Below are 144,179 nucleotides of genomic sequence, written 5' to 3' on the forward strand. Positions count from 1 at the left end.
AATTAATTAATTAATTATTATAAATTAATTACTTATAAATTAATTATTTAAAAATTAATTAATTTAAATATTAAGTATAATTTATAGGATATATACTTTCTTTATAATGTCATTACATATTTCTATTAATATAAAAAGTTTCAGAGCTTTTTATTCACTTTACTTTTTTGGGATTTTATGAACTGAAAAATGACAGTTTTCGTGAGAATGACCCATATATATTTTCTTAGTTTCAGCACTTTGGTTTCATGTTTGTTATTTTATTTAAGATTGTAAACACAAAATTAAAATTTACTATAAATACTAAACATTTCTGAAAACTTAAGACACCAAGTACAAAAAAAGGTAAACGCGAGTTTTGAAAAGAACGAGCTTTCCTTCATCAGGTAGATAAAAAATGACAACGAGAGAAAAATGAACTGTAGATAAATGAAACAGAAGTAATTCAACAATCGCAACAAAGCAAAAAGAAAAAGAAGCAAATCAAAAGCCTTAGGTAAATAAGAAAGCAACATAAAAGAAAAAAGGCAACATAAAACATAAAAAATAGATAAATATTTTAAACTTATTGAAAAATCTTATTAAAAAGTTTTATTAAAAAAATCTTATTAAAAAATATTTATAAATGGTTTGTAAATCATTACTGCATAACCGTCAAATTAAAGAAATTTGAAATTAAGCAAGGCGGATAATTGGCCGTGCCTGTGTTAGACAAAATAGTTCTAAAAGGAATTTTAATTTTGTGAATTTTTGGCGAAGCATAAATGCAGAAACATTTTTCTACAGAAGGGATAACGCAAGTTTTAGTTGAATTATGCAAACGACAAAAGCTTTTTGTTACTTAATTAATTACTTTCTTGATTTGAGGGAAATTTGAAGAATCTTTCTTTAACTTCGATTTTCGGACCTTAAAGTTAAAAGACCTTTGACCTTATCAGCATAGTTTTGTTAATCGAGTAAAACAGTTGAATCGAGTAAAACAGTTGTCAGCCTCTAAGTTTTGTCTAGCCACCAAGTTTTGACTTGATTTTATACCCTTTAAAGCAAGTTTTTGAAGAAAAAGAAATATCACTGTATTTTTGATTATTAGTTGAACCTTTGGCTCAGAAGGGAACACAGACGTCCTTTTTACATTCATTTTTTTTCTGACCCTCTAATTACGAGCAAAAGCACATTTTGGTATTCTTTAATAATAAAAAACAGTCTAATAGATACTAAAAAAATCTATCAGATTATCGGAATCATATTTGTACTATTTGTGTTTAATTTAAAATTAATTCATATTTGTGTTTAATTTAAAATTAAAAATAAAGTAATTTGAGGAACTTTTTATTTTCATTCATATTTAAAAGTTTATCAATAATTGCTTTTGTAAATTAAAGAAACTTCAATCATGAATTATTATTTCTCGTAGATCTAAACATACATGGCAATACTTTTACTTTAGTTACTTGCAACGAAAGTGAAAAATGCGTACTTTCACTTGTACTTCGTTACTTTTTAAATGTAGTATTTTTACTTGTTTTTCCGTTCCTTTTTTGGGGAAAAGTATAAGTATTTGTAACGAAAATGTCAAAAAAATCGTTACTTTCTTTTGAAACTTTTAAAAAAATTTCGAAATTATTTTTTTAAATTTATAAATTTAATGCGTTACATATTCTAGTTAACTGCTTTTTCTCAACACCTTTAAGGATTGCAATTTCCTGAAAGGGAGAGGGCGACGTTTTTGAACATTCTATGACTTTTTGCAAAAGTAACTACAAATTACGACAACTTCCGAAAGAAAAAAAAACTATCTAATGATTTGTTAATTTTAAAATTAACATAGTTTGAAACTTCTTTTTTATATACAAATACTGAATTTTGATTTTTGGTTTGTTTTTGAACATTTTCTACGTTCACTATTTCAATGAATTTTGTAACATTTTCCTGCATTTTAAAGTTTTATAAATTTAAATTTAATACGTTTTAATTTATTTTTTTTTAAAAACTTCCTTTCTTACATTTTTTAATGAAATTTAAGGTTACATTGAATTTTTGATTGCCCCGAAATGTACTTTAAAATCATTACTTTTTTTTGTTTTGTACTTGCACTTTTTAATCGTTACTTTTTAAAATCAAAACTTTTTACATTTGACTCGTTTATTCTGCTTAAAGTATTTGTACTTTTTACTCGTTACTTTTTTAAAGTAACGTTTTCCCATGCATAGACCTAAATAACTTCAAATTTGAAAAATTATTCTTTGGAAGTGAATCATGTTTGGAAGATTTTACCTTCAATGCAGAGAAAGACACCGGTATTTAATGCTGCATTTCATAACGATACATTATTAAAATGCTAAATAATATTTTTCACTTATTTTGACCTAAATTAATACAACATAATGAAAAAAGTATAACAGATGTGCTTAATAAAAATTCTGAGTCAGAGGTTTAAGATGGTTCATCAAGAAAAATGATGGAGACATTATTTTTGAGAAAATGAAATTTTACTGTATTTTAACTTAAATTAATTAATTCATAATTACTGTATCGAGTGATTGTATTTTAATTCACTGTTTTAATTTTTTTTTATTTGTAGTGATGAAATTATAAAGAGTTACTGATATATAATACTGATATTGATATATACAGGTATGGTTACTAATATTGATATGTAAAGGTTACTGATTATAAAGAGGACTGAGCAAAGTTAAGTCTAAGTTTTCAAACACTTCCATGAGCCTGAATCAGGAGATTCAACGAAGGGGTGACAATGCAGTAATCTTCATACAGATCAACGCATATATGATTTTTAGCTTTAGAGTAGAGTTTAATTTTTAGTATTTAATGATTTTTAGTAATTTAGTTTTGTTTCTAGTTTTTGAGATAGAAAATTTCTTATCCATCTTATAATAATAATGAGAATGAAAACTAGACAAATGATATAAATTTTTTGTTTCAAACTTTAAAAAGTAATGAACTTGAGAGTATATTCTTCAATGATAAACTCTAAATTTGCTCTTTTGACGCAGTCGGAAAAGACGTCGGTCCTGTTGTTTGTGAGTTCGATCCTGGGAGTTAGTCGACTGGACAGATGGTGCACGTTAAATCTATAGTAGTTGAAAGCCCTCTCGTTAATTGTGGTGTGAAAAATAGAGCAGAGGCCAGATTTGGTGCCTTTCACTTCTTCTGACGAGATTCAAAATTTTATAAATCATTCCTACAATGGCCGTTAAAAGATAGAGCCCTGAAAAACGAGGCTAGGTGCATGACCGTAGTTGGGGTGGTTAGTTGTTAGTTCTAATTTGTAGTGGTTATTAAATGATCAAATTTATGGATCATTAGGAAATGATCATCATATTATATCCAAATTTTGATTAGCAGTATAAGGGCACTTAATTCTGCTTTATAGCTGTATGGAAACGATTTAACTGAGTATTGTGATCTGGCACAAAGGTCCAGTTAAAATATGAGCACTATGGTTTATTTAAATGGTTTTCGAGAGCAAGGTTTCTCTCTCAAAAACATACAGTCTCATATGACGTCTTTCCTACGTGGTAATAATGATTCTCTTCTTTCAATTATGGATAAAAATGTCTTGCAATTAATAATGTTAAGGTCTTTTTTTTATTAATGCCACGGGTAACTAATGATTACAATTCTCTAATTTTGTAGTTGAATTGATTTTTAAAGTAGATGTTGAGCATCTAGAAAATTAAATCTTTTTTTTTTCTATATTTATTATTTTGTACTTTTTGATTTATGCGTTCAACAAATCTTCTAAAAATCACTTCCATAACATTTTTAGCCTATTTGCATTCGATTTTAAATAATATACTTTAATTTCATTTATTTTTATAAAATTCTAGGTGGCTTAAAATAGAAAACTATCACAAAAACTATATCGTTTAGTAAAGTAATTTATTTATAAAGAATCAGCAAACTTCGAAAACATGTGGCGCATCATTTCCACCTAAGAAATGCTAATTTTAAGTCAATCTTGAAATGCCCACAACTTCATAGTAACTAAGTCTGAATAAAACCGTTTAAAATGCAATAACTCAAACAAATGAGCCTATTAATAACTTCATATCTTTAAAATATGAAAGCAAAATACTCGAACGAGTCCAGCAAATTGCTTTTTCCGAGAGCTATGACGGAAGCTGCCCGTCACCATTCAATCACTTTTCTCATTTCCCCATAATAGACTATTATTTATAAACTACAGAAAACACATAAATAGGCCTTAAAATACATAAACTTCAAGTAAATTAGAGATGGCATACCAAATAACTTCAACAAAAAAAAAAGTGAAATCCAGTTAACTTTAGAATTAATCTGAACATGGCCATTTTTTATTTATTTATTTTTTTTCCATAAAAACTGAAGATCGCCTGTCCGCTTTTCGCCCCCGTTGTTTCGAAAGAGCGATAGTATAATTACCGTTAAGGTCAAGCTTTGCAAGGGGTCAAGGAAGATCAGTGACTTCAAATCAGGCCGTTCTATAAATATGGCCCATTTATGCTGCCATTTGAAGAATTTCAAAATTCATTTACTTCATTCTTATAACTGATGAATATAAGTTCTCTCTCTCTCTCGCTCTCTTATGTCACATAAGGAAAGGTTTCATTAAAATGAATGCATAAGTATTGTGTTATAAACATTTTTATTTTTAACAATGAAAAAATAATCTTGCTTTGCCCATTGTACTTTTAATATTGCCAAAATGTTAATATTTATAGATTATATTATTTTTTTAGCAATGTTTAATGTAATTAAACACAAACAGGCGCAAAAAGTATCGCTAATATATATATATATATATATATATATATATATATATATATATATATATATATATATATATATATATATATATATATATATATATATATATATATATATATATATATATATATATATATATATATATATATATATATATATATATATATATATATATATATATATATATATATATATATATATATATATATATATATATATACTAGTGGGCTGCGCCCCCTGCTCGCTAACGCTCGCCAAACCCCGAAAATTGCTGAGCAATCTTATATAGTTTGCTTCTCCAACGAAGTATATATATATATATATATATATATATATATATACCTATTAGTATTAACCGGATCAAGAATTCGAACTCGCGAGTCGATTCTAACTTTATAATTCGAATTGTTTTAAAATTAAAATCCATCCTATCAAACTTAATTTCATAACTAAGCAGTTTTGAAATAAAATATAATTCTCTGCATTTTTTATGCGTGTAAAATAAATAAGCACGTGATTATTAAAATTTGTAAATTTTCTGCTGAAATTATACGAAGATGATTAGTATGGGGCTTTCATCTGTTAGACTTAGCATGGTGCCTTTTTGCTTTTTCGTTTGTACTCTGAAAGACAAAAAATCATGCCTATGGCTTTTCTTTTTTCCTTCTTCTTTTTTTTGAGATTTCACTGCATATAAAAAAAATAATACATTCTGGGAGAATTTCGAGGACATTTGAGGACAAATGTTAAATTTTGGGAAACGTTAAATTTTGGGAAATATTAAATTTTGGGTTAAATTATGGCAAAACGGTAACTAGTCATCTTTTTCATAAATGTTGCTTGATAAGGTAACATCATCCGATTACTCTATAAAGTAATGCAAATTGAAAAGAAACTTTGAGTTTTAAGTATTTAATTCTGTATAATATTTAAAATCGGAAACGTAATAGTGACAGAGAATAATGACAAAGAATAATTTGTAAATATTACGGGTAAATACCATTGAAAATAATTGAATATTCATAAATAATTCCTTCTATATATATATATATATATATATATATATATATATATATATATATATATATATATATATATATATATATATATATATATATATATATATATATATATATATATATATATATATATATATATATATATGTATATATATATATATATATATATATATATATATATATATATATATATATATATATATATATATATATATATATATATATATATATATATATATATATATATATATATATATATATATATATATATATATATATATAAGGATTAAATAAACAATTTATATATATATATACTATTATATGCAGCATATATGAGAGGGAAATAAGCAATTTATAGAAATATAGTGCTATAAAGTCTTTATCATGATATATGATATTGTTTGTCTGGAATCTTCTTTGTTTGTTAATGGTTGTAGTATGTGATTTTTTTTCCAATGAGAACATGATGGTAAGACAACAATTATCTTTTTATGATGTATATCGAAATAAAAAATATCAGTTAAATAGTATACTAAATCAACCAAAGCATTGTGAACTATTTAAAAGTGTTTAATAAGCAGACTTATCAATTGAATCAGGAAACATTCACTTTATAGTATAATTTTATTGAATGCTGAAATAAATCTTGAACAAAAAAGATAACCATAACAAAAACAAAAGAAACCTGAAGATTGATCAAAGGCAACTCCTACAAAAGCTACTGAAGCGATTAAAAATATTTATTTTAGCATCTTAACTAAAGATTTTTCTTTTTATTCACTTTCTTAAGATTGCCATTAATCTTTCTCACCATTATCCAACAAAGCATTTTAATGGTTAGTAACTTTTATGGGTAAAGCGAATTACTCTATTCGGATTCTGTGAAAGAAAGGTATTTTTAGTTTACAGTGTGCTATCAAGTTCCGCCTGTTATCCATTTTATCTTTTATACGAAAGGATGATTTTTTTTTTAAGTTCTTAATCCTTTCACAAAGGCCTTTTCTTCCTTCCGCATTTTTTGCCTCCAAATTGGCTAAAACAGTTGATTAAATAAAAGCCTTTATAAACAGTTGAATAAAGATTTCCCTTTCTGCGATTTTATCACCGAATTCATTTGGTACTTCTGCTTAAAACAAATCTTCTATAATATTCACCTAATTCTATAAAAAGATCAAACACGGAAAATACACGAAGTATCATTCGCAATTCAAGTTAAATTTTTGATGCCGAATGTACTTCTGGTTAGAAATTACCGGGAAAACGTAAAATTGTCTACCTTTCCCATAGCTAGTAACTTTTAACAGCATCTCCTGTCAATCTACGGACTCTCCACTTTGTCGGAAGATTTTTCTGGGCAAAGTGGAAAATCTGCCAGATTTTAAAATACCAAAAATTAACCAGCAAAGTATAAAATACTAATATTTTTAAATAGTATGATTTATTAGCATCGGTTAAAGAAATTTCTTGGTAAAAAAAGTCACAAACTTTCAGCCATCGTCATGCATTATTAATAATTATTACTAGTATAATCACCCGGTAAGGATGTAAGTGCAATTGCCTGGTATTTTTTACAGATTTTTACATTTGGTTATTTTTTACACATCTTAACACTATTTTTTTAAGGTAAAGGGCCATTGTCCGGTATTCTAAACAAAAAAAGATTTATTTTATTTATTTATTTTTTTGAGGTTGAACAGTTTAGACCAGTCCAAAATTCCCGAAACAAATATTTTTCCTAAATGGATATTGTTAATAATAACCAAGTAAATGGGTAAAAATATGGTATTCAAATTTCTTAAAATATTAATTTATTGAATAAAGAAAGCGTTATTTTTAGTAATATTCAATTAAAAAAAGAAAGCGAAAAGAAATGATATGTTGTTTCTTTCTCAATTTACATTTGTTTGGCCATACCATCTTGCTTTGCCTAAAGAACACATGTCATTGTCCAAAATATCTAGGCAAAACATTTAATAATTTTGATATTTCATACTCTACTTAAAAACATCAGATAATGCCTAGACATGGTACACAATGCGCTGTTTCTTTCTACATAATGCCCTGATTCACCTAAAGAGCATTGCATTCATTATCTAGGTAAAATATATATAACAATTCTAGTATCTCATACTTTGCTTAAAAACACCAGGGAATGCTCCGGCATTGTACACTATGTAGAATTTTCTACTTTGCCGTTAGTTCGCTTTAGTTACTGAGGTAAAAATTATTTAAACTATCAGTTTTGCCGATAAAATTTGACTAGAATCATAAAAACTCTTTAAATAACGAGTAAAGTAAGCAGTAAAAATTACTGTTAAATGATTAAACATGCATTATCGATGAAAGAAAACTTACTGATTCAAATGACAATTGAATAAATATAATATTCGTTAAAATAATTTATACGCAAATTAATAATTGGGTACTTGCACTCCAAGAAAAAGAAGAAAACAACCAATATCCACACGTGTTATCTATGACGTCAGTGCCAGCTAATCTTCATCAGCAATATGGAGTATTAAATTTGAGCAAAGTTTATCTACATAACTTAAAATGCTAATTAAATTTATGTTAATTAAATACACAGCCGCATCACACATCGAATTTGTTGAAATATAATTACTTCTTTCTAGTCTACTTCTTTTACTTAACTTAGATTTATTGTTTGTTTATGCATTTTATTGTGACCGTGATATATTTCTGTTTTGTGCACCTGGCAACTTCGATGCATAATAAGTTTGTTTATGTTCTACACGGCTTCGTGCCTCCGTCTTTATGTAAATATTTAGTGGTAGAATTGAAATTTTGAGAAAGAATCTTTACGGAAGAATATAGACTGTGTTACTTAAAAGAATTGGTACTTGACAGGCTTGTCTTAGTTGACATAGAATGTAAAGAACAGCTGCTGACATAAACAAATGCCACGTTTCAACAACCAATCAGGATCGAGATACCCCCACTATGTCATTTGCGGGCATGCTATTGCCAAATATTATTTAAACTAATTACTCTCTTATAATCAGATGATTCGATGTAAATATCTGTTTAAATTTTAAACCGAGAAATGAATATTTTATCTTTAAAATATTTTTTTTCCAATGAATGACATTTTAAGTAAATAATAAAAAATAAGTACGGTAAACAATAAAAAATATAAAAAGCTTACATTGCTTTTACAAATACTGCAAGTTGTAAAAGTATAGTATACTATTGGTGTATTGATATTGCTTTGGCTATGTTAATACAATATCAGAAAGCACTATTTTGCAGTTATAATAGTGTAAGTTGATGACGGGATTATATCTTTTCGTTTTTAGTTTTTCTCATTCTTAATTAATTAGTTTTTTGTAAAGTTTTTAATATTTTTTTTTTAAATTTTAAAATTTTCCACTTTTTTAAATTCTTTTCTTTTTTTTACTTGTATTTGTGTTTTTTTCTTGTTTCCTTTTTGTTTTTATCTTATATTATAGGTTCTATTATGTCCTTGTGGTTTATGTGCAGCTACTAAAACTTAATAAATCTTAAAAATCTTAATTCAAATATTTGAGATTTTTTTGAATTTGATTTGAGATTCGAGCGTTAAAGTTAAATTCTGCTTCTTGGATCACTGTCGTCATTCACATTTGATGTGGCCGCTACTGTTAAGATCAGCCCTTATATATAAATTCAGACATAATTGTAAATCATACAATAAGAATAATTTGCTAAATTGCTTTTTTTATAAAAGAAATATTTTATACGCCGTACATGTGAGATTTTTTTAAACTTCTTTCATCAAAAATATTATGCCTCCATAAATTCCTTCTCTCAAAGTAATCATTTGCATTTTACAAGGCTAAATAAGGATAGCAGTTTGACTCACCTAAAAAAAATGTCCTAAAACCCAACCTGTTTAACCGAGTAGTTTATGTTTACCTACATATGACCATAAAGAAACCATTTGTCAACACATTTGAGAATTTATGTCACCTACTGCATGCCAGCGGTTCCAAGCACGTACCTAATATCTTAGTGTACTCCATCTCCATCTATTGATCATGCTGTCATGAACTTTAAGTTCTGTCGTTTAGATGTCAAATCTAAAAGAAACGCCAGTCAAAGATCAAGTATACGTGTTATTTTGTAACACAAATAAGAATCTGTCATTGATTCCAAGGGAAAAAAGTAGAAAACATGCTTCTCATTACTATGATTAAGAATGTTCATTAAAACTTAAGAACGTTTTTGTGTTTGTACAAAGCCCTAAGCTATATTTCTTGCAACGAAACAGCTATATTTCAAATATCAAATAGTATATTTTACATTTTTTAACAGTCGTTGAACAGCCGACCCACTTTTTGGGCTTAAAACGACTAATGTTCAACTCCGTAGCCTTGTAATTTTGAACCTAATCCAGAAGACAAGGGAACTCCTAGATGGAGTATTGGGAAAAGTTTTGGATCGTGGGATGACTTCTTGACGGAACTAATCCACATTTGCGTTACATGGAGTGGAAAACCACGAAAACACCACATGGTTAGCCTGACGACCAGGAGACTCTTACCCATGATCCGTCTACCACTGAAGCTATTTTACGTCAGGTCGGTGCAAGCCGGATGCGAAATTCGTATTGACCAGTCATCGCTAGGGTATGAATTCGGTTCACTTCATTGGTAGACGAACGCTCTATCCCCTGACGTCTCCTATCAAATAGTACAGACAAAATCTGCGAGAAAATAAATTCAAAGCTTGGGTTACCATTCTAACAAATTTTATAACCGACGTTGAATAGCCGACCTTATTCTAAGTTTATGACTATCAATATTCAACTCCGTAGTCTTGTAATTTTAAACCCAAACCAGAAGACAAGGAAACTCCTGGATTAAATAGTGAGAGAAATTAGCCTTCTTCGATTTGGACTTTTTGATGGAACTAACCAACGTTTGTGTTACATGGAGAGGAAAACCACGAAAATCCCCCATGGTTGACCCGAAGGCAAGGGGACTCTAACCCATGATCCATCTACCACTGAGGATATTTTTCGTCATCACTGTGATCAGTGCGAGCTAGGTGCAGAATTCGTACCCATCAACATTCGAACTTGAGTCACCTGATTTGGAGGCGAGCTCTCTATCCCGCTGAGCTACCAAGGCTTATTTTAACAAATTGAAATTAATCTCAAAATATTTGATTTTGTAACACGATTAACACTTTCTTGTGCATCAGAAATGAAACGTGTTCTTTTTTATAATAATTTAGAATTAAATTCTCTGTTATTTTTGCACTTTTTGTTATAAAAGGCATTGAAACTACCGCAAACTTTCATATTTTTAATATATTTGGTTAAAAATAAACAAGAGCTACACAAAATAATATGGACCAGCGGTTTATATGAGCTGTTTCGTGGAACGCTAGTGTTTCATCAGAGGCGTATCCATGAAAAGAAGCGCCTTTGGCGAATCTCGTACTGGGGCCTCTTCCTCAAACATTTATATTCTCTTTCTCATTTATGCAATACGTAATAAAAGCATTGTTTAAACTATTTAACTCTTTTGACAATACTGCAAAAAGAGTGCATTGTATTTAAATAAAGATAGATAATCAATAAATAAAAATTAAATATAACAATAAAATAATCTGTTTTTAATTGTAATGCATTCAAGTGTATTCAAAATCATCCTGGATACACATTTTATAATAAAAAGGTCTGCTTTATCATATTTAAGGAAGATTCGATTGTATTTTTTTAACTTGTCAATAAAAATTCTGACAATTTGTTTAGTTAAGCACAGTTATATTTTAAAGTTTTACTTATAATTTGGTAACAAAAGTACGCACACACAACAAATGTAGCTCTGGCCTAAAAAAAAAAAAATTTAAAAAACTATAACATAACCGGATGATTACTCAATATTTTTAAAGTTAAAATTGCAGGAAATTTGATTTTTTTAAAAGCAATCATGCTTTGCTAAACATCAAACAATAGAATCATCGCGACCTAACAAATTCATTAATGATTACGGTATGAACAATTAACGATTTGTTGTAACAATTACAAATTAAAAAGTTACAATCAAATAATATATTTCAGTCAGTTTATTTAATGTTCCATTAAAAAAACCATGCTCTTAATATAATTAAGTTATACAAACGTTTTATAATTGCAGATAATAGGAAAAAATATACACTTAATTACATACGAAATTCTATCGCTAATTGTTCACTGAATAGTAACAATAATACATTCTTTAATGAGAATTAAATTAGAGGAAGTTGACGTTTTACTTTTAGAATATCTAGAAATAATTAATTTGCTAACAGTGGAAAAAAAGAAGGCAAAAAGTAAAGAAATAGACCAGAATACATTCTGGTCTATTTAATAAAATCAAATTATAAAAAATCCTTTTCGTCTCACAATGGAACAAATTAGAGATTACTCAAAAATGTTAATACGATTTGAATTATGCTTTCATTTCACAAAAAAATAAATAAATAAACGGACCACCCTGATAACTTTTGGTCTAATGATCAGATCTTCACGTTCTGGGACTCATTCTTAATGATTCAATGAGGTGTGCTAATTAATAAGTGCAGGGGAGATATTTTAAGTTCATAAATCAGACACTAAAACGCTCTTTCTGTGAATAAACATGACAATTTTTTTGACGGATCAGGATTTCTGAACCAGAAAATAGAGGGGGTAGCCGCAATCTGAGAAATAACTCAGCTTTCAAGTGAATTGAAAAATATTTGCTCACAATCATATGGTTCATTTGTAATTGTTTAAATTGTTTTAAAATAACTTTTAGCAAATATTATTTTATTTAATAGTTGTCGGGAAAAAATTGAATTGTAAGGTATACATTTTTGACATCGTTTTAAGAGAAGGTATTTTAAAGGTAGAAAAATACAAAATTTTAGCGAAATTGATCTCATAGTTTCTGAGAAATCAAATTTTAAATATACGGCTTTTTTAAAATTCAATTTCTCAGGAATACGAACTCCGTATTCGAACTATATGAATTTAGATCGACCTGAAAAACAAGTTTTTTTTTAAAAAAAGAAACTAATTAAAACTAATTAGTTTTAAAAGTTGTTTTTAAGGAAAAAGAGAAATATGAATCATTGGAATATTTGGGGAAAAGAGGGCTTTTACGTCTTTATGAAAATACATTATACGAATGCGTATACTTCATAATTAAACAAGCTTATGGGTCATTCTCACTAAAAGGTTATTTTTTATGTCCTTTAGTAATAAATATTAGGGAATACAGCAGATTTCTTAATATTTCTCTTCATCATTTTCCGTAAAGTTCTAACTAACAAATCATATGTATTTCTGCTAAATGTATTTAATATTTCATTCTTATTTTTTAATAAACATAACTTCAAAATCCCCTCTGTGGACGTCCCTACGTCTGTGACACAAAATAATTTTTAATGGCTGTTGAACAATTTAAATGTTATTTTGATGATTTTTGTAGTTTTACCTAGTTAAATGTTTATAGTAACTTTTTATTTAATATTTTTTTAAAAAAAAATTATTTTTATAAAATAAATGACTAGTAAACTTTGTCCATCAAAAATGAAATCTTCCTCCATGAACTATTAATATAGTTCGGTAAATATGCAATAAAGGGCAGCATAGGCGAAATCCCTATAAGACAGCTGCTGGGAAAGGTAACTATTCCATTTTCTAATGCTAATTATCAGTTGTTTTTGTTCTCTTTGGTGTCAGTTTTGAATTGTTGTGTTGAACTGGGGTTTGGTAAAGTTCTCACCGTATACTCCGTGGACATCATAAAGAAGGTAAGAGAAAATTATTTTATTTTTGATAGATGTATTTTAGACTGCAAAAATAGTATATTTAATAAAAAGAACTGCCCCATTTTTGTAACTTTAAAATTAAAAATCAGTAAAATTCAAGAACTAGTTTTTGTCTCCTCCGTGGACGTCACAGACACAGTCAATCGAAGAGACAATGTGTTATATAACCATAATGCAATTTTAATAATTAAAAACTATTTTCTTTTAATTGATATTTTTTAAAATGGAACACATGTGTTAATTTGTTTGTATTTTTAAAGAAAATCAATTAAGTTTAACTTTTTCTTGTCGGAGAAGTAAATATTGGCAAATTTTCTAAACAATTTCTGTGATGTTTAAAAATTTTTTTCTCTTCAAATTTTAGGAAAAAAATGGCAAAATCAAAATGTAAGAAAAGAAAGCAATCAAATGTTCAAATACAAAAAAAAAAAACTTAGTATGAGACAAGCTAGACAGAAATTAAAAGAAAACCCTATATTGTTCGAAGAAAGTAAAAAAAAAATAATAAATAAGAGCAAGAAACTTTAAAATCTGTATCAGAGAAAGATTTAACAGAAAAATCATGATTAAATGTACTTACATTTCTAGAAATTGATAGAGCAAGCGGTCTGTGCCCAGGGAAAAAAGAAATAATAACAAGAAGAAAATAGAAAAAACAAAAACGTCATTTGGATGACAGTATGTTTAACTTGCATAAAATGTTCACAAAAGAGTACCCTCAACACTCAACTTTCATGTGGAGTCTGAATTTTTATTTCAATAGTCTTTACATTTTAATTTATTAATATTCAGTAAGAGTTACTTAAAAAAGTGTACATCTAGGTTAAAAATGGATGTTTCCTTTCATGGCAGCATGATTAATCGGAAGTATCTCCATCTCTAATAATGAAATATTTTATTATTTACTTATTAATGTTAAACTCATATGAGTTGTACCCAATAATTAATGAATTAGTCTTCATTAACATTTTATATTTTATAACATAAAATGTCTCCTCCGTTGACTATTACATCTCCTCCGTAGACAAGGCAGAAATTAAAATATTTTAAATCTTGTAAAAAATAAAATAGAAAACTTGACCATTATTATAAGGACTTATAACAAAAATAAATAAAGTCATTTATGTAATTTTTATCACTTTTTTAATTACTTTAATTTAAGAATTTTTTTTTTTTTGTCTATTTATACCTTTTCAGTGAGAATGACCCTTATGCTTATGCAGATGCTTGTTTTTTTTTATATATATATATATATTCTTAAAAAAAAGATAATTATTTAATGAAAAAAAAATTACTGTTATTGTCATTTTAATGATACTGCTTATTTTCGAAAAACGAAACTGTAGTAATGGTTGGTTACAAAATACATTTTATAGCCTTAATATTTTTTTGTTACCATTTTACTTCGATCATAAGAAACAAATATAATATATAAATAATGGACACTTTATGAACCCTTTTAAAAGCAGTATAACAATTTTTTCCAGAAATAATATGATATGTAGTGATATAAATGTAATGTAAGTGATATATATTGTAAATGACTCATAAATTTTAATTATTTACTTAATCTCATTAATTAATTAATCTAATTTATTCTTTTTTAAAAAAAGGAAGAAAATGGCAATTTCAAATAAAAGAAAAGATGTAGGAGAAATAATACAAAATTTTGTGCCCGCGATGCTATGGAATGTGCTCCATAATTCGAAGAAAGTTTGATAAATATTAAATAAATGTAATTTCAAAATACAAAGCAAACATGTCTTTATAATTTAAAAAATTCGTTTTTCTTTCCAATTTGTAAATAGAAAGATTATTAAAACTTATACTTAAAGCATTAAAAAATGATAAAAATTGTGAATGAATAATACTTCTATGACTCAGAGTACAAAAAAAAAATTTCAGCAACTGATGATATGTTCCTTAATCTAAAAATTCAAGAGAAAGAAAAAAAATCGAACTTTTACAAGTGGTTAAACTCAAAATCTATCTATCTATTAATGAATAGAAAGATAAACATTTTTTGGTAGTTGGCACTATTTATTGAACGTAATGAATATTACCTAATACACTCAAAATTTCTTACTTATCGCAATTATTTTTTAGGAAACAAATAATTATGTTCCCAAGAACATTTGAAATTTTAACATTCGTTGCTTTTTTTATTGCATATTAAATTTTATAATAATGCATCAACGAGTATTTAATTATGCAATATTCACTTTTTTGTTTCCAAAAATGTCCATATTAAATTTTATTTTATTTTATAGCCGTCGTTGACCCAATTTTAGGGGTTTACGACTACTAATGTTCAACTCCGTAGCCTTGTAATTTTGAACCCAATCTAGAAGACAAGAGAACTCCAGGATCGAGTATTTTGAGAAATTTGCCTTTGTGGAGGAATTTTTGATGGAGCTAACTCGCATTTGCGTTACATGGAGAGGAAGACCACGAGAACTTCCCATGGTTAGTCTGACGGCAAGGGGACTCTAACCCATGATCCGTCTACCACTGAGGATATTTCATGTCAGCACTGTGGTCAGTGCAAGCCGGATGCGAAATTCGTATCGACTTGGATTCGAATACTATAAATTCTAATAACCTTATAAGGGGGGGGGGACAAATGTCCCTCTTGCTCTACAATACAGAGATGCTTACTTGCTCTGCTTAATGGGAAATTTTTTTCTAGTGGTAGCAAAATTTATGTTTTAATACTTGATCCTTGATTTATGTAAATTTGATATAAAGTTATTTTTTCTGCCACTAGGTATAACTCGAAATTTCGTATGAAACACAATTTCGCTCCAGTTATCTCGAGGTAAGCATCTTAAATTTTACCAAAATTATCTAAAATTGTTCAAGTTTCGATTTTTAACTCTTTACCTCTTCATAAAATATTTCGAATCCCTGCATATAGACACCATTTCTAGAAAATATTACGAACGCATATAATAATTTAAGTATAATGCATTTATTTAAATATTTAAGATATGATTACTTACAATCAACAAGGAAAATCCTTGTAGTGCACGTTTCTCACTTAAATAATTAAATCAACTAGAAAAGCTGTAACGATCCTATCCAAAATAGACTTTAACTGTCTTATTTTCTTGAATTAAATTTTGATTTTGAGCCTTTTTGGAGTAATGCGCCTATACATAGCAATTCGCCATACTTAACATACCCTAGATACGCCACTGGGTTCCATGAAAGTGTTACAGGGGTTCCGAGAGTTAGGATTTTTTTTTAACCAATTACAATTTGTGAGACAAGAAATTATCTTTAGATCCAATCAATATTTTTTTTTATATTTCATATTTAGGTTTTTTATTGTGGGGGGGGGGTGAGTTGTTATCGACAGTGTCAACCTTCATAGATGAAAAGGTACCACGACATAGAGTCGAGTTAACATGTCTTGTGAATTTTGTTGTAATTTTGTAGTGGTAGATACGCTACAGTACTCCCCCACCAGAATTATATCTGTGATAGAATTCGATGAATGGATACCACTAGTTGATTCATTGCTGTTTTGTGAGTAGCCGGGAGAGCTGTATTAAGATCACCATATTTTTTGAGTGCTGAATGTGAGAGGTGTATTAATTTCACGGTTGTAGTCGCTCCTATGTTGCCTTTAGCAGTCGAGTGTATACGTTGTGTGTGATTGAAACTGAGCAGCAACAGCGCTAGGAGCTGTATGATGTTGCAGTCACAAGTAGCAAGTCAACGGTTCAATGTGAACCATCCATCGAAGTAGGCGTTTCCAGATCGAAGTGGGCGTTACTGCCAGGTTAGGCGTGTTCTCATCACGTCCGGGTCACCAATGTGGGGAGTGAGTTGTTATCGACAATGTCAACCTTTATCTATGAAAAGGTACCCCGACATAGAGTCGAGTTAACATGCCTTATATACTAGTGAAATTTAATTGTAATTTTGTAGTGGTAGATATGCTACATTATGAAAAAGTAAAATGCTAGATGGAAAAAAATATATAAAATTAAGAAACATTTCTAGTAGCAATAACTTAAATAAATTATGAAAAATATAAGCATTCGGAGAAATTTCAATGCATCGACCAGTTCAATTCAAAATAAAATAACTAAATTTAATGATAAATAAGAAACTGTTTTTCTCATAACAATTCTCAATGTTTATAACACTGCTTTCTCGTTTTCATTTCAACGATAATCATTATTCACCAAAAAAGCCAGAGCTAGACTAGACCCAGGCATTCAACCGTCTCACATAAAATCTAGTTTAAAAGACAATTATTATAAAATGATTAAAAAATTCATTTTCTTAATCTTCGCAGTAAATATTTTCAAAATAAATTACAGTCTTTTATTGATTAATATATTCACATTTACTAATGAATTACAAAAATGTTTTCAAAACCTAGGATACCATCTTAACCACTAACTTTGAAATGAACTGTTCTTATCTAGCATTAGGCACAATTATAACTTGCAGTTGCGAAAATAGTTCATTTATTGCTTGAGAGATGGCGCCACACGTACTCTGCAACATGACAAGAGACCTGATGTAATGACATGAATCATTTTTAATATTATATAAATTTAGGTCTAAAAAGAAACTAGAAAAAAATCTATAGAAGAGCAAATTAAAGAAGCTGTTAACAATTTAGATTTATTTCCAGTTAAAAGAATGACGGATTTCAAAGAAAATAGGAAGAGAATAATTTACTTTTTATCAAACAAAACTAAATAATCTGTGTCATTCTAATTTTTCCGTTCGACAGCTCTTCTTCTCTTCAATTTTGTACTTTTCCTTGAAGCTATATTTTACGTAATTTTCTTGTCTGATTCACCACTAATGTGCGGTCGAGTTTTTTTTTATGAGTTGAAGTTGTGACAGTTCGTTCATTAAGACCGATAATTAGTCTTTCTTTTAAATTGCAAGTGACAGGAAGTAAAAGAATAGTTCAATTTTCATATTCAAACAACTTTGGAAATTTTATAAAAATAATTGCGAAATATGAATTAGGGGCCGTTCAAAAAGTACGTACATCCCGAAGGGGGGGAGGGGATTTGCTATTATGTACGGTTTTGTTCGATGGGGAGGGGGGGAGGTATTATACAAAGTACGTACTTTATAAACATACACCAAATTTAAATTTGACTTTATCCTACACACTCCTTAAGTAAATATTTAATTTTATTTAAAACATAATTATTTTAATTTTTATGAAAAAGGGGGTTAGACTAATAAAATGTACGTACTCTAAGGGGGGGGGGAGTAAGACCTTATGTACGGTAATGTACGAAGGGGGGGGGAGGGGTTTAAAATTTCTCCGTTTTTGTGTACGTACTTTTTGAACGGCCCCTTACATTATGTAAGATTTCACATTTTAAATTGAGAATTGTCTTATCAGAATTGCTATTCTTATTTTAAACGAGCTGGAATACCCGTTCTTTAAATGGAATAAAAGAAGATGAAACACAAATTCCTAAACAGTTAAAAAAAATGAAAATAATCTCATTCAAAGAACAAACAAAAAATGATTGAAGACAGCTTTCAAAATAATATATTAAAAAATAATAATAATAAATAAATTAATCACTTCCGCACTCCGTCCATGTTGTCTTAATTTGGTGTTTTTTACATGACATAATAAATCAAAGATGAATACTTCTTAAAGAATAAACTCCTAGCAAAACTCTGTTTTTTTCTAAAATAACTCTATTTTTGATATAAAAATAAATAAATAAACAAATTTAAAAAAAACTTCCTGTTTTTGGGGAAAGTCGTCTGCAATTTGTATTAAATTTAACAAGCTAATCATGAGAAAAAATTGATTTTTCACACATTCTTTTAGATCAGACTAATTAAAATCTTCGAATGATTCTTCCAAATATTTGACGAATTAATTTTAAATGAGACAGAAATGGATAGCTTGCTGCGTTTTGTTTAGGAAATTAAGCAATTTATTACCTTCTAATTTCTGAGATAGTTACAAAGTTCATGAACAAATAGATGACTTTATAACGTAAAAAAAGTATGACAGACCATTTCGACAGAAACATTTGCACAAGTGTTTAATAATTTTGTCGTCAGATTGCAAAATTATTATATAAATCCTCTTGTTTTTTCAAGCAGCACAAAGCAAGCCATATATTTCTATTTACTTTATTAATAATTAATAAATTCATTTTATCTCAATTTTGATTGTTCAATTTAATTTATTTATCTAATTACTCTATATAATTAATTTAAATAACTATACTATAAAATTTATTTATATAATTAAAAATATTAGGTAAATATTTATTAATCTTATTAATTAACTATTTATTAGTTCATTTATTTACGTATTGAGCATAAATCTTGGGAAGGAATTTTATTAAATGAAAAAAAATTTTTTAACTTCATATCTTTTCAATATATTCTTGATCGAAAAAATATCAGATGTCTCAAAATTAACAGATAACTTGATAAATAAAAAATAAAATAATAATAATAAGCAAATAAAGTACATCTTTACTTTCGATACCTTTTATCCTAATAATCTGATTTTGGCGTACTTCAGTTGAACAACATTTTGCAATTTTAGAACAAAATTGACAAGCATCGGAACTAATGTTTCGTTTCATTTGTAATTGGGTATAATATGAAAAAAACACAACTACTTCGATTTAGTAGGAACAACATATGACGCAATGCTAAACGAATGGAATTTAGTTGTTGTTTATTTAGTTATTGTTATTAGTAGTTGTTGTTACTTGTTTTAGTTGTTGTTGTTTATTTAGTTGTATTTAGTTTCAATAACTTTTCTTTATAATGCAATAAAATCTGGCAAGCAGTTATTTAAACGATCGAACACTTCGTTTGTTTATTTGTGGCTTGAAGTTAGGCTCGCAGAAAATGCCGTTCATGGGTTAAATTTAGTAGGAACAACACAACCTGTGACGTAGGCTATATTATACCCAATTCCTTTCGTTTTCCTTAATTTGATTTTTAAAATCGTCTGTTATTTTTTTTTTTTTCAGATCAATCGGTATTAATATATTCAAATATTTTAATTCAAGCGATGTTGAATTGATTGTTGGTTCCGACAGTTCTTGTAAAAGGCTATTACTTGGACTTGATTTTTGTGTAGCTTTTTAAAATTTCTTGAGAACTATATAATTTATACGAACATAGAAGACTTCTTTAATAATAAAATAAACTACGTTAAAAGGTTCCAATTATATTTTCAGTTACTAAACCCTAAATCAATAAAAAATAAAAAGACTATAATAATTGTCTCTTTCTTATACGATATTCTTTTGTTAAAATAAGTTGAATTTGGATATAAAGCCTTATTTTTAGATAGAACAACAGTTAGGTGAAAGTGAAAGTTAATGGTATCTCTCACTTTTTTGATCGTCTGCGTGTCTGTCGATTGGAAGTCAAAAGAAAGGAAAACATCTTTATCTTGAAGGAAGTGGGTCACTATTGCTTTTGACTTTTCCCTCTAACTTCCGAAGATAACCAATTCGGGGTCGTTGGACCTCAGATTAATTTATAATTTGACCTCTTTGATCCCGGGGAACCATCTTTCCTACAGTCGTTAATTTTCAGTGGGATTCGCGCTGCCTTTAATTAGCCCAAACCAAATTAGAAATGAAAACTAGAATATCCTACGCAAAGTTATTTCAATATTTACTTTCAAAATGTATTTCGTTTGTTGTTCGAAAATATCGTATGCCGCTCTCTTTACTAAATTATTAGAGCCTTTTTGTTTATTGTTCGCATGAAATTACGTGTAAATTATCTTTTAGTAAACTAGTTTCATAACTAGTATAAACAAAAGCAACATATTTTCCATATGTATCGATATTTAACTAGTATTTATATCCATTTTTTTTAATTTGTAAGAGGCTTGCTATATCACAACACATTGTATTTTTCAAAGGCCTATACCAGCGGTTCTTCTCAAAAAGTTTTCAAGTATTATTCAGCCCTACATAGTGTTGTCACATTATGTCATTTGACCCTTAGGCTGGGATTCAGAGAGGGGCGGAATGCGAAATCATGAAAGTAATTTTTTAAAAAAACTTTCAGTATAATCCACTTATAATGCTAACAAGATAAATGCTAACTTCGCTATTGTTCTAGGTTAAAAAAAAAACAATTGTTCCAGATAAAGACAATCAACCTATAGCGAAATTGACCATTGGTTAACCCTACACTTCTGTTTTTAAACAGCGGGTAGGAAATTTTATTCGATAACAGCTGTTTCTAGGAACTTTGGTTGATAAAAAGGAAAGCAACACAGAGAAAAATTTTAAATAAATAATCTCAAGAAACTGGAGCGGTAAGGCATTACTTGATTAAGAACTTTGGCTCCAAAAATATATAAATAGGAAATAACAGTCGACGTGTTTAAAGCGCTCAAAAAAAGGCTCCCATTTTCAAGACTTGTCGGATGTGAATGAGAAGAAACAAAAGTTTTTTCTCATTCTTCTCTCTTTTGTTTCTTCTCATTCACGTCAGTCAAATCTTGTGGTACCTGTTTTATGAACGCTTGAAACATGGCGATTGTTATTTCCTATTTATATATTTTTTGAAGCGAATGAAATTTTTAATAGTAAATTTAAATTGTTTTAATCGTTTAATTGTTCAATGTAATAGTCTTATCAATAAATCTGAATGCTCCAACAGACTATAAATTAATTTTTAAGAAAGAAAAAGAGGAAATAAGTATGAAAATAAAAATATATAGAATTCCTTAGCAGTAAATGAGGAGAAATATTATCAAGGATACAAAAGAAACTTCAGATGATTTGATAACTTTAGATCAAAAATTATCTTAAATTATTTTAGATTCCACCTTCCCTCCCCCGTTGCGTTTTGGTAAAACGTTTGCTAGCATTATAGCACTGATCTTAAGTAAAACATCTTATAGCGTAAAGCAGTGAATATAACAAAATAATATAATTCATCTGCAAACGTGAATGTAAGAATGGTAGTATGATTAAATGCAAATCATTAATTAATACTGGAGAGCAGCGGTGGTTCCGGAGATAGAGCATTCATCTCCTAAAGAGGTGACCCAGGTTCGAGTCCCAACGGTAGCTTTTGCTCCCTGCTCGCACTGACCAGTGTGTTGACATCAAATATCCACTGTAGTAGACTGATCCTCGGTTACACTCCTCTTGCCGTTGAGCTAACCGTTGGAGGTATCTCCATATAATGCAAATGTGGGTTAGTTCCGTCAAAAATTTCTCAACGAAGGTTAGTTTGTCCCAATGGTTAATCCTGAAGTTCCCTTGTCTTCTGGATTGGGTACAAAATTGGGGGGGGGGGTACGGAGTTGAACAATGATAGTCGTAAACTCATAATCGGGTCGGATATTCAACGCCGGTTATAAAATGAAATCAATACTGGAATAAAATTCTAAATAGCGATCAACAAGTTCTGATATTACAAGCATATAATAAAACAGACAATGTGAGTGGAAAAAAATAAAAATGAATCCTTCCGTTTTTCACCATAATTGGTTTTACTGATTTTTATGACTATTATTTTTCATTTTTTTATTTTTTAGCTTAAGGCAATAAAGAAATAATAAAAAAACAAAGTTAAATGAATTCACTTCTTTTCATCCCTAATGTTCATTTGAGAAATGATTTGGTTGTTTTAGGTCACTTGGCCACGACCTACGTGTAATGGACAGCGAGTGTTGTCAAAACGGAAGTTTGAATAGCTTTACTACAAACATGATCATTCTTTTAGTCCATGAATCATGATGAATGATCATCTTTTTGAAAGTACATATTTTTATATAGATATATCCAATTGCAAACAAGAATAATGCTAGATAATTTAAGTATCTTATTTTTATTTTATTGCCGGCGTATAAAGCTGTAGAGAATCTTTTGTTGTTCAACTAAATAGTCTAATGTTAAGCCCTACCTAGAAAAAGAAAAGAGAGCTTTTTAGTCAATCAGCCAGTTAAATGCTTTTCTTTCTTGAATTAACCAGCATTGAAAAGAAAAACTAAAATTTCACGGTTCTGGCGGCAAAAGTGGACTCATAACTCGCAATCAGTTTGAAACAGAAATTTTTTTTTTTCCGTCTCTAAACCCGTGATCAGTCTGCAACTGAGACTATTTACCGTCTCTAATCCGTGGTCAGTCTGCAGCTGGGATTATTAACTGTCTCTAACTCATGATCAGTCTGCGGTTGAGACTATTTACCATCTCAAACCCGCGATCAGTCTGCAACTGGGACTATATTTACCGTCTCTAACCCGTGATCAGTCTGCATCTGGGACTATTTACCGCCTCTAAATCCATGATCAGTCTGCAACTGGGACTATTTACTGTCTCTAACCAGTGGTCAGTCTGCAACTGAGACTATTTACCGCCTCTAAATCCATGATCAGTCTGCAACTGGGACTATTTACCGTCTCTATCCCGTGATCAGTCCGCAGCTAGGATTATTAACACCGTCTCTAATTTCGTGATCAGTCTGTGGTTGAGACTATTTAACGTCTCTAACCCGTGATCAATCTGCAACTGGGATTATTTACCGTCATCACCAAGCTTGAAGTAAGCCGATAACAGTAACTCAAGATACAAACTTATGCTACATCAGTGGGATATGATAATTTTGTTTGATACGACGTTACGGTTCATGATTAAATATTTTAAACTATAGCAATAAACTTTTAAAAAACAAACTTTTGATTCATTGCCATGCATGAACTTTGTTTGTAAATCCTAAATTTATTAATTTAAAAATCAGCATTGGCAAATCATTTCAAAATCAGAGTGATATCACTCCGCTTACACTTGATTGCGGGTTGCTATCAAGAAAAAAAATTCTTCTTAAAAACAGGTATTCTCGGTAGCCTTGTAATTTTGAACCCAATCCAGAAGACAAGGAAACTCCTGGATCAAGTATTGGGAGAAATTTGCCTTTGTGGAGGTTTTTTCGATGGAACTAACCCGCATTTGCATTACATGGAAAGGAAGACCCCGAGAATGGTTAATCATGGTTAGCCTGACGGCAAAGGGACTATAAGCCGTGATCCGTCTATCTCTGAGGATATTTCACGTCAGCACTGTGGTCGGTGCAAGCCGGATTCGTATCGACCAGCCATCGGTGGGATTCGAACCAGGTTCACCTCATTGGAAGGCGACCGCTCTATTCCCTGAGCCATCACAGTTCATTTAACTACAAAAAGTAAATGTAGTAACCTATTATTGTAATAAAGTGGTTGTAGTTAACTACGCAGAAAATGTAGTTTTTGCCGACCACTGCGCATAGTAATTTAAATTTAGCTGGGTCGGAATTTTGCAAACCAGTTTTTCCACTGGCGGACTGCATTAACTATTATCTCAATTCACACCGGATAACTTTTATTCTGGCTTGAACAGCATTTTTAACTTTTCAATAGCAATAAAAAAAAAAAATATGCCGAAAATTCAGCTTTTCACTTTCCATATTTGAAAGGGTAACAAAAAAAAAATAATGCGTAGGATCAGTCAAACTTTTTCGCAAGAAAGCATCGCTATGTCAGTTGTTAAAATATATATGATGATTATGCGGCTTGAGTGTGAAATCGGCTGTGAAAAAATATAATTAAGTCCTCCGTTGGGAAAAACGAAATGACTTCCCAATAATTTAAAAACGAATAACAATAATTAAAATATTAATTTCATTTTCCTTATTTTTTACTGAAATAACGAAAGTAACTGCGATTATACTTCAATTTCTGCTGTAGTAACTTAAAATGTTTTTCTGAAACCGATTTTTATCACGATGAGGTTTTTGCTCCTTAGTGTTGAACGGGAATCAAAATTTACTATTCGGAATTTATTTATTAAAATTATTAATTATCATTATTATTTATTATTATTATTTATTATTATTTATTATTATTTATTATTATTTATTATTATTATTTATTATTATTATTTATTATTATTATTACTTATTATTATTTATTATTATTTATTATTATTAATTATTATTATTACTTATTATTATTAATTATTATTAGTAGAATTATTCCGATTGCAAAGATTGTTCTTTTTTAAAACTATTAAACAGTTCTTGGTTTCAGAAAAATGTTGCACAGTTACAAAAACGTTGCAAAATGTTGAAAAACGTTGTACGCACAAAATACAATTATTGTATTTTTGTATATATATATTTTTTTTTCAGATTAACTTTCAGAGTTATTGCTTTTTATCACCTTCAATATTGATTGAACTTGCAATTAGCCCGTAACGCTTCTATTTTATAATACATGCCATATTTACTGACACATTTGGTCTAACGCACAATGTATATATTTAAATTTTCATTTTTAATATTTTTTGACACAAAAATGCTAAGGTAATTATTTTGTTTTTTATTGCAATTACCTTTCTTTACTAGAGAAATGCAATATTATAGCTGTCAAAGACGATCAACATTTTTGAAATCAAAAAAGTTTCAAAAGTAATCAGAAACTGAACGCTTTCAAAAAGTCTATAACAGCAAGTAAAATGCACTTTTTATGTATTCTACTTACATATTTGCATTCGTTAAACACAATATTTTAACCAGGTAAAAAACAATTTTTGTCAAAAAAGAATTGTGTTGTTAAAATTTTGAAAAAATTAACGTCTGCTTTTAACTTCAATTTCCACTTTAAAAAAGAAAATTGTGATTTCATCGTTCTATGGACATTTTTGAAAACTTTTTCTTTTATTTTTACTTTTATGGAGTTGCTTTTCAATTTGGGTAACTGCGCTCCCTCTGGAGGTTAATTTTTATATAAATTTGAATGTTTAATATTTTTATATTTCAATTTTTATTATATTTTTAATATACTTCATTTTTTATTTTTACACTTCAATTTTGACACAAATATACACAGGTAATTTTTTTTCATTGTATGAACGTTATACAAGAAGGATTATGCAAAATTAAGAAAATGCAATTTTTGAATTCAACAATGTTTCTAAAAAATCAAGTTTTCAAACAGTCTATATAAGAAAGTAAAATACAATTTCTATTTATTATTTGTACACATTTGCATAAATTCGGGACAATATTCTAACAAGTTAAAAAAAAATGACAAAAATTAGTTTTGTTGCTAATATTTCCAAAAGTGTTAACTTTTATTCTTCTTCTCATTTCGAGATGATAAAAAAAAAAGTATAAGTATATCCAATTATTTAAACAGAAAAAAACTAATACGATTTTTTCTCTTTGTGATGACTCTGTTCTACGGACATAAAAAAGTAATTATGATCAACATCACGAAAAAAAAACTATACATAACATTTTTATTTTCCTTTTTTGGTCTTTTCTTTTGAGTTCATACCACTGTACAATGCATTACGACCTGTGATCTAGATATCAAGTCTTATGACTGATTTTCAGACACTAATTATATCATGTTTAATTAAAAATAAAATTAATTCTTATCATTTCAATCAAATGCTCTTGTAAAATAAATTTGTAGTGAAATTAGAAAATACAATTTTTAACCTAACACTGCCTTCGTAGAATTTTAGAAAACATAATAGTTTATACAAAAGAATATTATTTTTAGGTAAATATTACAAAGCCTTACATTACCCTTCATAGAGTCACTATTTATAAGCTTTTTAAGTCCGGAACGAATAGTTCTTAACAATACAGCAAAGTTAAATAGTACCGTCATTCGGGGCTACTTTGTGCAGCGGGGGCTACTTAGTGCAAATTCGAATTTGGCATTTTTCAAGTGCTGCTATTCAGTATTATGTTTATTTTACGTTAAAAATGATTGGAATTTGAAGATAGAAATCTCTTCTATTACTACTCAGAGAGTGTTTCGTTCATCCAATGTCAACAACTTTCCAAGGACGTCGGATGTTGAAAAGTGTGCGTGGAAACTTTAGCTGTGAAATGCAAAGACGTTGATTAAACAATTGTCGTAAGTGCAAAATTTCTTATTTGTGTATTAATAAACAATTATATCATGTTAGCGTTAAAAAAATTTGAAAATTAATAAAAAATAAAAGGAAAATGAAAAAAAAATTTACTTTGGGGCTACTTTGTGCAAAGTTTCATTCGTTTTTGTTTTCGACAGAAAAATGGTGAGACGTTATAAAAAAATACCTGGGACGAGAAACTATCGTGATTACACTTTAGAAAAGCTGCAACAAAAAAAGCTGCAAGTTTGCAAGCAGTTGCTGGTGGTATGTCGATTGCAGAAGCTTCTCGGAAGTACAAAATCGGCAGAAATACTATCTCTAATAAAATTCACAAGAAACACGTGCAACTTCCTGGTAAACTGTTATTTTTCTTCTACAAAGATTTTTCTAATGAATTAATCAAACGATTTAACACATAAAAACATATTTTATAGGACATCAGGTGATTTTGACAGAAACTGAAGAGCAAGTTCTGTCATGTTCATTCAAGGATGTTATGTTCAAATTTAACAATATTATAAATGTTAATGAATATGTAATAATTATTATTTTTAAAATTTCATCCATTTCAATGTTTAAAAATGTATATGGTTTCCTTTTGTTTAAACTCAAATGTTTTGAAATAAACATTGTTTTTAAGAAAAAATTCTTCAAAAAAATGGTTTTTTAACGCTGAAAATTGTTTTTAAACTAATATCTTTACATATCTTGATGTTTTTGTCTTTAAAAATGTCAACAATTAACTTTTTTAACAATTTTATATCAATATTTTACTAAAAACATGATTATTAAACTGAATTCCTATCGCTGCACAAAGTAGCCCCATTTGGGGGCTACTTTATGCAAGTTATGTTTTGACTTATTATTCGTAAATATTACATACAAATAATGCCAATATTGATCAAATTCACTCGCCTGAGTCCAGTTATGAATATAATATCGATAAATTTTACTAAAGTTTGAATTAACATAGTTTTTTTACAGGTCAAAGTTCAAAAACTGCGAAATCCTGCACGAAGTAGCCCCGAATGACGGTACATACTTAGATATCTTATATATGGTTAAAGGAATGTCATTTTGAAGGACTAGGGCTCGATCCTCAGTGTCGGATTGAAACTCACCCAGCTTGTATGAAAAGTCAACTGGTGAGCAGTGCTGATCATGAACTGATGATAATGAAATTGTGGAGTCTATATTTACTTGGTCACACGGGCCTAAAACGAGATGTTGCAATAATATTTCACATTTTTTTAACGCCTTTTATGTAGCAATAACAAGTAATACCAAATAGAGTTATTATCCTGGCTTATGATTAGGTGAGTTCATACTTAAACTTAGCCATTTATGCTTAGAGTTTATACTTGCAATGTGATCACGACAATGGTAACACTACGATTACTAGTAATAAAGATTTCAAGTAATTGATTACTTGTAATCATTTACTGATATGTTTGCCCAACTGCAGCGTGCAAAGGGGGGGGGGTAACAGCCTCAGATATCCAACCAAAGGGAAAATACAACTAAAGACTAGGACACTAAATTAATAAATTGTTATTTTAATAATTAATTAATTCATATGTATTATTTTTATTACGAAACTGAATTTTTTATTTACTAAACACTACTTATGTCACTTTTTCGATACAGCGTAACGAACAGGGTCAGTTTGATTACATCAAAAAAAAAAAAAAAAACGTTAGTTGTTTCTTTATTGGAAGAGGGAACATTTTTAATTCATTTTTAAAATCGGGATGAAGTGCTAAGTTCGAATTTTGCAAAGTGTTTTCTGTAGAAAAATTATGTTTAACAAACGAATTTGATTCAGAAGTTTAAAATCATCAAAATTTTAAATACTTTTTTAAATCTAACTAAATTTAGAATATTTTGTCAGAAATAATAAAACAAAAATTTGTTACCATAATGTATCATTTCAGCAAATATCTTAATAGAAAGGAATTTAAAATATGAATTATAGATTTTTATGAATGAATATCGTTCCATTTTTTTCTTTTTAATTAATCCTTCTAAGTAATAAGTTTTCTTTCTTTCTAATATCAAAGAACTTGATTATGAAGTTTAAAATCATTAAAATTTAAATATTTTTTGCATCTATATAAAATAAGAAAATTTTGTTGGAAATAATAAAAAAAATTTACCATAATAGGGTAAACCAACCAGTGAAGGAACACTACCCAGGAAGGAACATTTCATATATTTTGATTAAAAATAAGAATTTGAAAGTTTTTCTTTAGATTGATTGGTAACAATAGCTTACTGCCAACAATAGGAAGTCATCTAGCAATGTTTTGGATTACCTGGTCAAATATACTTCTCTGGAAAAAATTTTGAATTTGTTATTATCTCTGCAACACCTTGTTTCGTTGAAAAAATTATAAGGTGAGTGTTTGTATTTATATGTTTAAAGTGGAATTAATTGCATGTAATAGTCTTATTTTTCTCACTGTGAAAAAGAGAATTCAAAATATAGTTATTGAAGTTACGTTTTATTTTTTTTTAAAGCACCATATCATAATCAAGTACTGAGATGAAGGAACAAGTGTTCCTTTACTGGGTTTTTTTCCCAATTAATGAAAATAAAATAAATTTTTTAATTTTCTTGTACTTTTAGTCATATTATACATTAAAAAGTCTGTTTCAAAGACAAAAAACAACTTCTAACCAGTGAAGAAACAGGCATGCTCCTTCACTGGGAATACTTCCAGTGAATGAACAGTAATGTGTGAAATATGATTTTACATGACTCTAGGATAAGTACTTCTGCTATATAGAGGTCAACCGAAATTTTGTTAAAAATTGTATGAATAATTCCTGAAATAATTTCAGTTCAAAATGTTAATTTAATCGCTTAATTTATGAAAAAATTATAATTTATATTTATTAATGGGGTGTGTAGTTACATAAAATGTTAGGCAACTTAATAAACTATGTTTACAAATCGAAAACTAATTAAATATAATCATAAAAATTTGAATAGAACATTTTTTCGCTGGCTTTTGCACCAAGAACTGATAATAAGTTATCATTATAGGATAGCAACGTTATATAATTTATAAAAACTACTTTACTGAGTTAGATTTTAGAAGCAAGCTCCTCAACAAAAAACAGAGTTAAACAGAAACGATACTCAATTTCTTCAGAAGATTGAGAGAGAAATTCCTCTATGTTGCAAATTTTTAACGCAGCATTGACTGAAGAGTCTAATATCGAAAATGTCCAAGAGCCTGTACTTTTTTCAATATGGAAGAAGTACGTATTAAAAGAAGACCACTTGATTAAGTCAAACTTAGGAACTGAAGATAGTATTGATAATGAATGCATCTTAGACATCGAATTTGAAATGAGTCCTCATGCTGATCCTCTCTTAGTTGAAAAAAGAAATGATTCTATAAGTAAAATCAGTACTTCTAAAGATCCTCTAGATACAAGTCAACAAGAGATGGATTTTCCTCAAACTTCAAGACACCTTTCTCCCGTCTATTTTCGAGAAAGGCATTGTGGAAATGTTGCTGAAAAATCAGAAGAAGTTTGGAAGAACCATTTACATTGGCCAAATATTGATGATAAAAAGAAAGGTCAAATAAGAAGAAAAATGAATAAATTACCTTTTGCACTAACTTCAGAGAAATGGCAAAAATTTCAAGAGGCTGAAAGATCTAAAAAAAAGTTAAAACAAGAGAATATGGAGAAGAAAAAGAAAGAAAAAATACTTAAAAAAGAAAAAAAGCTTTAAGAAATAAGAGGAGAAAGAGTAAACAAAAAGGTGATAAAATAATAATGATAATAAACAGCATCGGATGACACAATGACTCAGATTTGACTGTCAAATTATAAGAAAGAATGATTTTTTAAAATTTATTTTGTATTTAACATCACTTTAATTTCTAGTTCATGATTACAGAGTAAAGTTAGCATTTTGCAAGTACTTGTATGTTATAATTTCATAAATAGTCTTGTTTTTATATATTTGTATGGCTAATGAATTCATAAAGAGCATTAAAATATAACCAAAATTAAGTGTTCCTTTACTGGGCAATTTTGTGTTCCTTTACTGGGCAATTTTGTGTTCCTTCACTGGTAAGAGCTGTTCCTTCACTGGGTCTTCTTACTACTTGTTATTTGAACCTCCAAAACTTTAAAACAATATTATGTAAGTTCTCTACAATTTTTTCACATAATTTGCAATTAGTAACAAATATGTTGACACTGTCATTTAACTAAAATTATGAATTTTGAAATTAATATGATTTTTTAAGAGGCAAGCGAAGCTTAAGTGTTCCTTCACTGGTTAGTTTACCCTATATCATTCCAGCAAATATCTAATAAAAGTGAATTTAAAATATGATTTTAGATTTTTATGAATGAATTTCGTTCCATTTTATTTATTTCTAATTAAACTACAGGATAACAAAAAAGTATAGGGATCACTTTTGTGGTTATCTACGACTAAAGTTTCAAAACCTTTTTACATATATAGCATACTGATCTAAAGCTCTGCTATTCGACTTTCAATTGCAATACTATTTCATAAAATCACAAAAATGCCTTTAAAGAAATTTGACAAAAAGCTAATTGATCAAGTACAAGCATTTTTAGAACTTCGATGGAGCCACAGGATTATACAAACCCATTTTAAAAAGAAAAGTATTGTGATTTCACTCAGCCATATCAGTCACATCAAGATTTCAAAACTCGGATAGATGCAAAATAATGCAAAACCAAAAAGAAGTGGACTTCCAAGCAAATTGAAGAAATCAGATTTGCAGAAGCTTGATAAGATGACATCAAAACCGGATCCACCAACACAGGCAAGCATGGCTAAAGCTCTTAACGTGAGTCAGCAAGTTGTAAGCTATCAACTAAAACAAAAGTTGAAGAAAAAATGCCATAAAAAACCTAAATGTCATCATTTAAGTGAGAGATCGGTGCAGATTTGGAGGCAACGTTCATGGCCCCTCTACAAGCTTCTCCGTAAGGACAGATGGCTAAAGTTCATTACAACTGATGAAGCTTGGATCTATCTATCTGATACCTGATATCTATCTGATCTAAAGTTCAATATCCTATCCGTGAGCAGAACAAGCGAGACTTGACACCATCAACCACTTTGCCTCATCCCAAAGACGTAATGGTTTGGATGGGCATATCCGCCCATGGTGCGACCAAACCTCGGTTTGTGAAACCTGGGGCCAAAATAAATTCTGAGTATTACATACAGAAGATATTAAAGCCCTTTCTTAAGGATGATTACTGCAGATTGTACCCTAATGGTGACGTTTAATGGTGATGCTGTGTGATCAGGACTCCGCCCCATCGCATTATGCATCTAAGGTCACCCAGAAATTCCTAACAGATCAGCAAGTGCAATTCCCGAGACCAGAACAATGGATTCTAAACAGTCCTGATGCTGCACCATGCGACTATTTCCTATGGGGACATCTGAAAAACAAACTGAATAAGCGAATAATTTCTACATTGAGAGGCCTTCAAATATCTATTAGAGAAGAGGTGAAGAAAATCCCCCAGGAAATCATTTTGCAGGCTTTAAAATCATGGCTGAAGCGTTGTAGACAAATCTATTATGCCTGAGGTCGACATATTGAGAAGCATCGCTGAATTTATGCAATAAATTTTGGAAATAAAAACTTTCAAAAATGATCCCTATATTTTTTGTTACCCTGTAGCTCGCTTCATTCCATTGGTTGCATTATTGCACTCTACTTTTCTTCTGGAATCTTCAATCGAAGAGTCTGCCCGAAACGTTTTGCAACATTCTGCGCACTCCTGTCCGTCACTTTTGCCCAACTTTAAAAAGTGATATATAGGAAGATTTCCCAAATTTACGTTAGCTTTTCCGTAAGCTCCCATACGTAGCATTTGAAGTAATTGTGCATGTGCACTGGTTAAATGCTCATGCTCCCGTGAAAAAATATCAAACTGACGTAAATTAAAATAAGAGATTTGGCAAAAACTTGTTAAAAACCGTTAACGTTTGTGGAATATCATTTTAACTTCGACTACAAAATCAAAACAAGCATGGACATGGGACATGGATGTCATGAAAGTTAAACTTCTTCAAACTAAATTGTACAATTAAAATAAATATGTTCTATAATTTTAGTTTCTTATGAATCTAGTGTAATTGTATAATTATAAAATTATCTAATCATATAGTTTTAAACTAAACCAGTAAAATTTATTTTGTTATTAACAACCAACTGTTGTAAAACAACATTTAACAGCTATTAATTGCGTGTTTGTAACTTTGTCTTGGCGACGTTAACCCCACCAACATAACCTTAAAATACGTAGTATCTATTCTAAAACAAACGTGAGCAAGAGCAGTTGCTTCAAATTTTGGGTACGAGAGCGTACGGAAAATATCGTAAAAGTACGAAATCTCCCTATTGTCACTTTTCATTATGAAAACGACAATATGACCCTTATATATAAAATGGCAACCTAAGCAGTTATAGCAATAATGACATATGCAAGTCACTTTTACAACTAATCGTTAGTGAAAGTACTGGGAATCGTTAGTAAACTTAAGGTACTTACCGTACGGTACTCATAGTACGGTGAGTACTTGCTTTTAACTCATATCTAACTTAAGAACATCGACATTCGCTGATGTTTCCAAATTAACTAACAGTTTTATTTTACAACTGTATTAAAATGATTCCACAGACAAACTTCTTGTAAACTTCTTCTTGCACTCATCGTAAGGTACTTATTGTATGGTGAGTTCTTACTTGAAACCCATGTCTAACTTAAAAACATCGATAGACACTGATGTTTCCAAATTAACTAACCCTTTTATTTTATAATTAAAATGATTCCAAAAATAAACTTCTTGTGAACTTCTTATTGCGTACTTATTGTACGGTGAGTACTTGCTTGAAACTCATATCTAACTTAAAAACACCGACAGTCTCTGATGGTTCCAAATTAACTAACCTTTTTTTTTTTAAATTTTATAATTAAAATGATTTTGAAAATAAACTTCTTGTAAACTTCTTCTTGCGTACTTATTGTACGGTGAGTACTTGCTTGAAATTCATATCTAACTTAAAAACATCGACTGTCACTGATGTTTCCAAATTAACTAACCCTTTTATTTTATAATTAAAATGATTTCAAAAATAAGCTTCTTGTAAACTTCTTATTGCGTAGGGGAGAGTGGGATCAATTATAACAGGGTACGATTGTAACAGAGCAAAAATTTCGAGTGTCGGGTTCTAGATTTGGTTCCTAGGTGGCGCACAAGGTGTATTTAATAAATCTACATGTACACCCCTGATGGCAACCATTTTTATGTACTTTTGAAAGAGTTACATAACAAAAGATATTTTCACGCCCCGAAAGTGCTTTTTTTGGTATTAGAATATTATATTGTAACAAAGTAATTTTGTTTAAATAAATAAAAGTTATTAACCGAATATGTAAGTGATCACCTTAATTAACATTTCAATAAAAAAAATTTGTTTTGTTAATTAACAAGCATTGTTTTTAACAAATGAAGCTGAAATGGCGTCTTGGGGACGATTGTAACAATAAGTAAAGGGGCGATTGTAACAGCTGAAAATAAATAATCTTATGTTTACAAACCATTACTTAACTCTTTAAGAACCACCAATAGTTTCCTATATCATTTATATTATGTTGCATGTGCATTATAAATATCACTACTATTTTGATCAATAAAAAAATATATCACATCTATGATAATATGTATAATTAACTATGTTTTAGTTGAACTTATGAACTGTTACAATTGACCCCGTAAGTGGGGACAATTGTAACAAGTGCACGACTGTCAAAAGTTGTTAATAACTAATATAATAACATTTAAAATAAGGTTGTTTTTTTTCTAGTAGAGGATAGTTTACTTTACTCGTCTGTCAATTAATACTAATAATATATTGGATTTTTTGTTAGTTAAAAATAGTGAAGTAAAAAATGTTACAATTGACCCCACTCTCCCCTACTTATTGCACGGTGAGTACTTGCTTGATATCCATGTCTAACTTAAAAACATGGGCAGTCACTGATGTTTTCAAATTAACTAACCCTTTTATTTTATAATTAAAATGATTTCAAAAATAAACTTCTTATTGCGTACTTATTGTACGGTGAGTACTTGCTTGATATCCATGTCTAACTTAAAAACATGGGCAGTCACTGATGTTTCCAAACTAACTAACCCTTTTATCTAATAATTAAAATGATTTTAAAAATAAACTTCTTCTTGCACTCACCGTACTGTACCTATTATACGGTGAGTACTTGCTTGAAACCCCTGTCTAACTTAGAAACATCGACATTTACTGATGTTTCCAAACTAACTAACCCTTTTATTTCATAATTAAAATGATTTCAAAAATAAACCTTTTGTGAACTTCTTCTTGCACTCACCGTACTGTACCTATTGTACGGTGGGTACTTGCTTGAAACTCACATCTCACTTAGGGACATCGACATTTACTGATGTTTCCAAACTAACTAACCCTTTTATTTTATAACTATTAAAATGGTTTCAAAAATAAACTTCTTGCAACAACAAAAAAAGTACAATGTAACTAAAAATGGCAACAACATCTATCTTTCCTGCTACGAAATTCCAAACATTGCCAAATTGATACTTCCTCGCTTCAACTTGCGTTTATGGTGAACGCCTCCAAACAATTAACCCACTCAACCGGCGGACATTTGGACAAAAATACAGAAATCGAAACGAAAGAAGAAAAAAAATTGTTTTCTGTCACGGAACGATGCAAATTTCAGAAAATAGAATAAAAGATTCTCTGACTATCACTGGAAGGAAGGAGCGGTTTGTGTGCGATGTACCATGTCCAATTGATGAAATGTTTAGTACTTAATGAATTTACTTTATTTTCTCAGGATAGATGCCTTTCGGTTGAAAGTGAATATGTCTGAGTGGTAATGATAACTTTTATGCAGTGCAACTAATTTATGGACTTAAAACATTTTTTGGATTTAAGATGCGTCTTTTAGTTAAGGTGAGTTGATTTATGGCAGGTTCTTGATCATAAATAGTATTGGTAAATGTTTTCAACATGTGGAGAATATATGTTTTATTGCAGTGTTCTCCCAAAGCGTTTTTGGAAGGGCAACAGGCCCCGTTTGCCCTTTAATTTTCCTTTAAATGCGTATTATCTTACCCTTTTTTGTAAAAATAAGCCGCCAGCCCATAAAATACTGCCTTTTTATTTTATTTTTTCAGGAAAAGGTTGCTTTCTTAACCACCCAAGTCCTCTTCTGATTTATTTAGTGACTGATAATTATTTAATTTGATTCCTGTATTTTGATAAATTTTTTTTCTTTGTTGTCTAGTTATGTAGTTAAAATCCGCATATTTGGCCCCCAGAAATATTCACATCTTTTACACATATTTTGGGATATGAATGAATTTTTTAGTAATTTTAAATTTAAAAATTTTTTTTAAAAATTCACCCTTAAATGTTTATTTTCTCAAAATTTTCCGTTTAAAATACAAAAAATGCTCTAAAGTTAATTGTTTATCAAGTAATCCTTTTTTTTCTTCTTTAGTTTACTTTTTTTTAAATAAAATTTATGCAAAGAGATCATCTTTTAGCTTGCCTTTAATTATTTTTCAAAAGCTTCCAATTTTTCTGTTATTTTGATAATGAGTGAGAAATACTTTTTGAAATATGCACATAAAATAATATAAAAGGGTAATTTAAAAATTGTTGAGGATCAAATTCAGTTATTACATAATATTATGATAAATTTTAACGAACTTAAACAACTTAACTTAACCTTTCAAAACTTGAACTGCTCTATTCTGTGAAGAAGCACCCTTTATTATTCCTACGGAGAACTCTGTTATTGCAATAATAAAGAGTTCAAGATCTTTGTCAGGATGCCATCACAAAAACCAAATTTTGAATTCAATTTTTTCCCCTTTTTCTCTGCTCAATCAATGCAACATTATGACAAAAGATTGGTACCACGAATATCCTCAACGAGCAAAAACGCAATCGTTCATAAATGCATGCTCATGCACGTTCCGATAATTGTAAAAACTTCAGTGTCATCTCTGTATATTAAAAAGTTGTAAGGGCCTCCAACGCCGCTGTTTTGGGTGTTCTTTTTCTATTTTGTTTCGCTTCTCAAACTCTGTAAGACTTTAGAAACTTGAAATTCCGAAGATGTATAGAAAAATGCACAGAGAGTAGAATGAAATAAAAAAATTTAATATTCGACAATTATTAGCTATTAAACTTGTAGGAAAAATACCATACGGTAAGCCCGCAGGAATGTAACTTCATAGTTGAAGTTGGTGTGCTGAAAGTGCCATATCTGTTTATGAACTTAAAAAAGTGGTGTCTTTTTTAAACAAAATTGCAAATTATTGGAATTTTAATTGCTTTTCTTTTGTAAATCGTTTATCTTCTTTTTTTTCTCATTAGAATACATTTTGCTTCGCTGCACAAAATCTATAATACTCAGAAACTTGAAAATACGAAATAATGTTGAAAAAAGTACAGGGAATACGACAGAACAGAAAAATTTAAGATTCGACAGTCAGTTCACGAATTTTAGCTGTTATTCCTGTTGGGGGGAAATATAATTTTTGGTTGATTTTTAGTCCGGTGACCACTGAGTTAAAATATGATGTGCGAAAACAATCATTTCTTTGTGACAACTTAACGCAAATATTGTTCCAAAATTCCAATTTGTTCGAAAGTTGTTGCAAATGTGAGTTCTTTTTTTTTAAATTTTTGTTTCAGCCGTAAATATTGATTATTTATCCATTATTGTAGAAAATTTATTTTTCCCTTATTAGGTCTTTATTTCTTAACTTCATAAGCTTGTGCTCGAGCAGATATCAAACAAAAATAACAACAACAAAAATAGAAGGATTACATGCTGCCAGATATGAATCCCAACATTTTTAGTAAATTTTTTTTTAAGAATCGACACAGAGCTATTAGAATTGTTCCATACTTGAATTGATAAAAGGCTCGTCAAAGCGTAGAATAATTTCTAATTTATTGGCCGGCCAGCTAGCCAAGCAGTCAGCGTGCCTGACAGCGAAACCAATACTTGTGGGTTCGAAACCAGCTCAGGGCATGGATGCTTCTCTCTGTGGTGTAAAGTGTGAATGTGGCCCACCATAGGAACTGATATCTGCGACAATATGTCGTGGGTAATGCTGCTCGTCTTCATGACTTAGATTCACAGGTGCCTACCGGATAACGTTAAATGAGCAGCACTTCCGACGTCTTAAGAGGCAAAAAAAACAAGCGTTCAGTGCTCGCCTTTTAAAAAGGAAAAATTTTTATTAAAGTCACATAATCTGTATTCTTCAGGGTGAATTTTTTTCTTTAAGTTCATATTATTAGCTTTCAAATCCAAGCAATCGTCTATTCCAGTTAACACATTAACGAAATGTTCTTACATAAGGGATATTTTAAACGCAAAGTATTCTTTGTTTTTGTTAAAAGATTGACTTTTAAGGGTGGGAAAACAATGATGAATGAAAAACAATTATGGGGGTTGGCATAAGCCTCCCAGTTGATCAAATAATAAAATAAAATAAAGATTTAAATTACATTTTATTTATTTAATTAATACAAAATAGGAAGAAAAGTTTCGAACAAAGATTGACAGGAGGGTCAGAACTATGAAAATCTTAGTGACCAAAAGAACAATCTTAAATTGTTCTATTTGTTCAAACGATTATTGTCAAATAATTAATAAAATAAAATTTAAAAAAAATATATTTATAAAATGGGCTAGATATATGACAATTTTATATTGGTCAAAACGCGTGAAAAAAGTTGTCAAAAGTCTGACATAATTAAAATATTTCTCTTCTTTTTAGACCACTTATAACTTTTTATTACGAGACCTCTTATTTATCGATGTACAGTACGCCAAAAAAATAATAAATAAATAAACAGACCACTCTGAATAACTTTTTACGTATTTATCGGATTTTCACGAGCTACGACTCAATCTTAAAAATACGACTTTTTTAAAATTCGATTTATCAGAAACTATTCGACCGATTTCTCTAAACTTTTGCCAAGTAAAATTACATTTCTTAGAAACGATGCAAAAAGTTGTATACTTTATTTTTCAAAATGTTTTCGATTATTATTAAAAAATAATAAATACTTACTAAAAATCATTTTTTGCATAGAATTACTTTTGGATCAGCGAATTTTATCGCGTGCAAAATTTTTTTAATCATTACACATTACAGTTCACATTAAAAAGTTCTGGAAGTATGGCGAGTTGAATTGTAAGGCATGCATATTTTCAAATCAATTTAAAATATGTAATTTTAAAGGGCACGTACAACATTTAAACGAAATCGGCCGACTAAGTTTTCAGATCAAAATTTATCCTTTTTTTTATAACAAAGTAGCTTATGCGCCTGTGGTGGTATTTCATTTTTGAGCTCATGTATACAGAAACTTTTAGCTGGAAAAACTGCCCAAAACACCAAACTAATTCACTCCTAAGGAAGTGGAATATATGACCCTCAGTCCGAACGGTATCGTCAATCCGTCAAACTTTTGAAAGCTGGTTCAAACTCCACCGCATCTTTGTGCTTTCCTTCACCAAATTAGGCCATAGTTTTTCACCTTGACAAGGCCAAATAAGACATCTTTTGTAGTAGACACACAAGCCTAACTATGTATGTGCACCAATAAATAAATAAAAGTTGAATTTAGCTTATTATGGCTCGCATAAACCTCAAATCAAATCTTTAATCTGATTGGATAATTTAACTAGCAGCCTAATCAACGAATAAAATGCAAAATAAAAATATTAATTTAATATCGAGAAAATATTTTATCGGTTTCAAAACGCAGTTTAAAAGTGTTACAAAAATAAAGCAGATTAAAAAAAAAAACATTTATTACAATAATTAAATATTTTTCAAGTGTATTTATTTCGATTATGATCTAGAGGCAGAACGATGAAAACAAATTTACAATGTACAAAAAATAAATTTGAAAAAAAAATAATAAAAATTAAAAAAAAAAATAAACGGAATAACAGTGGTGTAACTTTTGCACTAGTATTCAAATTTCCATGCACTAGTGTGCAATCTTAATGGATTGAAGAACTAATTTTAAACATGCTGATTAATTAGTGCGAATTTTAAGTTACAAAATAAAAAACTTACTTTCCCCTATTTCATATGGTTCCAATAGTTTTGTTTTAATATCGGTCGAAAGTTTGCCCCTATAATATTACTCTCTCTTTTTTCGTATTTCGCCATAACTCTAGAACCATATTTAAAGGAATTAATAAAGTTCTGCTCATAAATATTATAAAACTCGTTCATTTAAAAACAGTTTCAAGCATATAAATTTTTAGAAATATTTATTTTTTATCAATTTAATTTAAGCGAAAAAAGTTTGAACTATGTAACTTTAAATGACAAGATCCAAATTTTGAACGTAGAAGCAAGGAATCGTAAAAGCAATTCCAGAGTTAAGAAATTTTAAAAGCGTAGTATTTTTATAAATTTTCATCTCACCAGTAAATATTTTCACCGATAAGATTATACCTCCTTAAACAACCTAAGAATATGAAAATCCATTAACTAATTCAAAAGTTATTGAGTTGCTTATTTCATTTTGCATGCTGTACGGCATTTCCGAACAGCTGAGTTTAAAACATTTAAAAACTTCTTAATATTTTGAAATTTAAGCAGAAGATTAATTTTCATACCGGGAACAATTCATTAATTAAAGACTTATGTAAGGGGAAAAAATGGGTTTTTATTTTAAATTCTACTTCCTTAAAAGTCCAAGAAAGTTTCCCGTTTTTCTCGCCAAAAAACTTTTAGCTAGGACAATTACTTTAAAATTTAACATAAAGTGAAAAAAATTGATGAAGTTTATTTTTAGTTTATCATTTTTGTACCATTTTATTTAAACTACTTCACCTTCATGTATCTAAAAACTCAAACTATAACTATACGTCATCATCTAAAAACTCAAATTGCTGTTTTCCATTGTTAATGTTCTTTTTCTTGTTTTCACTAATTGAAAAGCGTTTTTAATGAACATTTTCACTAGTCCCCCCCATGAAGAAAAAATAAGTCTAAAAATAATTCTATTCTGAGACATTTTATTTTAATTAAAGCTTATTTTATTTCACCTTTGTCTGAAAATTCTGTTTCAAATAGCTGATTATCTTTCTTGATATTCATGTGGCACTCCTGTTTTAATTCTGGAAGAACGCATAATAACCTTTTCGTCAATTTGAGAAAATCATCTCTAGACAACATAGAAATATCAAGATTTTTTGTTTTATTTTAAATCTTATTAAAAACTTGGCGGAAAAAAATTATTTTTTACACTTACAGCCACATACATTTTTTTTCTTTTTTAAATTCATAGAACATATACCAAATTAAAAGTAAGATAAGTTTTCCTGTCAGGTGGAATCACACAACAAAATTTGAACCTGATCTGTTTTGTTAAATATTTAGCACAGAAGTGGTTCAGGGTAATAAAAAGCTAAACCAAAGAGCGGGGATTCAGTTTAACATCTGTTTTGTTAAGTATGTGTGCCTCATATGCTTTGTTAAGTATTTAGCGCGTAAGTGGTTCAGGGTTATAAAAAGCCAAACCAAACACTGGGATTCAGCTTAACGTCTTTCTTGTTAAGTATGAAGAATTTGAAAGTTTTTCTTCAGATTGATTGGTAACAATAGCTTACTGCCAAACAATAGGAAGTCATCTAGCAATGTTTTGGATTCAGAATATAGTTATTGAAGTTAAAAGAGAATTCAAAATATAGTTATTGAAGTTACGTTTTATTTTTTTTAAGCATAATAAAGTACTGAGATAAGGGGGTGTTTATTCACTGGATCACCAAACGATGAAAAACCAGTGAAGGAACAAGTCTTCCTTTACTGGATTTTTTTCCAAGTTAATGAAAATAAAAGATAAACTTAAATTTTCTTGTACCTTTAGTGATGTTCCGCATCAAAAGTATGTTAAAAATACGAAAAACAACTTCTAACCAGTGAGGGAACAGGCATGTTGCTTTAGTGGGCATAGATTTCCCAGTGAATGAACAGTATGTGTTAATATGTTGACACTTTAAATTTCAATTCATGATTAGAAAAAAAAGTTAACATTTTTCAAGTATTTATATGTTATAATTTCAAGAATAGGCTTGTTTTTAAATATTTGTATGTCTTATAAATTCATAAAGAGCATTAAAAAATAACCAAAATTAAGTGTTGCTCTACTGGGTGTTCATTCACTGGTAAGAGCTGTTCCTTCACTTGGTCTTCTTACTACTTGTTATTTGAACCTCCAAAACTTTAAAACAATATTATGTAAGTTCTCTAAAAATTTTTACATAATTTGCAATTAGTAGCAAATATGCTGACACTGTCATTTAACTAAAATTACGAATTTTTATATTAATATGATTTTTTAAAAGGCAAGCGAAGCTTAAGTGTTCCTTCACTGGTTAGTTAACCCTATCTATCATCTTAACGTTTAAAAAATTCTCCTAAAAGTGTCTGTAGCATGTTCGATGCGTTCTTTGGACAAAACAAGTTCAGACAAATTACATTTTATAAATATTATAAAACCCATTTATTTAAAAACAATTTCTCACAAAATTTTATTTTTTATCAATTTAATATAATGGAAAAAATTCAATTCATATAATTATATTTATTGAATATTATCAATTTAATATAATGGAAAAATGAGGTCAGTCAGCTACACAGTCCAACTGACCTCACGCGGCAGCCGAAACAACTCTTCCTAGTTTCAGCCAAGTTTATGTCCCGCAGTGGACTGATCGTTAAGACACGGTTCCCAGCAGATCACCGAAGTCAAGCATCACTGGCTGCGGTCAGTGTGCGGGGTGGGTGACCACTTGGATCAATCTGCGTAGGGACCGAGGGTGTGCGGTATTGGTCCTCGTTAAACTGTTCTACCGTAAAGTGCTCGACTTCGCGTGCAGGTCGTCGGGCTACCGAAGCGGAGGTGCCTCCCACTCTGCAGAGGATCAAAATTGTGATGGCATGTCTTCGGATCATCCTCCGGGATGTTTCCCAGACCGTCGCCAATAGCCCATTGTGCAGCTCTAGTGCGACGTAAATTAACAACAACAATCAGCCAAGTTTATTCTCACATTATATATTCTTTGGTTTTATAGACGCCCTCTGGCGGAATTGCCAAACACTATCGAGTCTTTGTGCCTTTCATCCGCCATACGTTATTCTAGAATCATAAGCTTTATAAATATATTTTTTCCTTAAACATCAATTAAGAAATGCATCAAAAATTCCATAGAAAAATGCAATTAAATTAAACAAATTACCTGATCACTCACCTACCCCTGTTTTATAGGACTCATTATCTTTTAACAGAAATGGTGAAAATACACGTAATTATTTGAACCCTGTTAGACGACGTGGACTGCACCTGAGCTGGTACCCCTCTCTCCAAATCCAAATACCGATATGACTTAGGTCACAAGTCATCTAGTTTATTGTGGTTTGTCAAGACAGACACAAGCTCCAGTTCAGTCTCGGCTTAGTTTCTTTTATTTATTAATGACAGCATGCATTAATAATGTACAAAATGTTCAAGCAATACATTCATTCTAATTTAAAACACCGATTTCTTTACTGATTACATTCATTCTATATTAAGACACTGATTAATCACTAATCAACTTTTTTTTTCAGTTTCAGGTGCCTCTAGCTGCATTGTACTTTTCATTATTAGCGTTGAGTGAAAGTGTGCAAAACGGACAAAAAAGTCACGAAGTTAATGCTACAGAATTGACGAACTCTTCCGTAAGCCATAATAGTAGAACTCTTCATCACAAAAAAGAACTTCGTCCGACAAAGAAAGGCCTCGAGAGGAGGAGTGATGAACTCTTTTTATCTGTACCAGGCGCAGTTAACAATCTTCCATCATCTATTATAGATTTTTCACATTATCTTCACCCATTCGTTCCAGGTGTCTGGAAATTACCATCTGAGATATATCAGAGAGTAATCAAAATCAATCCACAAGCATCTGAGCAACCGCAACCAGCTTTAGTAGAGTCTAAGTCTTTTATTACAAATCCTAAATTATCATCCATCCGTATGAATTACGTAATCGCGGACAATAAAAAACTTATACCAGTTACACAAATAGAAAAAAGGCAACACTTACCGTATGGTTCGAACATATTCTATGGAATCGAACCCCGAAACCCGCATTCAGAAGAAGTCTCGACAGAGAGCGATTATGGTAAATTTCTAAATGATGACTATCGTGCAGAAATTGAAAAGCAAGCTGAAGCTTTCATAAAAAATAAATTTAAGAACAATAAAAGCACTAAAGTCTTGGAACCAGTGACTTCAAAAGAGCAAGCACCAGAGCCTTTAAAAAAAGAGCCTCATTATGAAGTAGAAACTAAACCCAAAAATGGGCATCATAACGTAGACCAAAATAACGATTATAAAAACAAACATTCTGATCATAACACCGTACAATATGGTTATGATAGCTACAGCAATGAGGAGGGGAAGGAGTTAAATCAAAATACTTATAACGATGGTTATAGCAGCTATGAGCAAGAGCAACCAAATTATAATGGCTACAGACCTGAGCATGGCCAACAATATGAAACCCACGGCTATAATAAACTTCATTCGTATGAAAGTGATAATAAGCAACCAGGTTATAATCATAATCCCCCTTACAATTATTTTGATCAAAATAAGTATGGGTCATATATATTTTCAGGGGAAAGTTACTCACTACATAACCCAGGCAGCTATGAAGAATATCGTTCCAGATATTTCAATTTACCTAATTACGTTTTACTATCGGACGAAGACACTAATTACAATTCCAACGAACACCACAACCAACCGCGTTACCCAGATTACTATTATAATCCTGGCTATAGGAAATCCAAGTCATCTAACAAGAAACCTTGGTGCTCCGAGAAGAAACACAAGACCTCAAGTCGAGACAACGAACATAAACAAAAGAAACCTCAATCCAGCTATCCATCTCTAAATTATCGTGAAAGTAGCCAAGAAATCATCCAAAATGATCAAGTTCAGGATCCGAAAATGAATTTACTTCCTGAAAAGATTCAGCACGAGTATAAAGCTCCTGAAACTCAGTATAACAGCTACGGGCACCAGCATGAACCTAAATCTATAACTTATGAACATCTATCAAGTTTTGAGAACAATAAACCAAGAAACTCCTATTCACACGAAATTCAAAAGATCTCTACAAATTATTATTCCAATGAAATTAATGATATTAGTGCTAATCAACCGAAACCGAGAGTTGTGACTTCGTCACCTATAACAGTACAAACTAGAATACCAGATTTACGAACTAAAACTAACCCCACTAAATCCTATAACATAAAAAATGAAAAGGACCAGAAAAAATCTAAAAGAAAACAACGCAGATCTCCAAGAAAAAAACATAAGCAAAAACGAAGTAACAGAGGAAAAGAAGATTTAAGAGTTGCGGCCACAACTAACCAGGATGATGAGAACAGCAAGGAAAATGACAATTTTTTTATGTACGTATTAAGAATCTAATTTTTAAAATTTTATTTCTGGGGAAAAATTTTAAAATTTGATAAATTCATTTTCTTTTGTCCTTAAAATTTGGTGATATTAAAGATGTTAGGGAATATTTGAGGGTGCCCCTTGATTCTCGCCAAGTTGTGATCGCGGTTAATCGCCAAGCTGGACGATGTTGTTTTATTTAAGGAACGTCTAGTTTTTTTTGGAAACCCATTCGTGATTCTGATTGGTTTAGATTTTGGCATGATTTTTTTAATGTTCAACGGTATATGTAATTTCAGAGGTCACCTACCTTTTTTATTCTGTTCTTACTCCATTAATATTTGTTTCGATTCAAAATGCATTTTTTGGATTTATAAATTTTGATTATATTGTGTTCATTGCAATTTTATTAAGTTTTGGCCGCCATTCTTGTTTGCAGGGTGTTCCGAGAGAACAGGAATAGCGCCAAACAAAAATTGCCAATTTCGCCATATATATTTTTACCATTTTCAATTTGTAGTTTTTCAATGCAATATTGAGTTTTTATTTAGTATTTCGATTACTACATTCCAAATTCCTAACAGGTGAAGAAATATCCTTATTTTCAAATAAAAAAAAAATTTTAAAGTGGAATTTTTTAGTAACACTATGAATACCAATACACACCAATAATTTAAAAGATTGGACCTAAAATTTTACATTTATTTTTAAAAATTATCAAGTGAATTTAGAAAAATACTACGTTTCACACCAAAGGTAAAAATTTTTTTTCTTTTCACAATCAAACTTTTAAACTTTTTTTTTTTTTTTTAGAAATGGCTAGAAAGTTTTTCTTAATTAGCATACAATTATTAATTTTATTTTATAACGGTTGTAGAAAAGTTGACCCAATTTTGGGTTTACAACTACTAATGTTCAACTCCGTAGCTTTGTAATTTTGAAAAAAATCACTACAAGGGAACTCCTGCTTCAAGTATTGAAAGAAATTTGCTTTCGTCGAGGACTTTTTGATGGAACTAACCAGCATTTACGTTACATGGAGAGAAAAACCACGAAAATCTCCTACGGTTAGCTTACGGTAAGAGGACTCTAACCCAGTGGCGTAGCGAGGGGGGAGCAAGGGGGGGCATCATGCCCCGGGCGCTACACACACAGGGGCGCCAAATGGTCAGCAAAACAAAAAAAATTGTTGGATGAATTTTATTTTTATTATAATTTATTTTTGGAAAATATATTTTAAATTTAGTGCCGGTGAAATATAATAAATGTTAATTCGTAAATAAAAAGGAACACTAATCAAATTGTAATAATATATTCATAATAGAAATGACACGTCTTTTCGAATGGCAGGGCTGACTCGACTTGTGTATGTCAGCACTTCTTTATGGCATCTACGCTGTGTGGTTACATATATTATCTCCAAATATTTGCAGTGTACAAAGTACAAACATCAGTGTACAAAGTGTTTGTATGTTTGTACAGTGTACAAACATTCTTTCTTTCAGAACACTATTTATATTTTTTTCTATAAACGCAATGTAGCTTACGCTTGTGATTTTAAAACGATAACAATAGCACTCAAATGTACTTATATGTAAAGTCACGGAAAAAAGTATCCCGAAAATAACAACTAAAAGATGGTCTATTTTTTAATATAGATACTTCTCAGACACACAACAAATACAGCGTTTTGCTGTTTCTAGGAAAGGACACAAACGCCGTATTTGTTCTGTACCTGAGAATTATCTGTTTCAAAAAATAAATGATTCTTTATTTGTTACTTTCCGGATACTTTTTTCCGTGACTGTACATATCCGTCACACTTGCGACAGGTTGTGGAATTCCGCTACAAGTTAGGTAAATACCCGAAATATTAACGTTTAAGTTATTTTGTGCCTGTATTTTTCAGTTTTGCGTCATTGTCATCGCGCTCTGATTGGAATAAAAATGAAATGTTATTAAATGTTATAAGTTTAATGTTAGCATAAATTTTAGTGTATATTTAAATTTTAGTGTATGTTGCTACCTTTCAAGTTCAAGGCATTCTTGGTTAGTAATAAAACAAATAAGATTACTTACTACATCTACTCGACGATTCTATTATTCAGTGAATAGGGTATGAAAAAATTTGAAATGATCAACTTCATCAAAAGTGGAAAATTTATAACATAGTAATTAGTTTTATTAATGTATTATAATCATATTATTAAATATATGTATCTCCTTAGAGATAATAAATATTTACTTTTTTATTGTTTTAAAACTGCGTGTTTAAAATATTTCTTTATAAATATGTAAAATAAATAATAGGTATTTTTTGAACTAATTCTAGGTTGATCATATACATTTCAAAATCTAGTCTTGTTTTCTCAACTACATTTTTTGTCTCAAATTTAATGCCTAGCTTGAGCCTATGACTTTATTTATTTTACTTTATTTATTTATTACTTTGCAAGTATATTTTACTTATAATATTAGATGGTTTTCGAATGGGGGGGGCGCTAAAAAGGTATTGTGCCCCGGGCGCGAGTTAAGCTCGCTACGGCACTGCTCTAACCCATGATCCGTCTACCACTGAGGATGTTTTACGTCAGTTCTGCGGAATTAGTATCTTAATAATTTTGGGTAAAATTCTATACACGCTTCACGATATTTTGAAGAATGTCGCCAAACTTTTGCCAAAGCCGAAATTACGTTTTTACAATTGTTGCTAAGAATTGGGGTAGGTAAAACATGGCAAGTACAGAGCACTTTTCTTTTTAAAAGCACTTTTAAAAAGAAAAAATAAGCCCCTTTAAGCACTATTTGAAAACGCTACATATCATGCTAGTGAAGGGGGCAAAAAAAAATAATAATAAAAGTAAGTAAGCTTGAAGAAACTAATCACTTCTAATAATTGCCTTTAAATTTTTTAGTGCTCGCTCGTTGACATTTCAATAGCGTTCTTGATCTTTGAACAACTGAATATTATTTCTCGACCCTACTGTCCAAATTTCCTTTTACTTTGTCTTTGAAAAGGATACAAAAACATGAGTTAAGGACCGTCAATAGGAACCCGTATACAAAAATTTATAGTAACACTTATATATTTTTCGCAGGTACAAGGTTGCACCACACGAACAATTTTTTGAAATGGGTTACAGACTAGGAGGACCTGAACAAATTCAAGAAAAGCACCACATCACTGATGGAGCTCATTCTAAAATTAAAATAAATTGGAAAGACCAAAATGGTGATGAAGGTGAACAATATTGGGAATTCAATCATGATTCTTCAGAAGGAAATGATGAAAGCGAAAATGCTAAGTGAACTGTTGAAGTTCAGAAACTCCAGTTCTTAAGAACTGCCATTTTTCAGTGTCCAAATATGAAAAACTTATACAGAACAGCTACTTATCATCCAGAAAAATAGTTTTAAAAAAATTCGTAAGAACAAGATTAAAATTAGTGATTCCATTTAATTTACAAAATCTTGATCTAATAAAATATGAAATATTTTTGCCATCTTTTATTTTCTTTTGGTAAAGTAGCAGCTCTGTATAATTCATTAGTTCAAATCTGAACAGAGTTTGTGTTTTCATTTTTTATTCATGTACAGTGCTGTCATATATTTTTTAAAATAAATTTATACATATATTTGTAAATATCATTCTACTTTTCTTTATTAAAGCTCCCCAACTTATGCTGAACTAGATCAGTTGATTTTCATCACTCTGTCAATTGGATACTTGCAAGCGACGTCACTTGCAGGTATCCAATCAAATCAATAAACCTTATCCAAAAATTAATTCAGTATGATAATAAACCCTAGTGTTAACATGCTATGCACAACCAAGTGATGAGTTGCATGTACCAGATTGCTTGTATGTTCAAGTTGTTAATGACAACTAGGTATTTTTTCCCTCTTTATTAACAAAATTTCACAGGAAAGCAGCTCACTGTTTTTGACAATAAAATTATGTGAAAGTAGAGATGTGACAAGCAGATGTACATTTGGTGACATCAGCTTGTCACATCTCTATGAAGTTTGTGAATCTAAATTACGTCATTCGTTAGATTTACAAACCTACCAACAGTTGATAAGTATTAAACAAGTTAAAGCCTTAAAATTTATTTAAGTTTTCGTATTGCTTTATAAAATTGTAAGAGATTAAGGTATTGAAAGAGAGAAAAAAAGTTGCTTACAATAACAAAGCATTATTTCTTTCTCTCACAGTATCATATAAAAAAAAGTCTACCATATCATATAAAAAGAGTCTACCACTACAAAATTACAATTACAATTCACTAGTATATAAGACATGTTAACTCGATTCTATGAGGGGGTACTTTTTCATAGATCAAAGTTGGCATTATCTGTAACAACTCTCCCTCCCCATATTGGAGACCAGGACATGATGTGAACACGCCTACATTGACTCCTTTCACCATATTGGTGACTCGGACGTGATGTGAATACACCTACCTTGACAGAAACTCCCACTTCAATTTGAACACTCCTTCTTAGATGGATTATCCACATTGAACAGTTGACTTGTTACTTGTGACTGCGACATTATCAACCTCCTCGAGCTGTTGCAACTCAGTCTTGATCACACATAAAGTCGGCAAGTATACACTCGACTGCTAAAGGCAACACAGGAGTGACTACGACCGTGAACTTAATACAGCTCTCACGATTAGCACTAAAAAAGTATGGTGATCTTAATACAGCTCTCCCGGCTTCTCACAAAACAGCAATGAATGAACTAGCGTTATCCGTTCATCGAATTCTATCACTGATATAATTCTGTCGGGAGAGTACTGTAGTGCGTTTACCACTACAAAATTACAATTCACTACAGGGCTCGAAAAACCACCCGTCCTCAGCGGTCAAAAATTCCCTGCGGACAACAAATTTCTAGAATCCGACGTCCGCACGGACGGCCACTTTCCCATTAATATTCGTGATACATTTTCAATTTTTGTTATCTTACAAGAGTCTAGCGCCTCACTTCTAAAATGACCCTCTAATCTAGAAATACAGCAACATACTGCGCTTGGTGGAATTGATGTTTTCTTTGTCTGGGAGTACTGCAGTGGTTGAAAGAGGCTTTTCAGCAATGAGCTTACAAAAAAACACATTACGTACTGGTCTTAAACCAGAAGCGTTAAACGCAATTATGAACATCCACCTAAATGGAAAACCCCTTTCATATTTCTGTGCAGAAACCTCTGTAAATCATTGACTTGATTGTGGAACTGTCTAACGTCATATTTGTTTCATTTAAAAAATGAAGTACCCTCGGATAAATTGACATTCCAGATAACTTGACCTTTGTCATTTAAATTATTTCATAAAAGAAATGAATTACTTCATGAAAGAAATACTAGGTTTTACTATTAGTAACCTAGTATTTGTAATCCTAGTAACTACTAATTCATTGTGCAATCTATATAAATGTTTGAAACAAATAAGAGAAAATTATATTTTTATTTATTTAGAAGCTACGGGTTAGTTTCAAAGGAGGACAGATACATTGTTGGACAAGCCGTCCTCAGGGACGGGTAAAATTTCTGACTTTCTTCGAGCCCTGATTCACTAGTATATAAGACATGTTAACTCGATTCTATGAGGGGGCAACTTTTCATAAATCAAAGTTGGCATTGTCTTTAACAATTCTCCCTCCCCACAAACATCTCACCTGTATTGATAACCAATAAATGAATTGATTCATATTTAAATGTAAGTGTCATGATCTAACTTTTGTAACTGTTGATCAGTTCCAAAAGAAGTGAAGTCGTGAAATCAATTTAATAAGATGAGAGAAGATACTCCTAGGACATCTTTTGCAAAACAAATTTTTTTGGGGGCGGGGGGAGGTACTTAAGTGGCAATATTTCTCTTAATGTTTTGAATACTACTATAAACATTGTACCCTTTACAGAGAGAATTCTTTAAAGCAAAAATTTAGAGATTTTTTTAAAAATAATACTGGGGTTATAGTTGTCCTGATAAAAAAAAAAAAACTTTTTTCTTATGGGTCCTGATATCCTTGATTTTTGTGAGTCAGAACGTCTCATTTTCAGCAAATAAAAATTTGGATTTTAAAATTATCAATTTAAAGACTCAAAAATTTTGGATTTTGGATCCTAAGTATTTTTATTTTAATTAATATTTTTTGTAAAGTATTGAAACATTCATTAGTTTAAATTTAATCATATGCACAAGTCAGATATCAATTTTTATAGATATGATGTTCAGACATGTACATAGATATTTACTGTCTCACACTTCTAGGAATTCAATTTATATGAAAGGAATTAGAGAAATCAAGGAAAGGAATTAGAGAAATCAAGAATTTTTATTCTGATGAGCTTACTGATTATTATCAAATTATACAACAGTAACTCTTAAATGTGAAAGGAAGAATCATCTATTACTTTTGTACAAAAATTCCAAGCAGAATACTCAGTGTTTTTGTTTTGAGATAATCAAAACCCTATTTAAAATTCCTTAATTACGAAACAATCCATCACAAATTTAAATTAAATATTGGTATAAGGAAATATCAACTAAATGTTTGCTTGTTTTTTAATGGAGAAAGGCTGAGATTTTCTGTCTATTGATTTTAAATTATTATGAGCAGTTCAGTACTCCTTTAATGAAATTATACTAAAAACTTTGTTCGTAACAAAATAATTTTTAAATATATTTTTTGCATTAAAAAAATTTTCTTTATCAAAAGTAGTCTGGTATATGTATATTATTCCAAAAATTAACTTGATTCCTTTCTTTGGACAACAACAAGGTCTGTTAATTACAATTCTAAAAAAAAAATACTACTTTTTATTTTGAAAATAAATTTCTTTTTCAGAAAAAAACAAGCCTGCAAGGTTAAGGATAATAAAAATATAATTTTTTTAAAGAAGATATTTGCAAAAAAAAAATAAATAAATAAAAACTAAATAGGGTAATAGTTTAGGGTAAATATGTTTGTTAAAAGCCGACCAGCCTGTGTTTGGGGCAGGGAACTGTCCTTTCCTTCTCTGTACTATCTGTCCTCACTGTGGGAGCGACGTTGGCCCACCTAATATGGTGCCCCTGAAAGAGAGGCCAACAAAATCGCCCTGTAAATGCCAGAATTGACGGATGTTAACACAGGTGGGCATTGGAGGGAAGAAAAAAAAATTTGTTTGTTAAAATGTTTTACGATAGATATTAATTTATCTTTTTTTTCCCCTCAATACACTAATGAATGTGACAAATAATATACTGTATCGTATTCTTAACATTTTCACCTGTTTCATTGTCCTAAAATATCATATTTCATAAAAATTGTGAACATTACATACATTCTTTGTATTGTATTTTTTCATTTATAACTTTTTTTAAACAAAAAAGCTGATAGAGACATGTTAACGAATCAATAGAAAAATTTCTCCTAAAAAAAGTTTTAAAAGCAAAAAAGAAACCAATTAAGAAATGCATGATTTGCTTTACTGTAACTTAAAATATACAATTATTAATTGCAACTAAATTTTACAAACAAAAAAAGTAACTTAAATAAAAATTATGGAAGCAAAATACTGAAAAGAAAGTTCAAAGAGCAAAATAACTAGAGAAACAAATGTTCAATAAGTTTCCAAATATTGTTTTACAGTTTAGATGTGGTTTCTAAAATTCATTTTTTCTTTTCTTCGTTAAATGAAAGTATGGCAATGGAAATGATTACATATTTCATGATGAACTGTGTCCCCCTTTATCTGTGTCGCCATCTCTTGCTGCAGCTTGAGCTTTTGAAAGAGATAACAGGGCTCGCTCTCGTAATTTACGTTCAACTTCGTCTTCTGATGCGGAAGCCTTAAAAAAAAAAAGATTACTTGTAATTTTCTATCAATTTTTAAGTCGCCGCAGAGATAAAATAGTAACACAAATAACTAAAAAATTCAACTGTTAATGCACAAAACTGTTAATGCAATTATTTCAAAAACATTTATGAGTGAAAATTTTGCATCACATTACTTCAGTTAAAATTAAATATTCATAGAAATTTAAAATTAATTTAAAAGAAAATCAAAAATGTTGTCTGCCATTGTATTTACCATTTCCTGAAACTGACATGTTTAAATAATTTTATTTTTAGCAATAAACTTAATTTTTGATTAATTGCATAAAAATGACAATTAAAATTACTACAATACTTAAAATTCTTTGTAAATTACTTTACTCTTCAAAACATGTGATTGCATTGTATTATCTTTGTTCCAAGTTGCTAAACAGATTGATTTGATTAAAAATCAAAATGTATATTATGTGTATTTTATACTACCATTACACATAAAACATTAATGTAGTTATTTTTTCTTTTTCTTTTTTTTTTGAGGGGAGAGGGGGAACTTTGAGGAAAACTAAATCTATTTTGGATATTGTCCTTTTAAAAAGAAAGTTTCTTTTTCCAGAAGCACTGTTTTATTCTCAGAATTTGTTTTATTACACAAGATACCATACCATAATATACTAAAAATTTAGAATCTAAATATGAAGTCAAAACTTAAGTGCTTTTTTAAAGCTTAAGTGGTAAATTACAGGAAAAAATATCTATCCACTTGTATTAAACAAATATGTACAATGAGTTTTTTTTAAAGGTGTTTTACTGATATAAACCAAATTTAGTAAAAAGCTTAATTGGTTAAGGAACTGATCAAAAAACAAAGCATACTTGCCAACGCTGGAGAAATAAAATAACGGATTTTACTAGCGACACTTTTTAGACCATGAGCAAAGTTTTGATACATCACACATAATCATGTAAGTCAAAAAGAGAAATTCAAAATAGGAAATAATATAAGCACTTACATTTAGTGAAGTAAAAAATATGTTTATAAATCTTAATCTAAAAATTAGTTTTTTAAACTATTATTTATAATTACTTAAACTATTAACACTCAACATACTGCAGTGCTGGCTATCGCACTACCTGTTGAGGAATAAGGTAAGTTTTTTTTGCCATCAGTCGATACTTAATCATAATTTTTTAAATTTTTTTTTTTATTTCAACAAATACGGAGATATTTGAGATTATACAAGTAAACAGGACATAGTGACAAAATACAGGAGTTTTCATTTGAAAACAGGACACTTGGCAGAGATGACAAAATAGGAGTATAGCTCGTTCACCAGGAATTGGCACGTGGCTCCACGTCCTCGGACGAAGAGTTCATTTCAGAGAGGGAGTAAGAGGAGAAACATCGCGTTTCAAATTAAGGCAACCCTTAATGCGTGCCAAATGCCAACTATAAATGATTTTTCAATCACTTACTTCGTTTTATCATCTGCTATTATACCTTTCGTTACTCTAGTCAATTAAATATATTGCAGCAAAATGTCTCAAAAAGGACAAACTATTCACTCAAAAGAGGTAAATATCATTAAATTTATGAAATATTTAATGTTAAAAAATGCACATAAAGATTGTGAAATAAATATTTCTGTTATACGATCGCCAAATAGTAACCTTGTTCAGGATTGTTAACATCCTTCTCCGAAAAATAGTATCATCGGATAACACGTGATGAAGGCGAAGTCAAGTGCCAACTCCTGGTGAACGAACTATAATTGTTGAGTGAAATAAGAAAGCTTTCAAATTAGATTACACTGAGAGAAACCAAAACCTCTCTAGTTTGACCACAAAAATGGGATGCTAATCTATGATCCTATCATCAAAAGAGATAATTTTTGCCTTTTTTTTTTCTTATGGAAAACTTACGCACTTATCACATTTTTTTTAACACTTTTCCCCTGATCTTATTATTTAAACTGAAATGCAACTATTTGCTATTCTTACAAATAATGTGTGCTATCTCAGTACTTACTTATTTGCCAAATTTTTTTTAATTTCTAATTTTTCTGTTTTGCGATAAAAAAGAAACAGCCTAGGGGAGAAGGGGGCACCTTTCATCATTTTTTACTAAAGAATTATTTGGAAAGTTTTATTGCTTTAAAAATCTAAGTTCTAATTATTATTTACTAAATTTATATGTGAGGTAGCCTCTCAATTTTTTCCAAAGTTCTAAGTCAAAGACAAAATACCTAATTTTACATATTTAGTGAACCATGCATTTTGTTGAAATCTACCCCTCCTGTGGGGCAGTTTTCAACAGGTGGTGGGGCACATTTCAACAATCGAAGTGAGCGTAGCAATATCATACATTTTGGATAATTAATTTTATTCATAAAATAATAAAAATAATGAACAAGCATATTGGATTGATTTAACTTTTTTCTACATCATTTTGTCTTTAAATAAATCAAAGTTTACCGAGAATGTCATGGAAGATACAGATCGAACTGTTCCACCGTTTAAATTTGATTGAGGTAGTTTCATTTTAATGTCATTTCTTTCTGAATTACTAATATCCTCTTTTTCTGGAAAATGAAATTTTCTAGAATCTTCCTTCATTCTCATAAAATTTACTTTATTGCTGTCTTCTTATATCTCTTCAATTTTTCTTACAAAAAAGAACTTTTTTCTTCTTTCCACAAAACTCTAAAAGAGCAAAGTTATTAACCTCCATTACTGTATTATCAGTTATCTCAAAATCCATGCAGAGAATTATTTGACTTGCTATTTTTTAATGTATGAGATAAAACTGAAAAGTTCCTTCTAAATAAGTCCACTGCTGCTCCTAGAGATGCACCATTTCTGGCAGCTTCCATTGCTTTTTTAAAGTTTTCTTTACTGACTTCTGGTTTAGTACTTTTTTTTGTATGTTTGCACCATTTGTATTCAAAATGCCAGAATTGAACATTTTATTTAAAACAATGTTCCACCGTGAACTTTCCAATTCTCTAAAAAATTAAATTATTTTTACACAAAAACAAATGTTCCTTAATATTTTCATAAAATTTTAAAATAATTATTTTATTGACTCTTCTAAAGAATTCCTTGTTAATAAATTCTATTTTCAACAACAATGCAACTAAGTGAATCTTAATTTTAATCTTTAAAAAAAAAATGCAATTGAAAAAATAATTACAAACATGCTTCCTTAAACAAAGTCACATATTTTTCAAAAAGTTTAGAATAATGCCTTACCGAAAAAGTTGAGTATTTTAAATGCAACAATCATAATTAATAGGCCTTCTGTAAACTTATGGGTTAGACTTCATGTAGCCATAAAAAAAGTTGTTGATCTAAAATGCCAATTTTCATGATTACTTAACAAAAAAAAAATAATAATAATAAGCTCGGGGCACCTTTTAACACTGTTGAAATGTGCCCCCTAAGCTCTGTTGAAATCTGCCCCTGGTACAGACATTTTGGTTAAAGTATTATCTACCACCTTAGAAAAAGATTTATTACTAATAAATAATATAGTTAGAAGCAGAATTGAATAAACTAGCAAATAAAATAATTATCAATTACCTTATTAAAAGAAAAATGATTGAAAAACAGTTTCAAAATCAAAACTGTCATTTTACTTTTGGAATGTTAAAACTCGTTCCACAGAGTAACACCACAGTGGTAAAAAGCAAGTGCTCAAAACTAAATGTTAACAGTTATGCATAACTAAAGCTCATTGACTGGCATATTCACCAATCATTAAGCAATATTAGAAGGGAGAAATTCTAGTTGTTGAAAGGTGCCCCATGTTGAAATGTACCCCCCTCCCCTACCTTTCAAACACACTTAACACACATTTCATAGCAAAAAATATGAAAAGGGAATAACTAATGCAATTAGCTTTGCCTATGGTTGCAAAATTGCTTTAAAACCAATTTATCATGTTTGGCAAAATTGAAATAGCCTCTTTTCTTTTTAGGACAGTTATGAGGAGTCATTCTCTTTTTAACTATATCAATCACCAGTTTTAAAATTTTCAGATAAAAACTTTAAAACATAAAAATTTCTGAAAATTTTAAAATAAATTAAGAGCTGCAAATAATGTATATAATAAAAGAGAATAAGTTAACAAGGAATGGATTGGAAACAATTTACCTCCTCTTCCTTTTTATTCTTCTTGTGCTTCTTGTGTTTTTTATGCTTCTTATGCTTTTTATGTTTCTTCTTCTTCTTCTTAGTAACTTCAGCATCTGAGTCTTGAGCCTGAGTAGGAGTAAAAAACATAATAAACACATTGTTTCACGAAAAATTTGTATTAACATAAGTATAAACAAAAATATAAACTTTAAAAATAGTTGACATTTAATAAGTATAATGACTAAGTTCCTTATTTAGACAACAAATGTAGAGTTTCCAGACCTCGAAATTCGGACTTCATCCAATGAATATCTCGGGCTCAGGTAGATTTGAACTCGGACCAACATAAGAAATAATCTCTTGCAGCTTATGTAAACTAAAAATAAGCACTTCCTCCGAATTTTTGGTGAATTTGAATAAAATTTATTGACTTTTCCAGATTAATGGAATACCTTTACTTTGCTCTGTGTCTACCATAAAAAACTACGAATAGTGAAGTACAGTTTGCTATTATGGAAAATAATATCTAGTTTTGATAAAACATAGAAAATTTAACTCAGATATAAACCATGCCAGAGGTGATTGAAACACAAAGTGAAAATCCCTGAAAATTTCATGTGCAAAAAATCGATATCAAAATAAAATTTTATCCAACATATATGTTTCATATTTAACATAATTTCTATAACTAACATTTATAATTAAATTACTCATTAATGAAGAATATCACACATTTGTAGTAACTATTTCAAGAAAAACTACTTCTTACAAGAATAGAGACATTGGATTTTAAAATCATGTGAAGATGAATTGCGATATTGTATTTTAAAATAGCGTCCAATATAAACCGAGATATTGGACTTCAAAAACACGCAAATGCAAATTGCGATGTTGCATTTTTTAGATCACGTGAATACGAATTGCAATACGTAGCTGCTCTTAAATCAAATCTCGTATAAATATGCAAAGCAATGTTTGATGTCACAAGCGCGGGAATACGAATCTCATCCTTGGATTTAAAAAATGTGTGAATATGAATCATAATATCGTATTTTAAAAACGCCTGAATACAAATCACAGCATTGGATTTCAAACTGGCATGAAGATGAATCGCGACATTGGGTTTCAAAAACGCATAAATACAAATAGCTAGCTAAGGAATAGCGATGTACAATTTTTAAATTGAGTGAATACGAATTGCAACAGGTATTTTTTTAATCGGATAAATACAAAAATCAATGCTCAATATCAAAATTGCGCGAATAAAAAGTCGTGATATTAGCAGACCGGCGTAGTTCCAAATATTCAAAATGACGAAAATCAAAAGAATCAAATTGGTAAAAGAATGACGTGTATGTAAATGTCTTCCTAACAGTTTATAGCAAAAGTTTCAAAATTTAGTTGAATTATATTTTTGAATCGTGGAAGTCCGCTAACCAATGGTCTTCAGATGAGATACTCGCAATTTTTACCGAAAAATCACATGACCTGTTTCTATTTTTTAGATCTGGAAGAATGATATGAAAATCCCAAAAATTCCAGAGTACACTCGGAAAACAATCACTCCTCATGTGCTATACTGCACAAAAAAAATATTAATAATCAAAAACATACATCACTGCTTTCAGTCATTTTAGCCTTCCTTTTCTTCTCTTTGTGCTCTTTCTCAACATCTTTTAATTTCTTTTCTATCTTCCTTGGTTCCTCGTCACTAGCATTTGCCATTGGTGAAGATGATCTGTCAGACTGGGGTTGGGAACTACGTTTGTATCCGGAGACTATCTCTGCCTCTTTAGTTGGCCTCTCTGGAGATGATGACTTATCTTTTTCTTTTAGTTGGCGTGATTTTTTCTTTTCTCTTTCTCCTATCTGAATAGAAAAAATTTCAGAGTTACAATTTGAGAAATTAAACTGACAAAATTTCAACATTTTAAAATAAAATTCAATTGCTTTCGGTTAAGTAAAATGAGTCTTTATCATCAAATCACTCAATTTCAGAAAAAAAATTCCCTCTTCTCCAGGTATATTAGAAAAATTTCAAAGATATCGAAACCATATTTTATCTATGCCATGCAATATTTCATACGAAAACTTTGATTTTTTAAAATTTGTAATATAAAAAATTAGATTTTGTGCGCAAAAACAGATAATAGAATGAGAAGTTTAACATAGAAAAGTTTCACTAAAAAGTGGAATTTCATAAAATAATTGCAATAGATGTCAGAACTATTTAACTCGAATCTCGATAACTGATTACTGTTACTGACAATTCCAAGATAGGCTATTTTCCACGTATGATATCGGAATTTTCCAGGTTTTCTTCTAAAAATTTCAACTTTTTCCGACTATTCCCTGCTTTTCAGAGTTAAGATATTATTCCCTGACAATTCCAGATTTTCCCTGACCTGTGGGAGCCCTGCCAAATGCCGATCATTTGGCCACCATGCCATTAGACTACATGTTATATTTCTCTTCTTGAGTAGAGCAAGAAGAGAGTGCAGGTCATTCATCCAAGTGGAATGCAGCCATATCCTGGTCAGTCACAAAGAGAACATGTAGAAGAGTCAACAATGCTTAAACAAAACAAAAACAAAAAAAACGGACATGAAGACAATTGTGCACTGTCAAGAGTCTAAAAGTTGCAACTGCATGGGCTGAGCCAGAAACAAACTGTAGTTAAGAAAAGTGTACATTACAAGGTTTTTTCTGACAGATACATAATTGTTAAACGGAGAAAGTATCAAAAAGTGTATACTTTACCTGATTAATCAATTAAAGCAAGTTTTTTTTAATAAACAAGCTTGAAAAATAATATTTTGGGGAAAATTTTAAAACTAAATTATAATAAACAAGTAAAATTCTGTTTAGAAAGACTAAATTTTAAAAAGAAAATTAATAATGTATTAGATATGATTAACATTGTGAAGGAAAAAAAAAACAGGCAATGTAAAAACATTAGATTTATAAATTGTAGGAAAACTAAGTGCCTAAAACTAGGAATATATAATACACAGAGCACATGAAAATCAATTACCAATGAAACAAAAACTATCGGTTTAGATTTTGTTAGCTTAAACAAGAATTATTCTTCATATGTAAAATATAATTTTATGAATAGCTGGATTCTTTTATCCTTTTGAACAATAACTCAATGCTCTGGTCAAAGAATTGTTACATTGTTTATCAACTTTTTTGAGCTATAAAAATATTCCTAACTTTTAATACGAATGCAGTTCATCAAATTTAAAATTGCTGATAAATCTTAAAAAAAGAATGAACTTATAAAATATTTTAACTCATAATATTTATTATAAAAAATATAGTTTATATTTTATTGCAAAACAAATTATTCTAGATTACATTTTATAAATCCTTAAAAAACTATATTATTTCAAAGACCATATTATTTATTTAAATATCAAAAGTAGGCAATTAGATTCTGTGATATCAATTGGTCAAGTTGCATTACGTTTAGTGCAACACAAAAAAGGGGGGGGGGAAACAGGATTTGCAATTATTTAAACTTTATAGTTTCCGCTAAAGAAAACCAACTACCACTTTGAAAATATATACATTTGTATAAGTATGTATTTATAAATATATAGAGAAAAGAATAAAAAACATTACTATTATTATAAAACTCAAATTATATTAAGGTTCAAAGTAAAGGAAATTTTAAGCAAGGAAAAGGGAATTTAAAGCTAATAAAACAAGTAAATAACTTACTTAAAGTATATGATTGCAAATGGCCAAAGTAAAATACTTTATTGTGAAAAAAAAAACATTAAAACAAAACCAATGGAAATACGTATTAATTAAAGCACCGTTAACATTCTTCATAATTCACAGCTGAATTTCCATTTAACTGGTAATTGTAGGTAGGGATGATAATAGTTTTGGGAATAAAAGTCCTTACATGTTTAAAATAATACATGCTTTTCTATTTCAAAGGAGAAAAAATTATACCTCATCTAGAGCCCTCCTATCAAATTCAGCATTTTTGGATCGGCGAGGTGGTGACTCAGATCCTGATATGGAACGCTTTTCTACTTTCCTTACAGGTGATTCTGATGCCTCTCTTCTCACCTATTCAAGATGTGTTAAAATATTAAAAAATGCAAATATGAAAAAAATGCAAAATTATTAATTGTAACTCAGCTTTTAACGTGAATCAGATTCTCGCTTAAAGTCATATTTGTGACCACCAGGGATGAGAGTAGTCAGAAAGCAAAAAAGAGGAAATCCAAAATATATATACAGTAGAGAACCGATTCCGGAACGATTGGGACTATCGCTATTCCGGATAACTGATTTTTCCGGTTTTCTGAATCGCTACAAAAAGCCGTTTTTTTAGTGTTAAACCCAACTAAAAAAAAAAATTGGAAATAATCTTAAAAATTAGAAAAAACGATGAGGTAATACACTAATGATTATTTTTGAAATGATGGTATGGTAAACATCTTCCAAAAAAGAAGGAAAAATCCTAAAATCTTATAAGGAAAAAAAAATTTTTTTAAAAATTGCGGGAAAATGTATTGAATTTTGTTCCGGTTTTTTGGTTTTCCGGTTTTCTGATTTCCGGATAACGGGTTCTGTACTGTATATATATATATATATATATATATATATATATATATATATATATAAAAACAAAAATTTGACAAAAAAAGTGAGATTTTTAAACTTGTAAACCATGTTATACATTTTTAAACTTGTAAACCATGTTATATAACCCGATATGAGGCATTTAAATCACGTAAATATGAAACTCTACATCGAATTTATAAAATGCGAAAATACCAATCATGATGCATAATTTTTAAATCGCGCGATATTACAACCGCAAAAACGAATCACGACATTGGATTTTAAGCTCGTGTGACTACGAATTGCTACATAGGGTTTTAAAAGCTCGTAAATACAAATCGCAATATTGGTTTTTTAAATCTTGTAAATAAGAATCGCAATGCACAATATTTAAATCGCCTGAATAAGAATCGCAACGTTCAACTCTTAAATCAGGTAAATACGAAAATCGATGTTTGATAATAAAATCGAGATTTTAAAAATGCATAAATACAAAACACGACATTGGATTTTTAAATCTCGTAAATAAGAATCATAATGTACGATATTTAAATAGCGTAAATAAGAATCACAATGCACAACTTTTAAATCGGGTAAATACGAAAATCGATGATTGATATTAAAATTGCATGAATAAAAATCGATATATTTGCTGAGTCTGGACTTGGGATTTCTAAAAGGCTTGTTTTCGTTTCGACATAATAAACAAAAATTTACAAGATTAATTGAATGAGCAAATAAATATTTTCACCGCAAATCCACCTCTATTTTTTTGTTTGTTTTCACACCAGTATACAAGAAGCAGCGACGTCTGAATTACGAAAATACGAGCTATCCGACAGACAGATAAAAAATACGGAAAATCTTATTTTCTGCGCGTGAAATCGGAGAAAATAGCTAATATAAGTAAAAATGCTGAGGGGTTAGCAGCTAGGACGTAGTTTGAATTTTCTGTTTATCTTTGAAAATCGTAAATATAATTATTTTACTTCAACGACTGAATTTTAAAAGAAAAGTGGGATATTTATAAAAATAAAAAAAAACTTTTAGAAAATCCGAGTTTTCGATAAAAAGGCTGAAAAAAAATCTCATCCCTATGTAAAGGTCAACCAGTCTATCCCAAGGAAATGATTTTTAGAGAAACTTCAGGGAGAGGAATAAGGACTTCAATAATTTCGCTCTGAGGAAAATTAAATTCCTCATAAAATATTTTAACTTGTGCAAAAAAAATTTCAGCGGAAATTAGTGGGAAAAATGGAAAAATCTGAAAAAAAAGCGGAAATCCGAGGAAGAATCTCATCCCTGGACCACTAAAGATTGAGGAATATTTTTAATGCTGTGAAATAAAAGTAATAATGTTATGCCAGAAGGGTACCAAGGCTATGTAATTATACTGACTGACATGCACGATGCAAGGTAAAATTAATGGTAATGGTGGTTACATGATATTACCATTTAATCAGAAATACTCTAAAATACTAAGTAAAGCACTCTCTCAAATTTTTATTTTAAATAAAAATTCTTAAAACAAAGTTAGTCTTTTTATTCTGATAATTATGGCAATTTTTAGTCAAAAAAGTTTGTGCAAATTGATGTGCATAAATATAAAAGTTGGATTTTTTCAATTTAATGATTTAACATTATTTAAAACTGCAATTTGTATATTATTAAATAATCAGAACTTTATAATTTTAAATAAAGTGTGACTTTTAAAAAATTATTTATTAATGACCTTATAGTTAATCATTTAAAAAATATATAAGATTTGAATTGAATTAAAATCATTTTAAATAAACTTTACAAAGAGATCAATTCATATGTTTGAAACAAATTATCAATAAGATTGGATTTTTATCTCATGAAAATCATTAAAAAATAGTATGTGTTCCACAATATCCTCAAATAAAATTTCATTTTAAGAAGGTTTAACTAATCAAGATTTTTTAATTTTTTTTAATTTTATAACATTATTCAAGAGTTCAAAAAATTCAGAATTATCAAATCAGGTAGGATCACTTCAAACACTTATGAATAATTTAAGAATGTTCCTGTAGTTCAATATATCAAATTTTCTGCAACTTCAGAATTATTAATAAATTTTTGGCTGAAATTAGTCAAAGGAAGAGGAATCCCATTGGTTCACAGAAAAGTGACATATCTGAAATTTCAAAAATGCCAGAGGATATGATTTCCTTTATCTGTTAGGTTTGTCTTAATGTAATCCTTATCCAGGGTATGTAGCCAAATTTTTCAACAAAAAATAAGCACCTTTTAAGCACTCAGAAAAAAAAAATTTAAGCACTTAAAAAAATACCATAATTAAGATACGCACACTAGTAATTTTTTTTCTTCCTTAATATTGTTGAAAGTTTTTTATATATATGTTAACAAAATGCAAAATTGATTTTGGATGAATGGATTTTATAATAGTGTGCAAAAATTGTTTGAATTGCTAAAATTACAAATTTGGCACAATGAAGTAAGCAAAAAGTGAAATTAATAAAAAAGGAAGCAAAATTTTGACCATTCTCCTAATTAGATTATCGGGAAATTCCTTTACAGATTGCAGTAATTTAAGGTTCTAAGATCGAAATCTATCAGAAAAAATGTATATTTATTCTAAGAAAGTAGGCTTAGAGTCTGATTTTGTAACTTTAAATTTGTTTGCTCTAATTATTCAGAAAACCTCAAATTATCAAGACTGACCAATAGTACAGGAAAATCTGAGGATTAAATCTTAAATTATTCATGTGTGCTATTTCTTTTTTTTACTTTGCACACAGTGCAAATTATTTTACACACTGTTAAGAGCTGTGCAAGTCGATTGTGGTACTCCTTATCGTGTATAATTTGGGACCATGTGTTAATAAGTTTATACTGCTTTGTCTTGTGCTGGGTGGGATGCTGTTGTTGCAGTGTCATACTTTCGGCCAAATGGCTTTCAAGGTTGGGGTGCCATAATTCAATTCTTGAAGGGTACTAATCCAGCTATATATAATTAATATACAGTCCCTGGCCAAATTATTGACACACTATAAGATTGTATGTAAAATCTTAATTATCAGGTGATACTATACAGCTTTATTGTTTTTACGCGACTGAAACCAGTTTGCACTTGTTTACTTTCATGCATCAATTGATTAAATTAAACGATATATATAATATAAATTTGACGATTGGATAAATTAGACGATATATTATATAAATATAGAATATTTATTACACCCGGTATTATATTAGTATATTATAATTATTAAACCAAATTATTAGAAGCACTGCAGTTTTTAAATAACTACATGTTTTGCACAAGTTTGTATGCAATACTTTTATACTTAAACATACATGTAATGTAGGGGTGCACAACCTTTTTGAGTGAAGGGCCACTTGCACAGCAGGTTGGCTAACGAAGTGCCGCACATGTATTTAGACATGTTAATGACAAATGTAGTAATGTTTATTTAAACATTAGCGTTCCATTTTTTTTTAATCAATAAACTTAGTAATATCAATAACCTAGTAGTGTTCCATAATTAGAATTCATTCAAAAATAAAAAAAGCTTATACTTTTCTTTTTTTTTACAAAAAGAAACTTGCTATTTTTATTATATGCACAATAGATTTATCAAAATAAATAAACATTGAAGAAAAGAAATGTTTTTTTTTTATCATATTATGCAATACGAAAATTCATTTTAGAATTATATTCTAATAAATAAAAAAAAACTGCAATGCCCACAGAATGAAAGTAGGAAAAAGTTTAGTCATATTTAAGTATTATAAATTCGAATTAAATATTTTAATTGAAGAAAATTTATAGGTTTTAAACAAAACTGTGATAGCTCAGAATAAAATTCAATGCTTATTTTGTAATATACAGTAGGGAACCGATTATCCGGAACGATCGGGACCATCGCTATTCCGGATAACTGATTTTTCTGGTTTTCTGAATCGCCACAAAAAGCCGTTTTTTTTTATTGTTAAACCCAACTAAAAAAAATATTTTTTTTTGGAAATGATCTTAAAAAGAAGAAAAAACGATGGAGTAATACACTAATGATTATTTCCAAAATGATGGTAAGGTAAACATCTTTCAGAAAAGAAAGAAAAATCCTAAAATCTTATGAGGAAAAAAAATATTTTTTTAAAAAATGGCGGGAAAATGTATAGAATTTCGTTCCGGTTTTTTGGTTTTCCGGTTTTCAGATTTCCGGATAACGGGTTCTGTACTGTACTTTATTATTTTATTTTATTAATTATTAGATTTTTTTTTTATGGTAAACATTTTCCTTTTTTTTTTATCGAAAAAGATCATTTAAGCAACAAAAAATTGAAATCTAAACTACAAACAGTGAGCAGTTTAAAAATTCACGTTTTCCGCCATTTTATGAATTTCTCAAGTTGAATTAACATTGCATTTAAATTAGGGAGGGATGTAACGAGTATTTGGCCATTCTGTGAAAAATTCAGTTGGTTGAATGATCAGTCAAATATTTGGCAGAATATTTTTTAGAAATGTATTTTTCTTATAAATATTACTTTTTTTTAAAAATTATAATCAGACAATTTTGTCCTTTTTTGCTGCTTTTACTATAACCCAGCATTTTAACAGAACGTCTCATACTATTAATTTATTATCACTCTTTCCCTGTACTGTAATATAAATAACCAGTAACATAGAAAAGTGTGATTTTCAGTATTAAAGTTTTGCTTCAGGAACTAAGAAAAATTTGTTTTTTCTGTTTTTCTTTTTTTAGGCATTTTTATTATGACTCAGCATTTTTTTTTTAAAAATTAAGTTACTAATAAAGTTTATTTTATAGCAATTTTTCTTCTTCTAAAATTATGGCAATGAGAAAATTTTAAATTGAGATTTTCGGCATAAGTTTTTCATTTTAAAAATCAGAACGTTTTTTTATTTTTTTTAAATAAAAAAAAACTTTTTTTAGACGTTTTCACTATAACACATTAATTTTTAATAGCATTTCTGATGACTTAATTCTTTTTTCTTGGCTTTTTCTGGTAATTGAAAAACTGAGATGATCAGCTTTAAAAAATTTTCAAAAATTAATATTGATTTTCATGTTCTCTGTTTTGTTTTTCAACACTTTCAAAAACATTCTTGATTGACAAAAACATTCTTTTAAGAGTTAATTTATGAATATGCTTTTCCAGGAAATATTATTCTGAGCATTAAAATTTTAGTTTCAGTGTTTAGTAGCAGTAAAAGATTTTGCTATTTGGCCCCAAGTGTATGGCGCTCAGTCGATTTTTTCTTCTTTTTTTTGCCGAATATTTGGTTTTTGACCAAATCACAATTCATTACCACATTCGACCAAATCATATTCGTTGCGGAAATAAAAAAGAAGGGAAAATAACTAGGACTTATGATAAAACTGTACCTAAATATCGTATCAAAAAGTGATTATTTAATTGCGCGATTAACAATCACCTGTCGTAATAACATTACAGTTAAATAACGGGATAGTCAAAATCATGTGGAAAAGTATAGAAATAATTGGGAAAAAATATATTTATGCTGAACTCAGCACGAATAAAGCGTGTCAAATGCATGATTTAAAATTTGCATGTCGTAATAGAATAATTGGAATTTTTTATAATACGTGGGAACGCATAGCAATAACTGCCGAAAAAATTTTTTTGGAAAAAAAGAAAGAATTGCAAAAAAAAAAAAAAAAAAAAAATTAAAAATCACTTAGATTTAAGATGAAATCGTCACAAATAAAGTGCAAGAAAAGTGATTATTTAAATTTGCGATCTGAAACTCGCGTCGTAATAAAAATTCGGGATTTTCGAAATCGCGTAGAAAAGCGGAAATAACTGTTTAAAAAAAATCATTTATATTTACTATAAAATCAGCTTAAAGAAAGCGTGTTAAACGTACATTTACTAAAGAATCTGTTAAAATTGATTGTGTCAAAACGTGATGACTTAAAAGTGCGACTAAAAATTGCCATTTTTTTAAAATTTTTTTATTGTGTTTAGAAGCTCTTGCGGGCCGCACTTCAGTAGTGGAAGGGCCGCAGGTTGTGCACCCCTAATGTAATGGGTTTTTATTCAGGAGATTTTTTTATATACTTCCTATTTGTATTTATTTTTTACGTATTGCATTACAATATTAACCAATTGATACACGAACATAAACAAATACAAACCGGTTTCAGCCGCTTGAAAACAATAAAGCTGTGCAGTATCACCTGATAATTAAGGTTTTACATAGAATCTTATAGTGTGCCTAATAATTTGGCCTGGGACTGTATTTAGCAAGGAAAGTACCTTTCGAAACTGAAGGTGCCTTTGTTTTTAAAAAAGCATCCTTTTTTTTTCTTAGGGAGTTCTCTGATAAAGATAGTAAGAGAATCCTTAGAATAAAGATTTATTTCAATCCAAATGTAAAAAAATAAAATGATTAAAGAAAATATTCTTTCAAATATTATATTCTTTACCTTCATTCTCTGAGCAGGTGGAGATCCTCTAGATGATGAACTAGAATCTCTAGACACCTTGCGTTTTTTCTTCACTTGTCGAACCTGACGAACGGGAGAAACTGGTGGGGAATGTGAAGGTATTTGTTCTGGGGCAGGAGAAAAATGTCTGAAACAAAACAATAATTACAATCGAAAAAAATGTAAACATAAAAATATTTCTGGGCTAATAAAAATATTGCTGCAAAATATTTCCTTTATTATATATAAGTTGTAATCCTTTTTGTCTTTATTGTGCTATATATATATAGTTCTAATATAGAAAATCATTCACTTAGAAAAAACTCATCACTTATACAGTAAAAACTAAATAATTCCAAATGGGTCAGAGCAACAAATTCTAGCTACTTGAATGGCGAATCTCTTTTTTCAACAGTATACCTTATTTCCACAAAGAAGGGCTATGCATTAATAAAAATATAAGTCTATCAGAAGCAAGCTTAAAAAAATAATGGTTAAGACCAGTCACCCATAAAAATTATTAACAATAAAAAGCTTTAATAGTGACATGGGAAAAAAAATTGCAACAGAAAAATCAATCACTTTTAATTCTTAACTCTTTTTTAATTGTGATCTATTTTAATAATGACAATGCCAAAAACCCTCTATTTTCTAAAATAAAAATTAATCAGAAGAATAAAAATACTAAAGAGAAATAAAACCATGATAGTAATAAATAAGAAATATTAAAGATAAAAAGACTGACTAACAAAAATAAATTTATCTTATTTTTTTAAATAAACCAATTGCTGAAATTGCTTTTATAACTCAATTTTCCCCATTACCACATTTTTCAGAGAAAGTGTCACACGGTATTAAAAACAACAATAAAAATCAAAAATGCTCTTATAGAAAAATAATTAAAGCAAAGAAAAAAAATGACTGACCAATAGTTGTAAGGAAAGAAATTTGCAAAAAAAATGCAAGAAACAGAAGAAAAAAGTTGTTTTACATTCCTAACTCCTACTTCAAGGTTATCTGTTTGAATTCTTAAAACTTGAAAATCTCCCTATGGTATTTATTATTCCAGTATCCAGAAAAACTGTGACATCTATAAAAACGCTGATAAGGAACAAAAGTTTATTTTTAAAAAAAATTCTCTGCATAAATCCAATCTACTTAAGATTCATTTTTCATATTCTTATTTTGCACAAACACACAAATCAAAATGTAACGATATTAAAATTCAGCACTATCCTCTGCAAGATCATTCTGGCCTACTTGTTATAGAATCCTCCAGCAAAAGGTTAAAGATGGCATTTATTTGACTCTGGATAATGGCTTGTATTTTTCAGTAAAATTTTGGTTGCACCAAATTATCTTGTAATATAAATAAAATTTCATTAAGGAAAGTTTATTTTATAAACTTCTGAAAATTCTGGCAAGATGAATTGGTATTTACTCTTTTAAATGTTACATAAATCATGGTCAAGTGTTAAGGCACACAGGAATCAAGCAGACTAAGATGAAAATGCTAAATTACATTTTATTAATATTGACGTTTCCTATGCATCCCAGAATAGAATGGATATTTCGGGAAAAGAATTGGAAGATTCCAAATTATGCCAAAACGAAAAAACTTTTTATGATAATTATATCTAAGAAATGTAAGGTATGTGTAAGAAATGTAAATGTTAAACAAGAAATGAATTTTTTAATCATGAGAAGTGAATCTTTTATTATCAGAAAAGTTTTCGATCTGGATCCTGAATAAAATTTAAGACAAAGAATTAATGTAAAAAAATTATCTAGAGTCAAACACAGCACTGCAAATTTAGTTTTATTCTCAAAAACCGCTTTCAAAACAAAGATGGTCGAATAACAATCAGACAGTTAACAAAAGCAGTTAAGTAAAGAATTAAACTATTTATTTTGCTATTATTGCACATGTGACCCAATAAAAATAAAAGCAGTAACTTTAATTTGCTATCACATTTTAAGACTTCATTAAGTTTGTACAGAAATTTACTTTTTCCATGTGCTGTTGAAAATAAATAATTTTATTATAAATGATGTTTCATCTCAGAAACATCATTTATCAAGCACAACTAAGTATCACTGCTATTAACATAAAAACAGCAGTAAGTAAAAAACAAGTTTACCAAGTCAAGTAGGCATATTTTTACAGCGGTTATAAAAATTCACTTCACTATTTTTTACAATAAACGTTTCAGTTTAAAATTAGTAACTTCAGTTTTAAAACAATGTGAATTTATTGCTCATAAAATTCCATTTTTGCAATTGCCAAAACCAAAGAACAGTGAAACTTTTCTGCAAATGCTGTGTTTAGAAAATTGCTAAGCACCCCTTAAAATAAAAATATCATATAAAACAATCCTTTTAAATATTGTTCATATTTAATCTAAACAAATTCTAACTACTGTTAGAGTGAAATTAAAGAAGTCACATTCAATGTTAAGTAAACTGCCATTAATTCTGAATTTATAAACTATCATGAAGTAGAAAATTATATTTCCACTTTTATCATTAAAATCATAGAGGAGTTTTGAAGAACAAAAAGTTCCAAAGACAAAAAATACCCCCTTTTTTTATTATAAAAAAAACCTTTGTTTTCCATTCCAATCCTTGTGTCCATTATCATTTATTAAAAAGGAAGGAAAAAAAATTTTTCAAATGAGAAACAAGACTAAATTACAAGACTTAATTTTAAAATAAACCATACCTCTTTCTTTGATAAGTTTCACTAGGAGAGCGTCGACGAACCTCTATTGGAGAACCACCTCTTTTATCCATAGTTTCACTAGGAGACCTATGACGTCTATCTGCTGCTCTAAGAGGCACTTCCATAGGTGTCCGACGCTGTCTTTCACTAGGTGATCTACGTCTATCACCAGATCTGACAGGCATGTCACTAGGGGAACGTCCTCGCCTATCTACAGAACGCCCTTGCATTTCACTAGGGGATCGGCCACGTTTTCTTTCTACACTTCGCATCTCTTCAGGAGGTGGAGATACTGATCTCGGTCTGTTTCGAGGGCTAGGTCGCCTGCCAAATGATTGCCTTTGATTAGGTGATCTCCGGCGTTGTTCTTGTTCATAAAAACGGCGTCTGTCATCAGGGGTGTGTCTTCTACGGTCAACTAATGAGCAGGAAAAAGGAGAAGCTTTATTACGAACTACAACATTTTTTTAAACGTAACTGTGTATTCCATTTAAGAATTACACCACAGTGCACATTTGTGATATCACATGTCAATTTTTAATAAAAACCTTGATATCGATTAAATTTTTCTTAACTTGAGTTAACTCAATTTTTAAAAAAAAAAAATCTATGAATTTAGCTACACAATTAAACATTTTCTCACAGTATTTAAAAACTCAACAGTGGAATTTTTATATAAACTAACGAAATCTTTTCTCAATTAACACAGCATCTTATTATAATTTAGGGTTATTCCACAACATTTAACATCAGATATCTGATAATAACAAAACTTGCTCAATTTATTAACAAAAACTAGTAGTTTTTTTTTTTTAAATTAAATTAAACTCAAATATAATAGAATAATTAGAAAATTTCTCTCAAACATTTTGAAATTCTGTGAATTTTTTTAATAAATATGAACTACAAACAGAATTATTCTCTTTTAATACAGCTACTTAATTTATTTTAGGGCCATTTCAACAGTACTTAACTTTTCCAGTAAGTAACGAAACTTGATTCATTAGTTTCTAAAAGCTTACAACTCAATTTTTAAAAAAAAGTTATAATGAGGAAGCCAAAGAGATAAAGAATTGAAACTTCAAACACATCTAAATTTGTCTAGAAAATGCCCTGTAACATAAGTAAATGAATCTAATGGAAGGATTGCATTATTACACAAAATTAAATCAACAACACAAGAGGTTTTAGAGTTGATAATAAAATGCATATTTCAATGCCAGTGATAATTTTTTGTGCTTGACTGTATGCAATAAAACTAAATAAATTATTTTTTTCAAACTCAGAATTTAAAAAAAATTAGAATTGCTACACTAAATAACATAATTATAACCTTATATATCCATATTAATATAACTAATATCTAAGCTATTCAAATATTTATTACGGCATTTCATAGCTGAAGAGTAGCACAAAAATAATTAAATGTTTTAGTGTATTTTAGCAGTGATAAAAATTTTAATACGTTAAAAATTGGCATCTATTCATCTGAGAATCATAGCAATTATCAGATAAAATATCTAAAAAAGATGAAAATAAATTAATGATTTAAAATGAACAGAAAAGAAATCAAAACTAGGTCATACCTGGAGGACGCCTGTCCATAGGAGACATCCTTCGACGATCCATTTCTCTGCGATCCGGTTCTCTGTAGTTTCGGTTGTCATTAAAGTTTCTGTCACGATTATACCAGTCTCTGTCACGTTCCCTTCCCATACGAAAGTTTCTATCTCGGTCATAGCGCCCCCTATCTCGCATAGGTGAACGACGCTCTTGAGAAAAGGATCTTCTGCGCATTCTATCATCAGTCGGTGATCTGCGGTTTCTAAATTGAGGAGTACCACGAGCATTGCGTCTTCTAGGAGAAATACTACCTCTAAAAAATTAAATACAGTACAATTATAAACAAATCATTACTACTTTGATAACATTTTACTATTCTTAAACTCATAATTAGCATCAATGCCATTTTAAATTTCTAAACTAAAATATAATAGGTACATTTTATACACTCTATAGTAAAAATAATTACAAAGAGTTTGGTATTTAACTAAAAAACTAAATTTATTAGTTTAACAGTAATTTGCCCAACTTTTCGAAAAATAAGATAGATTCGAAGCAATAGCATTTGCCATTATAAAATGAATTAACATAAGGAACAATATAAACATTACTGTGATTTAAGATTGTGTGATTTAGAAATAATAAGAACTTAAGACAACAGAAGAACTTTATAATGCTACAGAATGCTCTGCAGAAGCCTGGGATTCCAAGAGTGAGAACCAGTAACAATTCTCAAATCTCACGTTATTTTTAGATCCAATCAATAATTCACTAGTTATTTTATATTTTGATTGTTTTTATCAAATTATTTAAAGTAAAATGCCAGGGAAAAAAATAGCATGAAAATATATAATTCTTTTAAAAACAATATAATGAATAAATTATGGACAGAACATGCATTTTATAAAAAAGTACATAGCATTTCCCATCCCGCTTTACAAATCATAACTAAATTCACCAATAAAGAAATATATTTTCCTAACAGCCATATCATCATTTTTAAGCCCCCCCCCCCTATTTTTTCATTATGCAAATACAGTCGGACCTCTATTTAACAAAGTTGCTAAATCCCGATAATAAGTTCGTTATATGGAAAATTTGCTAAATAGAAAATCACCTTTTAAAATACATAAACAGCACAAAACAGGTTTTAAATTCATAAACACTAGGCATAATTAAAACAGCAATTTATGCACCTTTATCTTGTAAACTAGTATCTACTATTAATTTTACAAACCTTAACCATAAATGGAATCTGCATGGAAAGCAAGAATAGAGCAAAACATTATCCAGTCTTACACTACCATGCCACATACATTTTCAACTTAAAAAAAAAACTAAATTTATGTATAAAATTATAGCTACATTTATCATAAAAGTAATTTTAAACATGCATTACCACATGCGTTCTTAAGTTTAATTGCTACTGATAAAATCCGTTAATTTGGACTGAGTTTTTCACTTGAAATGCAAACGAAAAGGGAAAGGGATTTTACTGCTTTGTGAAACACTACATAAAGCAGTGACTTCGAAAATTAATTCAAGTTCATTTCCCCCATAAAATGCATCAACAAGCTTGAAATGTTTTGAAATATTTTGGAAAATAGGGAAAGTGGATCTCAAAGAAAAGTTTGTTAAATAGAAAATTCACTTCCCTATTTGGAAGTTATTTTACGAAGAAATTTCCAAAATGTTCTTAGTTCCTCGAAAAAATTCGCAAAATAGTGAAATTCGCAAAATAGAAGATTGTTAAATAGAAGTCCGACTGTACCAACATAAAATTCAGAACTAGACTAGATGCTGCTCAAAGGCATGTGAATGCAACTGTCTACTTAGAACCTAATTCTATGATTAGTAAAGATAAAGTGATAAAAAAATTTATTCTTCTAATTAAACATTTTCAATATAATGGGTAGTTCCTTATAGTTCATTTGATATGCTCACAATTGTCTTAAAGTACTTTATTGATGATGTCAGTGTTCTGTTGAAAGAAAATTGATCCTTTAAGAACAGCTGCTATAGAGCATATAATGTTTTTCCACAAAAAGTTATCATATAATGTCTATACTATACAAATTTTGAGTCATTTATTAAAACTATAATTGCTTCAACTATGACAATATTCAAATTTTCAAGTTTGCAATAAATTAAGTTTTACGTCATGATTTGATCCAGTAAACACTTGATACATTTTATCAGTATTCTGTTTTGTTTTAAATTCTATAACTTTTTGTCCAAACGAAATTTAAAAACTAATTTAAATTTTTAATAAATAGTCCTAAAACTTCAGTAGCAAAAATTTGCATTATGTGGGAAGTATTTAAGAAATCTATACATTCACTACAAAAATAAAATAGATATTGCAGAAATACTACATGCAAATAATAATATTGTCAAAAACATGATTTTCTCCTTTTCTGTAAACAAAATAATGTAATATCAAACAATTTACTGAAGTAATAAAAAAATTATAGTTTACTGACAAAATTTATTAACAGCTAAATTACCTTTTATTCATTTTAATAAATCTATAGAGCAGTTCTAAATGAAAATTTTTTTTAAAAATTTTTCGTTATGAGTCTAGTGTTAAGAATAAATAAATATAATAGGTTAATTATAAGCATAAAATATTTGCTAAATTATTAAAATTAGTCAAGTTTGATGTGAAGATATGTTATTGTTATTCATTTCACAACAAGTTAACTTATAAATCAAGTTAACCATTTAGAATACTGATATGGAATACCGAGCACTTTTTTATAACTTTTGTGAATAATGAAACCATTTATTCAATATGATTAATAGGTAAATTTTAAGACAATTACTGTTTATATAGGTTACGAAAAAAATGATATCAGTTAATTACATTTCTAGTTGTTTTTTTATGTTACATTAAAAGATTATAAAAAAATACAATTTTATAATACTAGCATTCTTTTGAATGACCATAAAAGATAGTAATAAAAGCCATAAAAGATTAAAAACTTATTGTAATATTATTTATAAGTAATTATAATACATCTACTGACATCTAAAAGAGTGGTGTTAAAATTATGAATAACAAGATTTTTATTTAAATGCTTTTATATACTGTGGTAACTGGAGTATTCAAATAAGCATCTAATTGAACCACTTAATCAAGTAAACATTATGGTACTTTCACATTGAGCTTCAACTTGAAATAAATTAAGATACAAATAAAAATAGAAAATGTCAGTCTTTCAACACAAAAAGCATTCATTAAATGTATGATTTCACAAAAAGAAAAACTATTAAGTAAATGTCATAAAATTGGCTTTATGCACAATACTTGAAGAAAATTCTTATATTATTACTCACAATCGCGAGTGCCACTCTAAGGAAACTTCAAGACTGAACTTATTTTTTTTAATCAATTTACAAGGTCTAGCATTAGCGTTATCACTTTTAGTGAGCTGAAAATCCGAAAAAATAAATTATGTTCTGTCCCACATAATAAATTAATGACTTGGATTATTTTTTCTAAAAGAGCCTTTTTATTTTATTAGTTTATTTTTTGCAGCAGACAAAACAAAAATAACAGCTAACCTCATGTACATTTTTATAACACCAACTTTTTCTTGGAGCCATTTACATCGTTACTTACTATATTATTTACTTATTATATTACTTTATATCTTTACACTTTACCAGCTAAAGTTTCTCGCTAGAGCAATAAGTTTCATTTTTTAAGGAAAATAATCATAATTAGTTTCTTTTTTTTTTTTTTTGTAACCTCTCAAAATATCAGGAAAAATTACAAACTCAAGCAGAATTAGATTTAAAATTTGCATACACAATCACATGAAGTTAGTCAGTCCCATTCTTTAATTGTGGTGTGATATTATCATTTGATCATTTGTAATAATTATGAAAAATAACACAAAAGCCATTACTTTTCTTTATCTTCACAGATTTTTTTTTTAAATGTACATTTTATTTATTTTTTGAAAACAATTTGAATAAAAAAATTGGAAATAAATATAAATTTGAGGATGTAATTCAGCCCATTGATTTTTTCTCAAAACTGATTTCAGTCCTCAGGACTGAAGAGTGGCACCCATGCACAATTCTTACAAAAAAGAAATTATAATTATTATGAATGCAATTTCAAAATACCTCCACAAAAACTTTTGACACAATATGTATCTTTTCTATAATAAAGAATATGAACATCCTACTGGGTTGAAACTAAAAATATTTAACTGAACAAAATTGATGAATTATTTTTTATGTAATATTACATCATATGCAGTCATAAATAAAGTGTTTTACCTGCGATCATAAGGACTAGGTCTTCCTTTTCTAGGTGAAGGAGATGCAGAATGAGATCCTGAAGACCCAGAAGAGGAGGAAGATGAACTTCTAGCAGCACCCTAATAAATATACAAAAAACAAGCAAATTATCAAAAATTTGTAAATTTGGAAGAGTGATTCTAAACTGCAATTTGAATACTCTGCATTCATATTTTTTTGTAAGAATTATATGGAAGTTTAATTTAAATTTTTTTACAACTTTAAATCCATAACTGATCCATCATTCTAACATATTTTGTAAACTTATTTTATTAAAAATTATACTCATGAAAAATGATAATTTACTCCCTCTCCTCTATATTTATTATCATAAAAAGGCTCTATAAATAAAAATGGGAAATTTTATAAATAGTAGCTTTTTTGAAGTCAATTGTCCATTAGAATAATTGTATCAAATTATTAATATCACAAACAAAATAAACAAAATTATTTAGGTAAGTTCAATAGATTAATTGAAATACTGAATGAAATGAATCATAGATAAATTTATGAATTTTAAAAATTAAGTGGATCTTACAAACAAAGTAAACATTTTACAGGGTAAACTATATGTATCACAAAGCGGCAATAAAATCTGGAAAAATTAACAAGGCTTCATTCAAAATTAACAACAACTTCATATCAAAAAATATATACTGCAATATGTATAAAATAAAAAAATTTAATTACTTTTTTGGACATTTTTGATTTGCCTTGCAAAGGTCTCCTAACTGGCGACTCTTCTTCTGAACTAGAATCAGATTCTCTGCCATGTGAACGGTAATGTCTAGTTTTTTGTATTGAATCTTTTTTAGGATTGATATCAAAAGCGTCTTTTTCCTGAAATGAAACACCAATACATGTCAATGAGTCTAATATCAATATCCGTTCAAAGTAATGAACTAAAAATAAAATATCATTATTCAGAGGTAATTGTGAACAGAACACAAAAATCCTAAAAATTTCTTTAGTAAAATCCATTTCAAAAATGTAATGTCTTTATAAATTTAAATCATTGATATTTTCAAAACATGAAATTCTAAATAAATTATATGTGGCATAATTTCAATGAATAATCATGTATAAGCTTACTTTTATTTCTAATCAAATTTCCTACCAGAAACAAATGTTTACAATTGAAAGATACCAATTATAAATTCTAGTTCTAATATTTTTAAATAAAATATAACAGAATTTTTATACATAAATGCGATCAATGATTGCTTGAAACTTCTGGACCTTGGGTTTCTGGAAACTTCCGGATCGTGGTTCGCGAAAAATGTGAAAATTCGGATTTTTCTGGAGCACAATCATTTCTAAATATTACAAATATAATAAATAACAATTTCATTTAATCCTAACATTATTTTTAATTTCAGTAAATTAACTTAAATAAAAGAAGTACTTTCAGATTTATAATCAAATCATTCTTTGTACACTTATAATATTGAAATTATCATTCTGTCTATAAAAATAAATAACTTTTGGTCCCAGCAAAGCTACTAATAAATGTAACATATCTATGTTAATTATTTCTGAGGCCAACTTGCTTGCAATAATAATTTTACAATTATTTAAAAACATTGTATTAGAAAATGAAACACCAGAAATAAAATAGAACATAGCAATCTTTATTTAGTGGTCACAATCGCAGATGATAAGTGTAGAGATGATTAGAAAATAAAGTAATTTGCACAAATATCAAACCAAGATGCTTTTCTATACCAATTGGGACATTTTTAACTAACCACTTATTACTCACAGTTAATTTCTGATGCACATTAAGTTTTAGATATGTTATAACTTGGCATAAAACATTCCATTTGTAAGGTTAAAAAAAATTTGACTGATTTGACTTAAAAAAAAGGTTGACTGATTTTAATAATAAAGTACACTCACATAATCTTTGACACAGTTGTAGAGATGTATAGTAATCTAGTGCAAAAGTTAACACTAATTTTCAATTAAAGCCCAAAATGATTTGAGTAATAAGCAATTATTTCTTAAAAACAAACTCAATAAACACAGCGAAAATATTAGATATATAAAATATGATATGATATGTCAAATATAAAATATGAACCTGTAAAATATTGAGTTACATGTAAAAATATATTGCTTAAATTGCAATACTTTCTCTAGATCACTACAATGTTTGTTTGGTTTCATTGTATTATCTTAAGAATTTTTTGGAATAAAAAATTATATAAATGGAAATAATTAATTAAGTTCAAATAATACCATTTTTTTCATGACATCTGAATGCTCAGGATCCACTGATGCCCTTTTCTTTGATTTTTTAGGAGGCTGAGGTGAAGCTGAACCAGAAGAACCGGAAGAAGCAGATGATGATTCAGACGTTGCCCGCATTTTCCTATAAAATCACCAATTAAGCATGTTTAATAGATATTAATATAAATTAAAATTAAGGAGAAAAACTAAGAATTTAATTTTAATAAGAAATAAATTAAATTACAAAAAGCGAAACTTATTTTTAAATACAAACTTCAAATTATAAACTTAATGCTTATAATAACTTAATAATTTCTGCTTAACTATGCAATTCTCAATTCAGATATTTTATTAGAATGCTAAACTGCAAATAATAAACTGCAAATAGACAGCATTTAAAAAAACAAAATTAAAATCCATAAGAACACAAGCAAGCATTAAAAATTATATATATACAGTCGAACCCCACTATAGTGAACCGCCTGCGGACTCAGTAATGTGTCCACTATAACCGATGGTTCACTATATCCAAATTTTTTGAAGAATATTTTTTGCATAAGACAGTTGAATGATTGAAAATTGGCTTTGCAATTTTGCATAAGTTATTTAAAAAATGATTAACTAATTAACAGATAATAAAGCAAAAATTGATGGAAAAAGTAATTACGTTGCTAAATATTAGTTTTATTTTCACTTTTTATGAAAAAAATTTGTGATTTTTGATTGAACACAATTTGATTTTAAATTGAGTTCATCAATTTTCTTATCTACAAAGAGCAAAGAATGCAAGATTTTTACATTTTGAACAAGATTTCGAACCATCTTAACAAAGCATCTTCTACGTTTTCTCTTTCAGCTCCACGCAGTTTTTTCGATGAAACCGTGTTTTTGTCGTATGCCGCAAGAATTGCACTTCAATTTTTCCAAATGTTTGAAACTGTAGATTTTGACAAGGAAATTTCCTTACACAGTGTCGATTGATTGGTTCCATCATCAATACGCTTTACAATTTTAACTTTGTCCTCTATCGAAAACGCTTTTCTCTTTAGAGAATTTGCCATTCTCACTGCTTTTGAAATAAAAATCTTGTCTCAAATAGATAATGTAAGAATATGAAGAGAGCAGCTGTAGAATGAGTTAAATTGTTCCCCTTTTTGATTGTCAAGGGGTGATTTGTAAAGAATATGGTTTGAACAGATAAGAAAATTCCAAAAATTCAGCAGGTGGCCAAGTTAACTAGTTGTAGAGCAAGCTTGGGGAAGAGAGAGAAAGCGAGGCTTGTCAGGGAGGGGGGAGTATAAGATAAATGATCTGTTTGACATTTATTACAGTACAGTTAAAAGTGATAAGCATAAAGGAGAGTAATATGACACATTTTATAGGAATGCATTCATTTTCAGTCCTAACACCTACAAGTTTAAAGATGGAGGACTGAAAAAGATATTTAAAGAAATGAAATTTGAGTCCACTATAACCGAGTTTCTAAGTTCTAAGCTGTTCACTATAAGCGTTAAAAATAACATTATTTAAATAGGAATACGGACGGGACCGCTAAAAAAGTTCACTACATCCGAGTGTTCACTATATCCCAGGTTCGACTGTATATATATATAAACATTTAAAAAAATATTATTTTTACATTTTTTTTTTAATGGAATGATTTAATTTAATCAGTGCAATTTCCATTATCAGTTTTTAAAAGAATGAACATTTAAAAAAATATCATAAAGGCAAATAAATTTCAAATTTTTTTTTTTGAAGGATTGTGTTTAACTTTATCATTGGAAAAAAACTGTCAATTTCCATAGGGTACATACAGCTTTTAATGTTCAGCTATGATCAAAGTGTAATCTTATACCAAACTACAATTGTTCTGTTTTCTCCCAACTCCTGCAACAGCAAATATTAACAAACTAAATTTTATGGAAAATTTAAGCGAAACTAATTTATTTTGTGCTATGATGGAGAAGAAAACCACAAATAAGTAATATTTTTAGAAACAGCAGTAAAAGATTAAGAAGTACTCTGCTGCAGTCAAGTTAGAATGCTAGTTGACTACGTCAAAAATGAGCAACACGTATCACTTTAGCTTACCATACACATATACTATCACAATTTGGTTTAAAAAAATTTATTACCTATTAGGTTTTCTTGGTAAAGAAGAATGGGGAGTTGGAGAAGAGCTTCTGCTAGGTGACTTTGTACGTGGATGCTTTCTAGGAAGACTGCGTCTTGGAGGAGATGGTGTTCGGCGTCGTACGGGGGACCTAGTACGTGAGCGACTACGCCTCATTGGTCTGCTACGAGGTGGAGGCGAACGACTTCTCCTCGGGGGTGTCTTTCGACGTTTGTGTGGAGAATGACTTCTCCTTCCTGGTGATCTACTGTACCTCGAGTTATGGCGACGATTCACTGGGGAGCGACGAGGAGACGGACGTTTCCTAACTGGTGAACGACTTCGCCGTGGGCTTCTACCTTGCCAAGACTTTGAAGGGAGAGGTGAACGGCTCCTTCGAGGCGAACTTCTTTTTCTGGGGGATCTTCTGTCCTTTACAGGAGACTTACTCCTACGAGGAGATTTCCTTCGAGCTGGAGAAGGAGACTTGCTGCGGGATTTCCCCTGAGTTGGAGATAACGACTTACTCTTAGACTTGCTTTTTCTATCAGGAGATGATTTCTTGTTATCATCAACTGGGGATAAAGCCTGACGTGGTGATCTACTTTTATGAGGAGGAGAATAATGAGCAGGAGATTTATCTTTCTCTCCTGATCGACTTCTCTGAGCTGAACGGGAACGAGACCTGTAAAAGGTATAGGCAATAAAAATCACTGTTTTAACAAACATTATTAAAACTATTTTGCAGTAAATTGCTACAAAAACTTATCAAAAAAATTTAAGATAATTTAAAAATATTGTGCAAGCATTTGACTTAACAAAAATAATTTAACAAATATAGTTTTATTTAAAATTTTAGTACTAATTACTTAAAATTTGAGAATTGAATTAAATAAAATTTGACATTTTAACATCACAAATGTCTGAGAAGTGAAGTACAGGAAATTTTTGAAAACGATATTTGCTAACGGCAAGTTCCTACATTCCGAATTTTATACCATTCTGAGTAGATTGTTAGATTGTCACAGGCACAGGCTGGATAATGTATAAATTTGTTGTGCTCCAAAAATTGGTTAGAGAAAAAATTTTGAAATAATAATAAAACAGAACTTATAAGGAAAGAAAAATTGGAAACAGTCATGAAAAACTTGGCATCAAATCACATAAATATAGCCATAATTATACAAACCTTTCTTTTTTCTTAGAGTGACGAGAGGGTGAAGGTGATTTAGACCTTCTCCGACTTTTAGAAATGTTTTCTTTATCAAGGCTGGCAGTCTTTTTTGATGATTCCTCAGACCTATTGAAAACATAAAAATGAATAGCAAAGAAAGAAGAAATTCTCTATTATTTACTACTGGAAAAGAAATTACAATAAAGATTAAAAAAAAGAAAAACTATTAACCCTAATCTATAACATGATCAGTAAGATATAATTTCATCAAGAGCAAACTAAACTATCTATTGTTAAGAGGTTCAAATTTATTATCAAACATTTCTGATGCTTTAATCAATCAGACCCACGTGTAAAAATTTTGCATATATTCGAAGAATTAAAGATTTTAAAATTTTATAACTTCAGCCTAAAAACAGTTAAAAAATCTGTTAAAATATCAGTCACTAATATACTTTCATTTTATTACTATAGACTTTGGAATATATAAAATAAAGAATTAGAAACTAAAAGTTAAATGTGAAAACTCATTTTGTCAAAAATCAGAATTTACTTTTCGGATTTCTTTTTTCTCCTGCCATGATCGGAAGATGAGGAGGAAGAAGAAGAAGAACTATGGCGAGATCTACGCTTTTTGGACTTATCATCATACTTCTTTTGACTGGATGATAGCCTATCATGTTCTTCCTGAAATACACCAAAAATAAAATAATCAACAACAGAATGTCACTTTTAATGCTTCTACGCTACTGATAGCATTTAAAGAATTTAACATAATCTGCTTAATTTCATATCAGGAAAATTGGAAGTACTAGATAATATTGGAATTAAAACTAGCATTAATTCTTCAAAAACCTGTTATTAAAAAAAAGCAAGCAGAATATCGTCCCCTGTGTATTTCAGCATGCTATCTCGAATGAGAGCAAACACTAATAGAACTATTAATTCAGAAGTTGAAAGAGCTTTTATGCATAAAGAGTTCTATTTTTGATTTGAACTTATTTAATGCTTTTGACAATCTTACTTTAAGACTAACAAGACAAGAGAGGCAATTTTTTAACACTGAATTAAATGAGACTAAATCCAGATGGATAGAATAAATAGTTTGGAAGAAGGACAGAGTACATAAGTACAAGAAAAGTGTAAACTATTGGTTCTATAATTTCAAATTGAGTGTTATTTAGCACAACATAATAATAATAAAACAGGAAACAATATCCTTAATTGATTAGATAGCAAAGTCAAAAGTGTAATTTACTACAATTAAAAAATAGTTTTCATTTTTATACATAACAAACTTACAACTTCTGAATTGTTATTTCTACTGACTCATTGGCCTCGTTCAATTTAGCCTAAGATCGAACTACAGACCCTTGCTTACTTACTCCTCTAGGTGATAACATCAAATGTGTAAATAGGTACAAATTAAATATTCTATTTTTTGGTATGAAACCATCATAATTCTAAACTGTTAATCCTATCATCTTAAATTTAGTCGAATCAGCGTTTGTTTGCAAAATAGCATTAGCTGTTAAACAGTATAACAGTAAACAAAGACTTAAAAATTTAAATTTTTGTGTTAACTATACTGAACCAAGACTTACCATTCTTTTTTTAATTTCATCCTTCTTTTGCTCGAGAATCGCAGCAGGTATGCCATCAGTACTCTCTTCTGCGCTAATCAATAAAGTCCACAGCTCAGCCATGAATTCTCTTGCATTTTTGCCATTCAAAAATCCAGTTAAATTAATTTGCATCATGCGAGCATCAGGAAACTGAAAAATTTTAAATTATAAGCTAAGACTTGATATGAATAACATTTATAATTTTCAGTAATATAATAATTAATATAATGAATTTATTTTTATAGATGGAGAATAAAAATTCATTACATTAAAAAAAAATGATTTAAAATATACATTTTTACACATCGTTTTTTCTAATTTTTGTAAATCAAAGTGAATAATACCTTTTCTGCTTCCAACTGATTAAAAACAAACTCTACAACTACATCATCTTCAATGCCACCAAGCATATCAGTAATTCTTTTGGCAATCCACGGTTTAACAACATCCAGGTTGATTTTATTCATATCAATCTGTAAAATAATAACAGAAATTTAAAATTGCAGCTTTAAATTAATTCATTCTATTATATGTTTAACTAGTTGAGGCTGAATAAAACAAAGACAAATAATATTCTAAAAATATCTAACCAAAACTTACTAACTTGATCCCATGAAACAAGCAACATAATATAAAAATTAATCTTTTCAAATTACCAATGATATTTCAGCTGAATATGAAACAAAGTATTATTATTGAGTATTGCCATATACCCCGAGATAATTAAAACAAATGAAAAAATAGAAATGTATTATTTTTATAAGAAAAACTTCATACATGTAATCATTGAAAAACTGAAATTGTAAAAACCAATTCTTTTAATTTTTAGATGATCAGTTATTAATGACTCTGAAGCACAAGTCTATGTCTAAATAAAATATTCAATGTTTGTGTCTCAATTGCTCGATAAATTTTAGCCTTAAAAAAACCATTGTTTGAAAATTCAAAATTATTTCTAAAAAGTAAAATATTTAGCTTTTAAGTACGCACTTGCTAATGTATAATAAAAGCTCTCTGACTTTCAGGTTTGGGATTTGAAAAAGCAATCAATGATTTTAATCAAGATATAGAGATTAAAATGATTGAATATAGCTATTACAGGGCACACTAGCCTATATTGTAGCAAATGTCTAGCATTATCGGAACCTGAAAAGTTGATGCTATATATTTCAAATCTAAAAAAAAAAATTTTATAAACAGGTGTCCCTTGGTATGGCAACAAATTTGGTTCAATTTTGTTGAAACGCAGTTACATCAGACTTGTATCTACCAAAAATTTGGCAACAAGCATTCCTGGATAAGTAAGACATAAAGCATATTGAAAATTATTACTAGTGTAAAAGTCATAAAAGATCAAGCTAACTTAAACAATAATGGAATGCGGTATAACAAGGTAGATTAAAAAAGAAGACATTTTAGGAACTGTCTTGGACCCGACAGATTCAGGCCAAGTTTGTGTGAAGAAGTGTAATTAACACATAACAGGAAAACCTGAATTAATAACATAACTTTAGTGTAGAAATATGGGCTGCCCATTACGGAATTTAGAAAAAAGGTGAAGAAGTTTGAATTATATCATCTACCCACATTTCCTACAGTTTCATTCGTTCTGATGTCATCAAATTAAAAATTATCTGATTAGATTGGAATGGTCTGTTATAAATAGTTAAAAATGATCTGTTACTTAAATAAATGTCATTTTTATAATAATCTTCAATTTTAACACCAAGTACACTAGTAAAAACTAATATTCACAAGTAAATCTCTAATTAATTTTAATAATAATTTCAAAAAAATTATTTTATAGTTTATTATTATGGGCATTGCTAAACATTTGTTATTTGTTTGCGGAATTTCAAGTTTAAAAAATTTTTTTTTCTTTCTAAAGGTAATAAATTACTAATAATTTAAATTTAACAAGAAATTCTAATCAATATGTTTGCAGTATGTGCATGTTCGTTTATTCCAAGATTTTAAATCATCAGAAGTTTGAAGATAAAACTAAAAATTTCCTTGGGGGAAATTTTTTTTTAAACCAGTAGTTAAATACATGAAGCCTTAAATTAGCAAGCTTGTCTTGTCTCTAATTATTTAAAGTAAAAAAGTCAATACAGAAACTGATAATTAAAAATCAATGCTGATACTGAAAATCTATTATACTACTTTACTTAGTAATGCTACATATTTTCCATTAGAAAATTTATAACCTTGTGGCCAGCATTCGTTCGGATAATAATCTTTTTTTTAAAAATTTAAACTTTTTATTAATTTGCAATTATTGTGTTTTTTTTTTTTTTTTAATTAACAAAAGTCTGCTTAGTTGAATATCTCTCTAAACAAAATAAGAAAATTTTCAGCTTAGCTAAACAATGCAATTTATAATTATAGAAAATGAATATTACTAAAATTATTCTTTTATTTTCCGAGTATTAAACTCACATGTTCCAAATTATTAACTGGTTTAATTAATCCAAATTATAAAAATATCTAAATAATCAAAATATTTAAAAACAAATTATAACTTTATGCGAAAACAAGTATTTGTTCGGTAATTTCATAATACATTTTAGTTTACAAGTACCTTTATTTAAAAAAATTTCAATCACTTTAAAAATAAAAACACTTTTAAAAAGTTTAATAATTAGTTTTCACTTAATAACATTCACCCAATTAAAAGATTTTTTTAATTCCTTCCTGAATATATAGATTTTTACTGTTTTTATCATAGTCATAAACAAAACTGCTTGTCCCTAAACAACATGTATAAGTGGAACATCTTTTGAAATTATTCAGTAAATTGATGCATATCGATAACCAATACTTAGAATTAAACAAGTTAAGAAAACAACTAAACAGGGTTGGCAGGTTTTTGACATGTGACAGCTTTTGACAGTTTAAACCATGGTTTAAACCGTCACGTCAAAAACCTCACTGTCAAAAATGTCGAAAACCTATATTCATATGTGAAATTTAATTAATACATAAAACTTATATATTTTTTATAAAGGATAGTGTTTCTAAATATGTTCTAGAAAAAATAAATTTAAAATTTTGAAGAAACACTTATATTTTGAATAGTAACCAAAATCTTGTACTTTTGAAAGCTCACATCTTTTGTAATATTATGTATTCATTTTCATGTGTTATTGAAAATCTGCAGTGTTATTGAAAATCTGCAATTATTAAGAAATTTATTTATAACCAAATTTAGTGTATAGTATAGATTATACTAAAAATTAGACATTTTTAAAGATAAACATTAGCAGTTTTGTACATTAGACATCTTTTAAAGAAAAATCTTTTTAATATTCTTTTAAATCTTCTTAATAATCTCTTTAACATAAGACAATACAAATTTAAGTGCTTTCTGTTAAATACACAGAGTAGTTAGTATCGATTTACAGTAGATTCAGCCTATTCATTTACTATGCTGAAAATTTAGTTTATCCAAATACTTGTGAATTTCATTTTGCTGAATACTATATACATAGTTTTGTTGAATATCTAAATATTCAGCTGTTGAATAATTACTTCTTGCTTTCAAGATATGCATTATATTTGTATTCTTAATACAAGTAGGGGAAAAAAATTAAGAGGTAAAAATTGTTTTAAAATGATAAGTGTAATAATTATAAATAAATATAATAAACAATATGAATTATATTTATCATTATTCACAAATATAACTACTTTTAAATTCAAATTAACATACTGGATAATAAAGATATTCGGTATAACATTAAAAAAAATTTTTCATACACTTGTATCAAGTTTGTATTTATACAACATAACTTGTAAGTTCCTTATAAATATTAGTTATATGTTCCTTATATGTCAAAAATGCCTAGTAATAAACTTTTAATTTTCTTAAGTATCAAAAAAAAATTTTTTTCTTTTCAAAATATAAATATTTAAAAAAATTTTGTGCAAAATTTTTCTGCACATGCATTTGAATATAAATTTCTGAGATTTTAAATCTGTTATTTTACCTTAATTTCAATTAAAAAATATTTTAAAACCTGCTGATTACCTATAGTATAATTAAATTTCAATATAATGCATGGCAACTGTTGGTAGTTTTGAAGTTTATATATTTTTTTGGCAAACTTTAGTTTTTGACATTTTTGACGGGTTTTTGACGGTTTAAACCAGTATTATACCCTTGTCATGTCAAAAACCACTTTTTGACGTCAAAAACCCAACCCTGCAACTAAACAAAACAAAAAATATTTCAGAATAAAAAATGTATTTTTTAATTATTATTTTAGAACTGGTTTTGAAAATTAGCTAATTATTTTTTAAAAAATTAATTCCTTTTTATATGAACTAAGGACAAATTGTTGAGTTGAGCAGTTTGTAGCAGTAAATAGACAGAAATTTTAATGCTTCACCTTACTACTTTTTTTTTTTTTAAAGGAAGAAAAGGTACTTTTCTGTTCAGACGCAGGTAAATTCAACGATTCTTTAAAAAAATATTTTGAGGTGGTGGCTATTTAACATTGTTTCCTTTTAACTAACATAAAATAAATTCAAAAGTAATGATAATAAAATTTACTTGTGCCCAAATAATGGAAAAGTATTACAAAAAATTAAAATCTATGAAATATACAGACCTTACGATTTAAGATTTCATTGAATTTGAGTTGTTTTAAAAGCTTCTTCTGCTTATCACTAAATCTGTTATCCTGATCAGCACTGGTTCCCTAAAATAAAGTTTTATAATAATCAGAATAATAGAAAATGATTAATAGAAATCATTTATTTATAAACTTTTAGAGTAGGGTGACCCGGGGTAATTCACGATCACTCTGTTTCTGGGGTAAATAATGACCATCTAAGTTTTATTTTAAAAAAATAATTTTTTTTTAAATTTGAGACATGGACAAGAATGATTGTACTCTTTACTAAAGTATAACTACATTTAGTTAATAATAGTTTTTTGTTTAATCTAACAAAATAAGTATCTTTTAAACTGCTCTCTGTATTTTCCATTTCAAAGATGGGTTTCGAAATGTGCACATTTCTGCAAAGATCCCCCTCCTTCTCTTAATAATAAATATTTTGAGTTACTTTCTTTTTCTTTGATATAAAAATAGTGTAAGCTTTTGTTTAATTGTTTCACATCTACTGTAAACATTATAATTGATTATAGAAAACTATATCAAATGTTGCCCCCTACAGATGGGGTAATTATTGATCACTGGGGTAATTCCTGATCATTGTCATTTCTTCTTATAAATAGTTTAAAAAATAGCTAATAAATAGTTAATTTTCTTTTCTTAAATAACAGTTCATATTTATTAAGTGGAACAACTATAAAATATATTTTAACTATAATCACAAAATTTGTTTTTAACTGTATACAAGACAAATGTGCTCTGATATGCACCATTTCTAGCTTGTCTTACCTTGCTTCTATCTTAATTTTATGTGTGTACATTGTTAGAATAATTTTTAAGTTGATGAATTAACCTAATATAAATATGGTGAGAAATTATAAGCCTAAAAAGGATACTAAGCTTCTAGAAAGCAAAAATAGTGAATTTCTTTTAATGATTGAAAATGAAAATTTCAGTGTGAGAGCTGCTGCCAGAGCTGAAGAGTTAATCTTTATTCCTGCTTTTAAATAAAACGTTTTATTAGCAGCTTAAACATATCTTTTTGGTTTATTTGTTTGATCTTAATGTCTTATTTGTTAATTACCATTGTATAATTATTTTTAAACAGCCCATTTACGTTCACCAGATAGAAAAACTGGTGATCAGTAATTACCCCAGAAATGATCAAGAATTACCCCGGAAATGATCAAGAGAAGGGGTAATTCCTGATCACTAAAAATTTAAGATCTTTTAAATTCTAATTAGATTTTCAAACAAAAGAAGGTAGAATAGGACTCATCTCATATACTTCAAACTTGCAGTAAATATTAAAATTCTATCTTGAATAGTTTTTTCACAAAATAGATGTTTGCATTTTTTGATCAATAATTACCCCAGGTCACCCTACATGAATACAATATGGCACAGGCTAATTGCAAAATAATTGGCTTTTTTTCAGGGTTTTTGATCCACAAACAAACCCAAAAAAACTCACTAAAAAAATTCCAATAAAACCCTGGCTAAAGTTGATTTTTTTTTTAAAAACATAATAAAATCCGGCCGTATACCAGTTATTATTCATTTGACTTACATTAATATATAATACACAAAACCATACTTTCAAAATGTAGTATTTTTAGATAAATTTGTATGCAACTTTGAATTAATATAATAATTTTTCTAGATTCAAAGTTAAGAAAAATTACTTTTTATTAAACAATAATTTGAGTTTTCTTAATGTTATTTGTTTTGAATTAAACAGGTGCAGAGTACAGGCTGGAATAACTTTGCTTTTCCCTTATCTCCTTAATAAATAAGTTTTCAACTATAAATAAAATAAGCTTATGTAAGTATTATAATAAAATATTAAACATAGAATTTTTTAATTTGTTTAAAAAAAATATTTTTGTTTTATAGAATATAAAAATGAATGGGCTAAAATATTTTTTAAGTAGTTATATTTTAATGCTACAAAATAATTATTTAAATATAAAAATTCATTACATTTCATTGATTCATTACATTTCATTTCATTACATTACATTTGATTTGATTCATTACAAACCATGATAAAAAGACTGAATGATATAAAATTAATGTTAACTTATTTTGCATTATAAATTTTATTTAATAAAAGTTTATATGATTAACTAATTATTTCACTGATCACAGCAAAACTAATTCTAAATACATAATTTAAAGAGCAATTCCAAAAACTGCTAAGAAAATTGTTAAATAAACAATAGTTATATAATTTGCTGGACTGTAAGAGACTTATTTTTTTTTAACAAAAAAAAAATGAAACTATAACTTAAGAATTAAAAAACAAATAAATAAAACAGAAAACAGCATATTTCTTTGGCCCCAATATGTTTTGATTTCTAGTAAGAGAAGGAATTAATTTAAGAGCCTTTTTTTTAATATCAGCATGAAAAGATACTTTTTCTCATGCATGATCCGATCAGCATGAAAGTTTCTTTTTTATCTTAATTCATTATTTAATTATTTCCTATGAAAGTTTTCTTTCTTAACGAAAATTGATTTTACAGAATAAATACAGAAATCTTCTCTTTTTTACACATGACCCTTTACAAATATCACAAGTGGTTCATAATTTATTTTTAATTTTACCAGGTCAATTGGAAAATTCTAATCCGCTAAATATTACTAGGGCTTCCTCCAATTAGCCTTTACGTTTCTATTTTGAGAATGTACAAAAAATTACTCAGACTTTACTTAGGCTTATTGCATCAAAACCTTTATAAAGTTACATACAACAAGCTTTCACTACTCTGAGTATATTGCTAACTACCTGATAGAAATCAGAATTATTAACCAATGAATGATGGAGACCTTTTCTGATAAGCAAAAAAGTATGTGAGCTCACTACAAACTAAAAATTGTACGACTGATTAGAATATACTGGAACTTTTTGAATTAGCCTTGGAACATTCCCAAATTACGACTGCTATTTGCAAAGAATTCTTTATTCAATTAGGGTTGCACCAACTACAATTGCCATGGCACCTAATGGATTTTAACCTTGCACACTTGATTAAAAAAACATGAAGAGTTTTCCCTCAGGTGGCTACAAGTTATACCCTTTGAGTTAGTCCCCTATGTTGAAGCATTTTTAGTTTCTCATGGGCCGCTGCATGGAAGACTTGGCAACTATTCTGCCACAGACCACAATAGGGATATTTTATTAATTAAGGCACAAAATGCATAATGAATAAGTTGGAACACAAGATCGAACCACGTGCATAGTTCTGGAGATATTACTGTATATCGTGATCTGCCACGCCAACTACTATCGCCAAGGTGCCAAATAGATTTTAAACTTGAAAATTTTATTTTAAAAAATATGTAGATGTTTGCAGGGGGAGGCTACAAATTATACCTTTTGAATTGGTCCTTTTCAGAGATAATTTGTTTAGTTTCTCGCAGGCTGCTGCCCGAATGTTGCCATGACTTGGCGATTATTCTGCCACAGATCATGAAACAGAAATCTCCTGGGCTGGGGGTGGCTACGAGTTATACCCTTCGATTTGGTCCCTTTCCGTGTCTTTTTTTAGTTTCCCACGGCAGCTGCCTGGAAGTTGCCATGACTTGGCAATTGTTCTGCCTCAGATCATGTTATGTAAATTTCCCCAAAATTTTTGTCTAAAGTTTAAGTATTGATAATTATATTCTTACCTATGTTGAAACAATGTTCAAGTTCACAAAGAATAGGAGCTTATGCTCGCGCTATTTTGGTAAATGCGGTCAATTAAATTAAATAAACAACCAACATAGAATCAGGTAAAAAGTTAATTCGAGCATTTCAAAAATAGAAAACATGAATCAAAGTAGAGTAATATAGATCTTCAAGCATATTAACAATAATTGAATTCATTAATTTACAAGCATATATTACTATGTTCAACATATAGATCTTAGTAAATTATAATTTAAAGAACCAAAAATTATTGCATCTAAATTAGAAATGAACTTACTAATGGATATTAATGAAACTATCATTGCATATTTGTGTATATTAGCAAGCATAACAAATTTTAGAACGAATGCGGTAACAAATATAAACAAACATTTTACAGCAAGGTTATCTGTGATTGTGAAAAAAATATTGAAAGCTTACTCGAAAGAATCCAGCGTCAGCCATTTTACAGAATGTATGTTTATGATCTTCAATTTAGATTAATTTTATGCAGTAACAAAAACGATCAGTAGTTTACAATCAAATTATGTTACATAATTATATGATACTATGTTAAATACACAAACAAAATTCGCCGGAACCACGGCGAGCCATTCTCAAAAAGAATGACTAACGTTGCCAAAAACTTGCAAAACAAAGAAATGCAATTTTTTCAAAAATTTAATTTTAACGATTACTTGTGGTATACTTCATTTAAATATAAGATATATACAAACATAAATGTACGTGATATTAACGCATTATTATTCTTTCATGAAATTTTTTCATGTTTTGCTATATTTTAGTAATTAATTTATTATACTTGGCAGCAGCAATAATACGTTGCTAAGGTTACGGTATTTACAAACTAGTGATCATAACAACGAGGAAGAAGGATCATGAACGTTTCGACAAAATGGAATTATTATTGATAGTAAAATATCTATTGATAGTAAAATATCTAAGAAAATAATTTATTTAAATAGAAAACTTCAAAATTTCTACTTCATTTCGAAATGATGAAAGAAGTAATTTATTCTTGGTTAGAAGAAGGCTTTTCAAAATATGATAAATCCCTTGAAGATGACAAAAAGCAAGAACACACCGTGTTTCCGCTCTTAATTAGTGAAATCGGTGTAAAAATTACACCTAATCCTCTTTTTTCCGTGTATCTTGGTGAAACGGAATTAGATTCGAGTTTTTTAACTGAATATTTAGATACAATTCAAGATAGTTTGCGCCAAGGGAAAAAAAGATCAGAGGGAACACATTCTACGATCGAAAATATAGATAGAAGCCAATCTTCGGCTATTAAAAAGAATAAAATCGAAATTGATTATGAGAGGAAGAACATATTTCTTAGCAGCAAAATTATACCCCTCTTTGAAATTGCAGATACATACATTTCAAATTGGTCTCCTGAATACCAAAATGTCTTTTCTAAAAATAATAACTATAAACAGGCATTGGATTACCGTCAAAAGTTTCCATCTAATTTTCAGGATAAAAGTACTCTTATTGGAACTGTAGATGTCAGTGTAAAACAAATTGAAACAACACCAATTATCCTCGAAGATAAGTCATTTTTAGTGAATGCATATTTAATGGGAAAACATTATAGTAGGAAAGAATTATATGTAAAGCCCACTCCAAAAACATTTCAACAATATATAGAGTCACGAACAACCTTTAGAGATTTCAGAGAATTTCATCACAAACTTCCTGAAAATCTGGAAATTTTAAAAAGAATGAAAACAAAACTTTATGTGATTGAAAAAGCTTTAAATTATAACACCAATGAAAAAACAATTGTATCATTTAGCAGTTCTGTGGATCCATCTGAGCTTAGTTCTGCTTTAGAGACCAAGCAATCTGAATGTTCAACAATTTCTCAAGTCACTGCTCGACAGTGCCTAGAGTTTTATTTACCAACTTTAAAAAATAAATACAGTGTTACTTGCATTGAAACCAATCCTTTAAATCCTAGCATTTTTGTTTGTGGTTATAGTACACTCTCTGATGAGGAAACAGAACATAAAGCTCGAGGTATTGTTTTATGCTGGAACATCAATAAATGCGGATATCCTGAAAGAATATATTATTTAGAAGAAGCTGTTACATCTATTGATATATCTGAGTCTAAGCCTTACTTGATTGCTGTAGGTATGCGCTATGGTTTAGTGGCAGTGATTGATTTACAACAGTCTGATAATACCTCATATGTTACGAACAGATCTTCTAAAGATCGACCTGTTGGCACAATTAAAAGCATAAGATGGATGTTGAAAAGATATTCATTAAATGAAACAGTCGAAATTTTGTTAGCAGTTTCAGTAGATGGGTTTGTTACTTCTTGGAAATATAGAAAAGACCTGGAAGGGAATGTTCTTACTACTATTAAAAAAGAATTATCAGAACAGAAAGCGAATAAGCAATTCCATATTAGTAATACAACACTTTGTATGTGCATGCATCCAAATCCAGATAATGATGATATTTTTGCTGTTGGGACAATTGAAGGAAAAGTTTTCATTTTGAACTTAAACAATCCAGATGATCATATTACTATTAAAAATTGTCACTTTGGTTCTGTGAATGATATAAAATGGTCACCCCTTGCTAAAAATGTTTTTTTCACATGCAGTACTGATCGTTACTTGCATATTTGGGAGCTTGACAAGACCAAGCCATCAAAGACCCTTATTTTACCTGATAATATTCTTAGTATGTCTTTATCTTCTATTAATTCTACCTTATTTTCTGCAATAACAAAGCATAGATTGTATATTTATGATTTGTCTACTGACTTACATAAACCAATCGTTGAAGTGGGTTCTAAAGAAAATGCATTCACAGCTTTAAAGTTTTGCCCATATAATGACTGGCTTTTTGTAGGTCAATCTGATGGAAAGGTTGTTTTATTTGAAGTAACTCATACTGTGTCAAAGTTAAGGGCTATTGAATCAGATATCCTAAGAAATATTTTTCTTCCAGAATAATAAGTAAACGTTCTTTAAATATCTGATATTTTGTTAAACAATTTATTAATTATTTATTCATTTTTAATTATTGTATATTCACATCTTTAAAGTTTTGTCCATACAATGACTGACGATGGAAAGGTTTTATTTGAAGTAACTCATACTGTATCAAAGTTAAGAGCTATTGAATCAGATATCATAAGAAATATATTTCTTCCAGAATAATAAGTAAAAGTTCTTTATATAATATTTTGTTCAACAATTTATTAATTATTTATTCATTTTTAATTATAATATTTCATTTTTTTCAACAACAATAAAATATGACTTAAAGCATGTTTCATATTTATTTGCATTCAGACAAAATAAATCCAAATCAATGGTCATGCTTAAAATATTTATTTAAAATGAGGTTTATTTTTTTCCTTTCAAAAACTAAATTTAGCGTTTTTTTTATTTTAGAATTTGTATTTTATAAAAAAATTTATAATTTATGAAATTTAATTGTGTTTATAAATGGAGATTGTTACATTATTATACCAATTCCCATAATTACACATTAGTATAATAATACATTACATTGGTATGATGATACATTATTATACCAATTCTTATAGTTTCCATACAATAAAAATTTTGAAAAAAATATTAAGCTCTAAATTTTTATTTTTCAAGAATTGTTAAGGGAAAGAAATTTTGAATTCTGTAATTTCAACTTCAGTATAAAATGATATAAAATTTATATTTTTTTATAATCTGAAATATTCTTGGTTTCTAAGTTAGATAATATTGAATAATTATAAAAAAAAATTTTAATGGAATTATAAGGATAATCAGGACAAAATGAAGAACTTTCTGCAAAAAATAAATTTCATACAAAAACTTTCTGTAAGCAATTTATTATTTAATTCTTGTAATTAATTTCAACTATTTCATCTCCACCTAATTCAGACAAAAAACTTTCGAAAATCACTGATTTTTATTAAAAGAATTTTAATTTTTATAAAAATCTATATTGATTATTATATATATATATAACAAAACTGGTCTTTCTATAAAATACAAAGGCCTTATTTTCAAATTTTGTAAATTAAAAATTAAAAAAAACCTTTTTCAAAATTCTTTCTCCTTTTTTGATTCTAAGAACGTCAATTTCCATAAAATCAAAATTATTCCCATTTTTTTTTTTATTAGTATACTTATTTGTGTTAAAAATTAAACACTTAGTGGTTTATATTATTAGTCTTTATTTTATTCTTTAAAAAAAACTATCTGTAATTGTTTTTAAACAATTAAAAAAGAATACTACATTTTTGTAAGGATTCTCAACCAAGGTAATCATCCCTACTTCTCTCCTTTCCCTTCTTGTGTACAGGTTTTGCTCACTACTTAATAAAATTGTTCATCTCTGTAAAGTAGTTTTAATTATTCTACAAATGGAGGCTAACTCTGTGAAATGAATGTTCTTGAATTAAGTGTTATTATCTTTAAAGCAGATAATTTATCATTCAGATAATTGTGCATTTATCATTCAAAAGTAATTTTTTTTCCTTAATATATATATTTATACAGGAACAAAAAAAATTTAATTATAATGAAAAATTTTGGACATGTATTCTACTCTTTTGTATTCTTTCATGTAATACAAAACTAGCTTGTTTTTGTTCATTTTCACAACATTTCGGTTTAAAATATAGAGTTTTATTTTTCATCAAAAAGTGCATTGATGTGGTGATTTGCCCACTTTGTATTTTAAATTTTTTTCTATACCTCAGACAATAAATAAAAAATGAAAAAAAAACATTTATAAAAAATTTTATAATAAAAAAAATTTACAATAAACCCTCATTAATTTCATCGTGTAAACATTTAATATATTTTTATTACTTTGATGCAATTTTTAACTTCTATCTTCTAAATTAAACCAACTATTAATTCAAGATGGGTAAATTGGTATTTTCTTTGATTTAAAAAACAGTATAAATCATCAAAAGTAGATGGCAGCACTATAAAAGATCCAGTATTCCTGAGGTCCTTTCTAGAGAAGGCTATACCACTGAATATGTATATAGAAAATTAAAATATTTAAATATATAAAAATATATAAATTTTTGAAGATAAGAAGAAAAATATTAATGTTTGTTATTATTTTATTATTAATGCTTATTATAATTTTATTATTATGTTTATTATTATTAAAATATTAATGTCTATTATTATTTTTAAGTAAAATTTTGAAAAATTTAAAAGTTTGAAAACAAAATAAGGAAAAGATATAATCTAATCTTCAGCTCACACAATTATATTCGTTGAAAAAGAGTGCTTTCTAATAGTATTGTATTGATATAGCCGAAGCAAAATATATCAATACAATAGAGTAAGATACACCAAAAAAAAATTGAAACGAAAATCGAACTTATTAAGCAAAAAATACAGAATGAAACACAATTATCGTTTCAATTTTTTTGGCGCTCCCCACACTATTGTATTGATATATTTTGCTTTGGCTATATTATTACAATATTGGAAGGCACTCTTTTTTGAGAATATAGTTGTGTGAGCTGATGCGAGTTTATATAATTTCCTTATTTTGTTTTCCACTTTCTAATTTTAAATATTTTTTTTAAATATTCATTAATAATTGTCTTTATTCATTATTTTCACTTTTCGACATGCGAGTTTGTATAATTCATTTTTATTCATTAGTAATTTTTCTTTTTCTCTTTAAAAGATTTATATATATTTTTTCCGTCTCTTTTTTTTAAACTTGTTTTATGGTATCTTTGTACTCACAGCTTATGCGCAGCAAATAAAATTTAATATTTTTCTCAATTTTCTTCATTGATCTCTCTTTTCTATTATTATTGTGATTATATATATATATATATATACATACAAGAATTAAATGGGCTGGTCACATCATTCGAATGAACAGAGAGCGTTCGACAAACATAATTTTTTCTGCTCAGCCCATCGGATCAAGACCCAGAGGTCGACCAAAGCTGAGATGGGAAGAACACTGCGTGGAAAGAGACTTTTCAGTCTTAAAAGTTTCAAACTGGAAGACAACTGCCAGGTGGAGGCATGCCTGGAGGAAGTTGATTGAGAAGGCCAGGGCCCACCCGGGGCTGTCGTGCCATTGAGGAAGGAAGGAAGGATACATACACATATAAGCCCCTATGTTAGTTCTTGAGAAAAACGATTTGCTGACGATTGAAAGACGCACTGGCGAAAGTTTTTATGGTAAAGGAATTGCAAGAAAGTTCTTTGTGGTAATAAAGTAACTGCAGTTTACGTTTCTAATAAAGCATCTATCCTAAAGGAGTTGGATTTAGTATACTATGGTTAGTATACTAAGTAAAGCAGGGTGAAGTGCTGTAATAAAAACATAATTTTTTAAAAACGATTTCTGCCGTCAATTTACTTTCTTTCTTGGAAATAAAATCTCTTTTTTTATAATTGTTCTAGTTCTACTTTTTTTTTCTACTCTTGATATTTCATTTAAATAATGCAGTAATGAGGGAAAATAATTGTGAATTCGAGATGCGTTTTCTGGAAACAAATTAGTGTGCGTCGCTTCCGTTCTACGTGTTTTTTTTTTCTTTGTTTTTTTTTTTATTTGTTCATTTATTTTTTTAATATTGTTAAAGAATAAGAGCCTTTATGTAATATTTAATATTTCAAATTGTAAGAAAAGATCATGGAAAATGTTTCGCTAAAACTTTTTTTTTTCCCTTTTATTGTGAATCTCGTCGTCGAAAAAACATTGATATATTTTTGCTTTCTAAATTACTAACGTTAAAAATAAGCAAATTTTTATATAAAATAGATAAATGAATGATGTGGAGAATAATTCATTGCTTTAAGTGTGTAAAATTTTTTCTTCTATTCCGGTTTTATTTTACATTTTTTCTAAAAGCTAAAATTAAATATAACATTTAATGATTAATTAATCATTTTTGCAATGCCGAATAATTCTTATTATTTTATGGAAAAATTTATATGATCATATTCTCCTAATTTTTTCGTTCCGACATTGACCACTGTCATGCTTTTAAATAACACTATAATAGATAGATCACGGATTAGAATAATTTTGTCGTCGGTTTAACCCTAAGAAAAATTTCTTAACGTCACAGGCAGAAATTAGTGTAAAATAGTTTATTTATAAACTTTTTTTTTTTCAATTTCAAAGGTACAGAGATGATTGTGCTCCGGAAAAAAATCTGAATTTCCGGATTTTTCACTAACCGCGATCCAGAAGTTTCCAGAAATCCGAGGTCCAGAAGTTTCAAGAAATCATCGGTCCCATTTATGTATGAAAATTCTTGTATATTTTATTTAAAAATATTAGAACTGGAATTCATACTTAGCATCTCTTTCATTTTTAAATATTTTTTTCTGGTAAAATAATAAATGTGATTAGAGATAAAAGCAAACTTATAAATAATTATTCATTTAAATTCTTCTGCATATGATTTATTTAGAATTTCGTGTTTTGAAAATATCAATGATTTAAATTTTTAAAGACATTAATTTTTTAAAATGTGTCCTTAATGATTTCACCCAAGAAAATTTTCAGGATTTTTGAGTTGAGCTCACAATCACTCCTGCAAAGGTATAAGTTTAAAATGCTTTAAATTCTCATAATTTCGAATTTTATTCTGTGTGTAACATACCATTCGCAATTTATTACTGAAATATATTACACTTCTGTGTATAAATTGAGAGGAAGCACTTTTTTTCCACCTTTAACCATGCATTTTTTTTTCTTTAAGAGATTTATTCTTTTTTAAGGGAATTTTTAAGAATTTTTTATTTTTAACGGAAATGTTTCCGTTTGAGAATGAACACTAATTAAAAAATATATGCCAAACGATAAACAGTAAAATGTGTATACTTTGTTACTTAAATAAATGGCGTTTCCGTTTGATGCAATGTTTGATCGTTCAAGTAGGTGGAAGTATTAAATATGACAAAAAAAAATTAAGCATTACATACTCTAAACAATCAAGAAATTTTTTTTATGTAGTTATACATTAAAAAATTCGTTTTGTCTGCCCACTTAAATCTTGTTTGTACAAATAAGATTTCAAAAGAACTAATCTAATAATTTCGTCACTAAACAGATAGTTCAACCTTTATTTGCAATGCACTTTTACTTGAGTTATTAAAGATAAAGAAAAAGAAATTCATTCAAGTCAGTTAAAAAGCTAAGGCAGCAACCATTTTCTGTCTCCCAATTTACATAAGGCATAGCCTATTATATAATATGGTAACCATATTGTTGTGTATGAAAGATTATTTTTTTTTTCTTTTAATTTTCTAATAAGCTTAAGCTCATCAAATGTTTCAATTTAATGTTGATAAAGCTTTATAACTTATCTTCTTAAATAGTAAACAAAAATAAATTACTCCAATTTTACCTCATAATCAATTCATCAAATTTTAATTTAAATAATTTCCCTTTATGATGATTCCTGTTCCCTTCACTTGCCGATGAGTCCCCAAGTTGTCATACCATTATTTCACTGCTTTAAAATTTACATAAACTCAATTAAGTAGTTACAAGTCTATTTTAGAAAAATATTTGTGACATAATTTAGATTAATCCGAATAGGTCAGTACATTGTTTTTAAACCATTACACTATAAACAGTGCTCAGAAAAAAAAGTATTACCCTGAATAATTTTTTATCTAATGACCGTATCTTCACGTTCTAGGACTCAATCTTATATGGCTTAAAGGAGTGATCTCAAATATGTTAAATAATTAATGCAGACGATATTTAAAAGTTACGAAATCAGACACAAAAGCGTGCTTTCTCTGAATAAACATTCTTTTTTTTCGACGTATTCTGATAACTGACTCCCGAAATGAGATTCGTTTATCCAAAAGTAATTCCACTCAAAAATAACTTTTAGTAAATATTCATTATTTTACTTAATAATAGTCGAAAAATTTTCAAATATAATTAATTATAATTTTTATATTAATTTTAGTATTATTTTTAATTATAATTGTAATTTATTCTAATTATATTTATAATTTTTGTTATCAATTATAATTTTTGAATTATAATTAATTATTTTTTAGATTAATTTATAGAATTTATTTGTACATGGCAAAATAGAAAGTTTGAGCGAAATCGTTCGAATAGTTCCTGAGAAATCGAAATTTAAATATCTGACTTAGATCATTAGATCAAAAGTTATTCTAGGTAGTCCGTTTATTTTTTGCACGCTGTACTAAGATTCCAGGCAGCAGCTAATTGCTAATTCCCCGTGAGGCTTATTATGATAAGCTATATAACGACGTCAGCAAACCAAAATCATAATTCCCCCAGCATTTTCATTTATTTATTATTTTTTTCTTTGTCGTTTACGAATTTTGGACGTATCCACAATCGAACAATAAGTTTAAAATTTAATTTTTATTAAAATGTTTGAAATAATTCTTTTTTCAAAAATTAAAATAAAACGACTCAATCGATTTTGTTCTGCGGTTTAACATAATGTATAATTGGACTATTTGCAAAATGTACATTCCACTGCATTTTTATTATTTATTTACAAAACAACGAAAGTAAAGAGAAAATTAGTTGTTAGGCATAATTAGCATTTCGTGAATAAAAAATTCATCAGTAAATAAATAAAAATATATATATAAGCTTATTATTAATTCACATAAATATGGTATTTTATAACTACCATCTTTTATATTTATTTTAGAATTCTTGTCTAAAATGAGTTTTTAAAAAATGAACATTTTGAATTTACAAATGAACTTCACACAGAAATTTTATCCGAATGTGATGATGATCGATCAAAACGAAGCCTGGATTATATATATATATATATATATATATATATATATATATATATATATATATATATATATATATATATATATATATATATATATATATATATATATATATATATATATATATATATATATATATATATATATATATATATATATATATATATATATATATTATGAAATCTAAAGGAAGCAATATTTTGAGCATTCCCTGATCAAGGTGTAATTTCCCACTTTGGTTGTAAGAATATTCGACTTTCAGATTATGCAATTTAACGTAATTGTCTTTATTTTTTTTTAAGCCTAAAATTTATGCCAACAAGCCCCTAGCCATCCTCGCCTTGTAGGAGAAAATCAAATGCTGTATCAACAAAATTTAGCCAAATTTATTCAAAATAGTTAGTAAAAATTTCGAGATTAAATTAAATGTCGAGAAAAAGTGCTGACGTATCAGCAAAATAGCGTCGATTTTCGACTCAATGCGCAATTCTACAGAAAACATTATCTTCTATAGTTTTCTAATCAATAAAAAAAATACTGAATCAGTAAAAATATCTTTAAAAATTCACAATATACTTTTTGAATCAATAAAAATTTCTCAATTAAGAATAATTAAAAAAATATCAATTAAGAATTAATTAAAAATACTGAATCAATAAAAAATTCTCAATATACTTTTTGAATCAATAAAAAATTCTCAAAATACTTTTTGAATCAGCAAAAAAATCTGATGAAAAATTCTCAATTGAAAATCAATAAAAAATTCTCAACTAAACATTAATTCCGAATCAAAGAAAAATTCTCAATTAAGAATGAATAAGAAATTCTTAATTAAAAATCATAAGAAGATTCTGAATCAATTAAAAATTTTCAATATGTGTTTTGAATCAATAAAAAATTCTTAATTAGGAATGAATAAAATTTTTCAATTGAGATGTAATAAAAAGTCTTGAATCAAAAAAAAATCTTAATAAAAAAAATCTTTAAAAATTCTCAATATATTTTTAATTAATCAAAAATTTTTAATTAAGAATTAATGAAAAATTCTCAATTAAAAATCAATAATAAATTCGAATTCAATGAAAAATTCTCAATTTATTTTTTGAAGCAATAAATAATTCTCAATATATTTTTTGAATCGATAAAAATTCTCAATCAATAAAAATCCTCTCAATTAAAAATTCTTAATAAAAAATTATCAATTATATTTTAAAAATATATGTTTTTTAATAAAATTATTTTTAGATTAAATCGCGGGATAATGTGGATTAGTTTAGCTTTCGAACCACTTTCTCAACTTACATGGACTTTAGCAATAGGAAATTAGAATATTTAAGAAAAAAAATACTATCATGTAATAACTCTCCATGTAGTGTCATTTTCTAAAGGTCACGCGCATCTTCCGATAATTCTACTTATCTTAAGCACCTTATCTATTTCTGAAAGAGTTAAGATATTTTGCTGTAGGAAAACTAATACCGTTATATAGATAAGAAGTTATAGAAGATAACAAGCTTGTAGTAATCGAATTTTATTGACATATTGCAATACATTTTTTTCAAGACCCATTAAATTTTCGAAGAAAAAAAACAATAACATTAATTACTTTTTACTTAAAACAAAAATTATTTTATTTCGTTTATCAAATTAATTTTTACTCCTTCCCCCCGTTTTTCTTTTAAATTCATAACGCCTCTGCATTAACGCTATTAGAATATTCAGTCTATTTCTTTAAATGTACACTAAAATCTGTTATCTCACACAATGAAGATTTTCTTTATTTAATGTATTTTTATAATTATTTATTGAATTATTTATTTTAATTAATTTATTTTTGTTTGATTACTTTTTCTGTCAATTAATTGATTTAAATATTATCTATCTTTATAACATTAAGTAATAGTTAATAATCTTTCTTTTCATAAAAACCAATGCTATTTTAAATATTCTTAGATAATAATCTTCTAATAAAAAATCTGAGTGAACCATGAATTTTAAAAATTTGTCAACAATATTTTCTCAACAACTCATTTGTGTGTATTAAAATATTAAAAGAAGTATAAGTTTGAAACATAAAAATAAACTTTAAAGCTATAAATGTCTTTACCAAGTCTTCCACCAAAACTGTGAATCAGACAACTGTGAATCAACTTAGTTTCAAACTTTTTCAATTTTAAGAAATTGGAATAGCTTGAAACAAAGGCATTAGTTATGCAAATATTGCATTTTTCTACTTTTAACACTTACTTCAAAGTTTCAAGACGAGCGTAAAAAGTCAAAACATATGTGCATCAATAATATATTATTGTGCATTTGCTGCAATGTCATAATTGAACGTCGAAGCCTTGCAATTTTGAACCCTACTCAAAAGATAAGGCAACGCCCCTAGAAAAAACTTTCCTTTCTTGGAGGATTTATTTTATTTTATATTTTATAACCGGCGTTGAAGAGTCGATCCAAGTCTGAGTTTATGACTATCAACGTTTAACTCTATAGCCTTGTAATTTTGAACCCAACCCGGAAGACAAGGTAGTTCCTGGGTAGTTAAGCATTGAAACAACTTCGTTGAGAACTTTTTGAAGGAACTAACCCGCATTTGCGTTACATGGAGAGAAAAATCACGAAAATCTTCCCACAGTTAGTCCGATGGCGAGGGAATTCCAACTCATGATCCGTATATTACTGAGGATGTTTTAATTTAGTACTGTGGTTGGACTGAGCTGGAACAGAATTCGTATCAACCAGCCTTCGCTTCGATTTGAATCTAGGTCACGACCTCATCGTAAGGAGAACGCTTTACCCCCTGAGCCACCGCACCGCAGCTCGTGCAGGACTTATTCAGTGAAATAGTTTGCGCGTCTAATATATAGAAGGACGGGATTGCGTTAACTTTCACAGTTAGCCCGATGTCCGGGAGACTTTGATCTTTGATGCGTCTACCGCAGGGAAACTTTTTCGTCAGCGCCGTAGTGTTTTCTGACCAGCATCCAATTGATAAGACGTTGCCCCTAAGCTATTTGCGCTCTTAATTGGAATAAGGGGAAATCGAATTTCACGACTGTCTCCAAAATTCAAAGCACATCCCCAGGTGTCGATAAATTTTAATTTCAATTACATTGAAGAAGAAAAATAAACAGAAGTAAGAAAATTATTAAAAGCTATAGTTAATGCAAACGTTCTCTTCCTATAATTGTTTTCATTTTATCAGCCTTAATACTTACAGTAATAAAAAAAATAATAATAAATAAAATAATAAGAAATAAATAAAAAAAATTAAAACAAGACGGTTTGTAATTTTTTTAAAACTAATATTTCCAATTATATAAGAATGAGCCATATCTGATTAATTTAATTCATTTAAGCGTGGATTGGCTTTTTATGGAGGAAAAAAAATCACAAAAAGCAATTAAAATAATTTTTTATTTCTCTTTGCATCTGTGCCAAAAGCTCATACATTAACAAACGTTTTGTATAGATTTATAAAATTTTAACTAACTTCAACATGATGATAATAATTGTATACGTCTTCTGCAATATTTCATATTATATGCATTCAATCTAAATGCAACTAACAGAATATTATGAAAGAATTTTTTAGAACTTTCCGAATTCAACAATTCATAACGATTTACGATTATTTTTTAAAGATGCATTTTAAATTTAATATTACGCATCAAATATTATTATACGAAAATGTAAGGAATATGTAGTTTCAAAATAAAGACGTGATTGCTCTCAAATTAGTTGATCCTTTTCTCAAAAGATCGGAAATAAAGTTATATAAATTTTTGTTTTTAATATTGATGATGCCAAATTTAATAGCTGATGGTGATCGTAACTTGTGAAGTAAATTTGTTTTTCAGATAAAATCACCCAATAGAAAAATTTCTATCAAAAGTAATTTTCGAGTTGACAATCAATTTTTGAAAACAACTAAATTATTTAAGTAATGAATTTCTATTATTTCAAGCATGTTTTGAACTATCTTTTCTTATATTTCTGGATAGGTACTTCTTCAACTATAATAATAATAACAATAATAAAATTATGTAATTTTTTAGAAATATAGAAATTATATAATTTTTAGATATATGTTTTAGAAACTATTTTCTATATAGAATCAATGTATCTATACTCTAGGTAAAGCTGTCTAATAGGCATTATTACCAGAAAGCCTCGGCAGTCTGTTAACATAATTTTCTAGTGGTTTTTCTAAATTGGCTTTTTTTAAGGCTAAACTTGGCGAAAAAGTGCTGAAATGAAATAGATTTCATGTTGAATATTTACTTAATTGAATCTAACTTATTTACTTAAATAATTGTTCTATAAAAATCAATGTTCTCTACTCATATTTACGCAAATCCATTGCACTTTTTATCAGTATTCATGATGGAAGAAAAATACATTTAAACGTAGCTTGAAAGCCAATACTATAATTGGGTAAGAGTAAGAAGGGAAGTGATTATGCCTAACCTAATGATTTAAGTAGATACCTATAAGGAACGTTAAGCATATGTTTCGAACCTGATTGGCTTCTGAATCGATAAATGCCAGGAGTTACCTACCATGACATCACTTGCTAGCATCCAATTACTATTCGTAGCATAACCATTCATTGTAAAAGGAATGAAAATGTAACACTGTAATTCAGTAGCTCTTAGTTTTGAGAAGCGCTAAACTCTTAAAGAGCACAAATGAAAGATAGAAGTTTTAAACTGGAAGAAAGAAAAATCTCATTTTCAAAAATGTATATTCAGTCACTCAAATACCGTGCCAACATATACAGTACATAAAAAATAAAAAACAATTATAAAACACACTGTTTCTTTTATCGTCTGCAGTGTGTTATTAGTAAAAAAATTCCTAGCATTTAAATTCGTAAAAATAATTACAGAATATTTTTGAATGAAGGTAAAAAATTGTGATTAAATTTAGATTAAACGTAATCTTCTATTAAACCCTAACTGAGATGCCATATTCAATTAACTGTGGCAATAAGCGATTCCTAACACTGTAAACTTTCACAATCTGCAGTGAATGATCCCATGCCCATAACAAATGTGCCATGTTAATCCACGTTCTTAAACTAGTCTTAGTTTTATAAACTCTAAAAGCACACAAACGAAACAAAAGTAGAAGTTTGTGTTTGTGATTTAACATAATCTTTTACGAAAAACGAACCCTAATTGAGATGCATTGTTCTATTAATTCTAATCTTACACAACATGTTTTAGTCTTATCTTCATCACAAAAGAAACAAATTTCTTTTTTTAGGTTACCAACTTTCTTAATGGCGCCACTTTCACACAAATGACTGACCCTTTTGAAATGGAAGTCCAAAGGAGGTCAGCGCATTAATATTTTGACTTAAGTGCTTTCTTAGAAAACAATTGCCGGAAAAACAACCCTCTTTACCACCGAAACAGAACAATTCACTGCACGAGTTGCTGAAGAAGATGTTGTTGCGTTTAAACGTCTTTTGGACATTTCCTTATTAACTAAATGAACACATTAATGATTAATATTTTACTTTTCATTTTGCAATGAAAAGCTTTTAATCCTAAATTGAGAACTGACATCGAGAAAAAGTTGTAATTAACAAACACAAGTTAGTTTCCCCACTTTTTTTTCATTAAGAATACAATTAATATCAAAAGTAATGTCAAAAGTAATGAAACGTAACTGAATATTGTACTAGAATAAACTTTTAAAAATAGAAAAAATTCTTTTTAGCAATTATGTATTTTAATTTTGCGAAACTTTAAACACAATTTTAAGTATTAAGTTTTCCAAATACTACTCATACAATATAAAGAGAATCTTATATTATTTTCTAATTGATAATATATGTTGTATGTTTAAGCGTGCAACAAACTAGAAAATATGAAAGCTATAGAACTTTTTTTTAAAAATATATTTATAACTTTAAAACTTTCCATTTTCAATTAAATTAATCCCTCTCAAAGTTACGTAATTGCATGCTAAATTATATATTAAAGTATCTGTATTATATTAATCAATGTTCAATACATTAATCAACGTTCATACCAAATTTTATGTAAGTCTATCTAATATTTTGGAAGATATGAATGAAATCTGAAAATTCTCTAATTTTGAACTCTATCGTAACATTGTTACAAGTTTCGAACAGATTTTCGTCTTTCGTCTAATAATCTTTTATATCTTCTATCTTTAATTTTAGTTTAGTATTTTTTTCTCTCTCTTTTACTCAATCTTTTCAGAATTAATCTCAGTACCTTTTTCAGGATGTTTTACAAGATTTTTTACAGTATCTTTTTACAGGAAAGAGGCAATATAAGTTTTAACAGATTAATTCAAATGTGTACACGTACACATAAACAAGTAAGCAATACACTAGTAGAACACTATGCTGAACACTAGTATAATCACTATATTAATATAATACAGTATACTAGTACCGGCACACATAGAATAGTACACACGGCAACATTCTACGGAAGACTAGTATAAATATTAATAAGCGTTTGATTTTAAACATGTGTTAATTAGGGTGAGATGGCTCAAGGAGATGAGAAATTTTGATATAAAGTAATTTGAATTAATAAACACAAAAAAAAAACATATTCATGACAATGTATTCATGACAAAATGTTACACATTATCGAATTCTTATAGATGTGCTGCGTTTTAGTGTTCAAATTTTAATGACCTTGGAAACAGAATGCTTGGTGTGGCACATTATTTCAGTCATCTTTAAGAAGTTAAGAGATAGTTTGTGATATTTGTCAGTTATGATAACATAGAGGACATATACTGTAGACATGCACTTTCGTAAAAAAAAAAATTTTTTTTAAATACTTTTTCTTCTGTTTTATAGTGCAAATTTCGTTAGTTCAAAATTTCCCCTTTCCCTATCCTATACTTTCGTCACTTAACCGCTTCAGCTGAACTTTAAATACAGTTATCTAGAACTGGAACTAGAAATTATCTAGATCTGTTTTTTTTTTAATTCCAAAACTGAAATCTTTTATCATACATTCAATGTGATAATCTATTCAATTTTAACTACGAGTTCATCAAAATTTAAAAAATTGGCACAATCACTAAAATATTGTGGAAATAAATTACACCGTTATAATCAAAATATATAATTAACGAAATAGAGATCGGTAAAAAAACCAGTTGTGTTATCATTGCATGGAAAGGCGAGCTATCGAAACGAATTTTATTTTAATATCACAGTGTCCCGTTTTCTTAATTCGTTTTAAATGTTATTCTATTTCTTAAGTTTTACAGCAATTAATTTTATTTCTTTACTTTAAATTGATTGCTTTTAATCTTAATCTAATAGTAATTTTATGAGTTTAAACTTGAATAAAATATTAAATTCGTAAAAAAGTTTCTTTTAGATCAGTGGTTTCCAACAGGCGGCCCGGGGGCCGCACCCGGCCCACGAAACCTTTTTTTGTGGCCCGCGAGCTAAAATATATTAGTTGTCATTTTTTTGTGGACAATTTTCGTAAAAAGTCTATTTGGATTTAAAATACTTTTCTCGTTAATCAAAAACTAATTTCTTCGTTTCTGTGAAATTTAACATACCAACGGTGCAAAAAAATTTATTTCTCAAGTTTTGCTTCCAAGAAAATATTTATTCAAATACAAAAATAATCGTGCATGTTGCTCTTTTTTATTTTATTTATTTATTTAATTTTTTTTTTGTATTTTGTGAATATAATTTAACATGCGTGTATCAGAAATTTTCTAGAAGAAATTCTCCGATATAACTTTTTGAAACCACTCATTTTTGACGAAAATATTTACACAAACATTTATAAATTTTAAATTTGAAATGTAAATATTTATTCTCTGGTTGTTGCAGCAGACAAACCTCAATTTTCTCATTGAACATTTTGTGTGCTACTATGCAAGTCTTAATACCAACCTTTTTTAAGTTTTATATCTTAACAATTAGATATCTGTTGCACATTAGTTGCTTAATACATAGGTGCACATTAAAGTTATTGTAGCCCGAATTCTTCTATATGAAATTAAATATCTTTAAAATTCTACTTCTTATTTTTATTTTCCCTCCATTTGATTGATGTTTTTAATTGTGGCCCCCGGCCTCATGTAAGTTGGAAACCCCTGTTTTAGATCGAATAAGAATTTAGTAATCAAAATTTGTAAATTACGCTGAATTGAAAACCTAATTTCTATCCAATTGAAAACCTAATTTCTATCTAATTTATTAGATACTCAATTTCATATCCAAATATTTTGTCAGAAATTGAAAAAAAAAATTATAATAATCAATTAATTAATAAAAAGCCTATTTCAAATTTTTTTTATTTCTACTTAGACAGGGTGTCATAGTTTAAAAGAAAGACGAGAAGTTTATTATCTAATTAAAACTCGTTTCTGTGGAAAAGAATGAATTGTTTAACAAACGTCACCAAAAAGCCTTTTCACGAACTTTTTGCCGTTAGTGTGTACAAAAAAAATTAGATCTTGAGTCAATAAATTACTCAACACATTGAGGATGTTGTGTAATTACCGTCCTTAATATACTTTTTTAGAATTCTAGTAAAATATCAAATCTATCAAATATATACTCATAGGTTACAGACTAAAAATTAAAAGAAAAAAAAAAAACTTTACTGAGAAAGAGAAGATAAAAAGGAGCATCAAAATTTGTTTGATTGCAAACGGAAATTAAAACTGCATTCATGAATCCTATCTCTTCTCTAAGTTTCATCAGACAATAAAATAAGTTTAAAAGTTTTCAATTCGGTTTCTCTTGACAATGTTTCTTAAGATTTTGTTAAGGGTGGTAATGATAAGACACTGTATTATTCCATTTAAACACAATAAAAGTATGAAGATAATAATTGGAAGATTTTAAATTAGGCAATGGTGTTAAACAGTATTTTTCTGTTTCATTTATTTATTTTTTAATTTTGATAATAGGCTTCATTCACAACGAAGGTTTCAAGCTCATATCCACCCACCCCTACTTTTATTATCTTTCTTATGAAGATCATAGTCGACTGCTAAGGTCCTTCTCTTTTACGTTTTTTACTGCACCCGTGGGAAGATTTGAGGTCATGATAAATGTAAAATTCCTATTTTCGAAGCGAATTTATTTTTTTTAATGTGCGGCTTTTAGATTGACTTTTTGAATCGAATCCTCGATTTCTAGTTTTTAATTAAAGTTGTGGACTGTGCTGCAATCAACGGCATTACCATGGCACAACATTCTGCCATGAACGATAATATCTATAGCTGTTTGACATCACGACGTTTTTCTAAAAGTTTCTTCTCGCCGAAAGGGCAATACTAAAGGAAAACGATTACTCTAGATTTGAATTGTTGGCCTGATACGGTTTACAAAACTAAGTGCCTCTATCATAATTTCGTTTGCATTTATATAATATTTGTTTCGGATGAAATTATATTTCTTTGCGATTTATAGTTCGAAAGCTGAGTTTTAATTCTAAGTTTCTGAGTTAATTTATTCTTTAGTTATTTATTTCTAAGTTTTAATGTGATTTATTCTTTAGTTTAAAAGAATTAATGGGCATGTCATCCATATAAATATGTATTTCTTCACCTTCGAAAAAAAATTTAGGAATAAGAAAAATTGAGAGAAATTAAAATATTTAAAAGGAATTGTAATTGACGTTGTAAAATGTTCTTTTTTCCTCATTAACACCCGACATTCGTTTAAAATTAACATGAAATGAATAACTAAACGATAACAGCGTGCTTCATAAATTCAATTAAAAACAATGAAAGAAAACGATAAACTCACGAATCTAACTAGCAGTTAAGCTTTTCGCAGTAGTATGGTGATTAAACGGTTTGGATGAGAGTGTTAGTCATTTTTCCGAGTTTTGACGAAGAAAAAAGAAGAAGAAAACGCTTTAACGTTAGAGTGGAAACACTTATACCAACATAATGCAAGTTTTGTTTAGGTCTTATATGGGATCATAAATTTCTAAAAATTATCGTTTATCAAACACTAAAGAAAAACATTGTTGAAAAACATATATCGTTTTTTAAGTGTTAGAAGTTTAAGTTTTACAAATAAATGCCAAGGAATTTTTCAAACAATAATTAATAGTTTTATGTTTTAAATAAATATATTTTATATTTGATTAAGTTTTATAAACCAGTTCTGATGAAGTTTTAAAACAATAATTAATAGCGTTATATTTTAACCAAATATATTTTTTATATTTTTTATTTTAACTTGATTTCCTCGAAGAAAAATCTTTTGCTTAAATACCGTTTGCTAATGAATATGTCAAACAATAATTTACACCATTTATTGCTTCCATATTTTATCTTGATTTTTGAAAGAAAAACCGTTTGCTTTAATAAAATACAACTACTTTAAATATAAATCGTTTGCATCACTCATCTATTGTTTTTTTCAAAGCATTTCAAGGAGTTGCAAATGCGTTCATAAGTTCTAATGCGCTGTTTAGTATAGTAATATAGTAGAACATTCCAACCACGGCCTCGTGCTCATCTCAAATTAATATTAAAGAAATACAAATTTAAAAAAAACATAATATAAAACTGAATGTATTTCAAAGAGGAAAACAATATGTACGAAGAAAACTAAATGTTCTATAAACTGATCAAGATAGTTGATAATTGAAATAATTGAAGGCAAAAAGGTAAATAATTTTCTCTTCTTTAAATTTTGATTTTACATTGATTTATGTTTAAACATTTAAAAAACATGATTTGATTAACAAAGCAAGATTAATGTGATATGTATGTTTGAGACTTAAAGATAATGAATGAAAATTTATTGCTGGTATTATCTTTAACAGTGAAAATATTAATAAATGCTATCTACTATTGTTTCTAACAGTAAATGTTAATCAATATTTAACTTTTTATTCCATAGAAATCTCAACACCTAGTGGATCATGATCCCCTGTGCATTGCAAGAATTTTTTAATAATGTTCATGTTTAAATATTCCGAACAAAATAGAAGAAATAAATTAACTCCCAATAAATAAATAAATAAATTATCTCCCAAACTTTCAGAACTTCTCCAAATGAAAAAAAAATTAGCAAATTTAAAAACTGGGAATTAAAAAATACGTGCTTTGGTGGGTTTTTTTTCCCACTATAATTTTTGAAGTAACTAAACGTTTATCACATAAATGTTGATAAATTTAAATAAATTAATTTCATTCTTTTTGGCAACGATCAGTAGGTTTTGAAAATGGCGGACGAAGCTAGAAGTCAAGGAATGTTTTTAAAGAATTGGCTTAACTTAAAAATTAAAATCGTTCGCTCAAATATTATCATAATTATATGAATGTTGTCAATTAAAAGAAAAATAATCAAAATATTTTCGATTTGACTGCTCCCAGCACTAATATTATTCCATATTAAGAGGTCAGTAAAAACTCGTTTCTAGATACAAACCAGGAAGCTGGAGCGCGTTCCTCCTTTTTCAGTAGAATATTACTTTGAATATTATTGTTGTGATAGAATTTGAGGTAATGCAACACGTGTTTTTGATGCCCCAAGCCTTACAAATATAGGATAACATTAAAATTATAAATAATGATAATATTTATTTGAATTATAAACTACACACATCAGTTTGATTTTTATATTTTATTGTATAACCGCCGTTGAAATGCAGACACAAATTTGAATTTACGACTATCAATGTTCAGCTCCGTAGCCTTGTAATTTTTAACCATTACCAAAAGGCGAGAGAACTCCTGGATCAAGCATTGGGACAAACTATCCTACCAGGAGAACTTCTTGAAGGGAATAATCGCATTTGCATCATATGGAAAAAGAAAACCACAAACAGTTAGGGGATTAAAACCCATGATTCGTCTACCAATGAGGATATTTTACATCAGCACTGTGGTTGGTGTGACCCGGCATAATTCATATCAACCAGCCGCCGCTGGGATCAATAGCTGATCAATAAGTTTACAGAAAAGTAAACAAATAAGTTTTTACTATATTAAAAGAAAATTAATATTCAGGGAAAATATGCTTTTATGCTTGATTTTGTATAGTAAATTAACGCCTATAATAAACAGTTGACATTTTGAGGTGTATTTCGTAAACCATTGGGTTTTCAATTTTAAACGTTAAAATACAATCAATAATCTTATATATAAAGGGGATTCCTTTTTTTTAATATACAACATTGGCAAAAATAAAATTTAAAGATGCCAACGTTGTTTGAATATTTGCTTAACTAATTGTTTTCATAGGCCATGATGTTGTATTTTTTTTTAAATAATTGAAAAAATGGTTATGTATCTTTTATATAAGAAAATTATGCAAATAAAGTTAATTATCTTTCCGTCAAAGTCCGCAAGTCATAAATATAATGCAAGATATCTATATTATATTCAGATAAAATGAATTTTGTTTTGCCAGTTTTTTTTCACACAATTATTATAATCCTAATAATTATTGGAAAAGCGAGTAGATGAGAGAGGTATATAAATACAAGGAAACATATTAACAAAATTTTAGCTTTGAGTCGACTGATTAAATTCTTACTTCTAAGTCAAAAAGTTGTAAATATGAATCTATATATCTTTATTATTCTCAGATAATATAGATATTATTTTGACTCTATCATATTCATCAAATAATAAGATGCTTATAAATACGAGGTATGAGTGCATAAAGGAGGTTTGAAATACCAAGAAGCTACTTAATAAAACTTGCTACAGTTATATTATTTTCGAAGCAGTGCCCTAAAAATAAAATGAGAGGATACACAATGCTTCAAAAAAAAGAACACCTTGGATAACTTTTGATCTAATGATCGGATTTTTACTTACTAAGACTCAAACTTAATGGTTCAAAGAGGGGCAATTCCATATGTGACGGAATGACATTTTGACTTGCAAAATAACAATTAATTGAAGTTTCTATGTATCTAATTTTAAATAAAAAGAAATTTTCTCATGCATATCATTATTATTGGCATAATGCGCTTCATAAACTAAAAAAGCAGGATTTTCTATCTTTTTACCACGTTTATATAAACTTGCCTTCGTGTATGTCTGTCCGGGTGGAATTTTGTAATCGATTTTAAACTAACTTCCCGACTAGCTACAAACTTCAAATTTGGCACATAGTTCAGAATTGGATGACAATGCATGAAAATGAAGAAAAAAAAGACATACAAAGTAAAATGAAATTAAAATTTTAAAAAAATAATTATTTACTTTTAATTTTACGAACTTTTTATTTGCGTGACGGAATGGCATTTTGGCAACCAAGCTTTTGGCATGCCGCTTAAAACTGGTAGTTTCTGCGAATTTTGCAGCTATTATTTTTCTGAACTATTTTATACTTTTAGTATAATGTATAAGCAATGTAAAATATGAATTTGGAAAATTAACCTCAGGTTGGCTAGCAGTTATTAACATCTATTTGCTGTGACGGAATGACAAAAAGTTTAGTAGAAGAAAGCCTTCATTTAAAAAATATTTTATTTATATGTAAATGATAAACAGAATGTAACAGATAAACAGGATTAATATTTATGTAAGAATGAGTAAAAATTTCAACATTTTGAAAATTAGGTTGTCTCTGAAGAGGTTTTATATCTAACTTGCCAATGTCATATCTTATCTTCGTTCTCAGGAAATTTATGCATTATTAAGACATGTGACGGAATGACGCAAAAGAAGTTACTTTTATTTTATATACTAAACTTAAAATGTTTACATTTTGTTCTATATGCATATTTTTATCAAAGTATTGCAAAAGAAAGATACATTTCTTTTATTTTAAAAGTATTTTTCAAGAAAACAATTTGAGCACAAATGTGAACAATTCACTTGTCAACCATGTGATTACTTTAGAATGCTGCCAGATTCAAAAAAATTAAAATTATCAAAAATGAAACGGCAATATGTAGACTTTGGCTATTTTTGAATATATTTTTACAATTAAAATATGCAATTCATAAAAAAAAAATTTTACTTAAAAGTTGACACTTCCGTGGAATAGCCCAGAGCTGAATTTAAATATGCTAAGTAAATAGAACAGACGATATTTTAAGTTACAAAATCAGACACAAAAACTTACTTTTTTTGAATAAACATACAAACGGATTCAGATTTTTGACCCCCAAAATGTAGGGGTAGCTACAATATGGAAAGTATGATTTTAATACTTTGCTCAGGAGAGTGGTCCAAAGTTTGGACCCCTTAATGTTAATTTTACTTTTCGCATATTTTACCATTTCTTTAGAACTTTTAAAGCAAATTGAAAAGTTTTTGCACACAGTTATAAACTTCGTTTGTCCAAAGATATTTTATTTAAATATAACTTTTAATAAATATTTATTACTTTTTTGTTATTTTATTTAATTTGGATTCGGACGTTTGACCCTAAAAATATAGGGGTCATTTACAACCGGAAAAACAGATTCCCAATAATTTAGACAGGAGAGCGGTCAAAAGCTTGGGCCTCTTAATGATAATTTTTCTTTTTACCTATTTCACCTTATCTCAAGAAATTGAGCGAATTGAAAACATTTTGCACACAATTATAAAATTCGTTTATCTAAAAATAATTCCATGGCCAAAAAAGTTTTTAATAATTATTTGTTATTTTTTATTATCTTATTTAATAATACTCGAAAACAGTTTTAATCGAATGGCATACAAATTTTTATATAATTTTAAAGAGTGCAGTTTTATACTGCAAATTGTAAAATTTGGTCGAAATCTTTTGAATAGTTCCTAGTCTAAAATCTAATTTGAAAAAAAAAAGGTTATATATATAAAATTTGATTTCTGAACTATTTGTCCTATTAAGCTTAAATTTTATATTTTTCTCATATTAAATAACATTCTTTCAAATTATGCAACACTTTCTATACATTACAATACAAATTTTTTTACTATTATTAATTAAAGAAATAAAAAATAAGAATAGTTCTTAAAAATTTTTAAAATTGTCTTTGGATAATCGAATTTTATAATTGTATGCAAAAATGCTTCAATTCATTCAAGAAGCTTTTTGAGATATGGCGAAATACGATATATGCTAAAAGTAAAATTAACATTAAAGGGCCCAAACTATTTAACTGCTTTCCAGAACAAAATAGTTGGACAATGTTTCTCAGATTGTAACTAGACTATGTATTGTGAAGGTAAGAAATAAATTCGTCGAGAAAAATAATGTTTATTCAGAAAAAGTACGTTTTTGTTTCTGATTTCGTAACTTAAAATATCCTTTGTATTGATATATTATTCTCATATAATTAGCATATTTGAAATCAAACCGTGAACCCTTAAGTTTGAGTCTTAATACGTGTAAATCCGAAGATTAGATCAAAAGTTATTTAGAGTGTTCCATTTTTATTTATTGTTTTTTTTTGTGTGTTTTTCACTTCAATGAACAGTATAAAGTTCTATTTATTACAGCAACATACTTTAACTGAAAACTGATTCCATCACCTATTTTAATCTCTTTCCTTGCAAGTTTATTTAAAAAAGATCAATGCTTCGATGTTAATTTTAATCAAATCTATTTTAATTTGCATTTAATATGAAAATATTGTTGATTTTAATCACTCAGTTAAAAAAGACCCGATTCAATTTTTAGCTATTGTTTTCATTTGAAAATAAAATGATCATTAAACGAAGAGTAACACATTCTAAATCTGGATACACTAAGAGCTTAAATTGAAAGAGAAAAGTGTATTAATTTTTTGTATTTTAGTCTAGTTGATATTTATAACTCAACTTTCCCTTTCAATTCATTTCCGCCTTCCAGTTTAGTATTTTAAGGCGTGTATATTTTTTTCAGTTTCATATAGAGATTTTTTATTTATTTATTTAAAAACATGTATTGCTTGTGGAAAACATAAAGGCAAAATTTGAATTACCATCCATGAAATTTAAACAAAGGTTTGTTTTTATAATGAGCCGATTCTAAGTATACACGAAGAAAAATCGGAAAGAAAGGGAAAGAAGTTTCCAAAAAGATTTGACCTAAAACCTGAGGCATTTTGTAAGACTCACACTTTCCCTTATAAGCTTTTAGGCGCCAAGCATAAGGGTTGCTGTTAAAATAAAAAGTAAAAAAATAAAGACAACTTTATTGACAATTCAGGGAAAACTTAAGAGGAGGAAATTAAATGATTTTATTGCAATGAAACGAATGAATATAGAGTATACCTAGAATATTCGAGAAACTGGCGTGTAATACATAAGAAAAGAAAATGAAATACAGTGAGAAGAAAATGATTATTTTCCAGCCAAAGTAGTGCTATTTTCCAGAGGAGGTGCAAGAATGTTCTTTACTGGAAAACTAAAAACCCTAGTGAGAGGTCATAACCTTACTTTACATATTGAAATTTTCTTGTAAGTATGTAAAGTGAGCAAAAAAAAGGACATCAACCTAAAAATTTTAACTTTTAGTGATCAGATTTTTGCGAACTATAAGTGCTGAACTTAGAGATGATTTTAAATATGCTAATTCAATAATGTTCCGTAATGGCAATTCGAATGCTAATTCAATTAGTATATGTTATTAATTAAGTTACGGAATCAGACGCAAAAACTCTTTTTTTTTCCGATAGATTTCGAAATATCTGTCCAACAAAATATGGGGGGGGGGAAGCGGGGTAAAAACGTTAGACAATAGAGCAGGCGAAAGTTTGAGCTCTTTAACGAAAACTTTTGCACACAATTTTGTTTTATCGAATCGCTGTTAAATCGCGGTCCCAATTCTGAATTTATGACTGCCAATGTTCAACTAGAAACCTTGTAATTTTGAACCCAATCCAGAAGACAAGGGAACTCCTGGATAAAGTATTGGGACAAACTAGCTTTCGTGGAGGACTTTTTAATGGGACTATCTTGCATTTGCGTAACATGGTGAGGAAAACCACGAAAACCTCCCACGTTTAGTCTGACGGCAAGGCGATTCTAACTCAATATCCGTCTACTACTGGAGATACTGTATGTCAGCACTGTGGTCAATGCGAGCCTGGTGCAGAATTCTAATCGACTAGTCATTGCTGGGATTCGAACCTGGGGAGCCTCATTGGGAGGTGAGCCACCAACGGCTTTGCTCACAATCACAAAATTTATTCATGAGTAAAATGTATTCGTCAGCAAAAAGCATAGTCTCAAAAATGGCGCATCATGCAATTTTGAATAATTTTTTTTTAAACGAGAGTGAGCCTAGTTTAAAAAATGAATATATGCTGTTTTGATCATGTCACTATACTTATTATTAAGTACATGGGGGTTTTCAAATTCCACTATTAGGTTTTTAAATTCAACTGTATTGTTTCGGAGCTATTTAAACCCATTTTTGATTAATTTTGAGAAGCATTTTCACAGTGAAATTATATTATAATGCATAATGCTTAACACATATTTAATTATTTTGAAATTAAAATTTTTTTAATTAATTTTATTCGTCTTTAATTTATTTAAAAGTTTATTGCTCCTTAAAATTGAAAAAAATTGGTGTCCCTGAAATGCCGAGATAGGCTAAAAAATATGACTATCAAAAGTTAAATGCCAAGCAATATTTATTTTTTTATAATAAAATAAAATATATTTTAAATAATATTTTTTTAGTACCCGCAAATATTTTTCGGTACATACGTCTTTATAAGTAATAAAAAAAATTTATATCGTTGTTTAGTCTGCGTACAACCTTTCTCTCCATAGAGATGAACACTACTTCTGTTTATGATGAACATTACTGTTTGCTTATTTGACATACAAACAGTAATGTCCAATATTTGATACAAACAGTAATGTCCAATATTTGATACAAGCAGTAATGTCCAATATTTGATACAAACAGTAATGTAGTATTTGATATTATTATGCGTATGAAATTTCAGTTTTGTCTCGTCAAACATTGTTGTTACAAATTACTTTTAAAAAAAAGAAAAAGAATTAATTCCGTAAAAAATTTTCCCTCTTTAAATAAATTTCTATCCCTGTAACAGGAATCGAATGAAAAACGACACACAAAAGCAAAATAATTGAACTGTTATTTTCTCTCCTCTCTAAAGATTATACGATTTCCACAGTAGTTAAAAATAATATTTTTAAACACTTGGGTTAAATTTTTTTACGAAAGAGGAGTCAAAATCAATGAACTCTATAATAAGTCTTAACAAAAACGCAAAAATTAAAAAAGAAATTGGTTTTTTTTTTTTTTTTTTTTTTTTTTTTTTTTTTTTTTTTGGTGATAAGTTATAATTATATTTCTTCAAATATACAATCATAGCATGCGATCGCAAAATTTACGTTTGCAATACCTCTTAAATATATGAAACGACAAATTTAATTTATATGTTTTCTTCTAATAAAAAAAAGTCTTATATTGATAATTTATGATTGAAAATATCATATTCTTTAATATATACTTATTTTAATGATTATCCTAATTAGTTCATATATTTTACTTAACCAACTACTTATTAATAAAAGGTATAACAATTTAATTTGTTCAATGGCTGCGTTTTTTTATATTATTATTATTGTTAAAGTAAGTCTTTTGCCCGTTTGTATAAAAGTTAAAAACTAAAATAACATGTAGAACGGAAATTGCTAGATTAGGAAGTTGAACAGACTTACCTGAAACGTGTTGTAATTCCTTTTTCTAATGTAGGGCGTGTAATTCTCACGTTATTTATTAACTTTTCATTAGTAAGCACTTCAAACAGAGAAAACCTTTCAAACTTATAATTCAGAAATAATTTACTTAAAATAAACTAAATATATATTCGTAGGAATTTTTCTATAAAGATAAAATTATAGAATATAGTAATAGAAAAGGAAACAGTCTCGCCAAACTAATGGAATTGATGATTATATCGGAAAATGAGCTTCTGAAAATATATCAAGCATAATACTGGACATTTCGAAAATTATTTGTCACAACTTCTGAACGCAGAATTAATGAAACGAAAAACAAAAACTTAATAAGAATAAAATAATTTCGATAGTATATAGAATAATGCTAAATTATTTTTTAAGTTTATGTAAGTTTTATGACATATTAGTAATGTTAATTACATGCCATGTTTATTAGTTTGGTATGCTTACTAATTATAATATACAATTTAGAAACAAATAATAGCACTAAAAGCAACAATGTAACTATGAATATATGATAACAATGCAATGTTAATTTAACGAAATGTATGCTAATTATAAAGTATGAAACTAAATCAGTTATATTTTTTGCAATGCTGAATTTTAAATTATAAATGTATTGGTATGTGTCCTTAATTCTTGCAGAAACTTAGCAAAAATGAAACCACCTTATTTGAAATAAAAATTTTAAGGTTCACGAATGCATTGTAAATGAATGAGTTCTTTATTCGAAAATTTAAAAAAGCACACTTTTTTTTCCAGAAACGAAGCTGATTTAGATTTAACATATTTTTACAATCTGTGTACTGGGTCACAGGTCAGGATGGAAAAGAATTCTGGTGAAGACTAGGGTCCACTCTGGACTGTCGCTCCAATAATGATGGATCTATTTAGATTCCGCTTATGTTCCATGTATTTTCTGAAATATCAGTTCAAAGTATAATATTAGTACCCGTTGAAATTTAATATCCTGCAAATGTGTTACAATCTTTTTAAAATATCAAATTTAACTGCACTTTCGTTTAATTTGAGCTGTCATATAATCAACTTAAAGATTATTTGATTTGCACGATAATGTGAATCAACAATAGAACCATATTAAAAAGGCCGCAGATTTTAAGCACGGAAAAAAGAAATATAAAAATGAACACCTTTTATAACTTTTGATCCTTAATGATCGGATTTTCACGTACTAGGACTCAATCCTAATGGTTCTAGGGATATAACAGGTGGGCTGAAAAGTTCGTAGGCTAACATAGAAAAAAAAAATTTGGATAAAATTTCATTTTATTATTCAATATGGCTTCCTTTGAGGGTGATACAACGATTATAGCGGTCATATAATTTTTCGATACCATTTTTATAGTACGATTTGTCTTGAGCCTCAAAATAGGGCTTAGTTTCGGTGATTACTTCTTCATCGGCGCTAAATTTCTTTCCAGCGAGCATTCTCTTGCGGTCTGAGAACAGGAAAAAGTCGCTGCAGACCAGATCTGGAGAATACCGTGGATGTGGAAGCAATTCGAAGACCAATTTATATAATTTTGTCATCGTTTTCATTGACTTGTGACACGGTGTGTTGCCTTGATGAAACAGTACTTTCTTCTTCTTCAAATGGGGCTGTTTTTCTGCGATTTCGTAATTCAAACGCTCCACTAACGCTATGTAATAGTCGATGTTGATGGTTGTTCCTTTTTCAAGATAGTCAATGAATATTAAACCATGAGCATTCCAAAATACTGATGCCATAACTTTGCCTGCTGACTTTTGCATCTTTCCAAGCTTTGGAGTTGGTTCTTCTCGTGCAGTTCACTCGGCTGACGGTCGATTGGACTCCGGTGTGAAATTATGGAGCCATGTTTCCCCCATTGTCATGTATCGATGCATAAATTCAGATTTATTACGATTAAACAGCTTCAAACACAGCTCAGAATCATCAATTCGTTGTTGTTTTTGGTCAATTGTGAGCTCGTGCGGCACCCACTTTGCCTAGAGCTTTCTCATACCTAAATATTCATTCACGATATGTCTAACACTTTCCATTGATATCTTTAGAGTCTCAGATATTTTGATCAACTTCACTTAACGGTAATCTAAAATTATTTTGTTGACTTTTTTGATATTTTCGTCGCTGACAGCCTCTTTGGGGCGTCCACGGTGCTCATCTTCGTCGGTGTTCATTTCGCCTCGTTTAAACTTAGCAAACCACTTCTCAATGGTTGATTTTACAGGTACAGAGTTCGAATAATGTTTCTCAAGCCAAGCCTTGGCTTCAAGAGTATTTTTTTTTGCTAGAAAGCAATGCTTTATAAACACGCAAAATTCCTTTTTATCCATTGTTTTTAAACTAACAAAAGTTGTTTTACTAAAAATACTATATCTCACAAAGTGTTAGTCCGACAGCTGCCAAATTTATGCACGTGTCTTTTGAAGGTTAGAACTAACTAAAAATCATATATTTTTAATAATAGTAGCCCCATCTATGAGTCAGCCTACGAACTTTTTAGCCCAACTGTTACTTTAAGTGTTGTAATTAATTAACGTAGGCGATACTTTAAGTTTCAAAACTTACTTTCTCTGATTAACCTATCTTTTTTTGGTAAGTTAGGATTTCTTGTCTCCAAAGAAGGGCAGAGGGAAACCTCAATATGGGAAATTCGGACCCAAAAATTTGCAATATGGGAAATTAAGCCCCGTTGTATTGCAGAAATAAGACAAGCTCTATAAAACAACGCAATGAACCTTTATTGACGTCTACAATAGAGAGCAATTGAAGAACAAACAATATGTAATATTAAAAAGCACATTTGGCCAGAACATAAATTCATTCAGAGGTAGATCTCATTCCTCTGATAAGTTTAATCCACGGTAGTAATCAAGTCCATTTTATTATCTAAGTCTTCGTGACCTCCTGCTTCAGCCCGGATTAATCCAAGATCGACCATTCTAGATCGAACACCGGCTTTCGTTTTTTCACGGTGCTTCAGCAAGCCTTTTTCTGAATGCGGAACGAAAACCTGTAAAGAGATAATTAACTAAGTAATTGGGACTACAGACTTTACTAAATAATTGGCGAAGAGTCCTCTGGTAAGCATCAAGAAGAACCCCATGGTCACAGAGAGATTGGTCAGGATTTTCGGTCAACAAAAAACCGCACTCACTCCGTTTTCGAACCCGCTATAAAATTCTTATTACACGAAGAAAAAAAAAAGATTTACTATCTCAGAAACTATTCGACTGATTGCGCTCAAGTGTTGTATTTTGTTACACACAAAATGACATATCTTAAAATTGCGTAGGCTTTTGTATATCTTACCTATCATAATCTTTTCGACTATTATTAAATAAAATAATAAAAACTAATAAATATTTTTAAATTTTTTTTTGCATGAAATTATCTTTGGATAAGCGAATTTTATAATTGTGTGCATAAATGTTTCGATTCTCATAAATGGCTCTCGAGATATGGCAAAATACTCTAAAAGTTAGGAATCCAAGCTCTCAGTCGTTCTCTTGCCCGAACTATTGAGAGCACATTTCCAAGATAGCGGACTTTCCCTTCCATGTCTTGATGGTCAGAAATCCAAAACCTTCAACAATAACAAAAAAAAACATGTTTATTCCAAGAAAGTACGTTTTTTATGTATAGATTTAATTTATATTATTAATTATGTATAGATTTAATTTTCATGTATAGATTTAAGATTTTATTTAGTTTCAAGGAAGCAAAATATTTTATGAGGTATTCCTCATTTCTGAAATACAGCATCGATTTTAAATGAAATGCAACTAATATCAATCAAATAACAGTTAGAGCATGTATCAACACACTTATGTGTTGAAACAATATTATTTCTAGGAAAATGTCATGTTTGATTTACAGAACCGTTAAGTTTAATAAAATATTGTATATTTCTGCAAAATACTACTAATTTTCTGAAGTAATCACAATTTATATCTTTTCATATATCAGTTAGAGCAACAGCACTGACGGAGTTAATAAAAATAATCTGTCAACAATAGACGTGTCTGTTGAAAAAAAAAGAAATCAATACACTAAGGTTGCTATCGTAAATTCCAAGTTTTTATAGCCTTTATAGATGAAATGGATGTTTTTATGACAAACATTCAATACGTACCGTTAAGTTCTCGGACTAATTTTAACATTCTTGTATAATTTGCATAATTCTGCTGCTTTTAAATTCGGCATTCGACCTTGTATAATTTTGAGAAAAAATAAATGCATTTTACACCATTTATAAAATTGATTAAATATGCATAGATTTAATTTAGTTTCGAGGAAGCGAAAAAGAAATTTATGAGATATTCTACAATTCTGAAATACATCCGCGATTTTAAATGAATTACAACTAATATCAATCAAATAACTGTTAGAGCATGTATCAATGCGCCTATCTGTTGAAACAATATTGGTGCTAGGAAAATGCCACGTTTAATTTACAGAACCATTAAGTTTAATAAAATATTGCATATTTCTACAAAATACCACTAATATTCGGAAATAATCACAATTTATATCCTTTCATATATCAGTTAGCGCAACAGCACTGAAGGTGTTTATAAAAATCACCTGTCAACAATAGACTTGAATGTTGAAAAAAAGAAATCAATACACTAAGATTGCTATTGTAAATTATTAGTTTTGATAGCCTTCGTCGATGAAATGGATGTTTTTATGACAAACATTCAGTACGGACCGTTAAGTTCTCGGGCTAATTTTAACGTTATTTTTATGGAAACGTTTTGATTTCTTTTTCGCATGTGTATGAAAATATATGATGTGTGAAATCACGAATTGTAGCGTGAAAAAAGAAATGAAAAGTGAGCTATAACGGGCGAGAAAAGTAGCCAACTGTAGCAACTCTCCACTTGTTTGTGCAGTGTGAACAAGATATACCCCGGGGTTCACTTACACTTGCTAGGGACATTCACCTATAGATGAAAATGTGGGTCAGGAGGCTCAGCAGTGGCTAATCGGCCACCAAACAGAGGAAGTGCCAATGAGGGTGAGAGTAACTACAAAAAAGTTATATGAACAAGTGAATAAAAAAAACTATCTAACGGAGCGAGACATTTTTTTTCTCTTCTTTCTCTTGCAATAGAGGAAGCTCCTTTGTTTTTCGATGCATGAGGGATTCATTGCTGGCAAAGTCTGCATTACGAAACCAGCAAACTGCATGTTTTAGTTGCATCCCAATTTGTGTTGCCCATTGTTTGTTTTTTAATGGCAATGCGTGAGGTCAAAAGAAAGTGCTTTTGGAATCCCTCGGATTTTCAATTACGATTAAGGTCTGCACAGGAGCTTGTTTAAAGGAGCGTGTAACATCTGTACTTTCACTAAAAATATCTGTCTATAAATATATTAGACACATAAATATGGAAAGCTGAAATATTTCCAGGAATAAATTTCGAGTAAAAATAAAAATGCGCGGTTTATCAATTCGAAGGAGTGTGATCTAATTAAGAAACAATTTGGCCATTCAACTTTGTAATTTCCAATAGGAAGGGAGGCTTTGTCGAGAAGAACTTTTTAAAAGAAACGAACGAGAAAACATTGCAATACCCGAATTTAAAAGCATTTTATTAATATTTAAATTCATACGCAGTGGTGATGTTAATTCTACGGAACCACAATCCTCGGCATGGTGTTTGAAGAAGCACTAAATGTCTGTTATTAATATTAGGGGTTTAGGGGGAGCCGGGAAGTAATGTCGTTTCGGTGCATTTGACATTTGTTATCACGATAATTTTTTTTTCTTTCTTTTTTTTTTTGTTGTTGAAATCAATAGTGTATTCACCCTCGTTAGCAACAACCTTTCATTGCCAGATCGAAAATGAATCGATATGGATCGAAAAATGAATTGGTTTTTAAGACTGACGAATATTTAATGCGCCGAAACGACGCTACGTTAATACTAATATATATTTTTAGCAGCATTTCTTTAGTCTATGATGATTAATCAATATTTGATATGCATACTCCTACGTTCTGTAAAACATTATTAGTTTGATTTATTATTAATAATTTTAATGAGTAAATACCTTGAAATGAATAATGTAATTAGAAGTTGATGGTCGTACCAATTTTCAACAAACAATATTTGTATTCTATGCAATATCATGAGATATATATTTTGTATTATATGTATATAAATTCATAATAAATTTATATTACCCTAATAAAGAAATATTTTCCCAGAAGAACAATTTCATATCCAGGCCTTAATAGCTTCAAGAGTGGTGCATATATGCAATTTTTGGAAAAACAACTTTTATTATTTTAAACACACTTTACACTGGAGAACAAATTTTTAGTTGCATTTATACAAATACTTTACATTGCCTAATTCAAGAGTGGGGGGGGGGAAGAATTTGCTCCCAAAGCTATATATATATATATATTTTTTAAAATGACATTTTCAGTACATTCGAATATAATGTATATTAAATAAATATTTGACAAAATGTACGAGTTTAAAAACGCTATATATAACAGGGAGTCATGTAAATGTTGTGATAAACTTCTAGGGGAGTTAGTGCACACCATCAGGTTCAGTGTCGTACGCGGCTAGGGGCGCATTCCTATTATAACCTGTCCAGAAGCACTTAAAGAAACAGTTCATAATGGTAAAGCACTCCTAGTCGGGTAATACGATATTTCTCGGCTTGGTTTCTTATATAATTTAAATCCTGGTGATGAGCACTAACTCCCCTAGAAGTGGACCAAAATATTTTTGCGACATTTCAACAAAATATAGATTAAAAATGTCATTTAAAATAAATAAATAAATAAAATAAAAAGCTGTAGCTAGGAAAGAGAAACCGATTACAGTTTTGAAATTAGCGATACGAAAGCTGCAAATCTGTTAAAAAATCCAATGCAGTGGATGAAAATAAGATTGTTCCCCAGTATCAGCATCCATAATCCAAAGAAATACCTTTCTTTACATATTATCTCAACATAACTAAATTTTCTCCCGGGAAAACGATTTCATATCCAGGCAATTTTTAATATCCAGGCGATTTCATATCCAGATAATTTTTAGAATAGCAATTTTTATTATTTTAACCACAATCGACATATTGACACCAAGTTTGATTGTAGTTGCATCACTGTTTACCTAGCAATGAAAGATTAAAATAAATCATCGAGTAAATCATAGAATGAAAACACTAATAAATTAGTACAAAAAGGTAGTTCTTTCTCATTAAAAAGAGCTATCACGAAAAAAGCAAAAATTCACACAAGAATAGTGCTGGCAGTAGATGGTATAGATCATTTAAACTAAAAAAAAAACGTATTGAAGTTATTATTTAAATTTTAAGTATTCTAGTTTTCTTCGTTTCTATTAATAAACTTCTCAAGTGAATCCCGTTTGAAAAATTTACTCTTATCCGTACGTAAATAGGGTCATTTTTAGAACTGTCCTATATCCACAGTTACAAACTGCATTGTATAGAAGGAACACCTAAGCGTCAAGAAGTCTCTTTTTTTGTTATTTTTATACAATAGTTGATATTATTACAATTGACAAAGGGAAAGTAGAGTCAATAAATAGACGAGCGCCCACTCAAAGTGTCCACACAAAACAACTTTGCTAGATCGCTTGACACAAATATGTCAGCAAGAAGATACTTTTAATTAATAAACAAGAAAATAATTGATCACTTTAGAACTTCTGTGAGGGTAAAAAAAGTTTTAAAAAAAACATAGAATGGAATTTTTAAATTGGTTTTAGTTTTTGAAGCAAATTTCATCTATATATGTATTACGAAACAATAGGTATTTTCTTAATTTATGATCCGTTTTTCTTTACGATAACCTTTCATGTTTTAATGTTGTTGTTTTTTTTTAAATTTTCTCTTTTTTTATTTAATTAATTATTTCGGTCATTTTAAGAGTAATGCATGTAGGTGTTTAGTTTTCTGAAGTAGCTCTAGGCACATGATGGGTATAAATTGAGAATGTTATGTTGTTAGAAATTACGTTAGCATAAACATCAACAGCGTAAATAACAGTGATATTAGAAATGATGGAAGAAAAACAATGAATCATCCCCCCTCAATTAGCTAACATCCTATTTAAGTTGATCGCTAGAGCAATACACTGCAAATGATTTCTCACAGATTACACTGTATTAATTTTTTTTAATAAAAAATCTTATGCAAGATTTAGCACACAAGCACTCAGAATAATTTTTTTTTTTTAAATAATGATTAGGTTACTTTTCAAGTCTGAGTATTTCTGTATTGGCACTGTAACAGCGAAGTTAATGAGAAAAGTTTAATGAAAATAATGTATTAGAAACGGAAACCAATTGACAGCCATTGATTGATTGCGATGATATAGCAATTAATCATTACTCTTTCTCATCAAACAAAGCATATCTGTGCAAGAGACACTAATCAATCTTTCCTCTTTCTGATTGATCGCAATATCTTTCCCTGTTAAGGACATTTTTTTATATGAATCAGTGATTTCACTCAGTTAAAAAAAAGCAATTAAATCATGCATCAGTTGCTGGTATTTATTGCAAATAAATAAAATGAAAAAGAAATATTGCTGTTTGCTGCCGTATCAGAAATCACAGCTTTATTGAATTTTTATTTATTCACTAACTGATTTGCTCATATCCTTATCATCTCATTCACTAAGCTCATTCACTGATTCGCTCCTTTCCTTCTCTCATTCGCTTCTTCATTTATTTAAATTAATCAATACCAAAACCTACACAAAAAACCAATTATAGTAGCAACCGCCAATATAAAATTTAAAGTAAACAATTTTTTATTTGATCTCGTACAAACTAAGCAAAATTGTGAAAAAAATATTAAAAAAAATTACCTCGTATAAAAAATGCAAATGAAGAATTTCACAATATCATCAAAATTATTGCATTGTTGGATTGCAAAATTAATGTTGCATTGTTAGATTGCAATTCTTTACGACACTAGAGGTATAAAAAAATACCTTCATTGTCATTACTAAATTTTAAATGCTTGGAAATATCTTCAACACCAAGATAAACAAAAATAAGTAAGGGAGCGGAACTTGTGTGGATGTAGGGTTAATGTGGAAAAACGGAATGCCTTTGTTATTTATCACTCAAAATTTCTCTAGAAATTTTGTCAAACTGATAAAACTGAGACGCTGTAACTCTAAGATAGGGCGCTTGCCTCCCAATGATGCGACCCAGGTCCGAATACCAGCGGTGGCTGGTTAATACGAATTCTGCTCCCGGCTTCAGTGGTAAACGGATCTTGGGTTAGAATCCTCTTGCCGTTGGGCTAACCGCGGTTTTCCTCAAACGAGAGTTAGTTCTATCAAAAAGTCATCCTAGAATGGTTCAATATTTGATTCAGGAGTTTCCTTGTCTTCTGCGTTGGGCTCAAAATTACAAGGATACGGATTTAAACATTGATAGCTGTAAAGCCAGAAGTGGATAGGCTGTCCAACGCCGGTTATAATATAATATAAAATTAATATAAATCTGTTACAATTTCATATGTTGTAGTAGTTGCAATACAAAACTTCAGATTGTGAAGAAAAAACTTCAGAAACAAGATTTTTCTGATGCAGAAGTAACTTCTAAATTTGCTTTTTACGCTTTAGACTATTTATATTTGCCATATTTAGTTATAAAAAAAAATATGATTAATAAATATGCTGAATATATAATTTAATAATCACTTTCGAAATGCCTTTCTCTTAAATGAATGATTAACTCAACGGCGTTTGAGCTAATCAAAATTATTAGGGTTTCAAAGGTTGGAAAAATTGATACTAAATTCACGTTAATGCTAATGGGAATATGCTTTTTTATATACCATTTTGACATTTAGGGATCTAGTAGCCCTAGATTCTCATGTTTTTAGCAGCATATATAGTGGCTTTAATAAATGTTCTGAAATGATCTCACTTTTTTCTTATTTCCGTTACTAGTATTAGATTTTTCCAAAACAACACCCTGATTAAGAACACCTGATTTATGAAATATTTAATTTTGTAATTTTTTTACATTTCATTTATGAATTCAATTAATTTTTGTATATAGGTAAATCAAATAAAAACTAAATGCCTTAACACATTTTAAGATTTTTGTTATAAATTGAATTATTGATAATCTATAGAATTTTATTATTTATTTGATGCAAGTGTAAAATATGTACTTCTGAAATTCTGTTGACACTTCTCATCGAACATTTAATTTAATTAAACTACTTTATAAAATAAAAATCAAATCCGATTTATTAAATAAATACTGCTTTTTTTCTCCACGGAAAAAATATTCTTATAAAATAAAATTACTGTATGGTAAAGACATTTCTGGTTTTAAAAAAAATCATAGTTTTGGTAATGAAACCAAAATATACAGTATTCAATTTGCTAATTTTTCCTTTCATGTCATATATTGACCGGAAATTCTGTTTTTCAAAATTACAGTTCTTACTACCATATGTTTAGTAAAAAATACAAAACGGAAAAGCAAACTTAACCTAGTAAATGGTTTTCATACCATGCTCTAAGGTAGGATGACAAAATTAATAAATTTCACCACTTTTATCAAATTTTATCTCATATTGTAAAACTATATTTTATTGCTAATTTCATCAAATTTATTAAGATTTAACTACTGTGCTTTTCGGTGTTTCTCTAGAGCCAGAAACATGGTAAAATTTAGCAAATTAGTTTTGACCCTACTTTTTTTTCATTGTGCTAAATAATTATAAAGAAAAAATTCTAATGCAGTCATTGGTCTTAGAAGCAATTTTTTTAATAGTCAAAATATAGTTCAATTATCAATAATATATTAATATTTACATTGTAAAAACCTTAAAATTAAATATAATACTTCTAAAGATAACACAATATTTAATTTGTTGGTGTTCCCATGGAGCCAGAAACACGTTACATTTCTCCATATTCTGGTAGTTTTGACCATACTTTTTTTCTTAATGTGTTAAATAAAATATAAAATAAATAAATGAAACAAATTCTAATGTTATAACTGGTTTTAAAAACGATTTTCTTCTTTTAATACCTAAACTAAATATAATTCAATTATCAATAATACATTGATATTTACATTGTTAAAAACATGTAAATTAAAGATAATACTACAAAATTTTATACAATATTTAATGTGTTTGGCGGGTTAAACGATTTATGTAAGCAATTAATGCATCACTTTGAAAAAGACTTGCGTTATGGTTAAAATCGTTGTAAAGTAAGCTTACTAAATCGAAAATCAAATGGTAAAACGTAACATTTGTTATCACTTTAAATATTCAAGAAAAACGCCAGTAAAACTCGGAAAAATTGGCATCTAAGGATTTATTAAACTTTAAACTAAATTAAAATAAAAGTTGTTTAGACTATTCACCAACGACATTGCTTTTAGACTAAAATTAGTCAAAGTTTCTGTTCACTTGCTATTTTATTAGTAACAGCAGATTGAATAATTAGTCTAATGGCTCATCCACACTAACCTCTTAGCATGCCTACACTGGCACCGTGACAAGAGGCTAGAATGGACAAAAACATCCTTTTTTTTTCAGAAAAAGATTGCTAAAAAAAGTGTACTTTAAAATTATTTTCAGTTTCATTTTAAAAGAAGGTAATCATTAAAATTTTCATGACAAAAATAATAGGTAATTTCATAACTAAAATAGAAAGTAAATGATGATCAAAAAGCCTTTTCTTGTCCAAATTCCAAATAGCGTCTACACTATAGATCTGAAAATAATTACTCGCCACCCGACACATGGCAAATCAATTTTTAAAAAAAGTGGCGACTAATATTAAATAAGCAACCAGTCACATTTTCTCATTGTTTTTTTTTTCTTTTTTTAAAAAAAAATTGTTTAATGATAAAAGTTCATCAATGCATAAATACTCTGGAAAACAGAATTTTTATTAAAATGTCAAATGTCCCCATTCAAAATTTTGGCACTTCAGAATCTATTATTTTGTGATGAATACATTCATGTGGAAGGAGAGTTCTCTAACAATTCACGCATTTCAAAAGTATTCGCGTAAGTTATGAAACTCCTGACCTACCGAAACCATTTTTAAGCCTAAACGAGAAAAAACGAGACAAAACGAGAAACACCTAAAACGAGAAAATAAGAACCTTCATTTTTTAAAGACTTGAGGAATTTTTCAGTGGCGATAAGATCAAGATGCTCCCTACTTTCTTAGTTTTAAGTCTGACACAAAACTAAAACATTTTTTATTTTCTGCCTACTTTAAAAGCGCAGTTTTCAAATGTTTTCTTTCACCTAAATATTGTCTACTTGTTATTTTTGTTTTCATTCATTCTGATAGAGAGCTGGGGGGGGGTCGTGAGTTCGATCCTGGCAACCGACAAAATAAACGGTATGCATACACATGAAGGTGTAGGTTAAATCTGTCGGGCTTAAAGTCCTTGTGTTAAATGTGGTGTGGATGTTTGGAGAGAGGCGCTGCCCACGTCGTCTGACCAGGTTCAAAATTACGTGTCACTCCTAATAATCGTAATAATATTGGTACCAAAATAACTACTATTGGTACAGTGGAATAGATCTTTATAGCCCACCAAAAGGGATAAGTGCTGGAGAAAATTGTTTACTATGGAAGTTTTTGACTATCAACAACAGTATGACTACAGTTTTTGACTATCAACAACTGAATATACGACAGTTAACCTTAGTTTTGATTAGATAAATTTCAAAAACATGTTTTGCTATATTGTGATGCCATGTTTATATATTTGGTAAAGTCACTAGGAAGAGCAACAAATAAAAAAAAAATTTTATTGTTTCAATTCAATTAATTGAAACGCTATATGTCTTTTTGTTTTGTATATGATTCCGTAATTTACTAATTCCGTAGTTTATTGATTATTCATCTTTTTTCCTCCCATGCAAAGAACGGATATTCAGCTAGTCTTTAATAAAAACATAAAAAAATTAGTTTTTTATAAATTTGCGCATTACTTTTCCTTTTAAAAGCATTCTGTTAGGTATTTTGAGTCCATTTCCTATTAATAATTTTTCGAAACATTCTAATTATATATAGGTAAAATTTTGGCTTAAGACAATCAATTACTTTCAACTAATTTTCGTTTTTTAATTACTTTTTCTCCCTTTGACGCAGATGGGACACCAGTGTCACTTTTATCTATTTTTTTCAGACGCTCTAATTACAATTAAATTATATTTTGGTGTTTTTCTAATTATAAAAAAACATCGGAATTATAATTGGACTAAAATATAAAATCCCCCCCCCCAAAAAAACGTAGTTTAAATTTTTTTTTCCCTTTCTATTCGAAAATTTATTCACAATTGATTTTGCAAATTAAAGAAATTTCAATGATGAACAGCTGTTTCCCTTAGATCTAACTAACAGCCAGCAATTAAGTTTTTTTTTAGTATTTAATCAATACTTTCTTTATATCTTCCACATGCGTGCTTTCACTTTATAAATAACGCGATTATATGCTGCATTGTTTATCAGCAAATAAAAAATAATAAATGAATAAATAAAAAAAGCGGCATCATGATCTCGCTAGCAAAAAACCACTCTATTCCGGTCTTTCAACTTGCATTTCGAATCCTTTTCTTAGAACATATTCTTAACTTTAGAAAAATAGACCGAATTCTGGAAAATCGAAGAAGTTGCTCGCTCTTAAAAACATGCTATATACAAACAGAACGGGGAAAAAAAACTTTCGGTGTCAAAAAACAACGGCCCAGAATCATCGAAGTGAAAAGAAGGGTTCTTGACCGCGGGGATAGCATCGGCGGTGACATCGCGACGCGTGGGTGAGTGAAACGACCTGCTGAAGATACTAGTTATTGCTTTTCACCCACTCGACGCGGAATCAGTCCATCTTTTCTAAATATTTAAATATCGCTCCTCGATTTCGCCACCCCCTTTTTTTCCCACCTTACTAAGAAATGAATTCTAATGATATCTATTCATTTGGAAAAGTTAATTGCGGTATTAGGTATAGGAAAAGTTCTGTTTAAAAGTTTTTGTTATCGTTATTTTATGGATATGTGTCTACTTTTGTTGTAATTTGCATGGTTTTCGCTCGTCAAACCACATTCTTATATAATCAGGATGCGATGGATTAAATAAATTACAAAGTAACGTAATTTAACTTGTGGATTATTCTAGAATCAGATCCAATTTTCCCGGCCTCCCATCAACATGGAGTTTTATATGAATAGCTATTTCCTGTATATTGCATCAATAATTATTTTTCATAACAAATTTTCTTTTCATTTTATTCATTAAAATACATTTTATGAAATTTAGATTCTCAAATTGTAATGATTTTTATTATAAGCATTTTTAAACGTTTTTATCAAACCTATTCAAGTAATTTAAAAAAATATTTAATATTTTTAAAACTACTATTTGGAAACTATGTTTGATAAAATACATTTTGTTGAATAAAATGAATAAAAAAATATTCTAAAATATTAGTTATTGACTTTATAAATGAGTAATTGACATTCATATAATTTTTCATAAATTATATGAAAAATTCATATAATTTTTCCTAAATAATATAAAAAAATCATATAATTTTTCATAAATAATATAAAAAATTCATATAATTTTTCATATGTGAGGCGAGGAAAGTAGAATCTAATAACAGAATACTCATAATATCTCACTAAAACTTCAGTTAAGTGTTCAATGCTTTAAACATTTTAACAGTGTAGGCATCAGGTAATTGTATCAAATGAAATGCAATACCTTTATATTTCCTGTTTTTCTATAATATATCTCAAATTCTGTTTGAATATATATCGCAAGTTTCTTCTTCTTTTTTTTTTTTTTTAAAGAAAGCAGAAAGGGTGGTTGTGATTTCTCCACAGAGTGAATTTTTTGGCTTCAATTTATTTTGCTGATAACATCAGGATTACGATAAAAAGTCGATAACGATAAAAAGTTGAGTTATCAAGGTCAGGTGGAGGCTACGGATTTCTCATTTTAACGCACGTAGCATATATATATAGTGAAAAAAATTATACCTTTTTGATCGACTCAAGGTGCATGATTTGATTAGATTCTAACTCCAAGTTAAATGAATTATACCATGAGTAACATTCGTCACGTTCTTCTACAGTCTCGCCAACCAAACACCAAAACACTTCATTATGCAATTCAATGAGCACGAACTATTCTAATAACATGATGTCATATCGATTGTAAAATTGCACTAAAACAATCAAACTTTTATTATATGTACTGAAGCTGAATTAATTATATTAAGTTCAAATGTGTAGCAATTTACAGCTATATTGAAATTGTTGTATCCTGTACATGAATATTCAAAGTATCTAATTTTATAGTTTTTTTTCTCTATAAAAAAATCATTCAACACATTTTCTTAGCTTTTATTCTTTCATTTCTTAAATTTATTTCTTTTAATCACTTTCAATCGAATTTTAATTAAATTAAACTAATAACTTAATTTTTATTACATTTCATTAAAAGTTAATATAAACTAGTGGGATCGCAAACGCTTGCCAACCCCTAAAAATTGCTACTCAATTTTATATGGTTTTTGCTTTGCAAACCAAGCTCACTTCGCTCGCTACCAACTTAGGTATATTGCAAAAGTACAAAATTCTAAGAATTCACAACAATCATTCAAATCCTTATAACAACTTTCTTTTTTAAAAAAAAAATTACATCTTTTTAGTAAATACTAAGTCATTAAAATAAATTTGAATTCAAATAAATGACATGTAATTCGTTAAACCTATTAGAAATGTGCTATAGTATAAAATCTTAAAGCGTAACAGCACGACTGAGACTCATTTTTCAATGAATAACTAATAACAATAATAAAACAAATAAATTCGTGATGTAAATCAAAAATCGTCAAATAAATTCGTAATACATAAATTCGTGAAAAAAAGCGCTTTCGACAAAATACTAAAATAGAGATCTATCGACAAAGACAACTCACTTCTGCCTAGCTTAATGGTATGAGATTGCCGCAGCTGATGCTCTCTCAGGTTATTTCAGTTTCCGTTTTTAAAAGCGCTATATGTTGAGCCACCTCAGCTAGATTTGGCATGTGACATTTTTAGCGGCAATCATTGGTCGATTTTCTAGCGTTGCCATTCGGAGAGTTGCAATGAGGCTTTTTTTTGTCACCGTGTAAGAGAAATATATATATAGATGTTTTATTCTTTTCTTAACAATCAATGCAACTATTTTTTTTTCAATACAAACGTAAAACTCATTAATTCACTGTCGCGACTAAATCAAAAACAAAATCCATTTATAATTCTTCATTTTTTTATTTTTTTTTTACCGAAAAAATGTTTCAGTTACATGGTTATACTAACTTTTACACTCTTTTGACCTTACACTCATAGCCAAGCTATTTTCAAATTTAATGTTGATTACGGGGTGGGGATTAGTTCCGCTTTTGGTTATTTTATCTTTCAATAAATTTCCAACCATGGATCTCTTCCCATGCTCCTAATTGTCTGTGGGAACCATTCACTTTTAATTTTTTATTCTTGGCTGAAAGACTGGGGGGCATAAGCTCTTAACCCGATCGCTAATTAATGGTTCTTCTTGACGAGAGTACAAGAATGATTCTTTCATTTAAGGGACTTTCTTTGTTTTACAATTTTGGAATGTGGCATGTTCATTATAATAAGGTATACACAATAAATCCAATTTTCCTAAATGATTTTATTTATTTTTCTGGAATAAATATCCCTCTTTCATATCCAATTTAAAATGTAACTGAAACGAACATATTAATATAGTATTAGAATGATACTACCTCCACTAAAATTGGATTAACAACTACGATCATAGTTCCAATAAATGTGAAATCTGAAAACGAAAGAAACTAAAGTTTTGATGGGGAAAAAAAGTAATTTCCATAGTTTATCATGGAAAGATTGCGATGAGTCATATTTTTCTTTGATCCACTTTAGTATTTGTAAATAAAAGAATTCAAAATATTTTTACTCGTGATATTTTACATTCTGTTATCCAAAAATCTACTGTTATCAAAATGTGAAACAAAAAATCCAAGAGTTATTATAATTATCACAAAACTAGATACAAAAGATTGTACAGAATGTTCTGATGTGAATCAACAATGAAAATTTTTTGTTGCTGTGTCACGTACTTTATTGATGAGATATACCATATAATTGGAGAAAAAACTTCATTAACCGTTTGAAATATTGTGTAAGATTTTTCTAAAATTCGATTACAATGCCATCAATTTCGTTCAAATTTAGTATTTTCCATTATAAAACGAAATTCTTTAAAATTGTTTGAACAATTCAATATATTTTGACTATTGTTAAATAGAATAATAAAAAGTTAAATTATAAAAAATAAAATAATAAAAAATTAAATGATAAAAACTAAAATAATAAAAAAATAATAATTATTATTAATAAAAGTTACTCTTTGCATGGAATTATCTTCGGACGGATGAAATTTATAAATCTGAGCTAAAAAATTTTGATTTGCTTAAAAAAATTTTGAGATATGGGGAAATACGCGAAAAATAAAATTAAATATTAAAGGGTCCAAACTTAGGACCACTTTCCTGACCAAACTACCATTTTCCTGACCATATTTACCAGATTGCGGCTTTCCTGAGGCCTAGATCTCGTTTTTCCACCCTCTTGCAATTATGATGTCAGACTTTTTAAGGGATTTTTCGCAAACATTTTAAGTTTCAGAATATAAAAACTGAAATTTTGAACTTGGCATTGAATCGAAAACTTAGTATTAAATAATATTCTTCAACGTTAAATAATATTTTTAGAACAGCATGATTCGATAACTGTTTTAAACTTAACAGTGTATGTTAATAATGTAGTTTCTTTGTCATAATGTAATCTTTACAGTTAATATACTTTCGTGTTTATTATTTTTGATATAATAAACGCTTATCATTGAACTGAATGATAAGCATTTAAGACATTTCTTGTTCAAGAAGTCGCCAATTTGTCAAAAATACGTTTTAAAATAACTTACTTACAAAGAAAACTACAGCAATAATAAACATCCTCTTAGATTTTGAGGTAAGTCGGGAAAAATTTGAAGAAATTATGAGGCTCGGAACTAGTAAATCAGACTAAAAATATTTAAAACAGCCGACCGGCCTGTGTAGGGGGCAAGGAACTGTCCTTGTATCAGAAAGGTTCTGGGTTCGAATCCCGGGCAAGGCATGAATGTTCTTTCCTTCTCTGTACTATCTGTCCTCACTGTGGGAGTGACGTTGGACGACCTAATATGGTGCCCCTGAAAGAGAGGCCAACAAAATCGCCCTGTAAGTGCCAGAATTGACGGAGGTTAACACAGGTAGGCATTGGGAAAAAATATTTAAAATCTAAAAACATTTTATTCTAAAATTCATTGCTAAATATTTTCCCTGAATTTGGCGTTCTTCTATGAGGGCGCCCGGGGACAGATGTCCGCTCTTGCTCCCACTAGTTACGCCACCGCTATGACCCCACCATATTTACAAGGTAAGGAATCAAAAATCCGCATTGAACATTACTAAACATAACATAAACATACCTGCACAGTTGCGTGCTGCATGTAACAAACATTTGCGCTTTATACATAACAAATACATTGAATGTTAGGAAATGCATTATAACAAATGATGAAGGTTATAACTAATTATAATTACACTGTAAAAATTTCTGCATTAAACTATGGGAAAAGTACTGGTACTCTGGGTGCATCATTCGTTATGTCCATTTAACCGTAGAATCCATTCATACCTTCACATTTTATACCATAATTTTTACAGAAATATTTATTTAATTACAGTGACTTTACAGTAAATATTACTGTAAAAATTACGGTATATTAGATTTGTTATTCTGTGCAATTTTACGGTAAGAATCTGTTTTACGATTAAAAAAAAGTACCGCACCCTTAGTTCTGGTACTTTTTACTGTAATTTGATCCGGAATTTTCTTCAGTGTCATTTTTAAAATTCTGTTGCGCGAAAGACTTCAGGAAATTATTTTTAAATACTTCAACAGAATTAGTATTTTGTTTTTGAATACTAAATAGCTTTATGCCTGTTTAAATATATTGATTTAACTTTTTACTCTTAAAATTTAAAACATCATTCTTAGAGTTTTAAGTTTTTTTTTAAATACATCGGAAGGTAGCTGGCTAACTTTTAATTTCGAAATCTTCATGCATGCAGCTGCCAACTTATAATATAATAATGCCAGAAAATAAATAAGTTTAAATATCCAATAATTTTTTAAAAAATTAATTAAAAAAAATATTTTAAAAACGTTTTTTTGAGTGGAATAAAAGGGAGCAAATAATTATATTTTAGCCTCACCTAAAACGATAAAAGTAGATCGCAACAGCGCAACCCTTTTGAATCGAGTGAAGGGAAGAGGTAGGGAAAACTATGGATGGTGTTAGAAATTCTGTAGGATGGTGATGAGCAGTGTTGCCATATTGGGCTTTAAGTAGCGAATTGGTCCTGAGTACTAAAATTGCAACTACGGCTACTCATTTTTTCCCCGAACGCTCTAAGTCTTAAAAATGCTTTTCCTTTTATATTAATTTTAAAAATCACAAAGCATAATCTTGTTTAGATAAAGCAGTAAAAATACTGTCAAGAACATTTTTTCACTGCAAGTTTTACTATAGTTGGTCTAAGCTAAGAACTCTTCCCGTCACAAAGTCTGAAGCCGTCTGGTGCTATGGAAACAAGAATGACGCATTTTAGGGAAGGTAGTTTCACTCTAGGACTAACACAATAGACCTGAGAGATTCCCTTTCTCTCGTTGACTCGAGCCGAAACTACTCCAAAACAGTGACCCGAACCCCTCCTTGAAATAGTCATACCTCGTTACCATGGTCCCCGCCACAGGTTCAGATGAATGTCTGGAGGAGTTCTTATTGTAGACAAACTATACGTGATATCATTCTGTCTCACGAGGAAGAGTTTCCAAGCGTTTCCATCAACAACCTGTAAAAAACGAATAAGGCGTCCTTTTGGCTGCATTATTAGCAAAATTCAACTTATCTATACGTATAAATTGAAAATACACTGTGATTAAAACTTACATCACTAGTTGGGGGAAGCTTTCCAAATAAATTCCCTAGTCGTCTCCAAAAATTTTTAACCTAGTTTTCCAACTAATATCCATAAATCCTTAGTTGACGATTTATTAAATAGCTAGATTTGTTTTTGTTACGTTTTCACTATTAGGATTTCACTATTATTTCACTATTAAAATAACTTAATTAGAATTGAATGAGATTTGGAACCTTGTTTTAAGTAGACAAATTTATTTTTCCAGCTTAATTAAGTTGCCATACAGCAAATCATTATGTATTTTGGTATAGGATATACCATTTGGTGTAAGAACTCCGTGAGTTATGTTGGTACAATATGGGAAGACTTATATTTTTTTTAAACTAAATTTTCTTTTTTTTCTATATAGGGGTTACAAAATGACTCAATTCACCACTTTCTGAACTCACATCAGCAACTTTTACACCTTCTGTTGAGGCAACACTGGATGAGCCATATGTAATTCGATCTACTAGATGGAATTATTTTCGACAAGATAGAATTATTATCGACAAAATTGAATTATTTTCTCCCTCTAATTCACAGTAAAAATGTAGTTTTGAAAAACTTTATTATTTCATTCTATTATTGCCTGGTTTTTGCCTGTTAGTTCAGAAAGTGGTCAAAATTTTGATTAGTTATAAATTTTGATAGCAACATTCATGAAAAAATGCAAATGATATTGTCATCCGCAACACAATTCCAGTTGAAAAGTGGACACTCAAACTAGTCGGAAAATAGTCCAAATTTGAATTGACGATAAATTCCTTTTCGCGATTATCTGCTAATGATAACTTCTGATAGTAGCGATGAAAAAACGATTGAAACTTGAATTGTCCTCGGGTGCAATTTTTCCCAAGAGATTTCTGTAATCGTGAGTTGGATAGTGATCTCAGTTTTGATTTACGATAAGATCACTGCAGCAATAATAAGGCAATGAATTCTGCAGTTAAGTGAAAGTGACCGATTGAAACTTGTGTTTTCATCATACGGACATGAGATGAGAGGAAATTTAAGTATTCTAGTTAGAATTACGTAGGAATTTTCATTGACGATAAATTCTATCTGGTACCAAACTGGCGATATACTATGCTGGTAGAGTTTAGGAAACGATTGAAACGAGCATTTTCAAGCATCTCCAATTAAAGTTTGAATGCTCAAGCTATTCGGAACGTTGTCAGAATTTTGATTAACGATAAACATTTTGAATTATAAGGTACACAAATTTTCTTACCATTACTTTAAAATAAGTGAATTTAAATGACATAATACAAAATATCATCAAATTCGGTTGAATAAATTTGAGAAATCTAATTTTAAGTATACGACATTTTAAAATTGAAAACTCGGAAACTATTCAACCGATTTTGTTCAGATATTTCACTTAAAATTACATTCTTTAAAAATGGAACAAATATTTGTATTCTTTACAATTACTGGTTGGAATTAAAGCCTTTTGGTTTATAGCACAATTATTCCCAAATTATTTTATTGTACTGTTATTAAACCATAAAAGCATACACTCATTCACTGAAAATTAAAAACAATTTTCACAAGAATTGTAAATTAAAAATAGATGCACAAGTAAAAGAAGAGCTGGAATATTTTTAGAAAAATGAACTCTCAACTAATTATTCATAGCAGCTTTTGTAAATGAATACATAAACCTATCTTTTTTGGCATACTTATCTTAGAGCAGATCACATTCATGACTAATTATTGATTGTTTTGTGTAATGAATCATTTTAAGAGATCTATATCTAAGCAAACACATTGTTTGAAGAAGATAACAAAAAAAAACTAAGTGAATCTAACACATTTGAAACAAGTTTTTTCTCACGAAATAATTCAGTTTATCTGAGTCATTTGTCTGATATTGTTATCTGATATATTGGGGAAAAAATACCAGAATACCATTGGCAATAGTCTTAACGTTTTCGTGCGTATTGTAAAAGTTAGATGATTACTCATAAATTGCTTTGCTAAAAATAGTTGTAGTTAATTGTTTTCTATTAGGTAATAGCATGTGCAGTGTTCGTTTCGTATATTCACTTACACTCCTAAATTAGAATTTAATTTTAGCTGATGTGAAAGAAACGATTACTTCTTAACCCTTTGAAGAAGATAGGATACCGGTGTCCCTTTAACATATTTCTTTCTGACGCTCTAATTTCAAGCAAAAATAAATTTTTGTATTCTTTAATTATTAAAAGCATTCTAATAGTTGCTAAAAAAATCTGTTAGATTATGTTTGTATTAAAAAATAAAGTCCGAAACAAGTAGTTTTAAAAAGACTTTTCTTTTTCATTCGTATACAAAAATTCATCAATAATGATTTTGTAAATTAAAGAAATTTCAATGATGAATAATTGTTTCTCTTAGATCTAAATAACTTCAAATAAGTGCAAGTTTTTTACCCTTAACGTAGAA

General features: G+C 28.8%; 3 protein-coding genes across 4 annotated transcripts; 2 read left to right on the forward strand and 1 right to left on the reverse strand.

Annotated features, from left to right (window-relative positions):
• The first annotated feature begins 36,191 nt into the window (after positions 1-36,191).
• Positions 36,192-49,852, forward strand: LOC107442026 (uncharacterized). Its single transcript, XM_016055467.4, has 3 exons — positions 36,192-36,552; positions 44,268-46,126; positions 49,214-49,852. The coding sequence occupies exons 1-3, from the start codon at positions 36,535-36,537 to the stop codon at positions 49,422-49,424; spliced, it is 2,088 nt and encodes a 695-aa protein (XP_015910953.3). The 5' UTR covers positions 36,192-36,534; the 3' UTR covers positions 49,425-49,852.
• A 3,720-nt stretch (positions 49,853-53,572) lies between these two features.
• On the reverse strand, positions 53,573-93,825 carry LOC107442014 (uncharacterized). 2 transcript variants are annotated; one of them, XM_087168269.1, is made up of 17 exons: positions 93,611-93,825; positions 89,488-89,577; positions 85,219-85,347; positions 84,854-85,024; positions 83,803-83,936; positions 83,265-83,375; positions 82,098-82,760; positions 79,969-80,101; positions 78,418-78,567; positions 77,707-77,807; positions 73,437-73,726; positions 71,851-72,268; positions 69,129-69,276; positions 62,044-62,163; positions 59,692-59,946; positions 58,096-58,203; positions 53,573-53,957 (listed from the first exon to the last, which is right to left on the reverse strand). In XM_087168269.1, exons 1-17 carry the CDS (start codon positions 93,632-93,634, stop codon positions 53,835-53,837), a joined length of 3,168 nt encoding a protein of 1,055 aa, XP_087024395.1. In that variant the 5' UTR covers positions 93,635-93,825; the 3' UTR covers positions 53,573-53,834. The 2 variants fall into 2 exon arrangements, with proteins under 2 accessions (XP_087024395.1, XP_087024396.1); XM_087168270.1 differs by having other exon boundaries at positions 93,468-93,782.
• A 210-nt stretch (positions 93,826-94,035) lies between these two features.
• On the forward strand, positions 94,036-96,306 carry LOC107442010 (dynein axonemal intermediate chain 4-like). Its single transcript, XM_016055447.4, has one exon. It carries the CDS (start codon positions 94,186-94,188, stop codon positions 96,166-96,168), a length of 1,983 nt encoding a protein of 660 aa, XP_015910933.3. The 5' UTR covers positions 94,036-94,185; the 3' UTR covers positions 96,169-96,306.
• Positions 96,307-144,179: the final 47,873 nt, after the last annotated feature.

The sequence above is a fragment of the Parasteatoda tepidariorum genome, chromosome 7 (genome assembly GCF_982258835.1).
Source record: "Parasteatoda tepidariorum strain Cologne lab strain chromosome 7, Ptep-v5.0, whole genome shotgun sequence".
NCBI lineage: Eukaryota > Metazoa > Arthropoda > Arachnida > Araneae > Theridiidae > Parasteatoda > Parasteatoda tepidariorum.

What these genes read in the sequence shown, in the direction of transcription:
- LOC107442010 (XM_016055447.4), top strand. Translation starts at nt 94,186, where the DNA reads ATGATGAAAGAAGTAATTTATTCTTGGTTAGAAGAAGGCTTTTCAAAA.
- LOC107442014 (XM_087168269.1), bottom strand. Translation starts at nt 93,634, where the DNA reads ATGGCTGACGCTGGATTCTTTCGA. An exon ending in CACTCTAAGAAAAAAGAAAG is followed by an intron (nt 82,761 to 83,264) that starts GTTTGTATAATT and finishes TACCTTTTACAG; the next exon opens with GTCTCGTTCCCGTTCAGCTC. An exon ending in AAATGACTGAAAGCAGTGAT is followed by an intron (nt 58,204 to 59,691) that starts GTATGTTTTTGA and finishes ACTCCTACTCAG; the next exon opens with GCTCAAGACTCAGATGCTGA.
- LOC107442026 (XM_016055467.4), top strand. An exon ending in GAAAATGACAATTTTTTTAT is followed by an intron (nt 46,127 to 49,213) that starts GTACGTATTAAG and finishes TATTTTTCGCAG; the next exon opens with GTACAAGGTTGCACCACACG.